A 121,896-nucleotide genomic window follows, 5' to 3' on the forward strand; every position below is an offset into this window, starting at 1 on the left:
ATAACAATGACATTTATTTTGAGCAGTTGTTGGCTAAATTAACTAAGTTGGCTACTTAGCACCTGTTCATTCCTTTTCAACTGAGAAATGTAGAGCACAAGCTGCTTTAGACAGGTGCCATCATTTACTATAATATAACATCATTTTATTTCAACCTTTATTTAATTTGACTAAGTCCATGAAGAAAACCAATTCAGTGGCAGTATGCACGCACATTCATTGTGGCTTATTTTTTATCAGAATGTTACAGTTCTTCAATTATGTTGAGTACTGAAAGAAAGATTTTAAACAATGTTTGCAGTGAACTGAAGATAGGAACATAGGAAGATAGGAACAGGAGTAGGCCATTCAGCCCCTCGAGCCTGTCGCGCCATTCAATGAGATCATGGCTGATTCATGGCCGAACTCCATATACCTGCCTTTGGCCCATATCCCTCAATAGCTTTGCTTAACAAAAATAGATATTACCAATTTATGAAGGAGAATTTTTCTTCAAAGAGTTAGCATTCATTTCATGGATCAAGGTTATGATTTAGGGCTCTCTGACACTGCCACCAACTCAGCTGTGAAAACTGGCATAAGGTTGGTTAGAAATTTGGCCAATTTGATGCCATCAACTGGCAGGGACACTAAGCAACAGAAGTGCAAATCCACACACCTTCTATCTTTGCAAGTCAAGAAGTGGCATTAAAAGAGCAGGAAAAGACAGCCAAAGAAATGTAGTTGCCTGCAGTCTAATTGAATGAAGCTTTCCCCAGCTGCCCTCTACAGCAACCTTCAATACTGTTCACACATGTAAAATTTCCCCAGCAATCAAGCCAATTGTTAAAGCAAAAGAAAGACACATTTTAAATTGTATTTTTTGACCAATTACATGTGTTCAAGCTTCTGCTGCTTGCCTGTGTGGAGTTATTTTAAAACTTGTTTCAAACTATATATACATTGTCTTTGCTCCAGATCTCCAGCTACTTCCCCAGTTTTTGGGGAAGCTCTTGCACAGCTGAGTGATGCTGAAACCACTTTGCTAGATGTATAGCGGAAGTGGGAGGGCTAGAAGTGCCATGCAGAAACAAGACATCCCAGAACTTGTATTCCATTCTGTGCATGTGTAATGCACAAGTGGGTGCCGGGAGATTGGGTGGTGATCAGTTTCACCGGATCTTAACTCATTGTGCATCGCAAGTCATTTTCTAGCTGGGCCTTCAGAAAGGTCAATATGTTCTTGGCAAAAATAGGCGAGGGCCTCACCTTAATATTACAAGCAATGTGGAGTACAATGGAATCAATGTAGTTCCAATGCATGGAACTATGAAGGGTTCCGATGAAGGGTCACTGACCCGAAACGTTAACTCTGCTTCTCTTTCCACAGATGCTGCCAGACCTGCTGAGTGGTTCCAGCATTTCTTGTTTTTATTTATATATTATATGAGAATTCTCTTTTTGTGTTATTTAGAGGAGGATGAGAGGAGGCATGTGCAGCAGATTTAATTGCATTATAGTAAACAGTCTACACCCATCATTACCCACCCACCCATATCTACAGGCCTAGCACACGGAGAATCCAGCTGGTGATCAGCTGGAAGCTTTCCTTAGTAAAACATCATTGCAGACAACAAGAGTCAAACAGTGAACTCTTATAGAGAAGGCCTTCAGCTTAATATCACGTTCAGCCAATGTCTTCTTCACACGTGCAGTGGCCTAACACATCGTCAGTCACATTGGCCTCTGGGATAACTTAATTGTCATGGATGCCAATCACTCATCTACTAAAACTTTATTCTACACCCTCAGAAGAAAATTCTTAATACAGTTGAAATGAAGTAACCCAATTTGAATTCCCTACAAATGCTGACCAGTACTTTTTGCCCTTTGATGATAGTATGTGCTTTGTATGTTCTGCATACAAATCTTCTCAGTACTTCACCAGTGACAGGAGTAAGTGAGGTGGCCAGTTTCAGGATGTCAGTGACAGGCTCTTGGAATTGTATTTCCTTGTGCTGGGTCATGAGATGACCCTGACACTGGTGCTAATGAGATGTCTGTCCAATGCTGGCTGGAACATCTGTCATTTGGCAGGGAACTGGATGAGCCAATTGTGAGGTCACTCTGAGAAACAGCAATTATCTGTGACTACTCCAATCATTCTCCATGTTGCTGAGCATTCCCTCATTATGTCCATAGATCTATGTAGGAGTGCGAGGACAGTGAAGTCCTGCAGAATGACTTTATCCATCAAATCACCAAACCTGTTGAAGCTCAACATAAGAGTGTGTTGCAGGCTGGAGCCCAAGGCCTCTATAGCAGCAGTCTCAGAATTCACAATAGGTACCCTTGACTGGGATTAGGACTCTACTACAGGGCTCCAATTCAGATATCCTTGTGGTTGCAACATGTCCATATTGGATTGCAATTCTATAAATAGTCACATATGACTACACAATAGTTGGTAATGGGCTGTTCCACATATGGAACCAGACTATCTAGAGTGCTTGGCATGGTAATGCAAGCAGGAAATATTGACTTTCAGGCAGCATCCTTCTCTTAAATAGAGGTCCCATGAGGTCCAAGTCCCAGTGCTATGCAGCTAAGGAAAGATACAAACTGAGTCTTCAACTGTCAGACTCCTTATTATCCTCCATTACTACCTGTGTCTGCTGACTCATTCTCTGTGTCTCACCATTGTCACTCCTCAAATTGACTAATTAAATCCCCTAGTGTGGATAAAGCTTGTGCTTGCTGCAGAAGGAGTGAGTGTGATACAGTGCTGTGAAATGCCAGCTTCTTGGGCACCACTAGCACCTATGGTTGGTTCTTTCAGTTCACCTACAGAAAAAGAATATATATGAGAATGTTGCCTGCAAGGCAATCCTTCAAACAAAGCTTACATAGCTAATTATGTGTGTTACAGTGGTGTGCTCAAACTACGCAATTGAGAGAGAAGAACTAGAAGCAGGGCCTTGTACTCATCCTAGCTTCTGGGAGATTTCCAGCTTCATTCTTCACTCCTTCTATGTTCTCAGGCACCACTGTGTCAAACATGGCCTGTTTAAGCTGACTCAAAGATGTAAAATTACAGTGCCCTCCACCAGTTCGGTTTTGCTCCCTTCTGATAGGTGCTGCCTTGTTTTGCAAGAAGAAAAGTGGGGTTAGGATGTTGAAAGTTTGAGGAGCACATGAAGAGTGAGTCCCAAGAGTTTACCTGCTTCCCAGCTTGTATATGTGTGAGTGAACATGCATTAGACAGGAAGGTTGTTCTGTAGCATTGGTTTGTGAGCTCACCTATCTGAATGTTAATGTAACAACAGTTGTCATTTGAAGTGTACCCTGCTGCGGTATGGCCATGAATATGATGCCTGGAAACAGCTGTTTTGTAATGCTTTAGCATGCAGCCTCAGTTATGGTTTAATAGAGAGAGAGGAAGCTTTATGAGTCATGTATAATTAGCCTATTGAATTGGGTTAGCGCAATATTTGCTAGCCTTTTGCAGATTTCCTGTTGCTGTTAAACTTTTTTTTTCATCTGTTTCCATGTCCCATAGCAATTAGATATGTATTTGAACCCTTGTCCATCACTGCATGCCAATTAGGCTGGGCGGGAGCTCCTGTGGGAAGGATACTCTGAGGTCCCAAACACTGCAGCCTTCCTTTTCTTCCACAGGCATCTCTGAAGCAACATCACAAAATAGAGGTGTTTTGTTTCCTGACCAGTCACTTGCAGATTTGCACCCAGCAAGAATTAAGCAGCTCTCTTTTAATAGCAACTGCATCCTTAAAGAGCTGTAGCTGCACATTACCTTCCATTCCCCACTGCCAGTGAGCTCCCACTGACTGTCCAAATGTAGTCCATGTGCTCCAAAAGACACAACTAGTCAGGGCAACCTCATGAAATCTGGTGACACTTGATATAACTCACTCTCCATGAGACATTTGTATGTGTCTTGCTGGTGATCATGGAGCAGACTTGATGATGCATGTGGAATACCCTATGGCCCAATCCACTCTGTGCTCGGACTAAGGAGCATAAATAGCAAAGAGTTATCTTTAAAATGGATTGAAGAACTGTATCCATCGAAATTACTATGTAATCCCAAACATTCTAAGTGGGATACCTATACATTTACTGGAACCTCTCTGTCTATCTTTGTTCCAACGTTGCATACTTAATAGTAGGTGAAAAGCAGCTTATGACACAGAAGAAGCCCATTCGGCCCATCAAGTCCATTCCAGCTCTTCATGGAGCTATGTGGTCAGTCCCACTCCCCAGTTCAATCATTGTAGCCCTGCAAGTCTATTTCTCTCCGGTGGCCAGACAACTTCCTCTTGAAGTCATTGATTGTCTCCGCTTCCACCACCTTTGTGAGCAGCGAGTTCCAGGTCATTACCACCCACTGCGTAAAAAATTGCTTCTTCATATTATCCCTACATCTTTTGTTCAAAACTTTTAATCTGTGTCCCCTAGTCTTTGTACCATTTGTTAATGGGAACAGTTTTCCCTTGTCTAATTTATCTAAGCCTGTTATAATCTTGTACACTTCTATTAAGTCTCCCCTCAATCTCCTTTGTTCTAAGGAGAACAAACCCAGCTTTTCCAACCTAACCTTGTAACTAAAATCCCCCTGGAACCATTCTGGTAAATCTCCTCTGCACCCTTTCAAGGACCCTCACATCCTTCCTAAAGTGTGGTGACCAGAACTGGATGCAATACTGCTGTTGGGGTCTAACCAGGGCTTTTTAAAGGCTCAGCATAACTTCCCTGCTTTTGTACTCAATGCCTCTATTTATAAGGTCCAAGATCTCATATGCTTTACTAACCACTCTCTCAAGTACATCTATCGTGTGTAGAATTTCTTCTGCAGTGATGCTCTGATCTAATACTCCTTTGACGGGAGTTGAATTCACTTTGACCTTTGAACAGCACTTTCTATTCATAATGTTACTGCAGGTAGGATCCTTCAGAGAATGACCAATCTCAGGTTGCTTGATCAGTTTTTAAGGAAGTGCTGAGAAGTGTACTTGAATATGTCCAATTACATTTAGCTGGAAATTATACTATGGGGTATTATGTTATGAAAATTTGTAGAAATTGTATCAAGTCTCTTTGTGCAATACTTTGATAGTGGTTTCTCATTTATTATTTACAGTCTGCTAAATTTGCACACGGGACTTTGATTTTACATTATGTGTTCTTGTAATAATGTTGCAAACTGCAATTTTTCGGCTTTAGAGTTATGCAGCAATTCAGATAAAGATGCATTCTTTTTAAGACAGAACATGATCGATTATTTCTGCACCTGATTTGTTTTGAATCATTCTGGGAGCTCCATTTAAAGATAACTTATTTTAATAAATAAAGGTTAGTTCATACAAAATGCCAGTCATATGATTTAAAAATTGAATCATCCAACTCCAACTCAGAAAATGGCCTGATTATCAAAGGTCACGAACCGAATGACTCAAAATTGTGGTACATAAAATAAATGGATTACTCACACACACTCGAACTGGATTCAGTGTAGGTCATCCAATCATTAACATTCTGCTTACCAAAAAGCTCTTCTCTGTTTACCTTTCTGCTAAATGATAACCTTTTTCAAGTCAAATTTCTGATAAAAGAGTCAAAGACAAGAGCAAAGTTGTGTTGTAAAGGTCATATAGATGCTGATTCAACAGTAAATAGCCAACAAGCAAACAAAGGAAAAAAACTGGTTTACAGAGAAATTTTTAAGTGTTTCACTTGAAGTCCCAATACAAACTCACTTGTTCTACCAATCCTTGCACAAACAAAACAAAAAGTTCCAGGAAGAGGAAATGAGCAATTATTATTTCTAAAATCTAACATTTTTGGAATCATTCTTTGTTTCCTAATTCATCAAATAAATGTACTATTCAAATGAGCATTATACTATGGATGTTGCAATAATATACTATGGTCTAGAACAATTGACTGCGCAGTGACGGTGTTTTGGAGCTAAGTGGCCTCCTAAGCCTTCAATATAGCAGGCAGGAAGTTTGCACATATTTCCAATTGGATATGCTCTGCCCATTCAATAAAATAGATGTGCTTTTGGCAGGACTGCACAACGGGAACATTTTAACTACAGAACAGTTAATTTATATTCAGGTCCTGCATGTCTTTCAGGACCTATTTCTGATTTCTGAATGTCTTGGCACTTCCCTCATCACATGCTGAACTCGCACAGCACAACATGCCACTAACCGGCAGGAAAGCCCCAGCACTTACCTGAATGTGGAGGCAAGAGGAGCAGGAGCTCCTCCCAACCACACATTTTAAAATACACGGGCCACTGCTAGCTGCTGACAGCTACCTTTTTTTTTGCTGATTGATGCATTTACCCTCCTGCTGATCTAACTAAACCCTAATCTCTCCCTCCAAAGGTTCCATCTCCCCCCTCCCTGATGCCCTATCTCTCTCCTCTGGACACAGATTCTCCATGGCTTCTGTTTCTTCACCCACCTCTGGCCTTCACCTACCTGATGGCCACTGCAGCAATAGCAATGGCTCAATCTTGCTTCACTCTTCACTCTCCTGACAATGGCAATATTGGTGACTTCTTGGACCTCTCTATTCTGGCACAGGGATCATACCCTGTTCTCCACATTTACCTAAAATTGGCATTCCCAAATATCTAAGCCATCGGCTTTAAGCTATTCCAGATCTTGCTGGAGCAGGGCATCTTGCATGTGCTATTTGTTAGACTTTTTCTGCACTTTCCAACTCAGTGGTTTTTTGCCCTGCAAATTGCTAGATGTGCGAGTTGGTAACAGCATGGTGAGGGCAATGGGGCAATTGGGGCCTTAGTAAATGGTGGAACCAAAAGTCTATCTCCTGAACCAATGAGATTTAAGGATTGAGAAGCAAACAGAGGAATGGCAGAGAAGGAAATAGTCAAATCAGGTACAGAAAGAGAAATAAAAAATGAGGGAAAGAAAGATTGAATTAAGGGAGGGAAATGAGACAGGAAGGAAAGTAAGAAAAAAATAAAAATTTATAATTTTACATCCTAAAAATCTCTGAGAAGAGTTTTGATTGACTTTGTATTAACAATGATCATGTCACTAATAGGTACTTACACTGGTAATTACCAGACCTAACTATCTGTGGCAATTTTAATAGAAAATTATTGTGCAAGTCCAGCAAGTTGTTTAAAAATTAAGGGGCGGTTGAGGGCAAGATGGTGTTTATGTGAAGCAAACGGCAGAGTGGTGTAAATCAAGATCACGTTCTGGAGGTTCTTAACTCGTGGCATGTCGCTAAATCCCCTGAATGTGCTGGCTGATTTGCACATTAATAATAGCTTGTATTGTTAACATGCCACTATTTCTCCAGCAAGGTCGGGTCAATATATTCCCATGTTAAGCCATGATCTCAGATTATGATCAATAAAGTAAATCTGTTTTTCACTATATGAAAACTTTCATTTCTACATTCCCATGTTTACGTTAGGGAGTGGGTACTTCAGGTTGTAGGTTCTCTTATCACTAATATTGATATGTGGAACTCTCATCCAGGAAGTAGCTGGACACCTTCATGAGAAATGAAAGAACACAAGCTGATATACTGCAGGTAGATGGTCTTGGACTTAACTGCATCACATTAGACTGTTTATGAATAATTTGAGATATGACATATGGTAAGTGTAGCATGTTTGGTGGGAACAGGTGACTTTGGACCTATGGTTCCTAAAGTTTTCCATTACAGGGGTTTTCCTCGCATCATATCTGAGTCCATTGCAGCCTAATTGATAGAGATTGATTGCCAAGATTAGTCAACAATTCCATTATCATTGTATCATGCAACTACAGGGGTAGTAGAAGTGAACTAGAGGGACCTTGGTCTTTTTGTATCTAGCAACTCCTGTGATCCTATGTCTTTTCTGTTAGTTTATCAAAAAAAAACAATTTCTGGTGTTGAATATTTTGTGGTGACAGATTTTGAAGTACTGTATGTAAAAACAGTAAATGCTGGAATTTCACAATAATTTGTTCCCATTTCCCCCCCCCCACCCCCCAACCCCATACAAGCGGCGAGCATGGGTTGGAAGAGATTCAGGATTACATTACACCAAATCGCCACCTACACAGTTGTCCCCAGATGTTCCACGACATCACCCATCACATCACCATCCCACCACACTTCCCCCCCCCCCCACCCATCAAATTACACGTAGTGGTGACAAGGTCCACCAGAAAGAAAGTGGTGACTAATGAAAGCAGACCGATGGCATGACATGACCTGCGAGGTTTCCCAACATCTCGCCTTTTCTTTGGTTAAGTGCAAGGCCCAACAGTACAGAACAGACAGGCCCAGCTGTCAGGATGTAAGACTGCAGAGCAGGTTTCTGTAGGTTAATTAGTATTACATAGGATTTCCAAAGATAGGTGGGAAAGTAAGCTATGAGGAGGATGCAATGAGGCTGCCATGGAAAATAGACCGGTTAAGTGATAGATGCTGAGAGAATCTAGAACAAGGAATCATAGTCTCAGGATATGGGGTCAGCCATTTAGGACTGAGGTGAGGAGAAATGTTTTCAGTCAGTGGGTTGTGAGAGTGGTGAGAATATGGAACTCAATGGCACTTGGAGTGGTTGAAGCAGATAGAACTGATGTATTTAATTCGGGGGGGCGGGCGGGGAATGCTTGATGCATACATGAGGGAAATGAGGACCGTGGGATACAAGGGCATGATGTGAGGAGGTAATTAGTGTCTGAGGAGGCTCACGTGGAGCAAAAACAGCAGTATGGGCCAGTTGAGAGTGGCCAGAAACAGCAGTTGTTAATCATACATGGATGGCTGGCAATTATGCTAAATATTGTGAACAACAAAGTCCCAGAATTGAACATTGGTGTATGGGCAATTGGAACTACCACCACTGACCACTGGTGTCATATCCAATTAGAACTACTACCACTGATAAGTCATATTCTGATCCATAAGGAAGACAAGACTCAGTACCCTGCTCTGGGTAATCAATATAAGTGAGAAACAAAGCTGCAAAAAATAAATTGGGAAGAAGTAGGGGTAGGGGCGAAAGGTTGGACACTGCGAGAGTGAGCATAGATTCACACTCATTGGGCTGCGTTTTACATGTCCTCCGCTGAAATCGGCAGCAGACGTAAACTATGGAGGCCCGCCCACACACACCGCACGTTGTGGAGCTGCCGCGATATTAAACGTGGCGGCTCATTTAAATGGCCAGGGTGGACTGCCCCCTCATGACAAAGAGGGACGGGCTGTCCACCCCGGCAATGGCATCAGGCGCCATTGACAGGTGCCAACACCATCTTTAAAGAGCTTGGAGCCCTACATTTCAATTATAATATTTAAAGAAATAGTGATTTGAACTAGATCTGAAAAAATTAAATAAATATTTATAGCCCCTCTCCCACCGCCCCCCAATAACCATATAATTCATTCTTTGCCCTCTGCTCCCCCTCCAAAATACTTACCTCGTCTACCTGACCTTCCCCACCCCCCCACAAAGTTCATGCACTATGCACTTTACCCCTTCCCACCACCCCCTACACCAATCGGATGAATTTGAACCCGCATCCCCGCGCCCGCACACCCCCACACCACTGCACTGAAAAACTTACCTACTCCCCCCCTCCCCACCAATGTTCTGTCACGGATCCCCGTCCAGGCGCAGGAGTGCCGGCAACCGGCAGCAATATTGCACCGGAGCAGACGGCGGGAGCAGGTAAGTCATTTATTCTTTAATTTTAATAATTAACATATTCAGATGTGGCTCCCGTCGCCAAGTGCCACCACGAGGTCTCGCCACTGCCAGCAATATGGGACCGGGCCTTCCCGGCATCGAGACCTGTGGCAGGCCTCTCCTGGAGGCATTTCCTGCCCCCACCCCCACCCCATGACCCCCAATGTTGGGGGTTCTGTAAAATTCAGCTCATTGTTACAGCCAGTCAACATTTAGACTTTGAAATTTGTCTTTGTTTTTTGCATTTATTTGTGGAGACTGAAATTGGCCTCAGCACGCCTGAGCTAAGGGGACTAAAAAGTTGCCCAAAGCTGCTAGTCTTCCAAGACAACAACAGGAGAAAGTGTATGACAGCCATACACAGAGCGAGAAAAAACAAGAGAAAGGAAACAGAAAATGTGAAAGGCAGAGAAAAATAAAGATGAACAGAGAAAGAATTAGAAAGTGTGACAAAAAGAGAATTACAGTGAAAGACATTTGTCACTGAATAATACCAGTGTGATTCTTAAAAATCTTCACTATTCAATAAAGGGGATGTTATTTACCAATTAATTGTCAGTAGACATATACTCACATCAATTTCAGTATTTTATGTTCCATTTACAAATGTATTTGCTCCCGCAGACGATGCACAATTCCCTGGTTAAGAGCACAAACAGTGACCTCACCCAGACATCGGTCTACACCACCTTTGCATTGTGTTGAGAAGCTTCAGAGAGAAGATCTTCCCATTCCTGGCTTACCTTCCATTATGGGCACTTTGCACTGTGACCTCCCACTCTATGGTCTCAATGCGAGGTGCTAGCAAACAACATCACTTTGCGACGTTTTGCACACAAGACCTGTATGTTTCCAATTATAAAGATCCTGAGTTAAAATCATTGCAAAAATTTTTTTAAATATCAAATGTGAACTACCTCTATCAAGAACCAGCAGTTAATAGGTTAAACATTTTGTATTGTAAAATACATAATAAAGCCTGTAACAAGTAGTTAATGCTATTATGTTGTTACCATGTATTTAAAATACTGTTTATTTTTCATATGTGTTAAATAACTGGTAAACATCAACATATGGCTTAAAATTTAAAACCTATGACCTGCTAATCACACTGATGCATTGGTAATTACTGTTTTGGAAGTAAGCCAATTTCCTGTAGTGAAGTATACGATAAGGTTAATGCTATAGTTCCAAACCTGCATCAGCATCATCTCTTAATATTACTGTACCCACTGAATGTTTTATTCTAAATTCTTACCATATCTGATGAATGTTACCTGATAACAATATCACATTACATTACGGAGGTAGCTTACTTAATCCTTCATCCAGCCAAGAAATCTTCCTGTTCATTTCTACTTGAAACAAAAAAACAGGCTAGTTTAACCGGGAAATCAAAAATGAATTTCTGCTTGGATTTAAAACTTTATTTTTTGTTTGGATTTGTGGTTGCATTTATAGCTGAGCCCGAGAAAGGTAATCCGAGCTCAGTTTTGAGGTTAGTGTCTCCTGCTTAAGGGAGTTGTCCTGTTTTTCCGAGGAAAGGCTCGCTAAAGCAGGAAAACACTTAAACTATTAGTGAGTGTGCTTGGGCCCTCATCCTCCTACTTTCCTTGTTTACTTCACCTATTGCTAAAGTGCCTTCTTTTACCACATATTAAAATTAAAATAAACACAGCATTTATATAGATTTTAAATAACTGTCACCTGCTAACCCTCCAACATTGTCCTGGAGTCTCCAGGAATTGAAAATTAATCTCCAGGACACTGCTCCAGGAGAAAAATCATAGGAGCGTTATAAAAAATGTAATTTTGTTTTTATTTTCTTTGACTGCTGACATTTATTAGTTATAAAAATATTGGAGTTGGAAAAAAGGCTGTTGGACTAACAGTCAAGAATCATCCAATCACTTTCCAATTGGTCTGGAAAGGCAGCAGGTCATGTGATGAAACCTCCATGAATATGTCGAAGCAGAGTTGGTGACCATAGTCACCTGGGTAAACATCCCACCATCCCTCCATCCAGAATGAGACAATCTTAGGTATTGACATTCAACCTTGTGTGAATTTTAATTCCAGGGCAGGAACATGAAGCTGACATCCACAGAAACACCCAGGTTCTACATCAAGTTTTTAAAAAGTAATTGCAAGAGTTTTGACAATGTGCTCCATATAGGAGCAAAAGAGATGAACGTTAAACCATTTTTTCAAGTATTGTCAATCGAATTGACTGAACATTTATGTGAGCATCAGTTAGTTCTTCCAGATAAGTCTGAGCCCCTTTTACTATATGTGTGCTCAACATGAACTAGTTAAGTAGTTTTAATGGAAATCTCTGCCTTATTATTATGCCTTATTCAGGGGGATATGAGATGAAGAGGAAAAACTGCAGGAGCTTCTGCCAAACAGCAGAGAAAAGATACAGTAAAAGTTTCTGTTCCATTTAAGAATCAAACAAGTGCAAAAAATCAGATAATGTTGTAACAGAAATCATTTGGCTAATCTGTTAATAAAGCCCTGGCAAAAAATGAAGCATAAATGGAAAGAAGTTATATTTATAGAGTGCTTTTAACTTTTACTTTCAAACTAAGTCAACTTAAATCATAGTGGTTTTGGTTGACCAGTTGGGTACCCAGGACAAAATGACTTCCAAGTCAACGTGCTGTAATAGTAAATTTTATCATTTGGTGTTCCCAGTACAGACCTGCACACAACAGGAGTGTATGCAAAGAATTCAGCTGTGGTGATTGGCATTCCCCACACAATTTTGTTCATTAAAATAAATGATCAGTAAATCATTTCGGGAGTTCTGACCTCCCTGGTCAAATTCCTGTTATGTCCAGCCATCGTGTGAACCACTGAGTAGGGGTGATAATTCATAAAATCTATCTGCCCCTATAGGGTATAGAAACTTCAAAATCATAGAAATCATAGAAAATTTAAGGCACAGAAAGAGGCCACTTGGTCCATCTTGTCTGTGCCGGCTAAAAAATAATTTACCTATTCTAATCCCACTTTCCAGCATTTGGTCCGTAGCCCTGCAAATTACGGCACTTGAGGTGCATATCCAGACTCCTTTTGAATGAGTTGAGGATCTCTGCCTCAACTACCCTTTCAGGCAGTGAGTTCCAGACCCCCACCACCCTCTGGGTGAAAATGTTTTTCCTCATCTCCCCTCTAATTTTTCTACCAATCACTTTAAATCTATGCCCCCTAGTCACTGACCTCTCTGCTAAGGCGAATAGACCCTTCACCTCCACTCAATCCAGGCCCCTCAAAATTTTGTACATTTCAATCAAATCTCCCCTCAGCCTTCTCTGTTCCAAGGAGAACAACCCCAGCCTATCCAATCTTTCCTCATAGCTGCATTCTTCTAGTCCTGGCAACATCCTCGTAAATCTCCTCTGTACCCTCTCTGGTACATCCTTTCTGTAATGAGGTGACCAGAACTGCACACAGTACTCAAATTGTGACCTAACCAATGAGTTATACAGTTCCAGCAGAACCTCCCTGTTCTTATATTCTATACTTCGGTTAATGAAGGAAAGGATTTCATATGCCTTCTTAATCACCTTATCGACCTGTCCTGCTACCTTCGGGGATCTGTGGACATTCACTCCAAGGTCTCTCACTTCCTCTACACTTCTCAGTATTTTCCCATTTATTGTGCATTCCTTTGCCTTGTTTGACCTCCCCAAATACATCACCTCACACTTCTCCAGGTGGAATTCCATTTGCCACTTTTCTGCCCATCTGACCAGATCATCAATATCTTCCTGCAGCCTACAGCTATCCTCCTCACTATCTACCACACGGCCAATCTTTGTGTCGTGTGCAAACTTCTTGATCATGCCCCCTACATTTACATCCAAATTGTTAATATATATCACAAAAAGCAGGGAACCCAGTACTGAGCCCTACGGAATGCCACTGGAAACAGCCCTCCAGTCACGAAAACACCCAGCAACAAATTACCCTTTGTTTCCTGCCACTGAGCCAATTTTGTATCCACCTTGCTGCATTTCCCTGGATCCCATGAGATTTTATTTTTTTTAACCAGTCTGCAATGTGGGACCTTGTCAAAAGCCTTGCTAAAATCCATGTGGACCACATCAACTGCACTACCCTCATTTATCTTCCCTGTTACTTCTTCAAAAAATTCGATCAAATTGGTCAAACAAGATCTTCCCTTAACAAATCCATGTTAACTATCCTTAATTAACCTGTGCCTTTCTAAGTGACAGTTTATCCTGTTTCTCAGAATAGATTCCAATAATTTTCCCACTACTGAGGTTAGACTGACTGGCCTGTAATTATTTGGTCTATCCTTGGCTCCCTTTTTAAACAGAGGACAATGTTAGTGGTCTCTAATCATGTGGCACCACTCTTGTATCCAGTGAGGACTGGAAAATGATGGTCAGACCTTCTGCTATTTCCTCTCTCACTTCTTTTAACAGTTTAGGGTACATTTCATCTGGCCCTGGTGATTTATCAACTTTCAAGGATGCCAGTCCCATTAATACTTCCTCTCTCCTATGTTTATCACATCCAAAACTTCACACTCATCCTCCTTAACTACAATATCTGCATCGTCCCCCTCTTTGTGAAGACAGATGCAAAGTATTCATTAAGGACCATACCAACATCTTCCGCCTCGACACATAAGTTATCTTTTTGGCCTTTTATGGGCCCTACTCTCTCACTCTTAATGTATTGATAAAACATCTTTGGGTTCACCTTGATTTTGCTTGCCAATATTCTTTCATGCCCTCTCTTTGCTTTCCTAATTTCCTTTTTGATTTCACCCCTCCACTTTCTATACTCCTCCCGGCTTTCTGTAGTATTGAGTTCTCGGTGTCGGACATAAGCTTTGCCTTGTAGGCTCCTTGACATCTATGGAGCTCTGGATTTGGCCATCACCTTTTTCTTTGTGGGAACATGTTTACTCTGAACTCCTTGAATCTCCTCTTTGAATGCCTTCCACTATTCTGACACTGATTTACCTTCAATTAGCTGTTTCCAGTCCACTTTTGCTAAATCACTCCTCAATTTATTAAAATTGGCTTTTCCCCAATTGAGAACTCCAACTCCTGTTGTATCTCTGTCCTTTTCCATAATTATGGTTAAACTGACTGAATTATGATCCACAGAAACACCTGTCTGCTCCCCTGACTATTGAATCACCTATCACTATGGCTCTTCCAGTCGTCCCTGTACCTCCCACCCCATGCAGCTGAGCCACCAATGGTGCCATGGACTTGGCTCTGACTGCACTCCCCAGATGAAGCATCACTTTCCTCAGTATTCAGAACTGAATACCTGTTGGAGAGTGAGATGCCACTCAGGGGTTTCCTGCACTACCTGCCTGATTCTTTTGAAAATCACGGACAACTGAAATTTTAGTCACTATGTCAAGTCATTTTATTTTATTTCTTTTTTATTCCATTTTCTCTCCTTTAGTTCCATACATTTGACATGCAAAAATATATTAGTCTTTGTTTTTTTAAAATAATAATCCAATTTGAGGGGCTTAAAAGTGTAAGATGCTGCCACAGTTGAAAAGAGCAAAAGGGATAAGGCAAATACTGAAAAAAAGATTTCATGAAGCCAAAGTTTGGTTTTAGAGTCTGAAGATTGCTGGAGAAAGGAAAGACTGAAGGGGGTAAAAAGTTCCACAATTTTAAGAGAAAGAATATGTTAGAGTGACACTTTTTAATGTATTTGATTACAGCATAATGACAATGTAGAAAAGAGGAAGAGCTTGTCGGAAGTTGCATTTTAGTTTAAAAGCACATGAAAATTTAGAGGAGCACTGACCATATTAATATTTATAAATTAAAGAAGGTCAAGAAAGGTTACAACAGAGAGAAAGGTAAAACGGACTTGGCTAGTTAAGTGACAGACTTAAAGAGAGATGTTCAATGTGACTCCCCAGATATATTTTTTATATTTATTCATGAGATGTGGGTGTCACTGGCAACTGCCAGGATTTGTTGCACATCCCTAATTGCCCTTGAGAAGGTAGTGGTGAGCTGCCTTCTTGAACCGCTACAGTCTGCGTGAGGTAGGTACACCCACTGTGCTGTTAGGAAGGGAATTCTAGGATTTTGACCCAGTGACAGTGAAGGAACGGTGATATAGTTCCAAATCAGGATGGTGTGTGACTTGGAGGGGAGCTTGCAGATGTTGGTGTTCCCATGCATCTCCTGCACTTGTCCTTCTAGGTGGTAGATGTCACAGGTTTGGAAGATAATGTCGAAGGAGGCTAGGTGCGTTGTTGCAGTGCATCCTGCAGATGGTACACACTGCTGCCACAGTGCAGCCGTGGTGGAGGGAGTGAATGTTTAAAGTGGTGGATGGGGTACCGATCAAGTGGACTGCTTTGTCCTGGAGAGCATCGAGCTTCTTGAGTGTTGCTGGAGCTGCATTCATCCAGGCTAGTGGAGAATATTCCATCAAATTCCTGACTTGTCCATTGTAGATAGTGGACAGGATTTGGATTCAGGAGGTGAGTTACTCGCTGCAGAATTCCCAGCCTCTGACCTGTTCTCGTAGCTACAGTATTATTTGGCTGGTCCAGTTAAGTTTCTTGTCACTGGTAACTCCCAGGATGTTGATGGTGGGGCCTTCAGCAATGGTAATGCCATTGAATGTCAAGGGGAGATGGTTAGATTCTCTCTTGTTGGAGAAGGTCATTGCTTGGCTCTTGATTGGCAAGTAACATTTGTGCACTTATCAGCCCCAGCTTGAATGTTGTCCAGGTCTTGCTGCATGCGGGCATGGACTGCTTCAGTATCTGAGGAGTTGAAAATGGTACTGAACACTGTGCAATCATCAGTGAACATCCCCATTTCTGACCTTATCTTGGAAGGAAGGTCATTAATGAAGCAGCTGAAGATGGTTGGGCCTAGGACACTATCCTGAGGAACTCCTGCAGTGATGTCCTGGGGCTGAGATGATTGGCCTCCAACAACTACAGCCATCTTCCTTTGTTCCATGTATGACTCCAACCAGTGGAGATATCCCCCCACCCCCCAATCCCCACTGACTACAATTTTACGATGGCTTCTTGATCCCACATTTGGTCAAATGCTGCCTTGATAAGGGCAACACAGTGGCGCAGTGGTTAGCACCGCAGCCTCACAGCTCCAGCGACCCAGGTTTGGTTCTGGGTACTGCCTGTGCAGAGTTTGCAAGTTCTCCCTGTGACTGCGTGGGTTTCCGCCAGGTGCTCTGGTTTCCTCCCACAGCCAAAGACTTGCAGGTTGATCGGTAAATTGGCCATTGTAAATTGCCCCTAGTGTAGGTAGGTGGTAAGAGAGTTGAGGGAAGGTGGGGATGTGGTAGGGAATATGGGATTAATGTAGGATTAGTATAAATGGGTGGTTGATGGTCAGCACAGACTCGGTGGGCCAAAGGGCCTGTTTCAGTGCTGTATCTCTCTATGCTATCATTCTCACCTCACTTCATGGGAGTTGTATTCAAGTCTTAGACAAACTTCAGTTTTATAGCGAGTCAAGAGTTTCTACGGAGAAAATAAATGTTTGGTACAAAAGAGGAAACTAAGCTTGTTGGAGGCAGCTTTAACAATTGGGTATGTATGAGAGTTCCATTTGAGGTCAGAGGCGATAATGGCCACAAAATTCAGTCACATAGTGCCCATTTTTCTGCACCACAGGTGCTATTTTAATTTTAAGAAGGCATCTGTAGTGTATATGCACACTTCTGGTGTCAGCCACATGGGACGACATCTTGAGCTTGACGTTAGCGTGAGCACAGGGACCATGCGCTGGATGTGTGCAGACTTGACAGATCATAATGTCAATCAGCATGTAACATTAATATGATGCCATTTTGGAGCTCAATGCTCCAACTAACATTCTCTCTTATCCTCTTACAGCTGAACATACATTCAGCAGCAGGAAGGATCCCGCCCCATCACCAGCGCTATATAAAGGGATCACCAATTACTTTCAGGTTAGTTGCTGATTGAATTCTATTGGCTGTTTCTGAGTTTTTAGAAGTGTTCGGTGATTTGTATTGTTATTTAAAGTTGCTAAAGGACTTAGTCCTGACTTCAAGGATTCTGTTCATACCACTTGCTCCCATGTGTGCAGTAATTTGCATCCTCCTTGGTATATAACATGACAGGGAGAATGAGCAGAGGTAACAGAGAACGAGACAGGTTGCTGGAAGAGAGAGGAGGAGAAGGGGAGAAGGGCTCACAGCAAGAGGTCATATTGCCCGGGGGCTTCAGGAAGCAATTCTCCTACCTCAACCTCAGCAAGAAACGGTGCGTCAGATGTCTCCACTTCACTAAGAAGGTGCTCATTGAAATCTGCCACCTGTTGTCGCTACAGCTGCAATCTCAGTGCTGGGTGAAGACGGCATTGACAGTGGCTGTGAAGGTGGCCATGGCAATGAAGGTGTATGCATCTGACTCTTTCCAGGCTGGAGCAGGTGGTATTTGCAATATCTCTCAGGTTGCTGTCCACTGTTGCATAAGAGAGGTCGCTGAGGTTTGGTAAGCAAAGACAATGGAATACGTTCATTCTCTCTTGCCAGAAAGAAGCAGGCAGAGCAAGTACTTGGCTTCACGAGGATTGCAGGCTTCTCCATGGAGCAGGGTGGTACTGACGGCACACACATTGCTTTGTGGGCAACAAATGTTAACTCTGAGAAGTACCAGAACCGGAAGAGATTTTTTTTTATATTCATTCATGGAACGTGGGCGTCGCTGGATATACCTGCACTTATTGCCCATCCCTAATTGCCCTTGGGAAGGCGGTGGTGAGCTGCCTTCTTGAACCACTACAGTCCAGGTGAGGTAGGTACACCCCACAGTGCTGTTAGGAAGGGAGTTCCAGGATTTTGACCCAGCGACAGTGAAGGAATGGCAATATAGTTCCAAGTTAGGATGGTGTGTGACTTGGAGGGGAACTTGCAGGTGGTGCTGTTCCCATGAATCTGCTCCTCTTGTCCTTCGAGGTGGTAGAGGTCGTGGGTTTAGAAGGTGCTGTCGAAGGAGCCTTGGTGCATTGCTGCAGTGCATCTTGTAGATGGTACACACTGCTGCCACTGTGCGTCGGTGGTGGAGGGATGAATGTTTGTAGATGGGGTGCCAATCAAGCGGGCTGCTTTGTCCTGGATGGTGTCAAGCTTCTTGAGTGTTCTTGGAGCTGCACCCATCCAGGCAAGTGGAGAGTATTCCATCACACTCCTGACTTGTGCCTTGTAGATGGTGGACAGGCTTTGGGGAGTCAGGAGGTGAGTTACTCGCTGCAGGATTCCTATCCTCTGACCTGCTCTTGTAGCCACGGTATTTATATGGCTACTCCAGTTCAGTTTCTTGTCAATGGTAGCCTCTAGAATGTTGATAGTGGAGATTCAGCGATGGTAATGTCATTGAATGTCATGGGGAGATGGTTAGATTCTCTTCTGTTGGTGAAGGTCAATGCCTGGCACTTGTGTGGCGCAAATGTTACTTGCCACTTATCAGCCCAAGCCTGGATATTGTCCAGGTCTTGCTGCCTTTCTACACAGACTTCTTCGGTATTTGAGGAGTCGCGAATGGTTCTGAACATTGTGTAATCATCAGCGAACATCCCCACTTCTGACCTTATGATTGCAGGAAGATCATTGATGAAGCAGCTGAAGATGGTTGGGCCTAGGACACTACCCTGAGGAACTCCTGCAGTGATGTCCTGGGGCTCATATGACTGACCTCCAACAACCACAACCATCTTCCTTTGCACTAGGTCAAATGCTGCCTTGATGTCAAGGGCAGTCACTCTCACCTCACCTCTTGAATTCAACTCTTTTGTCCATGTTTGAACCAAGGCTGTAATGAGGTCAGGTGCTGAGTGGCTCTGGTGGAACCCAAACTGGGTATCACTGAGCAGGTTATTGCTAAGCAAGCGCTGCTTGATGGAACTGTTGATGACACCTTCCATCACTTTACTGATGATTGAGAGTAGACTGATGGAGCGGTAATTGGTCAGACTTGGTTGGACTTGTCCTGCTTTTTGTGTACAGGACAAACCTGGGCAATTTTACACATTGCCGGGTAGATGCCAGTGTTGTAGCTATACTGGAACAGCTTGGCTAGGGGTACGGCAATTTCTGGAGCACAGGTCCTCAGTGCTATTGCCAGAATATTGTCAGGATCCATAGCCTTTGCAGTATCCAGTGCCTTCAGTCATTTCTTGATATCACAGAGTGAATCGAATTGGCTGATGTCTGGCATCTGTAATGCTGGGACTTTAGGAGGAGTCCGAGATGGATCATCAACTCGGCACTTCTAGCTGAAGATTGTTGCAAATGCTTCAGCCTTATCTTTAGCACTGATGTGCTGTGCTCCCCCATCATTGAGGATGGGGATATTTGTGGAGCCACCTCCTCCAGTTAGTTATTTAATTGTCCACCACCATTCCCGGCTCGATGTGGCAGGACTGCAGAGCTTAGATCTGATCTGTTGGTTATGGGATCGCTCAGCTCTGTCTATTGCATGTTGCTTATGCAGTTTGGCACACAAGTAGTCCTGCGTTGTAGCTTCACCAGGTTGACCCCTCATTTTGAGATATGCCTGGTGCTGCTCCTGGCATGCCCTCCTGCACCCTTCATTGAACCAGGGTTGGTCTCCTGGCTTGATGGTAATGGTAGAGTGGAGAATATGCCAGGACAAAAGGTTACAGATTGTGTTTGAGTACAGCTCTGCTGCTGCTGATGGCCCACAGCACCTCATGGATGCCTAGTTTGCATTGCTAGATCTGTTCGAAATCTATCCCATTTAGTACAGTGTTAGTGCCTCGCAACACGATGGACGGTATCCTCAATGTGAAGACGGGACTTCATCTTCATGAAGACTGTACAGTGGTCACTCCTACCAATACAGTCATGGACAGAAGCATCTGCGGCAGGCAGATTGGTGAGGATAAGATCAAGTATGTTTTTCCCTCGTGTTGGTACCCCCACCACCTGCCGTAGACCCAGTCTAGTAGCTATGTCCTTTAGTACTCGTCCAGCTCGGTCAGTAGTGGTGCTACCGAGCCACTCTTGGTGATGGACATTGAAGTCCCCCACCCAGAGTACATTTTGTGCCCTTGCCACCCTCAGTGCTTCCTCCAAGTGGTGTTCAACATGGAGGAGTACTGACTCATCAGCTGAGGGAGGGCGATAGGTGGTAATCAGTAGGAGGTTACCTTGCCCATGTTTGACCTGATGCCATGAGACTTCATGGGGTCCGGAGTCAATCTTGAGGACTTCCAGGACAACTCCCTCCCCACTATATACCACTGTCCCGCCACCCCTGCTGGGCCTGTCCTGCCGGTGGGACAGGACATACCCAGGGATAGTGATTGCAGTATCTGGGACATTGTCTGTAAGGTATGATTCCGTGAGTATGACTATGTCAGGCTGTTGCTTGACTAGTCTGTGGGACAGCTCTCCCAACTTTGGCACAAGCCCCCAGATGTTACTAAGGAGGACTTTGCAGGGTCGACAGGACTGGGTTTGCCGTTGTCATTTCCTGTGCCTAGGTCGATGCCGGGTGGTCCGTCCGGTTTCATTCCTTTTTATTGACTTCGTAGCGGTTAGATGCAACTGAGTGGCTTGCTAGGCCATTTCAGAGGGCATATAAGAGTCGACCACATTGCTGTGGGTCTGGAGTCACATGTAGGCCAGACCAGGTAAGGACAGCAGATTTCCTTCCCTAAAGGACATAAGTGAACCTGATGGGTTTTTACAACAATTGACAATGGTTTCATGGCCATCATTAGACTAGCTTTTAATTCCAGATTTATTAATTAAAGAGATTCCATTCTCTTAACGTCCAGATGGGGTAGGACCATACTCAGCATATCATGCAGATTAATACCTGTTATCCTGAGAGCACTCACGAGGCTTTCATTCTGCAGCAGTCTCTTGCATTTATACCTTCTGCACTTGAGCCACCATGACAAATCAGAGGATGACGAAGGCTATCTGCTGACCACATCGCTCGTGACACCCACACAAACATGGGCAGTATGCATACAATGAAAGCCATGCTGCCTCACGAAGTGATCAAGCAGACTATTGGGGTGCTTAAACAACACTTTAGCTTCCTGGATGACTATAGAGGAGCCCTGCAGTGCTCAGCAGAATGCAAGTCAAGATATATTGTGATCTGCTGCGTGCTACAGAACCTCGCCATCATGAGGGCACAGCCCCTGCCACCAGATATATAGCGACCAGCTGTCTCTTGCATAGGTTAAGGACATACAACAATGCCTGTCCCCCACCAGTTAGGTGTTGCTGCCTCTGATTATGTGTCACTTTGTCCTGAAAGAGAGAGGGAAGTTTTGCAGTGAACGTGTTGCAATATGTTTAAGTGAAGTGGCTGTCTTGGTTGAAAGCTGGCAGTTTGTGCAAACTGCGAGATGTAGATGTGAGGCTTGCAGCAGTTCTAAGTGTCTGAGGGTGATGTGAAGCTATGAATATTAGATTCATGTCCTGATTGATAGAGTTTGTTGGTATGTGAGATGTCGAGGTGTCTTGACTTGAGCAGTCTCTGAGGCTGGATTTTTCGTTGGTAGGATATAGCATTTGTAGATGCATTCACTGGCCTTGACCACTCATGTGAACTCCTTGTGGCATTGTATCCAGGAGCTCAGGGCTAGACTGCCTGCATTCACTGTGACGGCTATCTGATTCCACTGCTTGTGACTTTCAATATCTGTATGGAGTGTGTTATGGCCTGCTGTAGATAGAGAATATAGGAACATAGACATCACTTCTCCTCTCCATCTCCTGCACTAAGGCTTCCAGTGCAGCAACTGAGTACCTTGGAGCGCGCTCTCTCCCCTGTTACATGATTCATCCTGTTCTGACATGTCAGACTCACTACTCTAGCCACCTCCAGCACATGCTCCAGCTAAAAGGCATCTCCCCTTTAAGTGTTGCTAACTGGCTTTAAGTAGTACTGGCTAGCTGTAAGTGCATGGTGCTTGAAAGAACTTGGGCCCCCTGCTGAGGCATGCAGCCACTCAACAAATTGTTTAGCACTGGGTTGCATGCTACAAATCATTTAAATCAGCAGACAGCTGTAGTTTGTGTGCTGCCTGCATTGGAGGCAATGGCCATGGGTTAATCATGCATCACAATTCCTGGGCCTGTTTTCTGGGACTTTCCAGTTTTGCCCCCTATGAGTTCAAGAATACCAATAGATGATAACAGATCAAGAGTGAGCTATCAAAAATAAGAGATGAATGCACAGGTCTGATGTAAAAGAGACATCTAGAAACTGTCATTGAACAACTGAAAGAAGCAAGATTAGTATTCCATCATTGAAGGGTGTGGAGCATATAGTGATTGAGCAACTGTACATAAGAGGTTGTGAGCTGAGGGTATTTGATCTGAAGGCAGTTGATGAATATTGACTGGAATCCTCAGTAAAAAGGTAATACTTGGAGGAAATCGTTAATATAGAGAAGGAATAGAATGAGAGATCTCACAACTGCAGCTGAATTAAAATCAAAGGAGTCAGAGGATGAACTATAAAATGCAGCGCTGAGAGAGTAATTCAAAAAGAAGCAAGATAGTCATCAACATAACTTTGGTGGAAGGTCATATGAATGTAAATTGTTTAAAAGTCCACAGTGTCAGACCCTGTCAAATAAAATATCAGATACAATGACAGATAATTCACCAGAGTTCAACAGCAGAGTTCCAAAGGTGCATAATATAGGCAATGTAGGGGAACAGGAATGCTGGAAACCATGCTAGTAATCATGGATTAGGTCAAGCTGATGATATGCTGACAATTAATTTTAGAAAGTAATAACCTTAGGTCAATAGTTGGAAGGGCAAAATAAATCAGCGTTCTTAGAGATCAGATGAATATAAGTAAATCTCCAAGAAAGTAAGGTGGACTGGAAGTAACTGAGATGGAAGAGACAGCAGAGGGACATACATCGAGGAAGATGGAAGGAATATCATTGGAACCAAAGGTCTTAATGGAGTACAGGGAGCAGAAGATCTAACAGAGCTGGCAGATTTAACCCTTGATCTTGCTGTAAACAGTTAAACAGAATGGAATAATTGAGGGAGATGCTTTATCAGCGCCACGGAAATTTGTGGTGAAGAGTGGCCAAAAACAAATTTGCTTGCTTTTGGCAGAGTTAAATTAACAAATCATTGGGATGGCAGAGGAATGGAAAGGAAAATTGAGAGAAATTACAAAAGAACATTTTGAAAAGGGACTGGAGTCATCAGCTTATGGTTCTTTTTAATAAAGCTATGTTTAGCAACTCTAATAATGAATTTACCAAAGTTACCAGCAGAGGTAAAGGTGATAAGTATATCGCCCCCAGCGAGTTAACATTCATAGCACTTAAAGTAGCCAGAAGCGCTGCACAAAGAACAGCCAGGTGCTGTGCAAATGACTACTGGCAACACCTATGCAGTCGTATTCAGCAGGCCTCTGACACCGGAAACATCAGAGGCATGTATGATGACATTAAGAGAGCTTTTGGGCCAACAATCAAGAAGATCGCCCCCCTCAAGTCTAAGTCAGGGGACACGTTCACTTACCAATGCAAGCAAATGGACCGCTGGGTGGAGCACTACCTAGAACAGTACGCCGGGAAAATGTTGTAACTGATACCGCCCTCAATGCAGCCCAGTCTCTGCTAGTCATGGATGAGCTGGACGAACAGCCAACAAAATCGGAACTCAGTGATGCCATTGATTCTCTAGCCAGTGGAAAAGCCCTTGGAAAGGACGGCATTACCCCTGAAATAATCAAGACTGCCAAGCCTGCTATACTCTCAGCACTCCATGAACTTCTTTGCCTGTGCTGGGATGAGGGAGCAGTACCACACGACATGCGCGATGCCAATATCATCACCCTCTATAAGAACAAGGGTGACTGCGGTGACTGCAACAACTACCGTGGAAACTCCCTGCTCAGAATAGTGGGAAAAGTCTTCACTCAAGTCATTTTAAACAGACTCCAGAAGCTGGCTGAGCGTGTCTACCCTGAGGCACAGTGCGGCTTTCGAGCAGAGAGATCCATCATTGACATGCTGTTCTCCCTTCGCCAGCTACAGGAGAAGTGCCGCGAACAACAGATGCCCCTCTACGTTGCTTTCATAGGTCTCAGCAAAGCCTTTGACCTCGTCAGCAGACGTGGTCGCTTCAGACTACTGGAAAAGATTGGATGTCCACCAAAGCTACTAAGTATCATCATCTCATTCCATGACAACATGAAAGACACAATTCAGCATAACGGTGCCTCATCAGACCCCTTTCCAATCCTGAGTGGCGTGAAACAGGACTGTGTTCTCTCACCTACACTGTTTGGGATCTTCTTCTCCCTGCTACTCTCACATGTGTTCAAGTCTTCAGAAGAAGGAATTTTCCTCCATACAAGATCAGATGGCAGGTTGTTCAACCTTGCCCGCCTAAGAGCGAAGACCAAAGTACGGAAAGTCCTCATCAGGGAACTCCTCTTTGCTGACAATGCTGCATTAACATCCCACACAGAAGAGTGTCTGCTGAGACTCATCGACAGGATTGCGGCTGCCTGCAATGAATTTGGCCTAACCATCAGCCTCAAGAAAACGAAGACCATGGGACAGGACATCAGAAATGCTCCATCCATCAATATCGGTGGCCACGCTCTGGAAGTGGTTCAAGAGTTCACCTACCTAGGCTCAACTATCACCAGTAACTTGTCTCTTGATGCAGAAATCAACAAGCGCATGGGAAAGGCGTCCGCTGCTATGTCCAGACTGGCCAAGAGGGTGTGGGAAAATGGCGCACTGACACGGAACACAAAAGTGTTTCAAGCCTGTGTCCTCAGTACCTTGCTATACGGCAGTGAGGCCTGGGCGACGTATGTCAGCCAAGAGCGATGTCTCAACTCATTCCATCTTCACTGCCTCTGGAGAATCCTTGGCATCAGGTGGCAGGACCGTATCTCCAACGCAGAAGTCCTCGTGGCAGCCAACATCCCCAGCATATACACCCTACTGAGCCAGTGGCGCTTGAGATGGCTTGGCCATGTGAGCCACATGGAAGATGGCAGGATCCCCAAGGACACATTGTATGGCGAGTTTGTCACTGGTATCAGACCCACTGGCCGTCCATGTCTCTGCTTTAAAGACGACTGCAAATGTGACATGACGTCCTGTGACATTGACCACAAGTCGTGGGAGTCAGTTGCCAGTGATCGCCAGAGCTGGCGGACAGCCATAAAGGTGGGGCTAAAGAGTGGCGAGTCGAAGAGACTTAGCAGTTGGCAGGAAAAAAGACAGAAGTGCAAGGAGAGAGCCAACTGTGTAACAGCCCCAACAACCAATTTTATCTGCAGCACCTGTGGAAGAGTCTGTCACTCTAGAATTGGCCTTTATAGCCACTCCAGGCGCTGCTCCACAAACCACTGACCACTTCTAGGCGATTACCCATTGTCTCTCGAGACAAGGAGGCCAAAGAAGAAGAAGAAGGTGCAAATCTACTGTATCCTCTTAACACAGCAGCAATGCAATTAGCAATTGTATTTTCACCCCTTGCTAAAATCTTAAATCTAATGAAGCTGAAGCTGAAAATGGATAAACCTCAGTTTACAGAACATTCAGAAGTGTTGAAAAATGGCTGGATTAATGGGATGAGAGTTTAACAAGGAGACTTCCTTGTTGCTGTACGTGAACCAGATTGGGTTGTCAGACAGTCTCTTAGTTCCAAACAGAATTATCTACCGAAACAAAAGGTGCAACTGAATAACGGACTTCTCGAGGAAAATGTTAGCTGGTACTTTCCAGGCTGGAACAAAAAATCTTTGGTTCACTGCAAGTTAATTTTTGGATTTTGCTTCTTCATGTGGCGTAGTGGTAATGTTACTGGGCTAGTAATGCAGAGGCTCCAACTAATGCTCTGGGGACATGAGTTCAAATCCCACCACAGCAGCTGGTGGAATTTAATAATAAATCTGGAATTCAAAGCTAGTCTCAATAATGGTGACCCTGAAACTACTGGATTGTCATAAAAAACCATCTGGTTCACGAATGGAAATAAATCTGCCATCCTTACCCAGTCTGGTCTACATGTGACTCCAGACCCACAACAACATGGTCGACTCTTAACTGCCCTCTGGAATGACCCAAAAAGCCACTCAGTTATACGAAACTGCTACAGAAAATTTGAATAAAACCAGACGGATCACCTGACATCGACCTAGATATCAGAAATGACAATGGCACACCCTACCCTGTTGAGCCTGCAAAGTTCTCTACACCAATATCTGGGGACTGGCGCCAAAATTGGGAGAGCTGTCCCACAGACTAGTCAACCAACAGCCTGACATAGTCATACTCACCGAATAACACTTTACAATGTCGTGACACCTCCATCACCATCCCTGGGTCTGTCCTGTCCCACTAGCAGTACAGACCCACCAGAGGTGGCAGCAGAGTGGTGTACAGTCTGGAGGGATGTGACCTGGGAGTCCTCAACATTGATGCCTGACCCCATGAAGTCTCATGGCATCAGGTCAAACATACGCAAGGAAACCTCCTGTTGATTACTGCCTACCACCCTCCCTCTGCTGATGAATAAGTACTCCTCCATGTTATACACCACTTGGAAGATCCTGGGATCAAGGGCACAAAATATACTGGGTGGGGGACTTCAATGTCCATCACCAAGATTGGCTCGGTAGAACCACTATTGACTGAGCTGGCTGAGTCCTGAAGGACATAGCTGCCAGACTGGGTCTGTGGCAGGTGGTGAGGGAACCAACAAGAGGTAAAAACTTACTTGACCTCGCTCTCACCAATCTACCAGTCGCAGATGCATCTGTCCATGACAGTATTGGTAGGAGTGACCACCGCACAGTCTTTGTGAAAACGAAGAGCCGACTTGACACTGAGGATACTATCCATCATGATGTGTGGTACTACCACCATGCTAAATGGGATAGATTCAGATCAGATGTAGCAACTCAAAACTGGGCATCGATGAGGTGCTGTGGGCCATCAGCAGCAGCAGAATTATATTCAACCACAATCTGTAACCTCATGGCTCGGCATATCCCTCACTCTACCATTACCATCAAGCCAGGGGACCAACCTTAGTCCAATGAAGAGTGCAGGAGGGCATGCCAGGAACAGCACCAGGCATAGCTCAAACTGAGGTGTCAACCTGGTGAAGCTACAACACCTGCATCTAAACAGTGGAAGCAGCATGTGATACAGCTAAGCAATACCACAACCAATGGATCAGCTCAAAGCACTGCAGTCCTGCCACAACCAGTCGTGAATGTTGGCAGACAATTAAACAACTAACATTAGGAGGAGGCTCCACAAACATCCCTGCCCTCAGTGATGGAGGGGAGCCCAGCACATCAGTGCAAAAGATAAGGCTGAAGCATTTGCAACCATCTTCAGCCAGAAATGCCGAGTGGATGATCCATCTCGGCCTCCTGCTGAGGTCTCCAATATCACAGATGCCAGACTTCAGCCAATTCAATTCACTCCACATGGTATTAAGAAATGGCTGAAGGCACTGGATACTGCAAAGGCTACGGCAGTAGTACTGAAGACCTGTGCTCCAGAACTAGCCACATCCCTGGCCAAGCTCTTCCAGTACAGCTACAACACTGGCATCTACCCGACAATACGGAAAATTGCCCAGGTATGTCCTGTCCACAAAAAGCAGCACAAATCCAATCCGGCCAATTACCGCCCCATCAGTCTACTCTCAGTCATCAGCAAAGTGATGGAAGCTGCCGTCGATATGCCATCAAGTGGCACTTACACAGCAGTAACCTGCTCACTGATGCTTAGTTTGGGCTCTGCCAGGGCCACTCGGCTCCTGACCTCATTACAGCCTAGGTCCAAACATGGACAAAAGCTGAATTCTGGAGGTGCCTGCCCTTGACATCAAGGCAGCATTTGACCATGTGTGGCATCAAGGAGCCCTAGTAAAATCGAAGTCAATGGGAATCAGAGAAAAAACTCTCCAGTGGTTGGAGTCATACCTAGGAAGATGGTTGTGGTTGTGAAGGCCAAACATCTAAGACCCAGGACAACACTGCAGGAGTTCCTTAACGTAGTGTCCTAGACCCAACTATCTTCAGCTGCTTCACCAATGACCTTCCCTCCATCATAAGGTCAAAAGTGGGGCTGTTCACTGTTGATTGCATAGTGTCCAGCAGCATTTGTGACTCCTCAGATACTAAAGCAGTTCATGTCCATATGCAGCAAGACTTGGATAACATTCAGCCTTGATAAGTGGCAAGTAACATTTAGAGTCATAGAGAGATGCAGCACTGAAACAGGCCCTTCGGCCCACCGAGTTTGTGCTGACCAACAACCACCCATTTATACTAATCCTACATTAATCCCATATTCCCTACCACATCCCCACCATTCTCCTACCACCTACCTACACTAGGGGCAATTTACAATGGTCAATTTACCTATCAACCTACAAGTCTTTGGCTGTGGGAGGAAACTGGAGCACCCGATGGAAACCCACACCATCACAGCGAGAACTTGCAAACTCCGCACAGGCAGTACCCAGAACCGAACCTGGGTTGCTGGAGCTGTGAGGCTGCTGTGTTAACCACTGCGCCACTGTGCTGCCCCATTTGTGCCAGACTAGTGCCAGGCAATGACCATCTCCAACAAGAGAAAATCTAACCATCTCCCCTTGACATTCAATGGCATTACCATCGCTGAATCCCCCACCATCAACATCCTGGGAGTTACCATTGACCAGAAACTTAACTGGACCAGCCATATAAATACTGTGGCTACAAGAGAACGTCAGAGGCAGCGAATTCTGCAGCGAGTAACTCACCTCCTGACTCCCCAGATCCTGTCCACTATTTACAAGGCACAAGTTAGGAGTGTGATGGAATATTCTCCACTAGTCTGGATGAGTGCAGCTCCAACAACTCTCAAGAAGCTTGACACCATCCAGGACAAAGTAACCCGCTTGATTGGTAACCCATCCACCCACAGTCACTCCTTCAACCACCGGTGCACAGTGGCAGCAGTGTGCACCATCTACAAGATGCACTGCAGCAACATGCCAAGCCTCCTTCGATTGCACCTTCTAAACCCGCAACCTCTACCACCTGGAAGGACAAGTGCAGCAGGCACATGGGAGCCCCATCATCTGCAAGTTCCCCTCCAAGTCACACACTATCTTGCAACTCCCTTCCTAACAGCACTATTGGTGTATGTACACCAGATGGAATGCAGCGGTTCAAGAAGGCCGCTCACCACCACCTTATCAAGAGCTATTAGGGATGGGCAATAAATGTTGGCCTAGCCAGCGATGCTCACATACCATGAAAGAACAGGAAAAAAATGAATTGCAAGTTAACGTACGTAAAATGTGGTTATCTCTAATACTTTCCTAAAATTTTAATACCCCAAAATGACATGGCTGAAGTAGCAATTTCACTTCACGCTGGATCTCTGAATTGCTCCCACCCTAAGTAAGTTAGTGGACAAGGAGCGAATCTGGAATATGTGAAGCTGTGATTGGATCGAGGTTTATTTGGTTAAGTAGTCAAACTCGGAGCACATGGCGCGATTATCGCCCTGCTAAGTGAATTTTAAAAATGTTATCGGGTATCCAGTTAGTCACAGACAACAAGACATGCTACAACAGTATTTTGCCAACAAGAAGTGCAAATGCTGGAAATCTGAAATACAGACAGAAATGCACTGCAGCATCTATAAATAGAAAAGACTTTTGTACAGAGTGTATCTTCATCGGAGAGGAAGTGCTTCTCCCCACCAGTGTTTTCAGTCCATGTTTTAAAACTTATTTCCTGGGCACAGTCACTCTGCCCAAATTCGTGCATTAAGAAATGTGCCTATATCCCGACCAAATGATAAATTAGTGGAACTGTGACGAATAGTTTTTTTTTAGATAATTCTAATATTTGGTTGTCGCTTCTATTGAGCACGGGGCTTTTTACAGCAGCATGTTTTAAGCAGCATTTAAACAAACAATGCATTTCCAGTTTCTGTACACATTACTGTCAGGCGCAACATTAGTAATGGGCATTATGAAGTCCAACAACTCACTACTAATCAGTAATCTAGCATTTTGTATTAGATAACATTTGTAATTCTATTAATTTTTAACCGACAGCAGTGTACTTGCTCGTATTTATTCTAATCTTCTCCAAACACCACAGTTCAACAGTAATCAAAAACCTTAATACATGGAACGATCTGTTTTTGAACTAACACATCCCTCCAGTTAGATCATTCTTTTATTCTCGGAATGCAATCAGACTGACCGAATAGTTAATAGAACTGCAATTGTTCAAGGTCGATGACAGTGAGGGGAATGACAGAGGTCGATAACAGTACTCTCAGCCACTTCAACATATCTTTTGTACAGAGTGTATGCTTGTTGTAGTAAACAATACAACCAGCTATCAACTCATTTACTTTCAGAAATTGCAGGACAAAATCGGCACCAATATTGACATTTTTTTTCATATCGCTGTATCTCCCCTTTCTGTAGTTCTGTGTGAATGAGATCTGGATTTTACATGCATCTTTTACAAGTGATATTCGTCCACCTTGAAAGGTAGACTCTTTCCATTTTTAAAATCTAAGTCAGCCAAAGAAAGACATCGCCGAATTTCTGTTGAAATGGAAATGACAATCACAGATTCTACATATTTGGCAAGTCTGCTTAAATAGATACCATAACAAGACACATTCGTCAAATGTGCTGTTTTCTGACATGAAGGCTGACATATCTGAAACGTTAACTTTGTTCTTGCTTTCCACAGAAGCCGTCTGACCTCCTGAGTATTTCCAGCGTTTTCTTTTGTTTTTGTTTCACATTTCCAGCATCAATTGCTTTTGTCACATTTGTCAGGTGTTACACATCACACAGAAACTAAACACCAATTGTCACTAACACTGGAATTAAATTATTCAATTCCAGGATTACTGCCTAGAGTATCATGGAGAGATACAGACTACATCCTTAGAATCATTTAATTAAATTGCATTTCGAAAAACAAGCTAAGATACAGAGGCAGTGGTTTGGCTGCTGTACAGGAAAACAGAATTAAATACCGAACTAATAGCAGACGCTGCTAGAACATATAAACCTATTTACATTTCATTGCGCAAGAGTAGCAGGCTAATAGCACGGATTTATCGTGTATCGAATCATCTTTTTCTTCAAATAATCCTACTTAATAATGGTAGGTATTGGTAAAGGAAGCAAAATATTCTAAAGGTTGACATCATCCAAATGCTAACATGGTCCAAGTATTTTTAATTCAAACTGTGTAACTCATCTTTTAAATATGTAGATGTGTTCCTTTCAAGATACTAAAATGGCATCTAGCTTCGGATTATGTTACACCGCAAACAAATACACCAAACTAGCTGTGAAAGTAACATGCTTAATCAAGTACAATGTTTGCAGAGTTTTATACTCCTAGTTTATTTTGATTTTGTTGCGTTCCGTTACCAATTTGCTCTACAAATTTTGGAAACGTACTTCGCACGACACAAGATATCCATTAGTATCTGTAACTCGTAATGTATAACATACCAATTAATATTTGTAACTCGCATTGCAGAGAATATCCATTAGTGTCTGTAACTTGTACTGTATAGAATGTCCTTCAGCATATCCATTAGTATCTGTAGCTTGTATCTACTGCTATACTGTATGCCCATTTATACTGGCTGAAAGCTCGTGGAAACACTGTGGAACTTTGTTCTTCTTCAAGTTCAGATATGTGCAGGTCAAAGTTTCAACACATTTCTGCACTAATTCTTAAAGATGATTTATATAAACCATCTGCTTCTAGTTTTTATATGTTATATATGTTAAAGTTACGATAAACACACTGCCATTTTAGTTATTTTGGTAAGGAGTCAAGTGTCACCCAGGCAGTAGCTCACTCAGTTACTTTTCTTGACAATATTTGATATATAACCTGGTGAAGTTGGAGGTAGCTTTACTATCCAATCTAGGCATCTGTGAATCATTTAACCCGTTATTAACGCATTCCGTTTGCAGTGACAATAAAAGGCACTTCAAATTTCAAGCTAAACTAATTCTTACAAGTTAGCAGCATTATTGATAGTTTTCTTACATGCACGATGCCAAAGACAACACACACGCAGGACTTTTTTTCTTAAAAACTAAGAAACGAAATAACTTAGCTTTGAATTATCTTTAACGAATATTTAACAAATTTGCACTTTACTATATTTAAATGCATTGATCGAGCCTGGTTGTTACGAATTGGTAACGAAGTAAGGGGTAACTCAAAATAAATGTTGATATTGACAGTCATAACAACCTGTGCACTGTGCTGTGTTTCTGTTTTGTTTCAAACTCCACTGTAACTTGTTCTGTTTGCATTTATATATTAAGAAACATCAAGATTTGCCGATGTCACAGGCAGTGCCAATACGAGAGGAGCAAAACTGAATTCTTCACAAATATCACCGCTGATTTGATGTATATGTATCATATTTATAAGTATATATAAAATCAAACCAAGCTTTTACCAAAATGCTTCTGCATCCAGTAACCAGTTACAATTCCAATCTATAAATCAGAATTACATTCAAACGGTAAATCTCGCCATCTGCACTGATCTTTCAAAGACAATTTTATCAGAAAGAAGACAGATTAATTTTAACGTGCATTTTCCTATTAATTTGAAGATCTGTGTTGAAAGAAGGGAATGCTGATATCAATGCTATAACGAGTAGCAGGGAAGTATTTACAGGAACGGAATGAACATTAATCGCTATTCGTTAATCTGATTTATTCAGTCATTTTAATTCTGTACAGACATATCTGAAATCTGATATGTTAAAGGATATTGATTTTGAGACTCGTTTTTAAAGAAGTTAAAAGTTGTTTAGTTTGCCTAAGAGTAATTATAACAGAACCAAAGGCCTCTCTGAGAGATTGGCCGACTTGGTGAGTTAGCCTTTTAGTTTGTTTCTTTGTGCAGTGACTCCATTGTCCTCTAGAACGGACTACCAAAACATAAAGTAGATATGCGTTCTGACTGTAGTCCTTTAAAAAGGTGAGGTGAGAAGGACATGTCCGGTTAAAGAAGAGCGTTGTCAGTCAGCTGGGATGTTGGTGAATAATGGTTACTGTGGTCTAAGTGAGCTTGGCCTTAGGGAGTTACAGAAGAATTTTCATGCTCTGTTCCTTCATTCACTGCCCCATTTGATGCTGATACATCAAATCAAAGCTTTATCTGGCATTGCACGGAAAATGACTTAACATGTGAAGCAGTATGTGGATGGCCCTACTAGAGAAGGGGCTACACTTGACCTCCTCTTAGGAAATGAGGCTGGGCAGGTGGTTGCTGTGTCAGTGGCGGAGCACTTTGGGACCAGTGACCATAACTCTATTAGCTTCAAGATAGTTATGGAAAAGGATAGCACTGGTCCTCAGGTTGAAGTCCTAAATTGGGGGAAGGCTAATTTCGATAGCATCAGACAGGAACTTTCAAAAGTTGAATGGGAGAGGCTGTTTACAGGTAAAGGGACGTCTGGAAAGTGGGAGGCTTTTAAAAGTGAGATAGGAAGAGTTCTGGGCTGGCATGTTCCTGTTATATGAAAGGGCAAGGCTGGCAAGTTTAGGGAACCTTGGTTGACAAGGGATATTGCGGATCTGGTCAGGACAAAGAAGGAGGCATATGTCAGGTATAGGCAGCTGGGATCAAGCGAGTCCCTCGAGGAGCATAGGGGATGTAAGAGTACACTTAGGAAGGAAATTAGGAGGGCGAAAAGGGGCCATGAGATTTCCCTGGCAGATGAGATAAAGGAGAATCCTAAAAGATTCTATAAGTATATTAAGAGTAAAAAGGTAGCTAGGGAGAGAGTAGGTCCCCTTAAGGATCAGTGTGGTAATCTATGTGTGGAGCCATGGGAAATGGGCAAGGTCTTAAATGAATACTTCTTGTCAGCATTTACCGTGGAGAAGGTCATGGAAGCAAGTGAGTTCAAGGGAGGGAACAGCGATATCCTGGAGCATATCAACATTACAAAGGAGGAGGTGTTGGAGGTTTTGAAGCGCATTAAGGTGGATAAATCCCCAGGGCCTGACCAGGTGTATCCTAGGATGCTATGGGAAGCAAGGGAGGAGATTGCTGGGGCCCTGGCAGAGATTTTTGTATCAAAGTTAGCCACGGGTGAGGTACCGGAAGACTGGAGGATAGCTAATATTGTGCCTTTATTTAAGAAGGGCAGCAGGGATAAGCCAGGGAACTACAGGCCAGTGAGCCTTACATCAGTGGTGGGAAAGTTATTGGAAGGGATTCTGAGAGACAGGATTTATATACATTTGGAAAGGCAAGGTCTGATTAGGGATAGTCAGCATGGCTTTGTGCGTGAGAAATCATGCCTCACAAATTTGATTGAGTTTGATTGACACAGGGGATAACTCCACTGCTGTTCTTTAAAATAGTGCCATGGGATCTTTTACATCCAGCTGAGAGGACAGAAAGGGCCTTGGTTTAACATCTCATCTGAAAGAAGGGTGAAAGAAAGCTGAACGGTGACCTAAAATTATGAAAGATTTTGTTACAGTAGACACAGAGAGAGTGTTTTCACTTGTGGGGAAGAGCAAAACAAGAAGCCATCAATATAAGGTAGTCACTAAGAAGTCAAATAGGGAATTACCTAGAGAGTGGTGAGAATGTGGAATTCGCTACCACAGGGAGTGGTTGAGGCAAATAGTGTAGATGCATTTAAGGAGAGACTAGATAAGCACATGAAGGAGAAAGAAAGAGAGTGTGGTGCTGATAGCGTTAGTTGGGGAAGAATAGGAGGAGGCTTGAGTGGACTACATACGTTGGCATGGACAGGTTGGGCCGAATGGTCTATTTCTGTGCTGAATATTCTATGCAATTCTATGTAAACCAGATATTTGTCCAACCCATTTTCAAAGGTGTTAATTTCCCCTGTAAAAATATTTTTGTTAGTCGGTTGGTTGTAAGTGTTTTACATGAAATAAATCTGGACAGTCGTAACCCAGGCAGACATGGGCCCAGAGCACAACATTGACCCTAACACAGTACTAATGAACAATCTTACTCAAGGAAGCATCATGGTGGTCGATATGGGAAATGCAAAATGTCGCACTGGTGCAGCATAGGGTGCTCCTTGAGGTTGAATAAGACATTTTTACTGAGGGGGCTTTACTTTGCATCTATGTGTAATATGTGGCAGTCCTTGATACCGATATTGTATACTTTTTTTAGTCATTCATGGGAAATAGTCATTGCTGGCAAGGCCATCATTTGTTGCCCATCCCTAATTGCCCTTGAGAAGGTGAATCACTGCAGTCTGTGTGGTGATTTACTCCACAGTGCTGTGAGGTGGGGAGTTCTAGGAATTTGAGCTAGCAACAATGAAAGAATGGCAATATATTTCTACATCAGGATGGTATGTGACTTGGAGGAAAATTTATAGGTGGCGGTGTTCCCATGTGTCTGCTACCCTTGTGCTTCTAGGTGGTAGAAGTTGCAGTTTAGGAGGTGCTGTTGAAGGAACCTTGGAGCACTGCTGCAGTGCATCTTGTAGATGGTACACATTGCAAAGACAGTGCTCCAGTGGTGGAGGGAGTGAATCTTTAAAGTGGTGGATGGGGTGCCAATCAAGTGGGCTGCTTTGTTCTGGATGGCGTCAAGCTTCTTGAGTGTTTTTGGAGCTGCACTCATCCAGGCAAATAGAGAGCATTCCATCACACTCCTGACTTGCACCTTATAGATGGTGGACAGGCTTTAGGGAGTCAGGAGGTGAGTCACTCGTTGCAGAATACCCAACCTCTGACCTGCTCTTGTAGCCACAATATTAAAGTGGTTGGTCCAGTTAAGTTTCTGGTCAATGATGACCCCAAAGTTGTTGATCATGGGGGATTTGGCAATGGTAATGCCATTGAATGTCATGGGGAGCTGGTTAGGCTCCATCTCATTGGAGATAGTCATTGTCTGAGAGTTGTGTGGCATGCATGTTACTTGCCATTTATCAGTCCTATTCTGAATATTGTCCAGGTCTCGCTGCATACATGCATATAGGTGTTGCAAATGCAACTGAATGCTGTGCAATCATCAGCAAACTTCTCCACTTCTGAATTTATGATGGAGGGAAGGTGAATGATGAAGTAATTGAAAATGGTTAGGCCTCAGATACTGCCCTGAGGAGCTCCCACAGTGATGTCCCGGGGCTGAGATGATTGGATCTGGAATTGTAAAGTGCTCATTCACCTGCACTGGCATTCCTCCTTCAATATAAATAAAAGTACAGCAAAAAGTTACAGTTTCATTTTAAAAAATATGATGCCCAGAATAAGTATTAGACGAGATTTGAATCGATACTGCATTAGAATGGAGCAAACCTTTCAGATTTAAATAAGTTAAATAAATTCAGATCATTATCTAAGAAATAATTCCTTGATTTCAGTGGCTAATACAATGCTATTAACTGCTGCTCTGTTCTGAGCAGTATTATTTCTAATTTTATTTTATTCCCTTGCAGTCCGGGAGCTTGTACTGTATCTGCTGACGGAAAATTGAAAACGCTGAAAAAGGATGATTTTGTCTGAATAGAATGAGATTTTTTAGCACGATTCGTTCTTATACTATAAAAAAGGTTGCTTGAGGGGTAAGAGCAGACAGAAATTACAGCTGACATTTTTAAAATAGTCTCTGATCTTCATAGCGGACAAACCTACAAAATACACATCCTCCAGCTTTTCGAAGTACCCTTTATAAAAACATTCGGACTGCACTAAAAACAAAAATGAATGATTCAAAACTGCAATGTATACAATGTCATACGATTTAACATCATAACGGAAAAAACTCAATTAATTTACACTACAGCAAATAAAGTTTAAAAAAATACATTCGCCTGGCATTTTAATCCTTCACTAAATACATGTGCTGCAGATATAGTTTATGTATAAATCTGATACACCTTCTTGTCAATATTTTATGCATATCTGCTAAGTACTGTTAAACTGAAACAATATTAGAGGCCCTTATTAAAAATAGGAGTGTGTTTTGATCCGTTAGATTGCCATTCAGATCCACCTTTTCCCTTCATTCTTCTACAAAATAATTTACTGTTGGATCTGTATACATGTTTATGTGTGTAAACTAATGCAAAGGCTGTATAATATTCCATTGTCATGTTTTATTGCAAGGTGTAAGATAAGAAACAATAAGACCAAACGCTGTATCTGTTTGGTGATTGGCATCCGCAATAAATGGGTATAGTTGCGATAATAAAGTACACATTTGAACAGGTAACTTATTTTATACTTTTTCTGCGTTTATTAACCACGTGAGCGTTTCAACAAACCATGTATTTACACAATATACACAATACTTTTGGAATATGAGGTATATAACCACTGACGAACTTTTACTGAAAGCTACCAATCAAATACATCGATGCCATAGCTTTGTGTGGTTGTATAAATTACTCGACTCTTTTTCTCCAGTCTAACAATTTTCTTACAAAATTGAATATTACAACAAAAACACGTTATGTACACAAGTATTAAAATATCCGAATTACAAAAATTATGTACTGTACATAAATATAACACAGTGTGCTAATTTGAGTTATACACAACCCTTCATTCAATCGCATTTAGCGACCGATCGTATGGGTCTGTTTATTAAGTTTTAACCCATGCAAAAAGGTTTTCAACCTCACACCTTATACATTCTTCCCATTATTGGGGTTTTAGGAAATACATCCAACCTACCAGTCCGGTTCCCAGTAAAGTGCAATGATAAAGCACTATCCTTCCATTCTCCAACCGACTTGAGTCCCAATGTGTTTCATTATGCATCTGCAGGATAAGTACTCCTGTCATCATCGATGTCCACCTCTTCGTCACTGTCTTCTGACACTTCCGATTCATTTTGCTGAGATGCAGGGGAGGTCGAGCAATGCGACCCATTCAATAACACTGCTTTATTCTGATCGGGATTCAGGCAGCTTTCTCGGCCCTTCTCGCACTGACTTTCGATGGATTGGTCCGAATTGTCCGATTCTTCTCTTTTGGTTCCTTGAGGATTTTCCTGTTTTTAAAAGAAAGCATTTTCTATTATCTTAAGCGTAGCAGGTGTAAGATATGCAAGGTAACTACTGACTGAAAGCCCGTGGTTTATCGTATTTCATAGTCTTGCCGATTCATCATTGTTCTACAAATAAATGCATTATGATACAGCACATTGTTCGAGAATAAAGACCAGGTTAAGAATTCACTGGACCTCCATTCAGGTTTAAACTTGAGCGAGAAGCCACAACATCACTGCAGAGGAGTGCAGCTGAAGACAACGCTTCCGCTTTATAACTGTGGGCTGAACATCCAGGTGAGACTGCTTTTGTTATTCCATTCACACAGAGATACGTTAGGATGTACATTTTGATTGCAAGGTGCTTGAAAAATGCTCCAATAAAGGTTATCTTTAAGTCACTCTCATGAAGGTGTTATTTTTAATGGCCACGTTGCATTGCCAGTTTGCGGCTCGTGCTACTGCAGGAATTGACAGAAAACTCTCAACAGTTCTGATGAAAGGTCATCGACCTGAAACGTTAACTCGGTTTCTCTCTCCACAGATGTTGCCAGTCCGGCTGACTATTTTCAGCATTTTCTGTTTTATCTGAATAGAAAATCTTTGGTGCACTGAAACCCAGGCGCGGGCAGTACCATTCAAGCCAATCCCTTTCAGGCGTGCGCGACAGCCTGCAAAATCAACACAAACACTCCTGCCAGTTGAACCAAGGCGGCGAACACGATGTGTGCCCAGAATGAGTAACTGAAAGGCTTCCTCTCCCTAGGACATGAACTTTCGACTGTGTAATACTTCTGTAGCCTTTGGTGAAATGACAGGAATCACAGAAGTTAAAAGAGAATAATTGGTCTGGAACTGTTTAAAAAGCTATCCCTGCACAAGTAACTGCTGCTTCTATAGTTGCAAGATACAGTAAAGATGCCATAGCAAAGCGATGGAGCGATTTCAGGCCTGTTTGCTTTGCTTCCACATTCCCACAACTAAGATTAATGCAATATTTTATTGGGTAGTCTGTACTGTGGATTTTATTGGGGGTGGGGGTGGGGTGGTTTAAGTTCCTCTTTGGCTTAGAGGGAATGCCATAGAAAGCCGAAAGATTAATGGTGGTGACGTTATCGTTGTCTGCTTATCTACAGTTGATCATTGAGAAATCATACAGTCCGTTATAATTGAAACATTGAAAACAATTTCGGAGCGTTAATATTTACCACAGAATATTACAGTTAAAGTGTCTGGACTTCAAAACAATGCTTACAACTGACTCTTACAGAACAGGAACTGCTATACGGCACTAATGCTAATTAAATTTAAAAAACTGGAAAAAACGTGTTTGCACTATACCAGGATTGTCATTGTCCAATACATTTTTCCTGTTGTGGGCTATTGCTGTGCTGTAAGCAGTGTGAGGCCCCTTTAAGAACATGCCTCTTTGGTTTTGATCTTTAAATGAACTTCCACCAACTTGAGACTCCACTAAGAATTAAGAGTGAACCGGCCAGCCAATGGGATTGTTCCATTTTAATTTATTGGCTATTAAAATTTTGGCTTCGCCATTTTGATTCTTCTGAATTGAAAAAAATAACTTATTTTAAAAATATTACAAGTCTAGTTGTTTAAAACGTAGTTTCGACTAGAATAAGGTTGTACGTGGCAAATTGTCAGATAAGACTGTGAAGTTTCCATTTGATTTTCTTTTCAAGACAAAGAGCCACATTGCCTTGAATTTCCTTCTAAACGGGACAAAACAAAACTATCTAAAACTTTCTGGTGAACAATGATAGTGAATAGATTTGTTACGAACGTATTACATTTTTCTAAACGATACATGTTTGCAGTTCGTATACAAGTTACAAGCTGCTGTGTACTTTTATAGCCTGCTGCTAACAGGCTATATTGCTAGGTGCAGCATTATGTTTGAAGCTGAAAATATAACGAGCCAGGTGTATTACGTAATGCATGTCAATAATTTAATAAATGCGTTTACTCATATGCTTGTTCAACGATGGAACAATAAATATTCTATGAATTGCATGGCTACCTTGCCGACATTTACGTTGGTCCGCAAGAATTAATTGGACAAACAACATATGGGATTGCTGAAGAATTAATAGATTCCTAATGCGGAGGACATGAAACGGCCAAAATAATTGATATAGGAACCACATTAGAAGCTTTTAACATTTGTGCAGCTCCAGTGGTTCATCCTGAATTCCAGCATGACTATTTGTTTTTTCAATCAAGGTAAAGGGGTTAAATAACCTTTCAAATTACTTTAGCACACAAAATATAATAGGCTCTGACATTAATGATAAGTTCATTTGAACATTCATTTCTATGACAACGGAAACCACAATCTCCACAGAGTAGACGCGAGCAGAATCTCCGTACCTGTTTCAGCCGCCGCCATTTAGCTCTGCGATTCTGAAACCAAGTCTTCACCTGCAGAAAATAAAACACCCGGAGCTTTAGTGAAGTGACTATTTTTCCACGGATTTCTGCGGGAAATCTGTACATAAAATCTGCGTAACGGCTGTATTGAGGATTATAGCATGGAAAGCATTTTTTTTTTTAAAAAAAAAGCTTAAAAACCTTGTTACGAGAATTACCAAAACCTCAAGAATGAGGAAGACAAAGTACTCATCAAATATGAAGAATTGGATACAAAACAAGCATCGAAAGAAATATTGATAAAATGCAGCGGGAACACACAAGCAGTTACAGGCAGTCAATTAGCAGAAAGATCAGAAGAAATCATATCCGTGGAAAACACCAGTTGTTAATTTTGGCTTTGTGTATGAAATTAGCGTTTCTAAAAGCATTGAACATTTTCATTATCAAAACATTGCTATTAGGTACAATTAACCAGTATGTACCAGCGCTCCATGTGTAAATATCTACAATCAGAAATATTTTGGCAAGGAGGCGCTTTAAACACCTTACTTTCAGTTGTTCATCATACTTTTCATGTACCTGTCTCTCGCTTAGCTGCAACATCTTGGCGAGTCTTTTTCGTTCAGGGGGTGAGAGATATTTCTGGGTCTCAAATTTCTTTTCTAGTTCAATGGTCTGATCGTTTGAGAACCGAACTTGTCCTCCTTTTCTTTTATGCGGCGGCCTTTGAATAAAATGGCTCCATATCAACGGTTTTCCTGCAGGGAAATCAAGCAAAACAATAGGATTGATTATGTTTGATCATATCATAAAGTGTGAATTGTATTAAGGGATTAAAATTACATTTAAATGTTATTTCAGGAGCTCACTTTTGTAAAACCCGATTGTTGTATATATTTGTATTCATATATTAAATGAAAGATCTACATAATAAATAGAAAATGGGAATCCAGAATTATTTAACCTCATTATTATTGTAGAATTATATATTCACAGGAGGCTAAATCTGACTACAACCCGATTATTTATTTGTCGTGCATGACATGTTAAACTGGTTCTGATTTGTTTGCAGCCCTTGATAGATGATGAATTAAAAAAGCAAATTAGGATAAGGACCCGGAAAAAGGCCCGGGGTCTCTTTCTTTCTCACAATGCAACATTGATTTCATACAAGCCTTGAAGGTTTGTGTGAAACCTACCAATTCAGGACTATGGCAACATTTCCGTCAATGTGTTTCCTGTTGGTCTATCTTGCAAAAGGGCTGTTATTTCCTTCTGCTCGTTGACAAAAATGAGTCAAGGAAGCCGAGATAGGCTGTTTTATGGTTTCTATATAACCGTACATTACAGTACAAGTATTCTTTAAATTGCGTTAAAGATTTTTTTAAATTCTGCGTAAAGACGAGCTAGGCTATTTACTATACGCTTCTAGGGCCATGTTTGGTGGAATACAAACTAGAAAGTCGTGTAATCTTAGCTACATTCCAGTTAATTCGGAATATATCATGTGATGTGTTATGCTCATCAAATTACTTTGCATTGATTCTCCTTCTTACTGATTTCTTCCCTAAAAGTGCCCATTTGTTTGCGATACAACGAAATATTCGCCCATTTTACGGAGAAAATTCCGCCAACTAGAATGTTAAATTAATACATTCAAAATTGACTTTGGCGAGAATCAAAAGGCAATTCAATCTTTCTAAATTCCGCGTAGCTGTTATTTTCCGAGAGTTTCGCTTGCGTCAGTCCCCACTTCAAATGCTGCAAAACAGCCACAAAAAATAGGAAGCAACTGGTTATTTTAGCTGCCATAAAGTCACATCCCACATAGAGGAAATGAACAATATCAGAAAAACGTATCCCGGCTATCAGAACTCGAGTGTTTCCTGTATATGTCTGTATTGAGGATGTCGATAAAATAATCAGCAGTGTGCACGACTCCCGGGGAAGAGTCCGCTTCTGACTGAGAGGAAAACATTTAACAGCTCTGTAACCAGATTTACTCCTATCGAGAGCTCAAGATTTCCTGTATGAACGAAAAAAGGTCAGCCCCTGAGAGCACAAGCTGGTGAATTAGCCCAAGGTGCAATTTCTGCAGAATGTGACTTATCAATGAATGGATTTATAAAAGCAAAACTTGCTTATATTTATGGGCTAATGAACTTTATATTTTAATGGCTATTTCAAAATATGACTTGGTAACAATTTTAAAAAATAAGTATAACATACGGCCGATGTCGGATTTGGTAAAGATTTCTGACAATCTCCTTGTCCCAAGGGAGTATGTCGTGCAGAAGTAATGTGTAAAACAAACTGCGAATAGAGTCCTTTCATTTTCGTTTTCAGCTCCTTAAAGCAATATTCAGATATTCATGCAGTTTATTATTTAAAGAAAAGGGGAAACATAATACATTTAATTCCAATGGAAAAGATTTAGCCACGTAATCTCATTGCGGGATGTTCTGTGTCAAAGGCTACCAGTTAGTTTCGAAATCTGAACAGGCTCAGGAAAAATTGAAATTGTCCCTGTGATTAAATCGCCAACGGGTATCAATCACGTAAACGGCTTTTAAATTTTATATTTAATTCGCCGAATGAAAACAGGCGCTCGAATCGTCCGCCACTGTCCTCTATTTTATACCCGTCAGCGTAGCTAAAAGAATAAAACACATTCTTATTTAGTCGGGATGATTATTATCTCGACTACCCGCTGCAGAATTCCCCTACTTTCTGGAGCAAAACAAAAACAGAACTGGCTTTAAGAGAACTTAAAATTGCAGCATATTCTTGGCAATGAGAAGAAATCCGAAACTAAACTGGTTCTTACCCAGCGTGTCCTGTCTGAGGAATGCGTGTGTATAGTCGTTAACAGTCCTGGCAAAGGGGTACAGGGGTCCGGTGAAGGCGCTGCTGCCATACGGTGTCAGGGCTGGGTGATGGAAGGCGGGGTGGATTGGAGTTGGTTCGTAGATTGGAGTCCGGTACGGGGAAGCTATGCTGGTGAAGGACGAGTTTGGGGACGGCAGAGCCGGGCCGGGGGCCACTGTGGTCGGGTGAGGAGCCCCATTGCGGCCCAGGATGTCATCGATGTAGAATGGGGTTGGGTGCACCGCTTGCATCGGGGTTGGAGCGTACAGCGGCAGATTCACACTCATGGCCGAGGAGCTGGGGTGCTGCTGGTATTGCATGACGGCCGGTGTCCAGGGCTCTGTGGGAGGACTCCTTCAGCACCGCTCGGCTTGTCTTAGCGGGGATCGAAGAGCGGATGGAGCCCTGTGCAGGTCAGGGCTGGAGGAGCGGGCGAGATATTCCTGCTGTGAACTTTCAGACCTACCTTAAACTTCTCAAAACTCCAGCGAGCGACAGATTTCTATGGGCGTGGGCGGGACCACGGGCTCTGTGTCAATTTCCCTTCCTTAGCCGCTCGCTGATTGGCTGCAGAGCCGGAGCTCGTGCTCCAGCTTGTTGCCCTGCCCCTTTGTCCCGCTGCGCAGCCGCACTGAGGGACCCACCTTCAGGTGACAGCGAAGGGAGATGAAAATGCATTGCCCCAGGTAAACTCAGGAAAAGCAAGCCGGGCAGACAAGCAGCACTTACAAAGGCTGCAGTAAAGTCTTGTGCCTAAAAGAGACAGCATAGCACAGATACTGCGGCCGTTTATTTACTAACACTGTTGTCTATTATCAAATATGAACTACTTAGAACATTCAGTATTTCCCCAGCCAGCTGTTTCATCTTGGAAAAGGTCACATTTAGAGAAAACAAAAGAGGCCATCCAGTTCACAGTCGCTCGGCAGAATCCTGGCATTTGTTGCCCCTCTAGATGGCGGCAGCTGTTATGTTCAGCCAGCGGTTGAAGAAAAAGTCCTCGTGTGCCTCCATCAAACATCAGCACTACTATTGGTGTCGCTACTGGGAATTCGGCGCAATACCCCTTTCCATTCTGAATATTTGAGCAGAGCTGGCCAAGAAATTCTTAAAACTATAGACTGGAAAATAAACAGATAGCAAACTTGACCAAAAGAAAAGATTCTGAAACTTTTTAGTTTCTTTCCTTTGTGATTTTTAAGTGTCTAATTCCCAAACAGATTTTTTTTAATAACATACATGGTATTTTGTATTCTTTATTAACAGTGACCATCTCTTTGACTGGGAAAAGAACATAAATTGTATCAGAACGCAAGCAGTGCGTGTTGCTCACTGAAGACTAAACAACGATTGTCAGATTCACGTTTAGCTCCTGGATGATGGACGGCCTGCAGTTCACGGTGACCAATTATTTTAGGGACTGAGACATCCACAAACCAATCAACATTTCAAATCAGTGTTCTCACTTCTCCATTAAGGGGTTAGCAATACTTCAAGGGGAATGCGTATTACAAGGAATGGTTGTGAAATAGTGGTGCAGTTGTTAAACGTATAACAAGTAGCTCCTAACACTTCGGTGTTCCAATACACATTTGTTTGTTAGTTTTAGTAAACACGTTTGCACAAGGCGAACTAACATTTTGCACATTTCGGCAATATGCTAAATTATTGATCTGGAAATACGTTCAAAATTTGCAAGTCGAGGTTTAGCGTTTTAACAATTTTACCTTTAAAAGTCATAGAAATTGTGCAACTTCAGATGTCAAGCGAAAAATGCAGAATTATCACCCGTGGATTCTTTTCCTTTTCTTACTTGCTTATTTCACACGAGGAACCCGAAAACGCAAGAGATACTTTTAATGTCGTAAAGAAAGCGAATTGTATTGCATGGGATAAGAACAGGCAGCGATTCATACGTTAAAAGATCGCACATATTAATCTATCCTCAGATAAAATCACAACTGGTTAGTTAGTTCGTTATTTATTGTAAAATGTTTCGACCAAATTACGACAATAAATAAGTTAAGAGCCACATAGATCGGGCTCTATTTCAAACATTACCACCACTTTGCCTTAATGGGACCCGATTCTTCATCATCCCGCCACATTTTCCAATGGGAATCTTTCTGAGCAACTTCGTGTGGAAATATTTCCATCTACGCGGCATGTGGGCTTTATTCAACCTGAGAACGCAATATGTAATACGCTTCAATGCACATTCTATGGGGGCACTTATTTAATTGAAACGACTCAATCTTGCTTTTCCAAGACCACGCTGACTGATTTTACAGCGTTTGCGGACAAAAACAGAATGGAAGCAAATGCCACCAAAAAATGATGCAGCACTTTTTGGTGGATGACACTGGCTATGCTTTTTTTTTAAAAAAAAATGTTTACTAACACAATCTTGAAAAGCAATTTAATTGCTAAAATAAACTGCATGATATTGTAAACTTTTGTATTGTTCAAAACTCATGGATCCACTTGTAAATTGGAGTGTAGATTATAAAAGTATAAAACTAGTTTAACATTGGACCGTCAAATCTGACCCACTTTAAATCGATGAAAATAAAGCGTTGAAACTCTTAACTCGGCCATTGTCTTTTGGTTTGATGTAGTTAATATTAATTGCCTAATCTGGTGATTATCACCGATGGCTGTTGGACTCGGTAAGTGCTTTCTATAGTGATTATATTATATCAGACAATACATTGATAAATGCAATCAAATCACTTAATTCGTCAAATGACCCAACTAATACATCAGACTCTATTTGCCTTTTCGCTCATTGTTCATCTTCTGATGACAGAGTTGTTTTTGTGAAGGTGAATAATAATGATTGCACATTTCAGTTGATTAAAAATAGAGCCGAATTACCAGTGGTCAGTGCTCAGTGGTCACATATGCTACTTCAGTGAAAAGCAGCAAGGGATATTCAAACGTGACACAATTGGCGCACTTTCTGACCGATCAGATTTATTTGAATTACGTATTAGAACAGTTAGTTTTCTTCTAAGAGAAATCATAAATGGAGGTACTAGCACTAAGTTATTGCTTGCTGTTTTGATATTAAGATTAATTTTTTCATTGATATTTCAGTGATTGAGACTTGCAACTAAACAAATTGCGTGTTTAATCGATTTCAGCTCAGTAACTCGAGAAGCAGAAAACAATCAGAAGGAATTAATTATGAAAAGTTGAATACATTAAAAAGTTAACTTCAGAGCAAATGGGCTATTCTGACAGCTTGGAAGTGAGTGATCCTTGTTAATATTTTCAATGAATACTTTTTACCCTCAAATAATCTCTGCATTAAAATATATTATACACTTTTCAATCAGTGAAACTATAAATTTGGGAAAATTGTAAACAGCCTTGGAAAAATCTTCCCTGGACCGAGTCATATAGACCCTGGAAGGATTCAGGATCCATCTGCACGGATTTAACTATTCTTTAGTTGGGGAGTTTGCAAGTTTGCAGGTTCTCCCTGTGTCTGCGTGGGTTTCCTCCGGGTGCTCCGGTTTCCTCCCACATACCAAAGACTTGCCGGTTGATAGGTAAATTGGCCATTAGCAATTGCCCCGAGGAGAGGTAGGTGGTAGGGAAATATCAGGACAAATGGGGATGTGGTAGGAATATGGAATTAGTGTAGGATTAGTATAAATGGGTGGTTGATGGTCGGCACAGATCGGTGGGCCGAAGGGCCTGTTTCAGTGCTGTATCTCTAAACTAAACTAAACGAAATGGTGGCATACTGTAATTGGCCTCAGTGCCCCAGGACTAATAGCCAGATTTCTGTATTAGTGACCCCGAATGAATCAGGAGCCTCGACAGAGCAGGGACTATTGTTTAGTGATATTAATCTTAAATTGATGAATAATTGTTTGAAAGCGGATACCGAATTCTGCCGGTACAGGGAATAAGTGATGGTCGGATGAGATTGGCAACGATTTATTAATATTGTACTGGGGCGTTTCACCTTAACCATGCACTTTAAGTTTATACACTGCTGGACTGTGTAATCATCCGGCCTTTTACAAATCTTTTCAACACTGGCCATTTTGCGACATTTGATGCTAATAAAACACAGGCCAATTTATGTTGCTTCGAATGACAAATCTGGATATGACGAATTACTTTGAAGAGGAGCTCTTTAAAACCCTACAAGACACTTACTGTTCAATGATTCCGCCTGTTGGCGCCGTAATGGGCACCTGCCGCTAGAACGACTCTTGACAGATAAAATAAATTATGTTGAAGTCTTTCCAAATCAAAGAGCTGAGAATATTCGTGCTGAAGATTCCAAGTGCGCCAAAGGATGGATTGGTCAGGACGGCGCCACTGGTAAAACATGCCGGTGTTTAAACGAGGTTGCATCAGCCTCTTAAAGATAACTGTAATCTATTCTGAATGGGAAGAGTGCTGGGGGCCATATAACATGTGAAGCGTTGTAAAATGCAGAGAGGCCACTGTTATACATTGTCAACACTTAATCAGGTTTCAGTACCCGACAAAAAAAAACTTGGAGCAGTAACTTCATGAAGTGTTTTTAATAAAATAGGCATCTGCCTATAAGTATATATGTGTATGAAAATCTATAATTATTGTTGTTTGAAATGTAAGAGTTCCCAAGCAGCTGTTATGGAGGCCCCCATAGGTGTATAACGTGGGAAGGAGAGATATAAGGTTATTGAATTTGCATATGTCCCAAGTTGCTGATAAATAAACACATCTAGGTGTTCCGATTGAGGGTTGTCCCCGAATGAAGCACAACGCTTGAAAGAGCTCTTTCCAAATCTTAGGCCAGGAAAATTACAACAAAACAAATCAGCAAACAAGAAATATGAGCATAATTGGGATCTGCCTGGGTTTGCAGGGCTGGGTTTCCGGGGTTTGGGCTCATGTAGCGCCCACAGGCATAAACACAACAAATTCAATGGGAAGTCAGAGGCAGGCACATCGCTCCATTCATCAAAAGCACACATATAAAAATCAGCAGCTCTCTGTCAAAACACCAATATATATGCAGATTAATCGTTTAAATTGGACTTGCTACTGTCGATAGGAACCTGACGTGCATACATAGTTTTAACAGTGTGTCCTGATTAACACCTCTTTTGAGGTCTAATTACAATTTAATGGGCCATAGCAAAGAAGAACAATAAATTAGGAGCTTGTCAGAAATGTTTTTTAAAAGCTCTTTTTTTGTTGTTGTTTTCCATGAGGTAAGTAAGAAAATGTTGTAAAATATTCCTTGGTAAATGCGTTTATGAACAACATACCTTACTAACTTAAATTATTTAGATCGGAATCGAAAATAAAGATTCATTTACATTCATTCCCGGGACGGAATAATAATTTTAACATACTAAAATCTCAAGAAGTGACACTTTGCTGGATTAATTCCATAAAATATTACAGCATAATATGTTTAATTGTTAGTAATTTAGTAATTATTCAATCACCCCATGTACTATATTGCATCCATAAAAAATTCCACTTGCTATTTAAATATTCTGGGTATGAATTTGCATTTGACAAGATATACTTGTTAAGTGAGATCAATTGTTCATCAGCTTCAATGGTTTCGGATTGTACTGAACAGTAAAACGCACACATTTTAACCACGGATTTAACTATGTATTATATAAACTCAACCAAATACACTTATGATTGCACACACAAGATTTGTTGTGCTCATTTTATCAACAAAGACCTTGCTGATTAATTAAAGTGACATAAAAAGATCTACCCAGAATAATTGTCCTCGTTTTAAGCCTGTCGTGAGCCTTAAGAATTTTATTCAAAACAAGCAATTAAAATAAAATTCAAATTAGTTGAATTCTTCGCAAAGATTTATAGTTTTAAATCTACCTTTGAAATTGTTTTACCTCTATAATTGTACTTACCATATAACAAAATTAAATATAAAATGGCACATAATTTATGAAATCTTCAGTCAATATTTTTCTTCTGGGTATTTTAAGAAATCGGATACGAATCCAATGATATACCTATCATCAAACCTTTAAGTCGGCTAACAGAAACCCGTATTCCTTTGCACCTGGTACTTCCTCTCGCACCAGTACCTCTGCAGCAGTGTTATTATTAGACTATAGATTGATAATCGTTGTATTTGAGGAAACGAAGTCTTGGCCATTTGACGGGTAGCACAAGGCTGTCAAGTGGCGTAGAGAGCAGGCACACTCTTAGTTTGGAAAGACAATAGTGAAATAATCAATATTTACATTTAATCAGGGATCCGAGGAGGGAAGGTGGCGTATGTTTCACTGGCCGGCAAATTTCAAGCAAATATATGAATATTCTAGCACCGTGTTACTTATTTATCAGCTACTCCTATCCGATCATACTGGGACAGGATAATACAGGCATGAAAGGCATTTTGTTTAAGAGCCAAGTTAACTAAGGTTAACTTTTTTCTGACAGAGTTTTTAAGACCAAAAGCAAAATACTGCGGATGCTGGAAATCTGAAACAAAAATAGAAAATGCTGGAAATACTCAGCAAGTCAGGCAGCATCGGTGGAGAGAGAAACCAAGTTAACGTTTCACGTGGGTGATGTTTTATCAGACCAGGGAACAGTTAAAGATGTAACAGGTTTTAAGCAAGTACAGAGGTAGGGAAGGCGGGCGGGGGGCAAATAACAAAGTCTCTTCCCTAATCTCTCCTGCTTTCCACCCTATCACCATGTTCCCTCTAATTTCTCTTTGCTGTGCATGGCCTGTTTGTTGCACTGTGAGGAGCCTTTAAACTTGCTGCGTGACAGTGCAAGTGCTCATTTTTTTCAATCCCAACCTTGGCTGTGCGCTCCCTGCTGGGTACGTTCCAGATTGCTGTGTGACTGCGCACCCACGCAGCTAAGAAGTAACATTGATCCACAGACCTGCCATTTTGCTTCCCAACCTCTTTTTCTGTACTTGCTTAAAACTTGCTACATTTCTCACTTTTCCAGTTCTGATGGAAGGTCATCAACTTGAATGGTCACATCAGATTGGAAGTTGGCAAATGTTACATCACTTTTCAATAAAGGAGGGAGAGAAAACCGTGATCGACAGGTGAGTTAACCTAATATCAGTAGTTGGGAAAATGCTGGAATCTATTTAGAGATACAGCACTGAAACAGGCCCTTTGGCCCACTGAGTCTGTGCCAACTATCAACCATCCATTTATACTAATCCTACATTAATCCCATTACCCTCTCACATCCCCAGCTTCTCTTAATTCTCCTACCACCTACCTATACTAGGGGCAATTTATAATGGCCAATTTACCTATCAACCTGCAAGTCTTTGGCTGTGGGAGGAAACCGGAGCACCCGGTGAAAACCCACACAGTCACAGGGAGCACCTGCAAACACCACACAGCAGTACCCGGAATTGCGCCACTGTGCCGCCCCATTATTCAGGAAGACTTAACAATGCACTTAGTAAAGCACAGTATAATTAGAACAAGTCAACATGGTTTTACTAAAGGGAAATCCTGTTTAACAAATTTATTTGCAATTTTTGAGGATGAAGGGTAGATAAAGGGGAACCAGTAGATGTAGTATATCTGGATTTCCAAAAGGCATTCGATAAGGTGCCACACAAAAGGGCTAGATAAGGGCTCATGGAGTTGGGGGGGGGGGGTAATATATTAGCATGGATAGAAGATTGGTTAACAGGAAGCAAAGAATGGGCATAAATGGGGCATTTTCAAGTTGGCAAGCAGTGAACAGAGGAGTGCCTCAAGGATCAGTGCTGGGGCCTCAGCTATTCACTATATTAATGACTTAGATGAAGAGACAGGGAATAATAAGTTTGCTGATTATACAAAGGTAGTTGGAAAGGTAAGCTTTGGGGAGGACACAGAGAGGATGGAAAGATACATAGACAGGTTAAGTGAGTAGGTAACAGGATAGCAAATGGAGTATAATATAAAGGAAGTGCGAAGTTGTTCACTTTGGTCATAAGAATAAAAAAGCAGAATATTTTTTTTAAAAGGTTGGCATTCAAAGAGACTTTGGGTGTGCTTGTACAAGGAATGCACAAAATTAGCAAGCAGTTACAGCAAGCAATCAGAAAGGCAAATGGCATGTTAGCCTTTATTGCAAGGAGATTGGAATACAGGATTAAAGAAGTCTTGCTACAATTTTAGAGTTTAGGTAATACCACATCTGGAGTACGGTGGGTTTTGGTCTCCACATTTAAGAAAGGATATACTTGTATTGGAGCCAGTACAGCAAAGGTTCATTAAATTTGTCCCTGGGTTGAGTGTGTTGGCTGGAAGAGGCCGAGTACATTGGGCCTATATTCTCTGGAGTTTAGGAGAATGAGGCGATCTCATTGAAACATACCAGATTCTGAAGGGGCTGGATAGGGTAAACATTAAAAGATTGTTTCTGTTCATCAAGGAATCTAAAACACAGAGGCAGACCATTCAGGACTGAGACGAGGAGAAATTACTTCACGCAAAGGGTTGTGAAGCTTTGGAATTCTCTAGCCTAAAGGGTTGTGGATGTTCCATCATTGAATACATTTAAGGCTGGGATAGAGATATTTTTGGTCTCTCAGGGAATCAAGGGATATGAGGAGCAGGCTCGATGGGCGATATTATCCACTCCTGCTCTTATTTCGTGTGTTAACTCTTTCTCTCTCCATAGATACTGCCGGACCTGATGAGTATTTCCAACACTTTTCTTTAACACCAGGCTTAAGAATGTTTTTTCATTCATCACTTTAAAAAAAAAATGACTTGTATCTATTTCATTTTTTTGTCCCTTGAATATTTTTTTACATCACACTCAACGTGACAGCAACCTTGAGGAGGGCTTAATTTACCATTCTTTTGGGTGTGGAATTGGTCTAAAACATTTAACTATAGGTCTGATCTTTTTCCTGTTGCTACGCACCACCCCCCCCACGCACTTTCCCCTTTTTCACATTATGTGCACATGACAAAATAAATGCAGATGAAGTCCAGTGGAAGATTGATATGAACATACCCGCCAACAGGGTGCACTGGACAGATCACTAGCAAGAACACGGAGGCAGCAATACAACAGTAGAGCATGCATTGCCCCAAACAACTCTTCCAATGCAGTCTAGGCCAGAGAACAAACCTAGAACCTCCAGTCTCAATGAATTACACTGAGTTATCAAGGATAAGGATATCAGAGCATTGGAAGTGTGGGCCATAAGTTCTTTGGAAATGCACAGAATTCTAGGAACACAAACTACAGTGATTATTTCAGCAAACAGCAAGTCATCAGGAGCTTTCTGCTTGTGATTGGAGATAGATTGCATTAATGGGAAAGGACACTTTGCCAAGCATCTGAACAGAAAATCAATGTCAGGACAAAACAGCAGTCCCATCTCATGTAAATGTCCCTCCCCATAGAAAACAAGGTCAAGGTCACCCGAGTTCTCTTTGCATTATGAGGCTTGACCATCACGACCTATGAACTCTTTGCAATTGTCCCAATACTTGATCACTCTGTAACCACTTGTTCCTGCTTTAAAGCAGTACAAGTATCATCTGTGGCTCAGATGATAGCAATCCCACCTCTGGGGTTAGAAGATTGTGGGTTCAAATCCCACACCAGATACTCGAGCACAAAAAAAAGCAAATCCAGTACTTAGGCAGTGCTGCACTGCCAGCGGATATGTTAAACTGAGGCCCTGACTACTCACTCAGCTGGACATAAAAGATCCAATGATGAAGAGCAGGAAGTTATCCCCAATGTCCTGACTATCCAGCAATCAAAAAATGTCTTATTACCATATTGCTATTTATGGGAGCCTGCTATATGCTGCCATATTTCCTACAACAGTGATCATGCTTCATTTGCACATACATATGCACAAGTCTCTCCATTAGTACTAGAGACTTCAAGCAATCCCACCTGCGATCACTATCTTGCTTTCTCCTTCATTTTAGATGTTTCTTTGGTGTATACATTTTATGATTTTTATGATCAGCACAGCCACTCATCCCAAAGAGCCATAGCTCATTGAAAGAAGATTCAATTAGTCCTACAGCCCTGTTGTTTCCCCATAGCCCTGAAAAATTTTCCCCTTCAGTTAATTTATCCAATTGCCTTTTGAAAGTTACTATTGAATCAGTTTCCACCACCCTTTCAGGCAGTATATTCCACATCATAATTGACTTAAGTAAAATTTATTTCTCCACATCGACCCCTCTGTCTGGTTCTTTTGCCAATTACCTTAAATCTATGTCCACTGGTTACAGACCCTTCCACCACTGGAAACAGCTTCTCCTTCCTTACTCCATCAAAACCCCTCATTATTTTGAACACCTCCATCAGATCTCCCCCTAACCTTCTCTGCTCTAAAAAAAATAGAACAACCTCAGCTTCTTTGGTCTCCCCACACAAGTGAAGTTCCACATCCCTTGAACCCTGCTGGTAAATTTCTTCTGCACCCTCTCCTTGACATCCTTCCTAAACTGTGGAATCATTGCCCAGAATGAGTCATCATCTTCTGGAGATGAGAAAGTTGGGCAAGACTGCCATGCTCCAATGGGCTGCCTTTTTGCCGCTCTCCTCCTGTGGAAGGTGGGGTGGGAAAAAGAGAGAAAAATGCAGTGATAATGAAGCTGTGGTCCTCTAACTTTATTTGTTATATGTTTAACAAAAACAAATTGCACTTCCAAAAGAATGGGATTCTACTGTATGTAATTTACACCTTTACATAAAATAGTTTTTGAATCCGTATTGGAGATTTTATTTTAGAAATAAGTATATACAACCAAATACATTGGGATTAAGTATATAAAAAGTTTTAGATCATCCGGCATTAGATGTACATATTGTGTCAGTACAGGGCATAGAAAAAGTCTTTAAACAAGTTAAAAAAAAAGTGGGAAATAGTATGGAACATTATTTGAAAGAAACCATTCGAAAATGATTCATTGTTCAAGAAAAAGACAATGATCGAGTAACAAGACTTAGAGCATTGGAATTTTGAGGCAGTGAAACACAAAAATATAGACAGCGATATACATAAAAATCAGAATAAACCCTTAGGTAGATGTAATTAAAATTACAAATCACATAGCAATATTAATTCTGTATTCGGAGTGGCAACTTAGATTTCGATACCGACAGGACTGGATTGTCCTCTACAGACTTCAATTTGTCAATAGCAGTTTTGTTTTCTTTGTCCTTTTTGTGTCTTTTCTTGTGCTAAAAAAGGTGAAATAAATCAATGATTATGAACAGATTGGATACCAACACCTTGAGTACATTAAAATGAACAGGTCAATACATTTAATTCTTGGAACTTAAAAACACTAGCCTTTGAGATTTTTTGCAGCAAAAATATTGAATATTGTCTGTTTATATATAAATTCATGCAAAGTAAACCTTTCAGTTTGCTTTTAACTTGCTTATAAAGTACAGTATGTTTAATTTACAGCACTGAAATTAATGAACACATTATGAAGTGATATTTGAATTAGGCAGTAAATGATATATTGGGGTACAAATGGCTATTTCACTGCTGAGAATCAAAACTAATTTAAACATACATGAATGAGATGTAAACCACCAGGATCAGAGACTCCATATTCATTTGAGATTCTGCAGGAGTTTCCCATACAACGTCTCTCCTATAACTTGGTTTCCTCAATATTTGAACCTCTCCAAATTCATTTACAAAATAATTAAATTATACTCTTGAAAAATTAAGTATACTGTAGCCTTCATTTCCAACTCTGGTCAAGGTGTCATAGGTGAATATTTTTCAATTGACTCATTAAACCTCTAGATACTATATCTTGTTATGTAATGTGCCAATTTTAAAAACTTAGACAAATACATATGAACATACGAATTAGGAGCAGTAAGCCACTCAGCCCCTCGAGCCTGCTCTGCCATTCAACAAGATCATGGCTGATCTGATTGTATCCTTGGCTCTGCATTCCTTCTACTCATAACCTTTCACCCCCTTGCTCTTCAAGGATCTATCTACCTCTGCTTTAAAAATATTCAAAGACTCTGCTTCCACCACCTTTTGAAGAGCTTCAAAGACTCACGACCCTCAGAAAAAGTTTCTCCCCATTTAAATCTTGTGTAGATAGATTTGTGATGAGCAAGGGGTGAAAGATTATCGGGGTAGGCAGGAATGTGGAGTTAAGTTTACAATCAGATCAGCCATGATCTTGTTGAATGGCTGAGCAAGCTCGAGGGGTCAAGTAGCCTTCTCCTGCTCCTTACTCTTATGTTACGACATACATACGTACTATGTATTTATAATTGGCATATTCCGTATCAAGATATAGCATCTAGAGGTTTCATGAGTCAATTAAAAAATATTCACCTATGACCCCTTGACCAGAGTGTTTCAAATGCTGGCTACAATATACTTAATTTTTCAAGAGTATAACATAACTTCCTCAGAATATATTTTCAGTCTACAGTGCTGATATTTTAGAAAAAAATTGCATGGAGTAAAGTTTCTACTAGGTTACAATTTTGCAAAGAAAAAAAAACCCAGCCAAACCAGCACAAAATATTGAAGAATTTCAAGCACAAATTACATCCAGTGCAAGCAAAGGCTCCATGATCTGTCACACCGGTTAAAAAAACATTTTGCGGAAGCCGGCCCCGCCCAGAAAACTGACCATGTTCCCAGATCGGATTATTTGCCATGACAAGTTTGTTTATTGCTCCTATTTGTGGGCCTTCGAAGAGGCTCTTAGAATTAAGTTGGTTTTTCTAGGTGCTAGGACACTAAAAGGCACCTTTCAAAAGCCTTTTACTGAGAAACTGACTACTGTACAATGTAACCAGTAAATGGCTCTGCATAGTTTTTGTGGTCATTTTCAGTGATTAAAAATTGGGTTTACTCACAGGTGGTGGACTAGACACCGATTAAAATGCTTTTTTCAGTGAAAACCCATTTTCAGCTGTATTAATAAAACTGCACCAGGTTACGACGCAAATATGATCAAGGTATACATTTTAACGCAAATATTTGCAAAAAATTCTAAAAGGCTGTCCAATTGCACTGGATCATGCAAGATTACATGCTCAGCAACATACAAATATGTTTGAGTAGAAACTTGAGCAAAAAAAAAAACACTTGAAAACAATTTGTACTCAGGTCACTGATTGCTGTAAACACATGCTTTGGGTGCAAAGATTTTATGAAGTTTGTGATAAAATAGTTGTTCATAACTATGCTATTTTCACTTACTATCTCACCATTCACCTATTTTACACTAATGAAAATGAACCCAGCAATGCAAATTTAATGACAGCTTTGATTTACCTGGAAGAATGGGGCACCACCACTATTAAGGCAGAAATCTTCTTCAGTACTAAACTTCTCACTGGCAACACTGTCGTTATTGACGCTTGCTTGATCATCTTCCGCAGACTCCTGAAATCAACCACAACTTGGTTTCATAAATTTTAAAGAATGAATGAATTTGCATTTGTATAGTGCTTTTCACATTCTCAACTTGTCCCAAAGCATTTCAGAACTAATGAGGTACTTTTGAAGGTAATCACCCGTTTGGCAGGCAAACACAGCAAAGTCCCACATAGAGCAGGGAGATGAATGACCAGTTAATTTGTTTTGATGGCGTTGGCCAAGGGATGAACATGACTTAGGTCACAAGAAATCATTGCTCTTCTTCACAGTGCAGTGAGGTTTTTTTTAAAAAAAAACCATCCACCTGAACAAACAGACAGGGCCCAGAGTTTAAAATCCCAAAATTTTTTTAAGAACCGTATCAAAATTTTATGAAACACTGGTTTTCAACTGCACAGTTCCCTCCCACACATATGAAAGCATACTTGTATATTAATTTACGAAATCCAAGAGGTAAGATACACCTGCTTAGGAGAGAAAAGGCAATTTTCATTAATTCAGTTTCTCATTATGTATCAAGAGCTTGTGAAGGAACTGACTCTGCCAAACAGGATGGTCATATGCTTGAGGTACAGAATTTTGGCAAACAAATTCAACTCTTAGGAATGTGGCAGTAATACTGACCCAACATTGCTCCACTTTGTGTGTGGGCCTGAAGAAAGGTTTTCACACCACAATGATTTTCAGTGTAAGGAATGGGCCAATATTGAAAATATCTGCCCAGTTCCAAATGGACCAGAAAGCTTAATTCTGCAGGTTTAGCATAGCCAAGAGAGAGAGAGAAAAAAAAAGAGGCCTTTAGGATAGAAATTGACACAGCTATCACCATTCCCATTTCCCTACCTCAATATCACATTATCTACCTTTGACTATCTAGACAGAAATATATGTTTCCTTCTTTCTCTCTCCTGCCCCTCATTCTCTTGAAAGTGATGACAGGCTGGGGTACAGTTCCCTAGATGTTGGTAGCAGGTACTTCACACCCTCATTCGTCAAGTGAAAAGCTGGACAATGGGTACTGTTGTGTTGCCTGACCACTGGGGCATCACTAAGAGCTCAATCTCACCCCCACTAAACATTCACACATGTGCACCCAGCCATGGCGAGAGGGTAGCCATCAGGAGTAGAAAGCTTGGTTGCTTCCTCTTGTTCTATGCTTGTACAAAGCCTGGTGCCAACTGTTGAATCCAACTACTTCCCCAGTTAATATCAGCTAGCACAGTACAGATCAGGGACTGAACGTGGGGCCTTCATGGTCTGAATGGCTCAGCATCACATCATGTGGTATCACATGAATTTATTTATTGAGGGATTACAGAAGATGTGATATTTACTACAGCCATGATCACTGGGGCAAAAGGTAAAGCCTGCCTGCAATGTTCAGAGGTGGAAATTCATAAAGTTTGAATCTTTCTAGAAACTGTCAGATGTACGAAAAGACTTTGGATTTTATGCCCTTGACCTTAAATGTACAATATACAGCATGGACAGGTGAAATTGAAGACATTAGAATGAACTAGAGCTCATGAGATGATTATAGAATAGATGGAGGTCACAAGTATTTTCTTTCGGGGACAAGCACCCAAAAACCTCCACAGACTACACTGGTGCTTGACCATCCATAGTCTGATCAGAATAAAGTAATAACCTAGTAGTTTCCATTCACAGATCAGCATGAACTTTTTTGTTTTATTTGGCTAAAGTAATGAACACTTCAGCAAAACTACTTATGCTTATAAAAAGTGCCTGGTTCCCATGACCAAGAATGGCTCCCCCTTTAAAAAAAAAAGTGTTTATTCTTAGAAATATAGTTCATAAGTAAATAGATCTGAGCCATGTACATCAGGGTAGGCTATTGAAGCAATGTGGCTTCAGAGTTCTTGGTTTATGGGAGTAAATTCAGTCAATGCTCCCAGCCCCAATTTCTATTCTATGTGGTTGGGCTAGGGGGCCGGGGGTGGAATGTGGACAGGAAACCTAGAATAGTAATAATGAATGGAAACCCCTGCTCGATGATGACCAGTTTCCAAGCCTTGATTTCCCTTCCTACACTAGATAGAAAAATCAGGCATGTGCTTCAAGTGCACACCAGGTCAAAGAACCGGCCAACACTCAGTTAGAGCCAGCATTTATTGCCCATCCCTAAATGACACTTGAAGGTGGTCGTGAGCTGCCTCCTTGAACCACTGCAGCCCATGTGGTGTGATACAACAGAGTGTGCTTGCTAGGTCATTTCAGAGGGCAGTTAAGAATCAACCACATTGCTGTGGATCTGGAGTCACATGTAGGCCAGGTTTCTAGATTTACTCCTCCAAAAGGAGATTACTGAACCAGCTGGGTTATTGGAGGACAATTTGGTAGTTTCATGATTATTAATGAGACTAGTATGTTATTCCAGATTTTATTAATAGAATTTAAACTCCTCTTGCTGCTATGGTGGAATTTGAACTCACGTCTCCAGAGCATTTGTCCAGGCCTCTAGATTACTCGTCCAGTAACATAACCACTATACCACCATACCCCAGTTCTGCAAGACATTCAGTACCCAAAGAATTAACACCTTCAGCAAAAATAAAAGGACGAAAGACAAGATTGGTGAAAAAAATTTTTTTTTTTTTTAAAAAACAAAAAGAGAAAAAGGGACAAGAGGAAAGTTAGTCATTAGTTTACCATTGCCTGAACTGACAATCAATACCGTAAAGAAATCCAGTCAGATTCCCTTCTCCGCAAACAGGAAGATAATAGAAAATTTGTTACATGCAGAAAAGACAGCTGTAGCTCCAATTCAACTGGATAAAATTCAGAGGTATAAAGACGAAGAGACTCGCATTTCCCATTAGACACCTGCAGTACCACACGATAGACATGTGTAAAAGTATTTTACTCTAAAATCTAATGCATCACTGACATGCAACTTGTGGGAAGTGTAATGAAGAGAGATGTTCTTAGCATAGTCCCTTGAACCCAAGATATAGGAACAGGAAGAGTCCAATCGGCCCCTCAAGCATGCTCTGCCAATCATTATGATCCTGGATGACCTGACTGTGGCCTTAACTACACTTCCCCAACTGCATTAGCATTTTCCACAATATATACCTGCTCAGCAACTGGTTCCTCTTGGATGGTCATGGCAGATTCCAGAGAACTCTGGAGTTCCTGCTGCTGTGCTTTGAACTGAACAACCAAGACATCACGTGGCTCTGTTTTCAAGAGGGCCCGTGGATACGAATATTCTCTACGCTGTGGCGTAGTACCTGAAAATCAAAGTGCAATTATCTTCAACAAAGAACAATTCCAGCTCCGCCCGAATAAAATGCTTTCCTTCCCTTTATTGGGGTACGAGACCAAAACCAGCAGATAATCTCTAGTACTTTTCCCCAGTGACCATTATTCATACACAGGCATGGACTTTCAGTAGTAATTGCTGTATGGCCAGCAGGATTGGGAGAACAGCCAATCAATCCTTCTCTAAACTTAGGGACACTTGCCAATATTAACATAGCTACATTCTCAGTACAGCAATATCTAAGTCACAGATTGGCACCTTCTTCGTCTGTACTGCTGAGTTATTGAGCACAAACTTTTGAAACCCATGTGCAGTTAATAAAGAAAAAAAGGAAGTCATGTCATTGGGAGATAACAACTGAAGAACAATTTTTTTTTAATGCAATGTCAGTGTGGTTCATTCGCAAACACACTTACTGCCAAGTCAGGTGGTGTGGGTTCATGGCTGGAGTACATAATCTAGGTAGATATTCCAGTGCAGTACTGCATTGCCAGTCGTGCAGTCTTTTGAATGAAAAATTAAACCATCTACATTCACCCAGACCATTAAAATAAAAGATACCAAAGTAATATTGCAGAACAGGGAGTTCTCCTGGCCTCAGCCAAAGTCAAGAACAGGGTAACTGGTCATTCATTTCCAATATTTGAGAGATTTTGCAGTGCCTGAAATAAGTTGCTGTATTTATAGAAATTCACATATTTTTTGTGGTAAGTCACTATACAAGTGCCAGTCTTTAATGTTTATAAACATCTGCATGTCCATGGCTTCTCAGTTACTTGCTAACATACACAATAATCAATTGAGAAAAGTTGCTCCAATTAGTTACTACTCCATACTAACTTCAGTCCTGCAAGTGGAAACTCATCCCCCTATTGATAGCTATTTAGTTACAACTTATTTCAACACCAAAATGCAAGTTTCATTGAGATAGGGCCGTTAGTAAGCTAGTGAGCAGTTAGTCCATTCATTAGTTAACTTGTATATTTCCTATTTACACTTTTTTTTTTAAACCAGCCTCCAAATAATTAACCTATTTACCAAAGGAGTGGATTATACCTGTGGGGATGTCCTGTCGGAGTTCTTCATTTAAGAAGTTCAAGACATTGTTCAGTCCTGCTTGGGCTTGTTCAGTTAGCTCTTTTATGTGCTGTACCATTTCCCCTTTATCATCAGTAACCTGATCAAGTAAGGTACAGAGTGCAGATTTCTCTGCATCACACTGTTCTTTCAGCTGTTCCGTGATCTTGCTAACTAGAGAGTCACAGCTCTCATTGGCAGCCTACACAAAAAGGAAACAAAAAGACAATGTAATGTACTTACACTGCAAACATTCAAGAGCAATTCAATGTATACACGGATTTAGGAAAATGTCAACTTTCTTTATAAGTTTAAAAAAAATGATCAATATCCATTGGAGATGCGCAGAATTTGAAGATTTTTTTGAGATTAAACTTGCAGGTTTTTATAGATTCTATTCTGATTTCTCAGCACTGTTTACAGTCAAATTGAAAAGCACCTTCCAATCTATCCGAAAAGTTCTGAATGGTCTTACTACTCTTTTTGCTTGTACAAATATGGAATTTCTCAGCAACTCTATTTGAGAATGATACTGGAGTGGAGTTAGTTGGTTTAATTTTGAAAGGGCTGCAGTCTTCTAATTTCCTTCTTGTTCTTTGCCCATCAGCTCCACTGACAAGAATTTTCACAATAATTGTGAGATTAGAATTTCTGATCTCACAAAACTATTAGAATTTCCATTGCAACAACCTTTTATACCTCAGAAGGTAGGAGAAGGGAAAGAGAAAGGTAACCAAAGAGAAAACGTTGGTACAAAAGAGAAGTGGGAGAAGAATGTCAGAGCTGAAGGAGAAGGGAGGAATCATGAACAAAGGAGCAAAGGCAGCTGCCATATAGAATGGGATGGGAAAATAAAGGAGGGAAAGAAAAAAAAAAAAGGTGCAGATCGGAAAGAATGTATCAAAGACAAGGGTCAAAACATTTAAATCAATTAAATATGTAACTGAGAATAGTAATCCATATTCACAATTCTCTAAAAAGCGGAGGGGAAATGACCATAAAATTCCACTATTACAAGAGAAGGAATGTTGAATCAATCAATAAGTAATGACTCACTTGTGTCCACTAAAGGTTAGATGTTAACATTCAGAGCTATTCAAATAGCCAGGTTTTTTGAGAGGTAATACTAGCTTTTTTTGAAGTGCTTTGCTTTAGTTTTCTAGATTGTTACTAAGCTGCTGCATCTTTCCAGCACCTACTCTGTATTACAAGTGGGAATTCCTAGTCTCATGAAAAAGCAGCAATTCCTGCTCACTGCACAGCATCATTCCATATTGGGACAGGACCACCAGCGTATATAGTTAGGGCCAGCAAGAAAAGGAACATACAAGAGAGACTAAGGGCAGAATTTCAGCCCACACAAGGTGAGAACAGAACAAAAGTGGCAGGTAACTGATTAAGCAAAGTTTATGGCCAGTTAGAATTTTCCAGTTGGCATTCAGGTCCCCCACAGCAGCATCGGGGACCAGGCCAGCAGCCCGGAGGCAACCTACTGGTGGCAGGGCTCCTGAAAGGCTTTGAGGCCCTGCTGGAATACCTGGCCACAATGGTGGCCGGCAGCTGTGGCCGTTTGTTAATTCACAAGTTTTAAAAGCTGCCGAAAGGCTACCTCAATATGAAGGCCACCACCCCACCCCCCATCATCTCTCTGACCTATAATGCAGGCTGCAGCTCCTTCAATGCTGGAGGATCTCCCCGCTGGCTGCTAATTAGCCAGTTCAGGGAAATTCACTGCCAGGTGACAGTTCCCGACAGCGTGGGGTCAGGATCCCCATTTGACTCAGCCATCGGGGTCTGGACCCAAAACCCTGCTCCAAGTGAATCTTGGAATGGGAGAAGGGGGAGGGCATTTTGGAACCAGAAGATTCGGAGAGTATGCCTCTGAAGAGGGTGCGAGTTGTTTTTGAACAAGGGATGGCCACAAATATTTCCTCAAGATTAAAAATCTATTAAAATAAGGGTGTCAACACTTTTTACACAAATCAACCAAATACACTCTTTTAAATGTCAAAGTTCAAAATCTCACTTCCTATGCCCTGGTGTAAATAACTACTCATCTGCAATTACTAGTCTCATCTCACAGAAGAATTAAACTGGCTTTTGCACCTACATTTCCTGAAAAATACCATTTCCCCATCGCTTTCCGTGATCTTCTGTGACTCTGGGTTAAGCAACACCTCAAATTTAAAATTCTGATCCCAGCTTTCAAATCCCTCCATGGTCTCGTCCCTAGCATGGTCATCACGTCAAGCCTGACAAACCCCCCCCCCCACCTCAAGATATCAATGCTCCTACAGTTCTGACCTCTTGAGCATCCCCGATTGTCATTGCTCCAACATTGGCCACTGTGCCTTCAGCTGCCAAGGCCCGAAGCTCTGGAATTCCCTCTCTGCTTCTCTACTTTAAGACATTCCTTAAAATGCATCTCCTTGACCAAATGTTTGGTCATTTGCCCTAATATCTTTGGGTGGCTAGGTGTCCAATTTTGTTCGATAACACTCCTGTGAAACACCTTGGAATATTTTACTACATTAAAAGGAGCTAAAGAAATACAAGTTGCTGGTATCTTGGAAGTATAGCTTTTTCAAATAAACAATTCCATTCCACCATTAAACAAACAAACTTTTAGTTAAGATTAATTAGAACACTTGCCTCTTGTGGCAAGTTGCAGGGACAAAGTCCAGGAAGAACTATGAAAACAGTCACAAACACCTACCTGCTCATGGTTCTCTAACCTCCTCTTGTTATCATTCAGGAAAGACAGTTGATCCTGACTGAACAAGTTGACAGTGCCCGCTGTCGATTCACACCATTGGCTGCTTTCCTGGCAAAGTGCCAGCATACCAGAACTGAGCTGATGACACTCAATGTTTGACTGATCTGTAGTCTTTATCCCTTTACTGGATGTTTTTCGGATTTCACTTGCAAAAGTACCTAAAGCAGTGGTGAGTTTCTCTTGGTGAAAAGCAGCATTCTCCATGGTCTTTGCAGATTGTCTGGAAGGGGAAAAAAAATGGCCTTATGAAATACGACTTAAAAAAAAAATGAAGAAAGCCCATAATAGTGATTCTTACGTAAAGGCAAAAAGCAAGGCCAAAGAAATTTTTCAGTTCTCCAATGGCGTGCAATTTGAAGTTGCAAAGCATCAAAACCAAAGTGTCAGAATCTAAACAATGGGACAACTTTTCATACTTCAGCAAATTTTAAATTAACGGAATACAGAACAGCAAGTTCAGTTACTTACAGCTGCACATTATCCTGAAGCATGGTCAACGAGTGATGCACACTTTCATTTTGCGTTAGAGTACTATCGAAGCTCTGCTGAGTTTTCTGAACTAACAGACCAAGCTGACTTTGTAGATTTGAGATGACTTTTGAAATACCCTATTAAAAAAGGCCAGAGTTGAATCGCCAATCAATAAAAAAAAAACACACAAAAACAAAGCAAAATGTTTTGAGTTAAATTAATTTTCACAGAACCTCCATCTGTTCTTGCTGCGATTTCTGTAGTTCTTGCTTGAGTTTTTCATTCTCATTTTGAATGATGCCCAGAGCATTGCAAGTGGTTTCTTGTATTTTACCAAGCATCTCGCTGTGTTGCCCAAAGAAGGTGTTACTATCAGTTTTCAAAACTTCCATCTGAAACAATTTAAAACACATGGAATAAGGCCAATATGTAGAAAGTTAAAATCATCAGCACTGCAAAAGACTTAATCAGTTGCATGACTTGCCTCCAGTATTGTAGTTTGCATCCATTGGCAACTCTGGTAAATTAAGGTGTAAACCAAGATGTTTTGCTATCTTTCTTTAAATAAAGTTGCTTTCAATCTTATTCTACCCCCAAAATGGAGGGTGTTTTGTCTACACAATTAGTCACAGCTCACTAACATCTGCAGGAGTGAGTTAGCAGCCAGAATAATTCTAAAATGATAAAAATTAAACAGTAGCCACAAAATATTGAGAAGTGGATACGATGGCAGTGTAGTGGGTGGGTGTAGAAAGCTCATACAACTAGACAGATAAAGAAAAAGGTTAGTAACCTTCTCTGCTATGCCAGAATAGGTCCGAAGGTTCAGCGTGAGACAATTGTTCAGTTCCACTATGGAAACAACAATGGGCTGCAAATTCTTCTTGAGCATTTTTTCCACTTCCACTTTGTGTTCCTCCTGAAAATAAAAACAGACTTGAAAAATTTCAACATTGAATCCCTCCCTGATCTAGAAAACCAACCCTCAACTCCTTTAGCTGTCTGCCCCACATACAATAGCAATGGGCTCTGTATTGATAATTAACTGGTTGACAAAGAATCTAGAGTTTGCCTACTTAGACTGCATGGTCGAGTCTACTAAAAAAAAAGTGTTCAGACAAACCTGCAAAACAACAAAGTTACAATCAAAACACGACACTCCACTGGTCTCCTTCGGCAGTGGATTTACTATTCAATAACACAAACATCCGGAAGCAGAAAAATTACGCACAGAAGGATGCATTTCAGCCCATCTTGTCTGTCCTGGCCGAAAAAGAGACACCCAGCCTAATCTTGCTTTCCAGCTCTTGATCCAAGGCTCTGTAGGTTACAGCACAAGTGCCTATTCATGTATTTTACAAATGTGATGGGGAGTTCTGCTGCAGCAAAAAAAAAAAAAGGGTTGCCTTCTCCCAACTCTGACGCAACCTCACAAAGTTTAAAAAAAAAAAGTGCAGTGTTCCTGAGCAGAGCAACCACGTCCCAAAAAGTAAACTTCCAGTCTGTAGAAGAAAACTGGTTAATAGGACACCTACATTTACAATATTGCTTGGATGACAATGATTTGGGACTCAAGGGAAAAGTAGAGAACTCAGAGGGGTGTCCAATCTTTGGCCCTAGTGCCATATGGCCCAAGCCTGGTAAATGTGGCCCTCAAACCCCGAACAAATTTTCTTATTTGACTGGTTTGCCATGGCTGAACTTTGAAGGTCTGGTGGTTCAGGAAGGGCTGTTTTAGCAGCATCGTTGCACTGGTGAACAAATTAAGAAGCTAGATATGTGCTCCATGGTGTGCACTCATGCAGTACATAAAGACATTGCTTGGATAGCCCTGATTTAGTTTGTCTAAATAGGACACAACCACATTAAGGGCTGAATTTTACCGGCCCCTCAACGCTGCAGGTTGCGGCATGGGGGCCGGTAAAATTCTGCAGGGAGAGGCCCATCTTGACCTGCGACATCGAGAAGGTCCCACCGCATATTACCAGTGGTTTTGGGGGGGGAAAAAAAAAAAAGAGAACCTCTATGTGGCCCCCCCCAACTGCCTGGCGACGGGCCCTTCATCTCCATATATAAAATAATAAGACATAAATGTACTTACCTGCAGGTAGCGGCCGTCCCACGCCAATTTTACGGCCTCAGTGCGCCTTTGGTGGGGAAGGGGGTGTGGAGGAGCAGGGAAAACAATTTTGATTGGATGTGGGGATAGTGGGAGGAGGTTGAAGGACAAAGGGTTGAAGGTTGGGGGGAAATTTCAGGTATTTGAAAAGCCAATTGTTGGTCATTTAGGGCGATGAAATGACCATTGGGGCTTTGGGGAAGGGCTTCCATCACAGAAGGTTTTAAATGAAATTTAACCAATGATACACCATTAAAAACCTAAAATTAACTTTAAGAGCTTAAAGCCCTTTAAAAATGGCGCAGCGTCTGACGCCGTGTTGGAAGGCCGCCAAGTTGAAAGAGTGATTAAAATTCAGCCCCAAGAGTCAGGCATTTTAGGCAAATTGCATGTAAGTGGGAGGAACATCTGGCTTTATCGTGTTGAATAATGCAATAGAGAGCTGCAGAAAGCAAGCGGACAATATTGTCACTCTCCACTTTTATACAAAAAAACGAATGCCGATTGTCTTGGACTTATTTAGCCTCAGTCCCTTTAGACTAGGAGGGGGAAACTGGCCACGGTGCTGACTCCTAATAGCTAACTAATAACCACTACTAAAACCACACATGGGTGACAGGTACGGCCAGGACTGCACTCAGATATGATACTGTGTCCCAATGGCTTGCCAGCATTTTCTGTCAGAGCTCAGGTGCAAATAGCCACCTGAGTGAGGCATTAGAAAAGGGCCCAGCACCTGTAGTACTATACTTCCACAAGAAATGTCTTCAGGAGAAATGAAGCAGAGAAAAAGTGGCGAGAAATAAAAATACAGAAGGTGTTGTGGAACATACAAAATTGATGGGTCACAAAAGACCACCTGTTACATCAAGCATATCCACACTCACAATGGCCCGAGCATCATGACTAGACATATCCTCCCGCCACTCCTCTCCATGCGCATTTATGAACTTACCAGGACCTTCTGCACATGGTTTACTGACTGCTGAGTTCGACTCTGCTGTTTAAGCAGTTCCTGAAGACTTTGCGATACCTCAGAAGAAACCATTTCCTTAACTGATGCAAAAGAAGTGGCCATTGCAGATATGGTAGAACTAAATGCAGAGGTATTTGCACTCAGGAGGTCACCTGGAAAAAAAAATTGGTCAAGAAGCTGCAACAGGCCGGTGGGGGGGGTGGGGGGGGGGGTGTGGGGGAAAGCTTGGTTGGCAACCTACCTTGGAAGAATTAACTTTCAAGTCTTTAAGCACTCACATGGATGACTGCCTCAGTATAATGAAACAGTTGCAAAATTTCCCACTAGAGGGCATCAGTGATCTACAGAGGAGCTCACTTCCCTCCCCCTGAAAGCTATCTGCAGCCTTTGGGAATATTGGTAATCTAAATCCAACCACAGCCACACAGCTAACTTCGCTGACTTCATACCTGGCCCAATACAAAAAGGTAGTCTCAGAACAGACTTGTCCAGATACTAGGTGGATTATAGACTTGATTCAGCTTATTTTTATTTGGCTCATGGAAGAAGGTTAGCAATGGCCTTCAATGGATCACATATAATATTGCAGCATCCAACATGAACATAAAAATGGGAACAATTTGCATTGGATTCACATCTTCAAATCAAACCTGGAATTTCCTAAAGTAATGGAATCATTTATCTGGAAGTCCATTCCATGCACAACACTTGCTAATAGTCCTAAATTTGCCTTTTACTAGTTTAAAATGTGTGTTCTTTTATCCTACTCTCAAAGTAATTAGCCAAATTTACCTAATCCAATTCACTTATAATCTTGCGTACGCCTGTAAGATCCCCTCTCAGATGGCTCCAATCAAGGCCGAGATGTCCAAGATGTTTTCTCATTACTAATAATTCAGACCTCCGACACTGGGGGTCAAATCTCAAGAACCTTCTCTGCACTGTCTCCAATGTAGAAGATATCCATTGTGTCTGGTGACCGGAATGGAACACAGTACTCTAGGTGGGGATCTTGCAGAACACTGTGCAGTTTGTTCAGGATTTCCTCTAAATTGTATTCTACTCTATAACTGACCAAGAAACCACAACAATTGCATCATACAGCCTTACTACAAAGTTGCAGCTGCATAATATATTGCACTCATGGCGTAGCTCGCCTGTTCATGTATGATTGTGTATCCTGGAAATGACTGAGCAGCGGGTGGGAAATCCACTGGTATAAAGCACACACTACAGAGATGAACTATGTTTCCCTACATCCAAAAAGGTCCAGCCTGCAATAATACACTTCCAGATTAAAAGTTACATATAGACTGCCTTAAATGATAGCAATGCAAACTGCAGCAGTTCTGTTTAGTCTTCCCACCACTGTGTTGAAGTGCTTGAGGAAGGCGCAGGGGGAGGAAGGGAGACAGAGACAAACAAACAAACCACTGCGGTTTAATACTTCATTTGTAGATCAATCGTTTTTAAATTGAAATTATTAGGACACAATGCAGGATCAGTTCCAACCTTTATTTTTAAGGAACTAAAATAATGGTTTAAATTCCGTCACAGCACAAAAACAAACATATTGACTTGAAATATTTGCAAACAGAACTTGTAATTTCAGTGCCAAAACAAATTAAAAGAGAATAGAATTTAAAAAAAAAAAACTTACCAACTGATGTTGCATAGAAATCAAGCATTCCCTGCTGCTTTAGACGGGTTTCATCGGTTTTCCTCTGCATTTCCGTGAACAGCTCATTCATCTGCTTTACGAAGCCATCCTGTGCTTTGCAGTTATGGAATTCAACCATCTTTTTGCGGTCAAGTTTAGCATGGAGCCCAGACACATCTGTTGTACTGTCTTCAACTGTTTGCAACAACTGAAACAAATGAAGATATTTTTCACACAAGGACACAGTAGTAAAACATCTGACTGAAATGAACAGCAGAAAGAGAACAAAAAGCCTTGCGGTGCACCAGTGAATTGGGCGATAACAGTTTGCATTTATGCAGCACTTTGAACATTAATACGTTCCATGGCACTTGATTGGAGCACAAATCAGGCGAATAATTTGATAGAGTTAAAGAAGCAGACAGACATTAGGACAGGTGACCAAAAGCTTGGTGTCTCAAAAGGAGCGAGAGGTGGATAGATTTAGAGGGTGAATTCCAGAGCTTAGGGTTGAGGTGGCTCAGTCAACACACTCAAAAGGGTTTTAATATTAATCCACAAGTCTCTCAATAAGGCAAACGGCATCCATATGTATTTCAGGCCAGTCAGACAACACTGCCCATGTATTTTAAAATGGTAATCAAAAAAAGATACTAACTTCAACTCAGTTTTCAGACTATATTTATAAACCTAATCAAGGTGTCGCTCAGTTTAGTATGAAGGTGTCAATTTCTCAGGCTCATCTTCACTGGATACTCTTGACCTCTATGATCTAAAAGTGTATTTTATTCTGGCCAATATATAGATAAATAATATCTGTACACCAGCTACTGGAATGTATTACACACTGCAACCCTATCTTTGAAATGCAGACTGAATATACATTGACAGATCAAAGCTCAGACATTAAAATCAGTAATGTTTATTTCAATAGAACACTATATAGTATTATACAGTGAGTCATGTACTGCACGATTCACTCTGATACATAAAATAAAGGCCCTCACTTTGTCTCTATAGGCTTTAAAACAGAAGTTCACTGATGCCATGGGACATACTGGCCGAGCTTCTCTGCCAGTTTGGCACAAGTATAAAGGCAGCACTTTTTCGCTGGATGAGGGGTTGAAAATTGGTATTTAAATGGCAGAAGGTTAGAACAGACATAACATCCTGTGAAGATCTACTGAAACAAAGGCTACCTTACCCTCATCAATATTAAACATATTGTTGACAACAACAGCAGGAGATGCTCACCGTGCAATGTGAAATTAGGGGCCATGTAACAAAATGGTAAACAGGAATCTGATGAAAGGTCATCAACCTGAAACGCCAACTGTTTCTCTCGCCATAAAAGCTGCCTGACCTGCAGTGTTTCTAGCTTTTTGTTTTCACAATAAAATTAGTAACCTGATCTTGCTACTATGCTTTCCTCTTTAATTTGCATCTTGGTGAAGCCTACTGCAGCCAGTCTGCCTGGTCTCTGAGTTCATGGTACTTAACCCTTAACATAATGCTTCCAGACTAAATAAAAAGGTAAAAATTCAATTTTTAAAAATATAAAGTTTTATGATTTAAATAAAATTAAAGCTCCTGCTATCCAAATGGACACGAAGACATGAAAGTTAATCAAAATGTAACAAGTTAACAAATTCTAAACTAAAAGGCTTTTGTTGGCAGTCAGAAAAAAATAAGGTGCAATGGATGCAGTTGAAATAGAGACAGATACAAGCACCAATGGAGGAAGTCAGCCCAAGAAGCTTACTCTAGGAAACAAAACAATTCAAAAAAAAAAAACTGAGGCACATCTACCTCAACACAAGATTATCCCAAGCAAGTTGTGCGTTGTTAAACGAGACGAAACTTCTGAGCAGAAACAGTTGTTCGCAAAAAGCACAACTACTACGAGAAACAAGAGACCCCACAGTCACCCATCATGGAGCCTTGAAGAGTTCTGCTGGGAGGTGAGCTCAGTGATAACGGAACTTTCTACTGAGAGGTGGCAGGAGGCATCTGTAGCTGTCAGTTGGCTTGGTCATAATGTTATGCAAGGGAATCAAACAGCCTCCTACCTCACTGGCTGTATTATAGAGCTTTTCTTCAGTGCAAGCATGGGCATCGCAAACAAATTCTTCTTCAGACAGCTTTCCTTTGGTCTGCTCCAAATCTTGCACAGTCTCCTGAAGCACTTGTTCTTGCTGCTGCAGTTCAGACGCACAATGCTCAAGCTCCTTCTTGCTTTCTATAAATAGCTCATTGACCTGTTTTTTTTTTAAAAAAGGAAAAAATACGACATTTACATTCCTTTAGAAATTCTACAGCAGGATCAGATAAATGGTCAAATATACAGAAATAATTAAAATATCATAGCCAGCCTTTTTATATGCTGCAACATGATAAAGCAGAATCAAAAACTCAAGTGATTAATGTTACATTGTATTTCTTTTAAACAACTAAAGGCACAAAGTGTATTCCTCTCAAACATTACACAATCCTACATATTAAAAGGAAGGGTATCAATCCTGACCAGGATTCTCACTAACATTTACCAGGCAACTATTATGGCCATCTTTTCCAAAGCGATTTGAGAATGTTTTCAGTTACTTTTTACAACCACTGTGGGTCCCAGTAGCCCCTTGAAAATATATCTTGTTCCTTCCCCATCATCCTCCACTCAGCTCTTCTAGAAACCCCTACAGGATAGGTTTCCGAGCGTGAGCAAGGATGATCATGATTTTTTTTGTACTGTGAACTTATGGGCAGGAGTAACAGGGCTGATTGTCAAAACACAATTCAGAGAATCCATCCAACAACTTGCTTGTAGATTGTGGGCTGGATTTTATTAGCACACTGCGCTTTGAACTTGGTGGCCTTCCGAATGGAAGTGCCTCCGCACAGCCCCTGCAATATTACGCGCAGGGGCTGATTTAAATAGAGGGGGTGGAGCGGCCGTTCCAATGACATGGGGATGGCCACTGTGACCCCGGCAACAGCATCCAGTGCCATTGCGTTACCATTTTTAAAGGGCTTTCAGCCCTTAGCAAGGATTTAAATTTTTACAGGCGTAATTTTTATTAAACCAATACCGGTGATGGAGGCCCTTCCCCAAACCCCCCCCCCAATGGTCTTTGCATTGCCCCATATTAACAGAACTTGGTTTGTGCCCGACCCGAACTTCCCCCCCCCCCCCCCCCCCCACCAACCTTCTCACATTTTCCCTTCAACCCCTTCCCATCATCCCCACAGCCAATACAAATTGTTTAACCTGCGCTCCCGCCTTGAAAATTTTACTCCTCCCCACCAGGTTCTTGCCTCGGAACTCCTTATGGCACACGAGGTGCAATCAGCGGCTGTAAAATCGGCATGAGTCAGGTAAGTTGATGTACATCTATTTGAAAGGTTAATTAAAAATTTTTAGATGAAGGCTCCGCCACCAAGCAGCCTGGGGGGGTGGGGGTGGGGGGTAAGGCCGCACTGAGGTTGCCCCTGCCACCGCTAATATGCGCAGGCCCTTCTCAATGTCTTTGTTTTCACCATGGCCTTGTCCCCATCTCTAATCTTCTCCAGTCTTACAAGGCTTCAAGACTTCTGTGCTCCTCCAACTCTGGCACTTTGCGTATCCCCGATTTTAATTGCTCCACCATTTCAAGAAACAAGTTCTGGAATTCACTCCCTAAACACCTCTGCCTCTCCTTTAAGATGCTGAAAACTTACCTTTTTATCCAAGCTTTTGGTCATGTCCTTGTGTGACTTGGTGTCCAATTTTGATTAATAATGCCCTTGTGAAGTGCCTTGGAATGTTTTGCTACATTTAAAAAGTTCTACATTAATGAAAGTTCTTTTTATGATGGAGTATTCAATTATGTCTCCTTACCAGTTTCAGTTCCTCTTCCATTACAGCAATCTTTTCTATATAGTCATTAATCAGCTCTTCCTGAACCGCCACCTTACTTTGTATAAATCTAAAGAGGAAAAAAATATGTCGTTAGATTGTTTAACTCCAGAATAGGGAGCAGCTGTTCCATATTAAATATTTAAAGTGAACATCAATGTAGCAATTTCTCTGTAGGATACACATTATTTTCCATATATTGAAGATAAGCAGCGTGGCAGCTCAGTTTGAGCAACTCAATCCCATCCATGAGAGAAAAAGAGATCAAGCTCAACATTTTAATTCTTGTACAAGACTGAGGAACCAATGGCTACACCATCCTACTTGAAATGCAATTTGCACTGACCAGTTACAGTACAGCAGTCAATGACTGTACACAATGCCCCCTGTCGGCATGATGAGGTTATGCTATTAAAAATTCATCTGTATATACACACACACACAGACTGAAGATAGAGAGTGGTATTCTCAGATCAGCTATAACGTATTATTAGATACGACTACATACAGACTGCTCGAGAAAAAAAAACACTGCACGAGGCACTGGATAAAAGGGGATGAAATCACTGTAAATTGGAGTGCCATACCAAATTTGCCAATCCACATATGTACCAAGCAAAGCTCTGCATTGGGAGCCTCACCATGCAAAAATTAGAGTATTTAAATGTAAAATTAAAAATGACAATTCTGAAAGTTAAAAGCTCATTTCCATGACAACACCCATTCTCACAAATGATACTCACTCATAGTTTTCTGCAGACATGTACACTCCATTTTTCTCACGTGCTGCAGCAAGATCCCGCTTCAATCTTTCAATCTCTTCAGTGTACTCCTGAAATCAATGCAGAGTTACCCAACTACACCAGATATGCAGTAATATAGGAGTCAAAAAGAACCGAGAACAGTTGAAAGTACAACAAACGATTGTGGCCATACTTGTACATTTCATTTTAAACACAGGATCACAAGAGAAAGGTCAATGAATGCCTTAATTCGGTGCTCTGTAAAAACTTTATCATTTGAGACACAGCGTGAATTGCATAAAGCCAAATATGAAGTTTTAAAAGTGAAGTGAACTTATAATCAGACTGACATTTATACTCATCACAATTTCTTTAGATGTGTTTTTGGTTCTGTTACGTATCCACACAGCTTCTGGTAGAGAATCAGCAAGAGTCACTCTAATTTCGCTGAGATAGTAGAGAGAGGTCAGCAGTTGTACCACAGCAAAACAAGCTGATATAACTCAGCTGGAATGGTTTAAGAGTCTTACTCATTTTTTTTTTAATATTGGAACTGGCAAGTTGACAGTTTGCTCCAAATTGGAATTTTCAGTATCAAGGAAGAGAGATTGTGGGGGAGGTAGCAGCGTAGTGGCAGTGTCACAGGACTAGTAATCTGGAGACATGGGTTCGAATCCCACCAGAGCAGATGGTGAAATTTGAATTCAATTAATAAATTCTGGAATTTAAAAATCTAGTCTAATGGTTGCCGTGAAACCAGGGTCAATTGTTGTAAAAACCCAGCTGGTTCACTAATGCCCTTTAGGGAAGAAAATCTGCAACCCTTACCTGGTCTGGACTACATGTGACTCCAGACCCACAGCAATGACTCTTAACTGCCCTCTGAAATGGCCTAGCAAGCTACTGAGTTCAAAGGTAATTAGGGATGGGCAATAAATGTTTGCCTAGCCAGTGACGCCCACATACCACAAATAAAATAAAAATTCATCCTTCTACCAGAATTAAAAATCACTTCAGAAAGATGGCTCTAGAGAAATGCTATGTACCTTCAGGAATGAATAAATCAAGACTGCACATAACTCTACTTTGATTGAAGCATCATGTTGAATACCTTAATCAAGGCCCTCTTGGTGAGCTTCTGGTTGACTTCAGGTTTATTCATAATGTTCTTTGCTCGGTAGGCATAATCCAGAGTGCTGATGGTTTCCTATCATTTAGGAACATTGGACTGGATTACTGAACCATAAGTAAACTTGCCAGTTATAATTCAGCATGCATTATGAACAAGCAGATATTCAAAATTTCTGAAAACTACTTTAAGAAGCAAATGGTACACAAGAACAGGACTTAAAACTTGCCCTTTCTGGGATAATTGTCATACTGTTACTTCAACGAAGTAGGTTGTACTAACTTCAAAATTCACAGACGCAGGGGAAATGGTGGCGATGATGGACGTTTTAGTCCGCCCTCCCAGAGAGTCCTGGAGGATCCGAGTTAGCTTTGATTCTCTGAAAATGTAGGAGGGAAGGAAAAAGCAAGTCAATGATTTGAGAAAGCTCGAATTGCTCATGCATTCTGTGCCCAATATCACATGATAAACACTGCAAATGGCCAAACTTAAACCTATACCAAGTATTTTTTTAAAAAAGGCCTGTATTTCCAACAAGCAGTGACCTGCTGGAATCTACACAGTTTCTGTATAGATCAAATACTTAAGTAACATCCATTCTAAAATTTGAGAGGTTTGTGAAGTTAGTGACCTCTCTCAAAATTCAGTCATAAAACAGTGGAACACTTGGATTAGAGGTGGGCATCAGTCACAAGAATAGAAGTTAGATCCCATTATAGAAAGTCATTATTTCCAAGTGTCGGGAGCACACACACATTATTTCAGTATCCTAGATTCAGGTTATTTTAGTCATATCCATTAGAACCAAAGGGCAATCACCAATAGTTTACTTCAAAAATATCCCTGCCATCAGTTTTTAATGCACACCATAGGATAAAATTTGATGGAGCAGGCTGCTAGACATTAATTTCTAATGAGCATTTAGTAGACAGAGAAAGGTCATTGAATGATTAGGTTTTTAACCTGTATGGCACATGAGGGGTTCTCTCCACCAGCGCTGTGATTACTCTGCCCAGAGTAAGCAGTGACTGATTGATGTTGCCAGCTTCACGAGCTCTTTTATCAACAGCTCCGGATCTGCCAATGTTCTCACTTCCAGCAAGATCGACCTTTGCAGAAGAAACAATTGGATCTAGTTATGGATTTGCAAATTCTCACTGACTGCAGACGAACAGCAGTTTGGGACACTAGTTTCTACTTTAATACTGAGTTGGCACAATTTGCGATATTACAGCATAATGTTTTCAACCAAGATGGAACTTCTCCAAACATATGGTTTGTTTACATTATAGAATTAAACTGCATACACAACATTGCCCTATACTTTAAGATTTTGCCAGAGAGTTGCATTGTGAAATGTAAGAAAGGACGTTTGATGGCTTTAAAAAAGTTAATTGGTCAAGAGTATCAAAAAGGTATTTTTAAATAAAATTACATTTGAAATGCAACTTCAAAAGCAGACAAATGCTGTATTAACATGGTTTCCAAAGTTTGTCACCAATTTTATCCTGTTTCCTTGCTTCTATAGGTAGCCTACAGCATCCCACATAAGCACCAGTTTTTCATGCAAGCTTCAACATGGAGCATCGCAAGTTATTTGATCCAAGAAGCCATTGCAACAACTTCTGACACAGTCCTGAAGGGATGTTGCTAACTAACACACCATTGCAGCAGAGGCCACCAGATGGTCTATCAAGAACAGGGATTCTGCCTATTATGCACTTCCTGGCTGAGTGCTTGGAACTGAACTGTGGCATCCCACTGAACACCAGAGAGAGATCAATGGACTTGGCCAAAGACAAACAATAGTATTCGAGTGTACAGGTTCTCGCTCAATAGACCTGGTGAACCATCAAGGAAGCCAGGTTTAAAAAGTTAAATGTGGTACGGTTGTCATTCTAGTAGCATTAAGTAAACTTGTAATCCAAATCCAATTTGGAAAAAAGAGCAGAGATTAATGGAATAATTGGTAAAAAAAACAATTAAATGTAGAATCTAAGATGAAGTCAAATATAAGCTGAAACTCAAAAAATGTATGTGGTAGATTAACTTGTCTATATTCTCTCTGCAGTACTTTCTGACGTGATGCTGTCTAATTTCACCTGATGGAATGTTTCCATGTGATTACATGGGTCATGGCCAGCACAAAGCAGGAAATGAAGCATACTGAAAAAGGTAGCCTGTGTAAAAAGGAAAAGATTTAAGCATTCTCTGAAAGTTTAAAAATGACAAAAATCCCCAACATTATAGCCTATAATTCTACAAAAAAAAAGCCACCGTCTGACAGGTCTGTTGATAGGACTAAGGTTCCATTAAGGCCTTGCTCAGAGTATAGTTCTTCCAAATCAATTTAATATATTAGGTAAGCCAACGTTTAAACAAAGCCAGCATATACAGGTTAGGGTTTGCAAATCCAACGCAAGAGAGACACACAAATCTTTATTTAAGGCAAGTTTGCATAAAATGATATTCACCAAATTCAGTTTGCCAATCTTTACGAGCTCCTCCCCATCAAGTGTAGTCTCCTTCATATGGATTGTAATGGAAAAGACTGAATGGGAACGACTGAAAAAAAATTGTAAATTATAAAAGCCTTGAGATAATGCTGTTCACTTCAGTTTTGAACAAGTTTGCAATTCCAGAATTTTTGTTGCCTTTGCAGTACTCTCTGGAGTAGGTGACCTTTGCTCAATGTGGCTATTGCATTAATATGAAACCAGCTTGTTGTGAAAGACAACATTAATAGGTTTTAGTAGTACAGAAGATCCAACTTGCAGGGTTGGCACTGAAAAGTCTTTCCAAGTGTCCTAACCTCAAGATTCAGCAACACTAATTGTCAAGCCAATTAAATATGAAGCTAAGTAATATTGCTAAAATGTCAGGTCATATTGTTAAAGAACCTGCAAAGACATGTCATTTGCAAGGCCTCACCCGAAGTAATTTATCCTCTTGTGTACATAATTTATTTCACAACCAGTTTTATGAACTTCAGACAAGACTCAACCAGCTGTACCTTGAATATGCATTCATCAGAGTCGCAGCAGTCGTCCTCCTTGCTGCGCCCCTCTCCAGAATTTGATAAACTTCATCTTTGTTATGGACAGAAATTTCTTCAAGTCCTTTAATTATAACTCCCCTCTACCATGCCACAAGGAAAGGAAAAACAAAACAGTATTTCAGAACCAACATTCCAGAAAGAAAAGCAGCCTGCTTAAAGATTATAATTTTGGCAACGATTGCACAGTCCAATTACTAAAATCAAATGGCTGTTACCTTATTGCGGGGATCATCAAACATCTGCAACCTCTCACTAACATCAGAAGACGGGCTCAAAAGATCAAAGAGTTCCTCGTTATAGATTTCCAACAAAGAGACTTTCACTGAGAACTCAGCACCTTGTGATGCTAGCCTCTCAAAAATTTGATGCAGTGTACGTGGAATAACTCCAGCCAAAGGATCCTACACAGCAGAAACATTGGAGAAACCCATTAATGGCAAAGGGATTTTTTAAAAAAACACTGAAAAAAACCTCCTAATTATATGGCACCTTTCACAACCTCAGACCATCCAGTGCTTTACAGCCAATGAAGTACTTTTGAAGTTCAGTCACTGTTGTAACGTAGGAACCATGATACCAAAATAACCCCATTAAAACTTAAACAAATCAAGGATTGGTTGCCCTAAAAGAAAAGAGCTCTCTTAAGAAATGAGGAGGTAGCGGTCTGTGACCCACAAGGTGAACAGTGCCCTTCTCATTCATCAGTAGCTGTTGAATTTAACAGCTTGACCTCATTTTTCACAAGGCCTCAAGACAAAATATTTTATCTGTGGATCAACAATTTTCTGGTATGGTGGGCGGCACAGTGGTTAGCACTGCAGCCTCACAGCTCCAGCGACCCATGTTCGATTCTGGGTACTGCCTGCATGGAGTTTGCAATTCTCCCTGTGACCGCGTGCTTCGGTTTCCTCCCACAAGCCGAAGACTTGCAGGTTGATAGGTAAATTGGCCACTGTAAATTGTCCCTAGTGTAGGTAGGTGGTAGGAGAATTAAAGGAAAGGTGGGGATGTGCGAGGGAAAAATGGGATTAATGTCGGATTAGTAGAAATGGGTGGTCATTGGTCGGCACAGACTCGGTGGGCCAAAGGGTCTGTTTCAGTGCTATATCTCTCGATGACTAATACAGAATCACTGGATTATTCAGTCTGACCGAGTGAACTGTGCCTACAGGTGTGTGAAGAAAGGTCACAGTTTTTAAGTTTAAAATTCCTTTTACTGTTTGTGACAAACCTCCAGCAACATGAATTTGTAAAATAGATAGAAACCTTACCCTTAAATAAATTAGTACCTCTTCTCTGCCTTGAAAATCAATCAAAATATGCCAAAAATAACTCTTAGCACTGTACTAGTGAAGCCTTTGTATAAAAAAAAAGCTAGTCAGTGATCATATACCCAGACACTATCCTAGTTATGCTCCCTCATGAGATTAGGAGTTAAGTGCACAAACTCAATTCATCTCATGGCACAGGACATTGTACAATCAAACTACTGAGAAACACCACAGGAGGTCCTCCTGTCCCATGACTAGACTTATTTTTAGAAGTCCAAAATTTTACAAATTCTTTGCCCTACAAAAAGGCAGCTTACACGTTTTAAAACTTCAGTTCTGCTCTATTCTTCACTGTACATGAATTGCTTCCATCTTTCACGACTGCTTGATAATTGACCTTCCATCTCTTGAAATTGGCTGCCACATTTCCTACGATTGTGTAGTCACTAAGTTCATCATTAGCTGTTAAAGCACTTCGAGATATCCTGAGGTTGTGAAAGGAGCTATATAAAATGCAAGGTTTTTTTTTTAAATTGTACTAATTTATACAAAATACCTTCCAGCAACTACATAGAGTTTGTGATGTTTAAGTCGATCAGTTCACTAATGAATAGATGTACTCTCTGTTCTAAGAGCAGATAATGAAGCCAAAATAGCTCAGTTGGGAGAGCGTTAGACCGAAGATCTAAAAGGTCCCTGGTTCAATCCCGGGTTTTGGCAAAGCATTTTATCTGTACTAAGACAGGTCTCAGTTTAAAAAGGTACCTGTATAGGGCTCCAACATTTTCCCTTTCCTCCTCCTATGCTGTAAATAGCTCTATAGAAATAGACTTGCAGGGCTATAGGGATCAAGCGGGAGAGTGGGACTGACTGGATAGTTCCGTGCAGAGCTCGCATGGGCTCAGTGGGCCAAATGGCCTCCTTCTGTGCCGTAAATGACTGACTGTATAGAAATATTTTCAGGCTGCTACAGACTGTAAGAAACAAATTTCCACTAACTGTTATTCAAAGTTAGAACTGGCTTCATTTGAATATGTCAGCAGCATAATTACCTCATTCACATCATTACTATTTCAAGAAGACATCAGAAAAGTCAGCTGCATGGACATTAATTTACAAAAAAGTACTTAAAGTTCTCTTCGTGAAACTGTTATTCAGTGGCTTGACGAAATTTCAAATACGTAGTTTTTCACAACTGAAAAAGGAACAGGGCAATAAACTATAAAAAAGAAATCTAAAACCAAATCATTCTGTCACTTACTTCTTCCCAGGTGTATTGCTCCTTTTGCGATCTTTCACCTTCCATAGTAAAGGTCTTTCCAGTACCCGTTTGTCCATATCTGAGCCAAATTTAAAAAAGGAAAAATTAAGTTAGGATGTTTCTAAACACCTGTCATGAAACAAACATTCACAGCCCTTGCAGTGATCGATCTCCAGATCACATAGTCTGGAAGTCACAGGTTTGAGCCAAGCTAGCTGACCTCAGTTGAATGCCCAGCCCATGAGGTCAGGGTGGGAAAAGCTGGCAAGGGTTCAAGTTCCTGAACAAGCCGTACCTGAAAAAGGTGTACATGCTAACTCCTAATGAAGACAGGATTAAGATTGGCTATTACACAAGTGTTGTTTCCAACTGTGTGCTCTCAACTGAGCAATGAAGAAAATGGCAGATGAAAACTGAAGCATTTGAACAATTCAGTTTTCTGGTGCTTAAGTAGCTTTTGAAAGGGAGAAAAAGCTTTAGTTGTTCAGTTTTCTGGTGCTCGCTCATTGGTGGATATCACCTGAATGAAACTACTTCTGATACACTGATGTTTAGTCAGTCAGCGCTGTAACAGATAAGTCCTCATTTCTACTCATCATCGTCCTACAGACTGGTGAATTCTTGAGGTGCAATACCTTAAAAAGGTGCAAGAAGGCAGAGGTATGCTAGATTCAAAACCTTGAATATGAATCTGTAGCACAGATAATTGAACAGCGGAATAACAAAGTACAATATTAAGAAAACATTATGTCTGTGATTACAGGAGATCAACTGAAAGATACAAATTATTGGGGAAGTTAAAAATAGCCAGTGGTAACATCTGAAGCAGAGAAACTTTATTTCACAATTCCCACTTGGATGTTGGATATTTACTCAACTTACGCAAAAATGGTACAGTTATATCCCAGGATTACTTCATCCAGGATGGGGTACACCACACTTTTGTACACATCAATTTGCTTTGCAGAGGGTCCAAACACCTGAAATTAAAAATATATTGTTATGTATTCACTTCTGGACATTTTCTTGATTATTTCTGGATGACAGGCAAACGCCAAGGTTCTTACCATATCAAACGTATACTTTTTGGCTCCTTTTTCACTTCCTGGCCCAGAAGCACGTATAGCGACTTCTTTTTTAACAGGGTCACAGTCAACCACACTGGAGGAGTTTGACTTGCGTTCTGCTAAACTCAAAGGCCTGTGGAAAACAATATGTTGTGAGACATTTCAATATTTACACTGGCTAAGTTACTGAGGAAAGAAAAAGATGCATCTTAAAAATTAGTCCTGTTCATAGCCAATGCAGTTTGGAACCAGATGACAGGATGCTTTCCACGTCTACAAGACAGCACCGTAAAACAGCAAGTAAACAGAAAGGACACTGATCATGACGGAACACCTGCTATCCCTTCTCCAGTTATCCACAGTGATAAATCTACTGATTTCAGCTACTGAGAACTAACAGCAAGACATATGACAATTTTAAACTTATGAGCATTAGATTTATAAACTTAAAACAAAAAAGTGGTTTCCTGGGACAGACAATAATTTTCATTCCTTTTTTTTTTTCTCCTTTTAATTACATTTTAAATTTCATTTTTCTGTAGCTGCTTTGCCAACTGAGTTTAACATGAAAGTTTGCAAAGAGGCAGCCAGATTAGGACAGGTAGAAATCGCCAGCAAGAGGCATCAGAACACAAGAAATAGCAGTAGAAGCAGACCATGTGGCCCATCAAGACTGCTCCACCACTCAATACAATCATGACTGATCTCGGGCTTCAATTCCACTTTCTTGCCCGCTCCCCATATCCCTCGATTCCCTTTGAGACCAAAAATCTATCTATCCCAGCCTTAAATGTATTCAGTGATGGAGCATCCACAACCCCCTGGGGTAGAGAATTCCAAAGATTTACAACCCTTTGAGTGTAGTAATTTCTCCTCATCTCAGTCCTGAATGATTGGCCCCTTATCCTGAGACCATGTCCCCATGTTCTAGATTCCCTGACCAGCAGTAACAATCTCTCAACTTCTACCCTATCAAGCCCCTTCAGAATCTTGTATGTCTCAATTAGATCACCTTATTCTTCTAAACTCCAGAGAATATGGGCCCAATTTACTCAACCTATCACAGGACAACCCCCTCACCCCAGGGATCAATTTAGTAAATATGCGCTGCACTGCCTCCAGTGCAAGTATTACATTTCTTAAATGTGGAGACCAAAAGTGCACAAAGTATTCCAGGTTCGGTGTCACCAAAGCCCTGTACAATTTTAGTTAGACTTCTTTATTCCTGTACTCCAATTCCCTGCAATAAAAGCCAATATGCCATTTGCCTTCCTAATAGCTTACTACACCTGCATGTTAATTGTGTTTTCCTTGTACAAGTACCCCCAAGTCTCTCTGAACAACACTTACCAGTTTCACACCTTTTAAAAAATATTCTGCTTTTGTATTTTTACGACCAGTGAACAACTTCACACTTCGCTACATTATATTCCATTTGCCATCTTGTTGCCCATTCATTTAATCTATCTAAAGTTCTTTGCAGCCTCTCTACACCCTCTCCGCAGCTTACTTTTCCACCGAGCATTGTATCAGCAAACTTAGATACATTACTCTCTGTCTCTTCATGCAAGTCATTAATAGGAGCGTAAATAGCTGAGGCCCCAGCACTGATCTTTGCGGCACCCCACTATTCACTACCTGCCAACTTGAAAATGCCCCATTTATGCCCACTCTCTGCTCCCTGTCTGTTAATCAATCCTTTATCCAACACCATTACCCCCAACACCATGAGCCCTTACCTTGCCTATTAATCTTTTATGCGTCACCTTACCAAATGCCTTTTGAAAACCCAGGTATACTACATCTACTGGTTCTAATAAAGAAAGCTTCACGGGATCACACCACGAGATGGTGATGTAGGAGAGAATTCAATGAAGAAAGAAAAAATAAGTCAGAATTAAATAGAAAACTCAAGTCCCCTGTGTGTGTAGGTCACATTATATACAATATTAAATGGTAACCAGATTTTCAGTCAGGTGAAATTAAGAATTTTACATAGTTCATCCTAGAACTAGTGCAAAAAAAAAAATATACAAATTGTCTGACAAAATTAAAAAGGTGGGTTACAAACCAGGTACATTTAAGCAATTGTCCAAACTGTGCCCCATGAGCTCTGAAAACCCGACTCTGACTGCAGGCGACTTTGTCCTACTTGAGTTTATTACATTTCTTTACTGTTTGTTTGAATTTTGAGGGCCGAGAAGTTTGTAAAGGACCTGGTTTTAACATTTGTTTTACTTGTGGAAAAGTCTCACAATCCCAAGTTCCCAACATCAGCAACTAGAGATTTATACAAGTGAATAGAAATGTGGATTTAAACTTTATATGCGGTTCTGTAGCAATATTCACTGTACAACTCAAACAAAAATTTCCCACGATAGGGGCTGAATTTTAAAAATCGCACACCACCCTCCACGTTGGCGCGCTTTCAATTCCGCAGCCTTGACACGGAAGGGCCGCCGAGGAGCCAGTGATATTATGCGCGGGGGCTCATTTAAATAGATGGGGCAGAGCAGCCACCCCCGATGACGTAGTGGGAGTGGCCTATGCGTCCCTAGGTGAGGGCATCCAGTGCCACTGTGCAGGTGCCATTTTTAAAGGGCTTTAAGACTGTAGAATTAATTTTTTTAAAAAAGTGTCTAGGGGTCCCTTTTAGCCTTCACCTGGTCTTATTGTAACAGGATTTATGTTTTTAAACATATTGTTTTGAGCTCCTCCTTTGGTGAATCCTTGTTCACCACTTTCCAATTATAAGGCAAAGAAATGAGCATAAACAGGCTTGGTTTAAAGAAGAAAAATGAAATTTTATTAAATTTAAACTCTAATGCGGTTAACACCTACACACCGCGCCCCACGCTAGCAGAAGAAAAAAATAAAAGGCTTGAGGCAATATCAGAAGAGTTTCCTATCATTGTGCTTCAAGTTCACTGTAGTCATTTTGTAAGTAGTCTTGCTTTTCATTGGGGCCCAGTATTCTTCTTAAACCTTGTTTACTGTAGCAGACTTTTCCCTCTTGGGGTTCATGTGCGTCTTCAATGGTTTCCGAAGCTGGTGAGAGCGAGATGAGAGCAGATAGGAGAGATGTCTTTTCAGTCCAGGAGCAAACAGCTTTGAGTTTTTTTTCAAACTCTGTGGCAAGTTCAAATTCAAGAAACTCCAACTGTCAGTTAGTCACGTGACTAAACTTGTCTGACCAGGTCTTGTGTATTGGGGAAGCAGGGACTGGGTCCTTTGTTCCAACACTGTCTGCTTGTATGCAAAAAAGGTCTTGCCGGCAAAGGGTCTGGCAGTTCCCTGTGACAGGCCCTCTTTTCTTCCCAGCAGCAATTTTAAGTTTTATTGTTAACATGGCGAAATAATGTGCGCCTCATTCTTGGCAGGTGGGGGCTGGCATGACAGTGGATCACGGGAACATTTTATTAAATAAAAGCTAGTGATGGAGGCCCTTTCTCTCCCCCCACCCCGCCACGGTCATTTCATTGCCCAAAATGAACAATTGGCTTTTTCAAACACCTGAACCTTCCCACCCCCACCACCAACCTTCAACCTTTTGCCTTTCAACCCCTCCCTACCATCCCCACATCCAATCAAAATTATTTGCCCCACTCCTCCACCCCTAAAAATTTTATTCCTCTCCCCTCCCCACGGAGTTCCAAAGACGCACGAAGGCTGAACAGAGGCCGTAAAATTGATGTGGGACAGCCGTCGCTTGCAGGTAAATATATTTACATGAGATGAGAGACCCACGCCAGGCAGCAGAGGGCCTCGCCAAGGTCCCCCCGCCATCGGCAATATGTGGCCAGCCCTTCTCGACGTCACTGGTTGAGGCAGGACTCTCCCTACAGATTTTTTAAATCGGCCCCTGCACTGTCGAGGGGCTGGTAAAATTCAGCCCTACATATGAACTGCAAACCACATGACACCACAAGCAAAAAGAAATTCAGTCTTGGATGCTAACAGGTGGGAAGTAGGGAACAGTTCAAGTACTCAAATGAGGTTTACCGTCTCCGTTCCGCCAGAAATTTTTCTTCCCTCTCCCAGAGGGACATTGGCCTAGATTTTCATTCATTTTAACATGTGTTACCATCAGCATTCCAACAAAAAGATGTCTATCACTGACTCACGCTGCAGTATGGTTCCAGAGACTCTGGCCACTCTTGGTGCCTGAAACAAGTGCCCATTCTTCATAGTTGAGCCCAGATAGAAAGTATTGTCGACTATTCACAATGGGGGCATCACAGCTGAGCATGTTCAAGTTCTCATCCAATATGGACATACATATACTCTGCAAGGCTCACTGGATCGCAGTCCAGAGCAGAAATCCTGGTGAAGTCCATAGTCCAGGAGTGCGGAGCCCAATTGTAGCCTCTACTGTTGTCCGACCCGAATTAAGGCCAATTCAGTATAGATCGGAGTCAAATCTGAGACTTTCTGGTTTATATGGCTGTGCCAAAATTTTGCTTTACCAGCAGCAAAACCTATAAAACATCTTTCTTGGGACTTTCCAATATGATTTTTTTCTACTTGAAGCCATTTAAAAAAATAGTTACATAAACTTATGGCTGGCAAAAATCAACGCCACCATTGTTCTACTTCCACCCCACTGCCCCCCCAAATTACTTAAGGCTATTAACAGCAATAGGGGAAAAATACACATTTCACAATGTGTTTGCTTTACAAACTGGAGTCAAACAAAAAGTTAGTAACAAAAGAGGATTGTTTCCTTACCTGCATCGTATAACCACTTGAATATTCTTGCCCTTTTCTTCTTTTTTATTGAAAGAGCTTTGGAATGACATTTTTAGTTTTGGTTTACAAGAGGACCTGCATGAGAGAAATTCATATTAGCAAATTCTCAAGTTTCACATGGCTTGTCTATGGTACAAATCTGGGCTATTCCCAACTACAGGCGAGTTTTCCACATGCAAAGATTGCTACTGCAAATTACTCAGTATTTTTCCGATCTGTAGATGGCAGAGCACTTCCTGTACAATTCTCTTATTCTCTCTTCTCCCACCCCCCCCCCACCTTACCTCACAAAAGGTGTTTAAAATGTTAAAAAGGATTCAATAGGGTAGATAAACTATTTCATCTGGTGGAGGAAAAAAAAATCAAGAATGAATGGACATATCCTTAAAATTAAAGCTAGGCTATTTAGGAAGGAAATTAGGAAGCATTTTCACCACACAAATGGCTGTAGATATCTGAAATTTCCTCTCAAAGACTATAAATTCTGGGACAATTGGAGCTTTCAGGGCAGTGATCGATTATTTTGTTAGATAAGAGCATCAAGGGGTATGGATCAAAGGTGGGGTGATCAGTCATAATCTAACTGAATGTTTCAGTAGGCTCCAGGGGCTGAATGGCCTCCTGCTGTTCCTACAAACATAGGGGTAAGTAGCAACAAAACAGAGGGACATTTAGAAATCTGGCATTATTGTGTTGAGAGAGGGCTGTCATTAATGGCGAAAGATCTGCACTAGTGGAACCCCACAGGCATCCATATTAGAACTGTTGCTCATTACCTTGTTCATTGATTTGAACAAAGGCTTTGGAAATACTGAAGTTCACTGATCACAGTTTGCAGTAATTAGGATTATCGGCGAAATAAATAGACTGAAAGGCTGACTGAGACATTCAGGGAATGTGTCCATGTGTAGCAGGTGTCTCACTGTAGAAAGACTAGTGATGCCCTTCAGCTGGTCTAACAGCAGGCACATATGCTCTCCGAGCTTTCATGATACACAAGACATCAAGAACAAGATCCAGGATTTGGCCTCAACTTGCCATCTGCATCGTCATTACAGACTTATGCACACATCAGACTTCCAAGATCCTGCAGAGAGTCAAGACCAACTGTTGTCTCTCCAACAAAAAAGGGAATAATTGCACTGGGGCATGCAGATTAAATTTAGTCCCCATTATAAAAGTACACATTCTGACCTTAGTTATATACTGTGATTTTGTTTTCATAGAATTAACAGGGCAGGAACAGGTCAGAGTCTACAGCACAGAAATAGGCCATTCAGCCCAACTGGTGTATGCTGTTATTTATGCTTCATATGAACCACCTCCTACCCTATCAGCATACCCGTCTATTTAATGTGAATGGCAAAAGACGAACAGGATTGAAAAAAAAAAAATGCAGCAAGTGTTAGAATCTGGATGCACTGCCTGAAAGTATGGTGGGGACAGGTGCAATTGAGGCTTTCAAAGGGTACTCGATAATTATCTGAAGGAAAAAAAAAATTGTCGGGCTATGAGGAAAAGGCAGGAAAGTGGGATGAGTTGAGTTGCTCTCGCAGAGAGCTGGCATCGACACGATGGGCTGAATGGCCTCCTTCTGTGCTGTAACCATTCTAACTACAGACTCAATATCCAAAATCCAGCATCCTTGGGATAGAGATCGTGCCAGATTCTGGACCCAAAAAAAAGCCAGTAGCCTATTCTACACCAAAATCAGAGATACATGTACATGAAAAAGTATGAAAAGTATGAATTGATGCAAAGGTATCCTGACAAAGAATTTCAATGGTTCATGATTTTTATTCAGTAACTTAAACTGAATCAAAAAACTCCACATCTTGCTGCAACTGTATAGAAAACCACCACCTGAAGGTGGTTTAAATATTTACTGCTCCAAGGGGAAGTTCAGTGAGCACAGAAGTGACCACAGGTTCATTGATGAACTGAGTTGACCAGCTTAGTTGTTCTTTAGTCTCGCCTCTAGAGGGCCCTGTTCTACAAAATGGGTTGACAGCAGAGTCATGTCCCTTTAGGAACTCAGTATGCTAATGTGTTAAGTACCAGAATGTAGTCATGAGACTTGAAGCCATAGTTACTCTGCACAGCCACACCCTAGACAAAGATTCTGTTTATAGTTTGCTCTGTACCTTATGTACTAGTTTAGCGGTTAATAAACCTTCCAGAGATCTTCAAGAAACTGGAATCCACGTACCTCACTGTTACTTAAGATAAGACTCACGACATGGTGGCAGTGATAGTGAAAAGACAAGATACAAGCTTGAAGACCACAGATAAAACAGCAAAGAAACTTGAAAACTAGCACCTGAAAAGAGCGATAGAAAGCTACTTATCTTAGAAGACGGAGAAAAGCTCCATAGGAGCATCTATTAGACGGTCAAAAGCAGCTAGCCTGAAGAAAAGAATTTCTTAAAGGGGGAAACAGTGCAGAGTTAATAGAACAAGTTTTAAGCCACGAATAGAAAAGTAATAAGTACAGTGCTGAACAAAGTTAAATAGAGCAGAAAGCAAAAGAACAGAAAAATCGATATCAAATTTCCCAGCATGAACCGGAAGACTATTGATATTCTATCCAAGTTCAGACTTTTTAAACAAAGAATGCAGTTATGCTTCATAGACCAAGTGGTTGCAGAACTAGAGAAGCAGGCTGTAAAAATACTGGTAGTAGTTGGAAATGAGGGGTTATACAGAATCAATACCTCTGGCTGAGCTGAAGAAGACCAGAAAGATCCCACAAAAGATATGGAAGTGCCAGAAAATCAGCTTCAGGCAAGCGTGAATTTTAGAATTAATCACCTGGAATTGATGTCCTACAGGCAACAGCCACAGGAAATCAATAGATCAATTCGTCAGTTGATGCCGTAGCAAGGGCACTGAATGCAATTTTTCAGAAACTGATCTGTTGGAGCTAATAATGGAGCTGGCAACTGTCTCAACGTCTATTGAAGCATTTCAATAAGACCTCTTCAGGAAAAAGGTCAGAGCACTGATGCACTGCTAGATGGCAGAAAATACGAAGCCATTGTAGCTGGACAACAGCATCTGCAAGCAATAGGTGTAGTCCACAGTATTGGCATGGTAACCAGGTCACAAAAAGCAAGTGAGCTGAATGGTAAGTGTGGTTTGTCCTGCATTTCAAGACCTGTGCAAGGTGGGCGGTACAGAAGTACCTGGGCCTGCCTATGCAAGAAATCTGGCTCCGAAGGCACAGCCAGAAGTCACAATAGGACACTAACAGACGACAAGTGCAGCAGCACGGCAACAGCAGCAAGGAGAGCGCCAGAGACCTGCATAAATGCAAGCCTATACACAAAGTCCACAGCGAGATAGACCGGAGTCAAGACTCAGAATGGAGCGATTCTCAGCCAGAAGGCGAACAGGCGTTTAACATTGACCAACGCATTGTCAGATTCACAAACAACTGGAAGCTTTTGCTACTATTATCATGCGCCCAAAAAAAGTTGGTAAATACACACTCAGGACTAAGATTGACACAGACACTAGTGCAAATATCCTAGCAAACCGAAGCTTGAAGGATATGTACCGGAGTTGTTGGAAATCAATGATACAACTGACAAATGCAAAGTTATCTACATACAATGGGTCACCCATCCCTTGCAGCAACATACTAACAATGCAATGCAACTATGGCAAGTCAGCATGGAAACCACAAATATCCTCCCTGGTAGACACAAGCAGACCAGCAGTGGCAGGACTACCAGCATGCAAGGACCTCAACATTGTAACTATCCACAAGATCACCAAGATACCCATTGCAGAAGAGACCAAGGGTACCTGCATTGACTCAGTCCAGGACTTAGAACAAATGTACCCAGACAGGTTTGATGCCATGGGAGATTTCAAAGGCAATGCCATACTGCACAGAGAGGATGCACTCCACGTGTCCAGCCCCCTGATGTCAGATTGAGTCACAGTTCTTCCAGGATCTCAGTGGCTCTGGTTTGGAGAGTATCAGCTCCTACTCAGAGACACCACACCAAGAGAATGAAGATCCAAATGCAGATTGTGAAAGTGCTTTATCAACAGGTAGTGTTTCTTCACGCTGCAGTAACTCAGAAGAGTAACCATTGAGAAGCAAAGGCAGGCAGTGGGGAACATTGCCAAGGGACAAATCTCCAAAAAGGACCGGAACCAGCTTGCAGACTCTCGCCAGCATCAAATAGTGCAGTCTGGAAATCCAACAACAGCACAACTATGCTGCGCCCTCACATCTGCTCTCTAGAGAACCGCCAGAACCAAAACAAGCCAGACAGACAAGTAGCTCCAGGAGGCCAAGTACTCCTCCCCCAACAAGTCCTCGAGCTTAAGCCCTAGGCCTTCAGATGTAGAGGATTAGAAGAAGCAGAGGAGGAATGAGTTGAAACATTGTCTGTTGGCTTTGAGAGGAGGTGCCGGAACTTTCCAAGAGCGATAAGGCCTCAAAAGTAGTCCTCCTGAGAAAAGCGACAGAGTATGTTCGCAAGCTGAAGGTAGAGCAACAGAAACTGAATGCAGAGAGGGAGAAACTTCAGAAAAAACAGCTGAGACACAAATTCTCCAAGATGCAGGAGACACTGCTTGAAAAACAAGGGAGAATGAAAATGGTGCATGACTGACAGTGACAGAACATCACCTTGACAACATGTCTGCAAACCAAAAACAGCCAAGTGATATCCATATTCCCACAAGGTTATACCGTAACAAGATCTGGAAGAGTTGTCAAAGCACCAAAACGATATATGGATTCTAAGCTTCTCCACTTGTACATTTCACAATCCCTATCCTCATACTTGTAAATTTTACAATCTCTTTCCCTGTATAACTAATTTAGATATTATCTAATGTTATGCATTTTTACATATCTTGGGAAAGAAAGGGGATATTGTATGATCACCAAGAATGATGTCCCTTTAAGAACTCAGTATGTTAATGAACTAAGTACCCGGATGTAGTCGTGTGACAAAGCCATCGTCACTCTGCACAGCAACACCCTAGACAAAGGTTCTGTATATAGTTGGTTCTGTATTGTATGTACTAGTTTACTTATTAATAAACCTTCTAGAGATCTTCAAGGAACTGGAATCCACGTACCTCATTGTTTTGCTTAAGATAACACAAAAACTCATGACAGTACAGAGTAAAGAAATTTGTCCTGAATTCCCTACTGGATAGATTACTAACTATCTTGCATTTGTATCCTCTAATTTTGGACTCCCCCACAAATGGAAACATCTTCTCTATGTCTAACCCTATCAATCTTAAAAAATACACAATCAGGTCACCCTTCAGTCTTCTCTTTTCTATGGAAAACAGCCCCAGTCTGTTGTAACCTCTTGGTTCTGGTATCATCCTTGTAAATCCTTTTTGCACATTCTCCAGTGCCTCTATACCCTATAAAATAGAACAATTGCAATTTGCAAAGCGGACTTTGAAGGCCCTTTGATGTAAATGCTCAAGAGCTTGGAGACGTTAAACCTAGGTGCTAAAATATCACCGAAGGCTCTAATTACAATGAGACAAGTTAATATAGTGAGTGAGCATTGGAATTTGGAAATGGAAACTTGATGACCAAACAAGATTGTAGATGGGAAGTGCAAATGTATGCAAGATAACAGTTGTTTAAAACATTAAAAAGATACATCTAGCATGTGTAGACATCATATTTTGAATGCCATACTTTTGTTATAAGAGTGTTAAGATGCTGGGTTTTTCTGAGCTGCAACCTGATCCAAATGAGCACATAACAGTCTCAAGCTCCCTGACCAAACAATTAACCTCTGATTAACTGGATCCTAGGTTTCCTTACTTAGACCTGGTTTTCAGAAATAACTACTGCTGAAACTTTTATTCATTCGCCCCCAAAGGCATTGATTCACATGGTACCTTCTGGTACTTCAGCTGAGGGATCACTCTTCATATGTGAGCTTAAAGAGTCCATAAGTTTTTTTTTCTCTTCATAACTTAGCAGAGACAGAGGGAATGTTGATGTACAAAATGAGTACTTTGCATTGGTCTTCACTAAAGAGGATGCTGCCTATAATCACAGTAAAGGAGGACATAGTAGAGAAATTGGACAGGATAAAAATAGCTGGAGGTGGTACTAAAAACATTGGCACTCAAAAGTAGAAAAATCACCCAGTCTGCATGGGATGCATCCAAGACTGCTGAGGGAATTAAGGGTGGAGATAGCAAAGATCTGGCTACCACAATCTTTTAACCCTCCTTAGATATATGTGAGTGGTTCCAGAAAACACTGGTAGTGTTTGACTCATCAGCTTTGATTGCTTAAACATCCGGGTGGAGCTAGAGAGCAGAAGTGGAATTGAGAGATTTTTGGAAGCTTCTGGGAGACATTTTGCATCAGTCTCTCAGAACAGAGGCTGCTGCGAAGACATGTGCCACAATCTGCAAGACCGTTCATTGTTAATATTAATATGCTTTAAATAAACCAGTTGGTTATTTAGTTAGATATCTGCATTGCTGAGAGTTAAATCGGATATCGAATGTAAACCCAGCGTAAAGACAACTACTTCTCGCTCTCTGCAAACAAGGGTGTGAGTGACAGATAAACCCAGCAGCCAGTCAGCTCAACGTCAGTCGTACAGAATAATCGGAGCTTGAAGGAAAGGTACCACAATAATCGCGGGTGATTTGAGTCTTCATATAGATTGGACAAATCATATTATGAAAGGTAGCCTGAAGGATGAGTTCATAAAAAGTGTCTTATGGACAGTATTATAGAACGTGTTCTGGAACCAACCCGGGAGCAGGATATTTTAGACCTGGTAATGTGTATTGAGACAGGATTAATAATTGACCCAATAGTAAAAGATCCTCTAGGAATGAGTGATCACAATATGGAAGTTTGGGATGAAACTAGTGTCTTAAACTTAACTAAACCAATTACAAGGGTATGAAGACAGAGTTGGCTAAAGTGGACTGGGAAAATAAGTTAAAAGGCAAGATGGTGGATAAGCAGTGGCAGACATTTAACGAGACATTTCATAACTCTCAATAAAAGGTATATGGTATTCTATGAGAAGGATGAACCATCCGTGGCTAACTAAGGAAGTTAAGGATGATATCAAATTGAACAAAAAGGCGTACAATGCTACAAAGATTCGTGGTAGGCTAGAAGATTGGGAAAATCAGAGGATGACTAAAAAAGGGAGAAATTAGAGTATGAGAGTAAACTACTGTCACAGAACCAATTTTGTTCTCCTGTTTAAAAAGTGTACCTTTAAGAGACCGAGAGAGAAGTTTCAGATTTCTGAACAGTGTGCCACAGCTGCACCTGCTACCTCAGCAACAGCAGGAGAGTGAGGTGGTCACATGGTGTAATGTTTCAATCTCTTGGCATTTCTTCGCAGAACAAGATTTTGGGAAGGTTGTAGTCATTGGTTGCAGGCCTGCTGGTGGCTAGTCAGGCCTATCCGTGACTGGCAGATTCTCCCACGGTGGGTACAAATGAAGGTGTAGTTGCTGCTGGGGGAAACTGGATTTATGCTTCTCCTCCTTTTCTCTTTCATGCTGGTTCTTCGCTCAGTCTCAAAGGCGTCTGTAGCCCTCCTGATGTAGCATCTCCAGGCATCACGATCTATGGCCTGTGCTTCCCACTGGTGATGGTTGATGTGGCACATAGAGAGGCACTTCTTCAGGGAGTCCTTGAACAGTTTGCATGGGGCCCCTCTGTTCCTTTTACCCGTGGTCAGCTCTCCATACAACACAAACTTGGGCAGGTGACTGTTGTCCATCCGGGCAACGTGACCCGCACAACGCAGTTGTTTCAATCTAATGGTGTAAAAAAAAAAAAACCTCAGCTAAAACCAGTTTTGAGAGACACCAGCAAAGCGTGTGTGCCTTGAAAGAAGAGAATTCTCTCAGCAGAAATTCTACCATGAGCCACAGGCTGTGTTAGTTGCTTGAGAAAAAACTGCCTTTTGAAGAGTATTGCTGGAAGTAGCAAAATTCCTTTTTTACTTCCAATCCAAGGAGTCTTTGCTTCAAGATTGACTCTCTCTTGACCGGTCGTATTTTCTGGAATTCACAGTTAAGCTTCAACTGAAATCTACCAATTTTAAAATCCAAACATAGACTATGTTGAAAGAACTGTTTGGACACCTGCTGCAGCCGAAGTGCTTTGAATGCCTATCAAGAAAAGACTCATCAAATCTCACCCATCAGGAACGTAATCCACAAAGACATATAACCCAGTTACTTATCTATTCTTAAGAAACAGCTAATTTAAAAAAAAACATTTTTTAAAAAGTTAATCATTGATCTTTGAATGAGAGAAAGAATTAGTTATAAGGTCTTTAAACATTCTGAAGATAAACCTATGCTTAAGATTTAGTTTTAATAAATAGTTAATTTGTTGTCTAAAGATACCTGGCTTGGTCAGTTTTATTCTTGGGGTGGAGGTGGGGTGGTTTACTGGAGTGTTTAATTTGGCTGTTTTCCGGTTGGGTGGGAAAACTAATATGCTGCAAAGTGATGGGACTGAATTGACAGTGCATTGCTGCTGCCTCAATCGTAACAACTAATATAAATACAAACCATAAAAGCTTCTACAAATATATAAAAAAAAAGGAAGAGTGTAACTAAAACAAGTATTGGTCCCTTAGGTGGTGAGACTGGGGAATTAATAATGGGAAAACAAGGAAATTACAGACTTTGACCAAGTATTTTGTATCCGTCTTAACAGTAGACGACTCAAAAAGTATTCCAAGGATAGTAGAGAATCAAGTGTCAAAAGGGAGAGAGCAATCACTATCACTAGAGAAAAAGTACTAAGCAAACTAATGGGACTAAAGCGGACGTCCCCTGGACCTGATGGCCTGCATCCTAGGGTCTTAAAAGAAGTGGCTGCAGAGATAGTGGATGCGTTGGTTGCAATCTTGCAAAATTCCCTAGATTCTGGAAAGGTCCCAGCAGATTTGAAAACTGCAAATGTAGCACCTCTGTTCAAGAGAAGGGGGAAGCAACAAAAAGGAGGAAACTATAGGCCAGTTAGCCCAATATCTGTCATTGGGAAAATGCTAGAATCCATTATTAAAGGAAGTAGTAGCAGGACATTTAGAAAATCATAAAACCATCTTGACTCGACCTGATTGCATTATGAAAGGGAAATGGTGGTTCACAAATTTATTAGAATTTTTGAGGATTTAACAAGCAGGGTAGATAAAGGGGAATGAGTAGATGTAATGTATTTGGATTTCCAAAAGGCATTCGATAAGATGCCACATAAAAAGGTTACTGCACAAGTTAAGAGCTCATGGCGTTGGGGAAATATATTAGCATGGGTTGAGGATTAGCTAACTAACAGGAAACAGAAAGTCGGGATAAATGGGGCATTTTCAGGTTGGCAAACTGTAACTAGTGGTGTGCTACACTGATCAGTGCTGGGGCCTCAACTGTTTGCAATCTCTGTTAATGACTTAGATGAAGGGACAGTGTATGCTGTAGCCAAATTTGTAGATGATACAAAGAAAGGTAGAAAAACAAGTTGTGAGGAGGACAAAGTGTCTGCAAAAGAGAGATATAAATAGGTTCAGTGAGCAGGCAAAAATTTGGCAGATGGAGTAATAAAATGGGAAAATGTGAGGTTGTCCACTTTGGCAGGAGGAATAGAAAAGTAGATTATTTAAAACGGAGAGAGACTGCAGAATGCTGTGGTACAGAGGGATTTTGGTGTCCTTGCACACGAGTCACGAAAAGTTAGCATGCAGGTACAGCAAGTAACTAGGAAGGCAATGGAATGTTGACATTTATTACAAGGGGAATGGAGTATAAAAGTAAGGAATTCTTGCTACAACTCATTTAAAGAGAGATGTACTTGCATTGGAAGCAGATCAGAGAAGGTTCACTAGGCTGATTCCTGAGATGAAGGGATTGTCTTAACAGGAAAGGTTGAACAGGTTGGGCCTATACTCAACCGAGTTTAGAAGAATGAGAAGTGATCTTATTGAAAAGTATAAAATTCTGAGCGGGTTTGACAGGGTAGATGTTGCAGAATGTTGCCCCTCGTGGGGGAAATCTAGAACTAGGACACAGTTTCAAAATAAGGGGTCTCGGTTTTAGGCTAGGAGGAATTTCTTCTCTGAGGGTCGTTAATCATTGGAATTCTGTTCCCCAGACAGCAGTGGAAGCTGGGTCTTGGAATATATTCAAGGCTGAGTTAGACAGATTTTTGATTTACAAGGGAGTCAAGAGTTATGGGGGACAGGCAGGAAAGTGGAGTTAAGGCCACAATCAGATCAGCCATGATCATATTGAATGGCAGAGGAGGCTCAATGGGCTGAATTGTCTACTCCTGCTCCTATTTCTTATATTCTTATGTGCCACGTAAAATGCTGGAAATAGTCAGCAGGTCTGACAGCATCTGTGGAAAGAAAAACAAACAGTTAACATTTCAGGTCTGTGACCTTTCATCAGAACTGGTGAAGACTTGAAACGTTAACTGTTTTCTTTACTACAGATTCTACCAGACCTGCAGAATATTTCTGGCATTTTGTTTTATTTCAGATTTCCAGCACCAGCAATATTTTCTCTTGTAAATGCCATGTAATCGTGGTCTCTTTCACCATTTTGAGGCTCAAGCTCTGAATCAACAAATGATTTAAATAAAACAGGTAAACAGTGAATCATACACTTCACTCCCGTCCCCTCTCCAGTACATAAAACAGCAAAGAGCTATTTGTTTTCTCTCGAAACAGATATCAGACATTAATTTGCTGTAGCTTCAAATCTGACCCAACTTTTATCAAAAAAAAACAATTCTTCAGCTGCTGAATACAAGGCAGACATTGAATGTTGACTACCCTTTGACATCATGCTGAAAGTAAAGGACAACTGCACCTCCCAGATCAACTCTCTGCGACAGAAGGCTCATTTCTGTCATCAATACTAAATGGATAGCTAATCTGACAGTGGTGAGAATCTCGATGATTGAATGTGATGGCTCCAGCAATTCACACTTCAGAATTCCCATTGTGCTTTCCTAAACAACTCACATTCTGACCAATTCTCATGAAAGATAATCAACCCGAATATTAACTGTTCCTCTCTCAACATATATTGCTTGACCTACTGAGTATTTTCCAACATGTTCTGTCTTTATTACAAAGAACCTGTCTGGTCTGAGCTAGTCTCTTAACTTCCTAAAAAGTTGTTTCTAGCAATACAAAATGCAAGTTAAAAGATCATACAAAAAACAATTGCCACCTGTGTGTTTTCAAGCTCACATGTTCGGAGCATATCAAGCCCCACTGGACTTCTGTATAACTACAATAACTCCACAACATGCAACATCAATTATCAAAGAAAGCTTTTTTTCCCTACACATCCTGGAACAATTCATCAATAATTTACCAAGTAGGTTCAAGAACCACTTCAGGACTTAAAACTCCAGTGCAGTACAGAGAGAATGCTGCACTGTTGGAGGTGTTGTCTTGCAGATGAGATGCTAAATTGAGGCTCTGTCTGCCCTCTTAGGTAGATGAAAAAGATCCCATGGCACTGCCAGGCCAATATTTATCCCTCAAGCAACACTGCAAAAGATTAGCTGGGTATCATCACATTGCTGTTTGTGGGAGCTTGCTGTGTACAAATTGCTGCGTTTCCTACACCGACCAACAGTAGCTACACTTCAAAAGTACTTCATTGGTAGTCGTGAAAGGCATTATATAAATTCACATGATTTTTTCAAAAGCCTTTCAGCCTCTTGGCATTTAGTTGTTACTTCTATATATGCTTCCTTTGTGAGGTGAATTAATTGCACATTAATGCAGACAATTATTTTTATCTATTGAAAAACCTCAGCAATATAATTCAAAGGCACCTATCTGCTATTAATGGATATAAAATACCATAATCTTGACCGCAGAATGGAGAACAGTCGCTTACCCAAGGACCTTCTGTATGGGCAGGTAGCTGTGGACAGACAACTAGTAGGGCACTCAAAGCTCTGCTTCAAGGATGCTTATAAGGGTGACATGAAGGCCCCAAATGTTGACTGACTATTGCATTTGGGAGTCACTAGCATGCAAAAGAGGGAAATGGCGACGACACATCCTGTGGATTGGCATGCACTACCATGACGACCAGTTGCTACAGCAGCTTGACAACAGGCGCCAATATCAAAAACAACTCTCAGCATCATGTGGCAATTTCATGTGCAGCACTCATCTCCTAACTCTCCAAGGCCTGCCCACCATCTCCAAGGCACAAGTCAGGAGTGTGATGGAATACTCTCCACTCGCCTGGATGGGTGCATCTCCAACAACAGAAGAAGCTCAACACCATCCAAGCCAAAGCTGCCCACTTGATTGGCACCCCATCCAACATTCACTCCCTCCACCACCAATGCACAGTGGCAGCAGCGTGTACCATCTACAAGATGCACTGCAGCAACTCACCAAGGCTCCTTCGACAGCACCTTACAAACCCGCAACCTCTGTCACCTAGAAGGACAAGGGCAACAGATGCATGGGAACACCACCTGCAAGTTCCCCTCCAAGCCACACAAGATCCTGTCTTGGAACTATAGACATTCCTTCACTGTCACAGTCAAAAACCTGGAATTCCCTTCTTGACAGAACTGTGGGTATACCTGCACCACATGGACTGCAGCAGTTCAAGGTGACAGCTCACCATCTTGACAAGGGCAATTATGGACGGAAAATAAATTCTGGCTCTGCTTCTCTCCACAGATGCTGCCTGACCGGTTGAATATTTCCAGCACTTGGTTTTTATTTTTGCTTTATTCCTAGTTGACTCCACAACGTATTGCTCCAAAAAACTGTCCCGAAAACAAGTATCTACTCTCTGGGTTTCTTATGCAAATATTTAGGTAGCAAACGGCACAACGTAAAAAATTCGTTTCTCCGGAAGTTATCAAAACATGGCATTAAGCATTTCGCAATAAAAGGAGCTTCAAACTTTTTAAAATGGACGCACATCGCCATGGGAAAAGAAAAACGTTACTGGCAAATTTAAAATCCCTCTAGGATTCCAGTTACAGAAAATTTGCCAATGTTGCTGATCTGTTTATACAGCCACAAACTGATGTTTATGAACAAACTATAGACCACTAATAAATCATATTTGGAGCCAAGGTTATGGCCAAGAAAGGGGGGGGGGGGGGGGGGGGGAGGGTGGAAGAAAGGAGACAAAATTGAACATGCGCCCCAGAATGAGACTTCAGCCTTTTAAAAATACAAACTTCAATAAGAGACCTGGCTACAATTGTCAATTTATTAAAAATGATAGTGGTGAAAGGTATGGGGAAACATTCACCTTTTAACTTATGAAACAAGCACTACCCTTACTTCAGACTTTGAACAAGCTCAATAACAAGTACTCGAAAACACCACCAAAGACAGTCGTGGACATGGAACCTCAATTAATCATTTCAGACCAGGAGGCGCTGTATCAAATGTTTTTAGACACGAGCCACAATTAATCTTACCAAAACGGAAAGAAAGTTAACAGATCTTTTGCTGAAAGTCTCCAAAAATGATTTCCCAGCCGCCCAAATTGCCACAGACCATCAGCGACAGCCAACTCCACCGACCGACCGTCCCGAGCCTGCCAGCAGCCGCATATTCAAAAATTGCGCTTCCGTAAGCTTTATCCAATCAGACCACGCCAGTGCCTTGCTCTCGTTTCCGATTGGTCTGTCCTGAATTAAGGATCACTGACCCAAAACGTGACCTCAGCTTTACTCGCCACTGATGCTACTAGACCTGCTGAATATTTCCAGAACGTCTTTAGATTTCCACCATCTGCAGCTTTTTGCTTTTACTTTAGCCGGTTGGTCGGTATCGGGTTCAGCCGCGGGGCATGTCGGGCGGGTTGGTACTGCGGCGGCGCAGAGACGAAGGGCTGGGCTCGCCAGCAGCCATGTTGATGAGGGAATATTTACCCGGATGTGGCATGGACGACATTGGTTTAGCAGCCTCTTTCCCGACCCCCGCCACCATTAAACTGTTTTCGAAAGCAAAACGGACAGCTTTAAATATTATCTCGAAGGCGGCTAGTCGCTGAGATGTAGGGTTCTATTTAATTGTTAATATACTTTAGTTTTTATATAATCCCCCTCTCCCTGTTGGAATATAAGCAGCATTTGTGTTCTCTTTCTTACTCGGAGGAGAATTGTTTCTGTGTCTGCATTAAGTTGAGGGGTTGAAAACTTCCCCACTTGTTATTGAAGGGGAATCAAACAAGAATCATAGAATGGTTCTAGCACAGAAGGAGGCCATTTGGCCTGTCTTGTTTGGGTCAGCTCTCTGCAAGAGCAGCTCACCCAGTCCCATTCCCCTGCCTTTCCCTGTTGCCCTGCAATTTTTTTCTCAAGATAATTATCCAATTCTCTTTTGAAAGGCTGGATTAAATCTGCCTCCACCACGCTCTCAGGTAGGGCATTCCAGAACCTAAACACTCCCTGCATAAAAAGTTTTTTCTCATGTCACCATTGCTTCTTTTGCCAATCACCTTAAATTGGTGTCCTCTGGTTCTTGACCTTCTGCCAATGGGAACAGTTTTTCCCTATCTACTCTGTCTAGACACCTCATGATTTTGAACAACTCCATCAAATCCCCTCTCAATCTTCTCCAAGGAGAACAGCCACAGTTTCTCCAATCTATCTATTTCACTGAAGTCTCTCATCCCTGGAACCATTCTCCTAAATCTTTTCTGCACCCTCTCTAATGTCTTCACATCCTTCCTCAAGTGTGGTGCCAGAATTGGACACAATACACCAGTTGAAGCCAAAGCAGTGTTTTATAAAGGTTCACCATAACCTCCTTTCTTTTATACACTTTGTGACTATAAAGGCCAGGATCCCATATGCTTTATTGACCACTTTCTCAACTGCCCTGCCACCTTAAATGGTTTGTGCACATATACCCCCAGCTCCATCTAATCCTGCACCCCTTTAGAATTGTATCCTTTATTTTATATTGCCTCTCCTCGTTCTTCCTACCAAAATGAATCACTTCACACTTCTCTGCATTAAATTTTATTTGCCACGTGTCTGCCCATTCCACCAGCCTGTCTATGTCCTCTTGAAGTTTATCACGATCCTCCTCACAGTTCACAATAATTCCAAGTTTTGAAATTGTGCCCTGCAAACCCAACTCTAGGTCATTAATACATATCAAGCAAAGCAGTGGTCCTTGTTACATGTTTTAGTAACAGTAGCGTAGCTAGGGTGTTGTAGATAAAAGTCTAGGAGTCTAGATTAGGTCAACGAATAACTATTATATTACTACATTACCATTTACACTCTCAGTCCTCCTTAGCAAACATCCTTCGTGCTGCTAATCTCTTCTCTCCCAAAGCCCACTACCATATGACTATTTTATCATCATCTCTACAATGGGAGGGGTTGCTCTCACTGTCTCTAACATTAACCCTTACATGTCCTTATACTACAGTCCTAGTACTGACTCTTGGGGAACCCTGATATATACCTTCCTCCAGTCTGAAAAACAACTGTTCACCACCACTCTCTGTTTCCTGTCACTCAGCCAACTTCGTATCCATGCTGCTACTGTCCCCATTATTCCATGGGCTTTAATTTTGCTGACAAGCCTGTTATGTGGTACTTTATCAAATACCTTTTAGAAGTCCACGTACACCACATCAACCCTCTCTGTTACCTCATCAAAAAACTCAAATCAATTTAGTTAAACACAATTTGCCCTGAAAATTTCTGTGCTGGATTTCCTTAATTAATCCACATTTGTCCAAGTAATTGTTAATTTTGTCCCGAATTATCGTTTCTAAAAGCTTTCCCACCACCGAGGTTAAACTGACTGGCCTGTAGTTGTTGGGCTTATCCTTACACCTTTATTTGAACAAGGGTGTAATATTTGCATTTCTCCAGTCCTCTGGCACTACCCCTGTATCAAAGGAGGATTGGAAGATAATGGCCAGTGTCTCCATAATTTCCACCCTTCTCTCAATATTCTCTGATGCATTCATCTGGTCCTGGTGACTTACCAACTTTAAGTGCAGCCAGCCTTTCTAATACCTCCTCTGTATCCATTTTAGCCCATCAAGTGTCTCAACTACCTCCTCTTTTACTATGACTTGGACAGCATATCCTCCCCGGTAGAGACATTCATTAGTACCTCAGCCATGCCCTCTGCCTGCATGCATAAATCCCCTTTTTGGTCCCTAATCGGCTCCACTCCTTTCACAACCCTTTTATTATTTTTGTACCTACAGAAGACTTTAGGATTCCCTTTTATGTTACAGCCAGTCTCTTCTCATACTATAGGCTGAATTTTAGGGGCCCCCTTGGGATGGGAACGGAGGGCGGGGTGCCATAAAACTGCGTCGGAAGGCATGAGGTGGAGTGCTCGTCGTCTTTCCGGTGCCTTCCAATTTAGTCTGGGGCAGGAAAGGCCGAGGACGGCCTTCCCGCCCAGGCCAATTGAGGACCTTAAGTGGCCAATTAATGGCCACTTAAGGGCCTCTTCCTGCCTCTTCCTCAATTTAATGGAAGGTGGAGGGGCCCGCTGCCACAGGTCAACACAGCCAGGTCAAACCTGGCTGCCTCCTAGTGGGGCTGGGGTATCCATCCTTTGGGGGCAATCGCTATCCCTCTGGGAAGAACCACCTCCGGCCCCCTCACTATCCCCATCCCCACCCGGTCACCAGGGCCTGCCTGAATGGCCCTGGTCACCCTGATCCCACTCACCTGTCCCAGGGTCTCCTTGATGCTGCAGGGCCTCCTGCAGTACCAGCAGTGTCCACTGCTCCCATTGCTACTGCCAGTAATGCAGAGCTGCCGTCCTTCTGAACAGCCAGCAGCTCTTGGAGGCAGGAGCTTATCCCTTAAAGGGATTGAGTCCCCTTCTACAGGCAGTTAATTGCCTGCCTGCCATAGAATTGCAATGGGACCCGACAGCGAGCCGAGGCTGGCTATCCCCCCACCTTCCAGGCTCCCACCAGGACCTCCATCTTCAGATCAAAATCCAACCCTCTCTCTTTGCTTCTCATTTCTTTTTCACTTCCCCTCTGAACCCTCTATATTCAGCCTGGTTCTCAATTGTATTATCCACCTGACATCTGTGATATGTATCCTTTTTCTGCTTCATCTTAATCTCTACCTCTTTCGTCATCTAGGGAGCTCTGGCTTTGTTTGTCTTACCTTTCTTCCTTTTGGGAATGACCTTCTACTGTACCCAAACTATCTCCTCTTTAAAGGCTGCCCATTGTTCCATTATCGTTTTGCCTGCCAATCTTTGATTCCAACTTACCTGGGCCAAATCTGTTCTCACCCTATTGAAGTTGGCCCTCCCCCAATTAATTATTTGTGTTTTGGTTTGCTCCTTGTCTTTTCCATAGCCAACCTAAACCTTATGATACAATGATCACTGTCCCCTAATGTTCCCCTACTGACCCTTGATCCACATCATTCCCCAGAACCAGATTCAGCAATGCCTCCTTCCTCATTGGGCCAGAAACATACTGATCTAGAAAATTCTCCTGAACTTCATGAACTCTTCCCCCCTCTGCCTTTTACACTACTACTATCCCAGTCGATAATTAGGGTAATTAAAGTCCCCCATTATAACTACTGTATAGTTCTTGCACCTCTCTGGACGTCAAGTGAAAGAAGGATATATTATTAATGGGTGGCCAAAAACTTCATCAAAGGTGAGTTTTGGGGAAGATGAGGTGAAGGTTTTGTGAGATAATTCCAGAGCGTAAGGCCTCGATAGCTGAAGGTATGGCCAGCAGTAGTGGAGCAATGGTAGTGTGGGAGGCTCAAGAGAGCAGAGTTGGAGGAATGTGGAGTTCTTAGGGGGTTGTAGAACTAAAGGAGGTAACCGAGTAAGGGAGGGTCAAGGCCAAGAAGGGAATGGAACATGAGGATGAGAATTTTAAACTGGAGACATTGGATAAACTGGAGACAATGTAGGTCAATGAGCCCAGAGGTAATGGATAAACAGGGCATAGCAGAGTTGAATTTTAGATAAGGTGGGAGGCCAGCCAGGAGATCATTGGAACAGTTGAGTCTGGAAGTTACATTAGAATGGCTGAAAGTTTGCACAGCAGGTGGGGTTCTTCTGATTGTGATCCAGTGATAATTGCTGTAAAGGTATATATGTGGCTATCAGGTGAGATGAGCAGGTTGAATTCTGACGCCTCCCATAGTTGAACTGCCCTTCAAAAATTTGGTTCAGGTATGAATTATGATCACTTGGATGAGCTACTGGTAAATGCTTGATGCCAATGGAATTGTATACCCGCAGAAGTCAACATTTTCAGAAGAGGAGGAGGAAGAAAATTGGCAAAAAAAATACAAAATTATCGGCAAAATCAACTTAACCAGGTGCACAAACAGGAACAGAAAAATACTCATGAAATTGACTAATTTATTTTACAAAACCACAAGAAATAATTACCAAACTGTTGTCAATTTCAATAAGGTGAAGTAGCATCCAGACTCACAACATTACATGAATGGAGACTCTTACCTGATTGAAGGTGCTCACTGATTCTGGGAAATGGTCACCAGCCCTGGCAGTGAGGTACCCACAGAAGTTGCATCCACATTTGTGGAAATAAAGAGCAGACCAAACTGGGTATTTCATACTGGTTGATGGTGGATTTATGGTATATTCCTCATCATTCAAAGTTGCTCTTGGGTGAAAATTAGTTACATTATCCAGCAATTCAAAGTAACCAATTTCAAATTAAGGGAAATAGATTGTGTCAAGAAGGAACTGATGATGAAGTGTGGAAAGTTTGATCAACAGTTATAGTGAGTACCCAAAGGATTCCTTTCTAAATTAAAAAGATAATAGCAGTGGAGGTAGGTGTGTTTTATGGTGGGCAGCTTGTATTCAATATCTTGATTTTGTAAGACTTGCTTGATTATGTCAAATCATCTTAGCAGGTGAAGTGTGAGGGAATGATCAATGTAGTAGGAGATCCGTCTCTCCTGTCCTGAGTTGAGTATTCTCAAGCCTGTTAAAAGTGTGTTCCTTTGTTTGAAAGAAACTGAAAAAACAGCAACGAACATGCTGAGGGTTTGTAAGCTTGAACATCAATGAAGCTTGATCTTGTGCTTTTCAGGTTCCCACAGTTCTGGGAGCTGAGAGAGGAATTTAGAGAAGAATTTTTAAGTTGGTTCCCTCCTTTGGTGGCGTTAGCACAATAATGATCATGTCTTTCGGCCTCCTGGATTCAGTTGGTCAGGTCATCAACTTCAGCAAAGAAAATCTTCCTCTGTCTAGAAAATACTGCAGGTTAGTACTTGCTTTGTTCAGTCAGTTAACACCATACATTCAAATCTCTATAGAATCTAACTGGTTTTCCATTTTGAGAACAGAGGCTGGAAACACTACTAAACTTGCTTAAAAACCCATCACACTAAGCCTGCAGGTCAGATTTTACAAATGTATCCATGATGGGCATGTGCACAGAAACCAGAAGCTGGAGAAATAGTATTTCTCATGAAAGAAAAATGTTCCATGTATTACTCAAATCTTGTGATGAAATGATAAAGGAATAAAGCAGTTTAGATGGTAGAGAGGCACAGCAATTAACATGGCAAACCTCAAATTAATGGCTTCCCCTGACTGATGCTATGTGTTGGTGTTCAATAAATATCATTTTTGTATTCACTGAAGTTCTATTTGTGATTTTGCATTTGTTGAATCTATTTGCTCCAACTTTGTTCAGTATGTTGAATTCTTTCACTTAGAGTGTAAATTGGTGGTTATTACATATTAATGTTTTACACTAGGTATTTGACTGGGATTCAGCATCACCAACCATTCCTCTAAACAAATCTTGCATCCTTTATCATCCAGAGTGTATTTCCTAATACCTTGTTAATTGATAGCAAGACCCAAGGATCGAATAAAAACTCCCTGCCACTGTACACTGGCTTAAAGATCTGTACCATGTGGCATCATACAGTTTTTCTTGTCTTTGGTGGGTAGATTAAGTGTGCATGAGAGCAAAACTCAGTTTATAAACCAACAAAAAATTACAGTATTCACAGCATTCAGCATAAAACAATATATTTATAAACTTTGTTATCCTTCACAATACAAGTATTGAAATCAATTGTAACTCTTTCAACAAAACTTGATCCCTGAAAACAGTTGCTTCATGCTTTTGTGTCACCCACAGTGTCAATCAGATCCTCTGCTGGCTGAAGACCGCAGACTTGACTTCTGATGTTAACTCACCCACAGATGTATCATTTCAAATCCTTTGAAGATATGCAAAATTAAAAAACCCCAGTATCAAAAAACTGTATTTCCTATAGTTAAATTAGATGGTTAGCCATTCATTCAGTTCATCTGCTGCTGAAACCCTTGTCCATGCCTTTATCACCTCCAGGCCTGAGTATTCCAGTACTCTCCTAGCTGGCCTCCCTCTGTAAACTTGAGTTCATCCAAAACACTGCTACCCATGTTATAACTCACACTCAGTCCTGTTCACCCATCACCCCTGAGCTCACTGACCTACATTGACTCCAGGTTAAGCAATGTCTTAATTTTAAAATTCTCATCCTTATTTTCAAATGGCCTTGCCTCTCCCTATCTCTGTGATCTCCCCGAAACCATTTAAGGTAGCTGCACTTCTCTTATTCCAGTCTCTTGAGCATCCTTGATTTTAATTGCTTGACCGCTTGATTGCCAAGGCCCTAAACTCTGGAATTCCCTCCCTAAACCTCTCTGCTTCTCTACCTCTCTTTTAAGGCGCTCCTTAAAACATACCTCTTTGAACAAGCTTTTGGTATGTGGCTGGGTGTCAAATTTTGCTTTATAGCACTCCTGTGAAGCACTTTGGGATGATGTTCTATTGCATTAAAGGTGCTGTATAAATACATGTTGTTGTTAATAATGGCAAATGTTTGTGTCCATTTGAATATCTGTGATTGTTGAAACTTTACACTTTGCCTTTTCAGCCATTAAAGGTGCTATAAAACTGGTACAATCCAAAGCCTGTGCACTCATTAACATATTAAAACCATCTTTTTGTTCCAACAGAAAGCATGGAGGGCAATTTTAACCTAACTCGCTGGATGGGAAACACACAGGATCAAGTGCAACACTGGTTTTCCCCCCCTACCGCCCCCCTGCACGTTGTCCACATGACTACAATGGTGAGTAAAATCTGGTGTGGTGTAAGACTAGCATTGCAGTCAATCCCTTTGATTTCCTGACAGGCATGTTAGTTTAAAATTGACCCCCAAGACCTGGACACGTTAATCAATCTTCATCTGTTAAAATAAAAATGTGTATTTCTGTACCTTGCAGACAGCTCAAAGTAACTTTAATTAACCCTGTGTGTACTGTTTTGAGTAGTAAGGAGATTCTTTGGCCTCCTTATCTCGAGAGACAATGGGTAAGCGCCTGGAGGTGGTCAGTGGTGTGTGGAGCAGCGCCTGGAATGGCTATAAAGGCCAATTCTAGAGTGACAGGCTCTTCCACAGGTGCTGCAGAAAAATTTGTTTGTTGGGGCTGTTACACAGTTGGCTCTCCCCTTGCGCTTCTGTCTTTTTACCTGCCAACTGCTAAGTCTCTTCGACTCGCCACACTTTAGCCCCGCCTTTATGGCTGCCCGCCAGCTCTGGCGAACGCTGGCAACTGACTCCCACGACTTGTGATCAATGTCACAGGACTTCATGTCGCGTTTGCAGACATCTTTAAAGCGGAGACATGGACGGCCGGTGGGTCTGATACCAGTGGCGAGCTCGCTGTACAATGTGTCTCTGGGGATCCTGCCATCTTCCATGCGGCTCACATGGCCAAGCCATCTCAAGCGCCGCTGACTCAGTAGTGTGTATAAGCTGGGGATGTTGGCCGCCTCGAGGACTTCTGTGTTGGAGATACGGTCCTGCCACCTGATGCCAAGTATTCTCCGGAAGCAGCGAAGATGGAGTGAATTGAGACGTCGCTCTTGGCTGACATATGTTGTCCAGGCCTCGCTGCCATTAGAGCAAGGTACTGAGGACACAGGCTTGATACACTCGGACTTTTGTGTTCCGTGTCAGTGCGCCATTTTCCCACACTCTCTTGGCCAGTCTGAACAATTAATACCTAATGCAGATAAAAGCGCATTTTTCTTGCAGTGGTTTTTCCAGGTCAATCCTTATGTTGTGAAATTTTAACCTGTGTCCTGCTAAATCCAAAATAGCAGGAAAATACATCTCCTGATTAATAGTAAAAGAAGAGAATTGTTTCCGCTTGGATTTCCGCTTGGATTTCCTCTTTCTCCCCTACCCCAGTGTAGAATCTATCAAGAGAAAATTGCCATTTGGTAACATTATGAATTTTCCAGTACTGAGCCGTGATTACTACATTAGCTGCTCTGAAAATGACAAGCAAGAGATAGCAGGGAAAAAGTCATAAGGCTGTAATCTAATGGAAAGCTTTCAATGACATCATAAACAGCACTTAAATATTATTTGAATGTTAAGATTTAACTGCAACCTTGGACTCATTTTCTATTATCTGTTTTCTTAAAAAAAATGTGTTTCTAAATATGCTTTTAATACAATAGGTACTATTTCTATGTTTCATTTTTAGTTGCTCTTTGTCCTGGCATTGACGAGGTGCTCCATGTTCTCGATACAGAACGATGTTCACTGAGGGTCCAAATGTCTTGTGACATTCTTATTACGGGTTTGGTGAGCAATAATCCAAGGCTGATTACATAATAATTCTATGACATCACATATTGTGCAGAGGATACTCTATAGTTTGAAATATTATGAGCATTATGGCAGGTCTGCATTTTGTGGTATGTGATGCAAGAGCAAATGTTAATTGACTGACAGGAAACAAAGTTTTAGGGGTTAATGGGTATTGTTTGGATTGGAGGTGGTCAGTCCTGGGCCCACTTTTGCTCTTAGTTTGGACTTGGGAAAAGGAAGCACAATCTCAAAATTTGACAATTTCCTCTGTTTGGGCAGTAAATGATAAGGAGTTATGAATTTAGGATTATCAGCAAGAGAGTGAGGAAAGACGATAGAAGAAATTTCTTTACTCAAAGGTTTTCTTAAGCATGAAATGCTTTGACACAGGGAGCAGTGAATGCAGAGTGGTTTAAACATAAACTGGACAAATAATTGAAATAGGGAAAGGTACAGCACTATGATGAGACAGCAGGGCAGTGGGATTTATTTTAGATTGCTCTAGCAAAGAACTGACACAGATAAAAAAGGCCAAGTGACCTCATTCTGTGGTTAATGTAAGAAATGGGAACAGGAGTATGCCCTACAGTCCCTTGAGCTTGCTTAGTCATTCAATAAGGTCATGGCTGAACTACATCAACTTAACTTTCCTGGCCTATCCCCAAATCCATTGATTCTCTTACTGCCCCAAAACTCTATCGATCTCAGTCTTAACTGACCATCCACAGCCTTTTGGGGTATAGAATTCCAAAGATTCACAACTCTGTGAATGAAAATGTATTTCTTCATCTTAGTCCTAAATGACTGACCCCTTATCGCAAGACCATGACCCCCTAGTTCTAGGCTCTCCACCAGGAAAAACAGCCTCTCAGCATCTACCCTGTCAAGCCCTCTAAGAATTCTATATGTTTCAATGTGATCACCTCTCATTCTTCTAAACTCTGAAGAATTTAATCCAATCTACTCAATCTGTCCTCATAGGACAGCCCTGTCATCTCAGGAATCAATCTAATTCTATGACAAGTTGCTCAGTTGCATACCCGATTAATCCAAGGGCATGAAGGCCAGTTGTTGTGCATTTACCATTTGGCCAAGTTGAATTTGGGGATTAAATCCAAGATGTTCCTAGCTCAGTATCACACTTTCTTTTAGTACAGGTACTTACCCAGCCATCAAGATTAGTTTGGAGCTTGTTTGTTCATCTTGTGGGATTAGCTGGACACTGAGATAAGGAAAGTGAATTTGTGCAATGAATTAGCACTGTTGTTAGTTTTTGCTTATTTTTGTACCCATTGAGGGAAAAATATTGTTTCAAATGTAACTTTGTTATACTACACGTCATTTTGCTTATGCCACTGCAGTGTGATTAACAACATCGCTGCCAGCCATTGTGCATTAATTATCTCCATAGATGAACAGATAATTCACAAATACCATTCATGGCTGAAAATAATGTTGCAGCAATAACATATTCTTTACATTACACTAATAGCTTTTTTTAAAATGAGAAAAATGTGAATATCTTTGTTACCCAAGAAAGTCAGCGAAACCTGGTTAATGACACCGTTGTCATTGTGATGGCACATGAAAATAATATAGGTGGGGGTGGGGGGGGTTTGCGGTCAGCAGTGAACTAACAGCGCACTCCGTTCATTAAACTTAAACTTGCCTACAGACTTAAAATGGGCTTTTGCAATGGGACTTGCAGAGATTGGAAATTTAAAACAGCATGGTGCCCTCTATAGGGGAAATCTGGGACTTCCATGAGCAGGACAAGCAACTCTGTATCTCCTAACCAATCACATTGAAGAATCCTTACTGAGCCAGGCAGAGCCTAAGCCAGGAAGTGTAATTGAGGCCATTTAATTTAATGCCAAATCATGTAGAGAAAGCAAAATAAACAGATGGAAAGAAAGATGGGAATAAGAGAAAAAAATAAGAGACAGGAAGGAAAACTAGGGGCGGCACAGTGGCGCAGTGGTTAGCACCACAGCCTCACAGCTCCAGGGACCCGGGTTCGATTCTGGGTACTGTCTGTGCGGAGGTTGCAAGTTCTCCCTGTGACCGCGTGGGTTTTCACCGGGTGCTCCGGTTTCCTCCCACAGCCAAAGACTTGCAGATGATAGGTAAATTGGCCATTGTAAATTGCCCCTGGTGTAGGTAGGTGGCAGGGAATATGGGATGACTGTAGGGTTAGTATAAATGGGTGGTTGTTGGTCGGCACAGACTTGGTGGGCCGAAGGGCCTGTTTCAGTGCTGTATCTCTAAATAAATAAAATTTTTAAAAAACGTTTTTTTGTATCTAGTGGGTAGGTACAGCAACTTCACACCCTTTCTAGCATTTAAAGAGCACATGGATGAATTACAACAATTGTTCATTCCTGTCTGGCGCAAAAATAAAACAGGAAGGGTGGCTCAACCGTGGCTTACAAAAGAAATTAGGGATAATATTAGATCCAAGGAGGAGAAATATAAAATGGCCAGAACAAGCAGCAAACCTGAGGATTGGGAGCAGTTTAGAATTCAGCAAAGGAGGACAAAGGGATTGATTAAGAAGGGGAAAATAGAGTATGAGATTAAGCTTGCAGAGAACATAAAAACTGACTGTAAAAGCTTCTATAGATTTGTGAAGAGAAAAAGATTAGTGAAGACTGTCAGAAAGGGGGGAATTTATAATGGGGTCAAAGAAATGGCTGATCAATTAAATACTTACTTTGGTTCTGTCTTCGCAAAGTAGGACACAAATTTCCTCCCAGAAATGTTGGGAAACATGCGGTCTAATGAGAAGGAGGAACTGTATGAAATCAGTATTAGTACGGAAATGGTGTTAGGGAAATTGATGGGATTGAAGGCCAATAAATCCCCAGGGCCGGATAATCTACATTCCAGAGTACTTAAGGAAGTGGCCCTTGAAATAGTAGATGCATTGCTGGTCATTTTTCAAAATTCTATAGACTCTGGAACAGTTCCAACGGATTGGAGGGTAGCTAATGTAACCCCACTATTTAAAAAAGGAGGCAGAGAGAAAACAGGGAATTATAGACCGGTTAGCCTGACATCAGTAGTGTGGAAAATGCTAGAGTCCATTATAAAAGATGCAATAGCAGAGCACTTGGAAAACAATGACATGATTGGACAAAGTCCACATGGATTTATGAAAGGGAAATCATGCTTGACAAATCTACTGGAATTTTTTGAGGATGTCACTAGTATAATAGGCCCACTAAAAGCTGAAAATAGAGATATTGTCATTGATAATGGGGAAGTGGCAGACATGTTGAACAATTACTTTGCCTCAGTATTTACAGTTGAAAAGGAGGATAACTTGCCGGAAGTCCTGAAAAAATTAATAGCCGATAGGGGACATGGACTTAATAAAATTAACGTAAGTAAAACATCAGTAACAAGGAAATTAATGGAACTAAAGAGTGAGAAATCCCCAGGACCTGACAGTTTCCATCCGAGGGTGTTAAAGGAAGTAGGGGAGCACATTGTAGATGCCCTAACTATAGTCTTTCAGAGTTCCCTAGATTCAGGAGTAGTCACTCTGGATTGGAAAGTTGCACATGTCACTCCACTTTTTAAGAAGGGTGAAAGGGGGAACCAAGGAAATTACAGACCTGTTAGCCTGACATCTGTGGTGGGCAAGTTGCTGGAGTCTATAATCAAGGATAGGGTACTAAACACCTAGAAAAATCTCAGTTAATCAGGGACAGCCAGCATAGATTCACGATGGGAAGGTCATGCCTGACAAATCTTATTGAATTCTTTGAAGAGGTGAATAAGGTAGCAGACAGGGGAATGTCTATGGATGTTATTTGTGTAGACTTCCAAAAGGCATTTGATAAAGTCCCACATAAGAGACTGTTAACTAAGGTAGAAGCCCATGGAGTTGAGGGCAAATTATTGACATGGTTAGGAAGTTGGTTGAGTGGTAGGCAACAGAGAGTGGGGATAATGGGTAAGTACTCTGATTGGCCGGATGTAACTAGTGGTGTCCTGCAGGGATCTGTGTTGGGGCCTCAATTATTCACATTATTCATTAACGACTTGGATGATGGCATAGTAAGTCATATATCCAAATTTGCTGATGATACAAAGTTAGGTGGCAGTGTAGACAGTCTAGATTATAACATAAAATTGCAAGGAGATATTGACAGACTAGGTGAATGGGCAAAACTGTGGCAGATGGATTTCAATGCGGGCAAGTGTGGGGTTATCCATTTTAGATCAAAAAAGGTTAGAGCAGTGTACTTTCTAAATGGGAAGAGGTTAAGTACAGTGGATGTCCAAAGAGACTTGGGGGTTCAGGTGCATAGATCTTTAAAATGCCACGAGCAAGTGCAGAAAATAATCAAAAAGGCTAATGGAATGCTAGCCTTTATATCTAGAGGATTGGAGTATAAAGACACAGAGGTTATGCTGCAGCTGTACAAAACCCTGGTTAGACCCCACTTGGAGTACTGTGAGCAGTTCTGGGCACCACACCTTAGGAAGTATATATTGGCCTTGGAGGGAGTGCAACGTAGGTTTACAAGAATGATACCTGGACTACAGGGGTTAAGTTACAAGGAGAGATTACACAAATTAGGCCTGTATTCGCTAGAATTTAGAAGGTTAGGGGTGATCTGATCGAAGTCTTCAAGATATTAACAAGAAAAGACAGGCTAGATAAAGATAAACTATTTCCACTGGTTGGAGATTCTAAAACTAGGGGGCATAGTCTAAAAATTAGGGCTGGACCGTTCAGGACAGATGTTAGGAAGCACTTCTTCATGCAAAGGATGGTAGAGGTTTGGAACTCTCTCCCACAAACAGCAATTGAAGCTAGAACAGTTGTTAATTTTAAATCTGAGATAGATAGATTTTTGTTAAGCAAAGATATTAAGGGATATGGGCCAAAGGCAGGTATATGGAGTTAGGCCGCGGATCAGCCATGATCTCATTGAATGGCAGGACAGGCTCGAGGGGCTGAATGGCCTACTCCTGTTCCTATCTTCCTATGTTCCTATAAGGGAGAACCAGTGGATGTGGTGTATTTGGACGTTCAGAAGGCTTTCGATAAGGTCCCACATAAGAGATTAGCGTGCAAAATTAAAGCACATGGGATTGGGGGTAAGATACTGACATGGATAGAGAACTGGTTGGCAGACAGGAAACAAAGAGTAAGAATAAACGAATCTTTTTACAAGTGGCAGGCAGTGACTAGTGGGGTACCACAGGGATCAGTGCTAGGACCCCAGCTATTCACAATAGATATTAATGATATAGATGAAAGAATTAAATGTAATATATCCAAGTTTGTAGATGACACAAAGCCGGGTGGGCGTGTGAGCTGTGAGGAGGATGCAGAGAAGCTCCAGTGTGATTTGGACAAGTTGAGTGAGTGGGCAAATACATGGCAGATGCAGTATAATGTGGATAAATGTGAGGTTATCCACTTCGGTGGCAAAAACAGAAAGGCAGATTATTATCTGAATGGTGCTAGATTGGGAAAGGGAGAGGTGCAGCGAGACCTGGGTGTCCTTGTGCACCAGTCGCTGAAAGTAAGCATGCAGGTGCAGCAGGCAGTTAAGAAGGCAAATGGTATGTTGGCCTTCATAGCGAGAGGATTCGAGTACAGGAGCAAGGATTTCTTGTTGCAATTATACAAGACCTTGGTGAGACCACATCTGGAGTATTGTGTGCAGTTTTGGTCTTCTTATCTGAGGAAGGATATTCTTGCTATGGAGGGAGTGCAGCGAAGGTTCACCAGACTGATTCCTGGGATGGCAGGACTGACGTATGAAGAGAGATTGGGTCAATTAGGCTTGTTTTCGCTAGAGTTTAGAAGAATGAGAGGGGATCTCATAGAAACCTACAAAATTCTAACAGGACTGGACAGACTAGATGCAGGAACGATGTTCCCGATGGCGGGGCAGTCCAGGACTAGGGGTCACAGTCTAAGGATCAGGGTAAGCCATTTAGGACTGAGATGAAGAGGGATTTCTTCACCCAGACAGTGGTGAACCTGTGGAATTCTCTACCACAGAAAGCAGTTGAGGCCAAATCATTAAATATATTCAAGAAAGATTTAGGTATAGTTCTTAGGGGTAAAGGAATCAAGGGATATGGGAGAAAGCGGGAACAGTGTACTGAATTTAGATGATCAGCCATGATCATATTGAATGGCGGTGCAGGCTCGAAGGGCAGAATAGCCTACTCCTGCTCCTATTTTCTATGTTTCTATGTTTCATGTATTTGAATGCCAAATCTCTTAGCAAAATACTGTTGGAACAAATCTTCTCAAGGAGCAGGGCAGCTCAGACAACAACTTCCTGATTTCTGCAATTAACTGCACATGTGTGAACACTGAAAGTTGCTGGCTGATTTACTCCTTGATAATGGTGACCGCTGATAGCCTCACCATTATTCTCACTGCAAAATGCAGGCCAATATGATTACTTCCATTGCTTTTGCTGCACAAGTGCCCTAAGTTCAGAATATGTCATAGCCTCCAGAGTGATATTATAAATAATAAACTTGGAGAATGGGCATGCAATCGACAATAAACTTCAATATGGATAAGTGTGAGCTAGTCCATTTTGGTAGGAACAATAAGGCGACCACATACTTCTTGGAAAATAAGTGTCTAAATGAGGTAGAGGAACAGTGGGATCTGGGGGTATAGATACACCAATCACTAAAGATAAAAAAACAAAGCACTAGAATTCATTTCTAGAGGGATGGAATTGAAAAGCAGAGAAGTTAGTTAAACTTGAAAAAAACCTTGGTTACACCACACTTGGAGTACTGTGAACAGTTCTGGTCTCCATATTATTAAAAGGATACAGAGGCACTGGGGAAGATGCAAAAAAGATTTACTAGAATGATACTGGAACTGAGAGGTTATATCTTTCAGGAAAGTTTGAACAGGCATAGGCTGTTTTCGCTGGAAAACTATAGACTGAGGGGTGACCTGATAGAGATCTTCAGGATTACTTAAGGATTTCATATGGTAGACATAGAGAAGATGTTTCCATTTGTGGGTGAGTCCTGAACTAGGGTTCATAAAAATATGAAAGTCACTAATAAACTCAATAGGGAATTCAGGAGAAACTTTTTTACCCAGAGAGTGGCTTAGAATGTGTAACACCTACCACAGGGAGTTGTTGAGTTGAATAGCTTAGATGCATTCAAGAGGAAGCTGGATAAGCACATGAGGGAGAAAGAAATAGAAGGATATGTTGATGGGGTTAGATAAAGAGGGGTGGGAGGAGGCTTCTGTGGAGCACAAACACCAGCATGGGCTTGTTGGACCGAATGACCTGTTTCTGTGCTGTAAATACTTTGTAATACTTTGTAAATAAGTGAAGCTGGTCAAAAAAACTCACAAATGATAGTCAAGATGGGAATGGATTTAGGTGAATCTTATAAGTGAGATCTTTATCATGTTAAGGCTTTGGCTCAATGGTAGCATTCTGGCCTTTAAGTCAGATTGATATGTGTTCAAGCCCCACTCTGGGGCTTGTATGCACAATCCAGGTAAGGAAGTGCTGCAATGCGGTGTCTTTTGGATGAGACAATAAAGCAAGGTCCTCTCAGGTGGATGCAAAAGGTCCCATGGCACTATTTGGAGACTAACAGGGGCAATTTACTGGCATCCTGGCCAATATTTATTTTCCTACCAACATCCCGAAAACAAATTATCTGGGCATTTATTTCATTGCTGTTTCTGGGATATTGCTGTGTGCAAATTGGCTGCTGTGTTCTCTACATTACAACAGTGATTGGAGTTTAAAAAATACTTTGTCTGTGAAGTGCATTAGGATGCTCTGGGGGTGTGAAAGGTGTTATAGAAGCAAGTTCTGTTTTTCTAAATACTGAGGATTAGATGTCTATATCTAACACTTCTGGCAGGCTTTGATGAGGGGAAAAAACCTGTAGGACAGTAACTCATTTCTCCAACTGTCTTTCTCATCCACAGCACTTTTCCTCCATCTATCCATTTGTCAGTATTGTCCTCTCCCAATAGCTGACTGTCCCATGCCTTAATCCTCCTACTCCACTGTTCTGGATTCCTCTTTCTCTGCACCACTCCACCACAACACCCCCCAGCCCCTGCCAACCCCACTGGCTGAATTTTCTGGTCCTGGGAATACCCCCGTCTCCACATTGAGAGAATTTCCCAGGCAGAGAACAAATCCACTGAACAGCATTCCCTTCTTTGCATTTCTTTCCCCTTCCATGTTTTCCTTATCCTCCCTTCCCTTCAAACCTTGTTCCCTCCCCTCCTCCCTTTCCTTCCTCTGCCCCTTCTTTTCTATCTCAATCTTCCTTCTCCCATTCCCCCTCCCTGCTCCCTTTCCTTTCCCTCATCCACCTCATCAAATATCTCTGTCCTCCATCCTTCATTCACTGTAGCTCTTTCATTCCCTTTCTCCTGAAGACTCCTCATTACTTCATCCCCTCTTCTTCCCACTTGCCTTTCACACCCTCCCTCATCCTCCTATTTGCTTTCTCTGCCTTGCCTTCCCCTCCTTCACACTGGTTCCTTGTACTTCAAATGTGGTGTGACTAACCTTACCTCCTTGCTTTTGTATTCTATGCCTCTGGATACAACAATAAAGGGAGTAATTTTAATTTAACATATTCAGCAGTTCTGGTCAGATCTTCTTTTCACAGCCCACCCAATTGCAAAATAGGAATCTGACCCAAACCTGCTCCGCTTCTGTTCGGTAGGTTAGATTAAAAATGTATACTGTCTACTTTTTAATGACCCTGTCTATTTATGCTGCCACTTTTAATAATCTGTGTATTTGAATAGCAAAATCCCTTTGTTTCTCTGAAGATATTTCCACTTAAGATGTAGTTTCTTTCCCTCTAGTTTAGTCCAATATATATTACTTCACATTTCTCTACTGTGAACTGTATCTATCATCTATCTGTCCATTCTGCTAGCAAGTATCATGAGCAATATGTTCTTCTCCCAGCCAACAGCACCAAAACAGATGATCTGCTCATCCCCACCTAACGCACTCTACAAGTACCTTCAGCACATGGACTGCAGTGGTTCAAGAAGGCAGCTCACCACCACCTTCTCAACAGCAATTAGGAATGGGCAATGCGTGTGATGTTCGTATCCTCTCAATATATAATTTTTAAAAATCACTTAAATGCTATTTGTGGAATCTTGCTGTGTACAAAATGGCTGCTGTATATGCCGACATAATAAAAGCGATCACACCTCAACAGTAAGACGTTGGCTGTAAAGTGCATTGGGAAGTCCTGAGGATATGATCGGGTGCTACAAAAATGTAAGATTTTTTCTTTCTTTCCAACCATCTCTTCATCTATATGGCTCCATTTCCTGCGGGAGGAACACGGAGCGGCGAGCAGTTAAATAAAGCAGTTAAATAATACCTTCCGGAACAGCAGTGGACAGGAGTCCAGGTGTGCCTGAGTTTGAAAAAAAGTGAACAGTAACATTGCAGGAAAGCTATCAGGTGATTGGTTGGTGAGTAACTGCTGTTAGGGAGTATCTGTAAATAGCTGGGTGAGTACACGACTGTTACGGTGCGTGTGTAAATAGCTACAAATTAGAAAAAAACTTAAAATTAAAATGTATGTAACTACCTTATAATTAAGGCACACAAGCAGAAGGGAAAAGCTGGTGAGTCTACTGTTCTGTTTTATTTTAAAGCAATAAGGTTTATTACTTTTTTTATACATTCATGGGATGTGGGTGTCACTGGCTAGGCCAGCATTTATTGCCCATCCCTAATTGCCCTTGAGAAGTTGGTAATGAGCTGCCTTCTTGAACAGCTGCAGTCCATGTGAGGTAGGTACACCGACAGTGCGGTTCGGAAGGGAGTTCCAGGATTTTGACCCAGCAACAGTGAAGGAACGACAATATAGTTCCAAGTCAGGATGGTGTGTGACTTGGAGGGGAACTTGCAGGTTGTGTTGTTCCCATGCATTTGCTGCCCTTGTCCTTCTATTTGGTAGAGGTTGTGGGTTTACTGAGGTTATTACTACTATTGGTAACATTTTAGTATTGGTAGGGTATTTTAATAGTGGTAAAGTAGTTTAGTTTTGGTAAGTGGACATCATAGGGAAACAAATAGGAGATTGGTGGGGTGACACTTCAGGGCTACAAACAGTGCAAGAGGGGAGAGAGAGCGGTGAGGCACAGGGAGCTAGTCAGTGAGTATCTGGTGGGTATTTTCTTACTTTCTTATTTTATTTTTTCTGCTGGTTTTTATTGTGTCGCTAACATTTAAGTCTATCTAATAAGTAGAAGCTGAAATATCAGTAGTCAGTAGGTGGTTACCCGTTTGTTCATTTTATTTATAACCATTTTATTGTGATTATTTAACTTGCAATTTTAGTGCAGTAAATAAATAATTCGAGGCATGGTAGGGCTGCTCATGCCCGTCGAATGCACATCCTGTGCCATGTGTGGACTCCAAGACCCTGCCCATGTCCTGGACAACGACATGTGCAGAAAGTGCCACCAAATGCAGAAACTTGAGCGCCCTATCTTGGAACTTGAGGAGCAGCTGAAGTCACTGAGGTGCATTCGCCAGGATGAGAGCTACGTGGATAACACGTTTCAGGAGGTGGTCACCCCACAGCTTAAGAGAGCACAGGCAGAGAGGGACTGGGTGGCTGCCAGACAGACAAGAAGGACAAGGTGCAGGAGACCTCGGAGGGCATCCCACTTTCTAACCTGTATTCAGTTCTGAGTACCAATGGGAGAGAGGGTTCCTCTGGAGAGTGCAATGACAATCGTGACCAGAGTACTAGTTCAGCTGTGCAGGGAGGGAGGAGAAAAGACAGGAGAGCAATAGTGGTAGGGGATTCTATAGTTAGGGGAACAGACAGGCATTTCTGTGGTTGCAGACGTGATTCCAGGATGGTATGTTGCCTCCCTGGTGCAAGGGTCATGGATATTGCCGAGCAGCTACAGAGCATTCTGGAGGACGAGGGTGCACAGCCAGAGGTCATGGTCCACATTGGTACCAATGATATAGGTAGAAAAAGGGATGAAGTCCTGAAGGCTATTTAGGGAATTAGGAAAGAGATTAGCAAGCAAGATCTCAAAGGTAGTAATCTCCGGATTACTCCCAAGGTCACCTGCTAGTGAGTATAGAAGTAGGAGAATACACAAAACGAATGTGTGGCTGAAGATGTGGTGTAGGAGGGAGAGCTTCAGATTTCTGGGGCATTGGGTCCGGTTCTGCGGAAGGTGGGACCTGTACAAGCCGGAAGGTTTGCTAGTGCTGTTGGAGATGGTTTAAACTAGATTGGCAGGGGGATGGGAACCTGAGGGAAGTTTCAAATAGGACAAATTCAGGGCAGGGAACAGGAGGCAGAAAATTAGCGAGTGGCTCTGAAAGACAGAAGAAGCAAAGGTTAAAAAGTGTGCAGCACAGGAATTTGGCAGTGTTGAAAGGTATTTATTTAAATGCATGAAGTATAGTAAATAAAGCTGATGAGGTAAGGGCACAGATAGACACATGACAGCATGATATCATTGCGATAATGGAAACTGGGCTTAAAGAGGGGCAAAATTGGTAGCTCAACATCCCTGGACATATAGTTTTCAGGCAGGATAGAGAGGGGGATAAGAAAGGAGAGGGTGTAGCATTATTGGTTAAAGAACCAATTACAGGTGTGAGGAGGGATGATATGTCAAATGAATCATCAAATGAGGTCATATAGGTTGATCTCAGAAATAAAAAAGTGGCAGCCACACTACTAGGAGTGTACTGAAGACCCTCAAATAGTGAGAGGGAGATAGAAGAACAAATATGTAGGGAAATTTCTGTGTGCAAAAACAATAGGGCAATAATAGTTGGGGATTTCAACTACCCTAATATCAACTGGGATACAACAGTGTAGTCTTGCTTTCTTAGAGATCCGCTCGCAGGGCGGCATGTCTCCTGAAGTGCTGCAATGTCCACATTGAGTCTACTGAGCTCGTTGTAAATGATGGCGGTCTTCTGAGAATCGTTGATTTGTGTAAGGTCATCCGACAGGCCAGGACACATAGTTCTGACGTTCCAATTTGCAAAACAAAGGGCTGGTACCTTCTTTCCTTTTTTTGTCATGCTGTTTGGTGCGGTGTTGCAGTCCACTTGTCGGGCAATGACCCTGAGCTCCAAGCTCCCATTGAAGCAGGTGGA

At 41.5% G+C, this 121,896-nt stretch overlaps 2 protein-coding genes, 1 long non-coding RNA gene and 1 other non-coding gene across 4 annotated transcripts; 2 read left to right on the forward strand and 2 right to left on the reverse strand.

Annotated features, from left to right (window-relative positions):
* Positions 1 to 38,067: 38,067 nt before the first annotated feature.
* hhex (hematopoietically expressed homeobox) lies at positions 38,068 to 44,565 on the reverse strand. The gene is made up of 4 exons (XM_068052627.1): positions 44,065 to 44,565; positions 41,817 to 41,995; positions 41,235 to 41,285; positions 38,068 to 38,849 (listed from the first exon to the last, which is right to left on the reverse strand). Exons 1-4 carry the CDS (start codon positions 44,423 to 44,425, stop codon positions 38,610 to 38,612), a joined length of 831 nt encoding a protein of 276 aa, XP_067908728.1. The 5' UTR covers positions 44,426 to 44,565; the 3' UTR covers positions 38,068 to 38,609.
* Positions 44,566 to 54,713: 10,148 nt separating this feature from the next.
* On the reverse strand, positions 54,714 to 100,848 carry kif11 (kinesin family member 11). The gene is made up of 24 exons (XM_068052628.1): positions 100,520 to 100,848; positions 87,016 to 87,111; positions 82,288 to 82,420; positions 82,103 to 82,200; positions 81,221 to 81,299; positions 78,904 to 79,089; positions 78,644 to 78,768; positions 78,105 to 78,195; positions 76,594 to 76,739; positions 75,913 to 76,009; positions 75,613 to 75,708; positions 74,502 to 74,590; positions 73,741 to 73,828; positions 71,939 to 72,127; positions 69,870 to 70,077; positions 68,189 to 68,361; positions 65,908 to 66,033; positions 65,348 to 65,506; positions 65,112 to 65,251; positions 64,584 to 64,863; positions 61,847 to 62,069; positions 60,601 to 60,758; positions 57,400 to 57,510; positions 54,714 to 55,310 (listed from the first exon to the last, which is right to left on the reverse strand). Exons 2-24 carry the CDS (start codon positions 87,084 to 87,086, stop codon positions 55,188 to 55,190), a joined length of 3,189 nt encoding a protein of 1,062 aa, XP_067908729.1. The 5' UTR covers positions 87,087 to 87,111; positions 100,520 to 100,848; the 3' UTR covers positions 54,714 to 55,187.
* trnaf-gaa (transfer RNA phenylalanine (anticodon GAA)) lies at positions 80,606 to 80,679 on the forward strand. Its single transcript has one exon. It is a non-coding gene; the product is annotated as a tRNA-Phe (tRNA).
* Positions 100,849 to 100,993: 145 nt separating the features above from the next.
* LOC137380922 (uncharacterized) lies at positions 100,994 to 118,877 on the forward strand. Its single transcript, XR_010977092.1, has 5 exons — positions 100,994 to 101,100; positions 106,147 to 106,319; positions 108,078 to 108,193; positions 109,620 to 109,720; positions 118,699 to 118,877. It is a non-coding gene; the product is annotated as an uncharacterized lncRNA (long non-coding RNA).
* The last annotated feature ends 3,019 nt before the right edge of the window (positions 118,878 to 121,896 follow it).

Source organism: Heterodontus francisci, chromosome 20 (assembly GCF_036365525.1).
Source record: "Heterodontus francisci isolate sHetFra1 chromosome 20, sHetFra1.hap1, whole genome shotgun sequence".
NCBI classification, from domain to species: domain Eukaryota; kingdom Metazoa; phylum Chordata; class Chondrichthyes; order Heterodontiformes; family Heterodontidae; genus Heterodontus; species Heterodontus francisci.

Excerpts from the sequence above, each read along its gene's own strand:
- hhex (XM_068052627.1), bottom strand. The coding sequence starts at position 44,425 with ATGCAATACCAGCAGCACCCCAGCTCCTCGGCCATGAGTGTGAATCTG. Across the intron at positions 41,286-41,816 it reads TGCAGCTAAGCGAGAGACAG|GTGAAGACTTGGTTTCAGAA; the intron begins GTACATGAAAAG and ends TATTTTCTGCAG. Across the intron at positions 38,850-41,234 it reads AATGGCGGCGGCTGAAACAG|GAAAATCCTCAAGGAACCAA; the intron begins GTACGGAGATTC and ends TTTTAAAAACAG.
- kif11 (XM_068052628.1), bottom strand. The coding sequence starts at position 87,086 with ATGTCATTCCAAAGCTCTTTCAATAAAAAAGAAGAAAAGGGCAAGAAT. Across the intron at positions 76,740-78,104 it reads AGATTGGCAAACTGAATTTG|GTCGATCTTGCTGGAAGTGA; the intron begins GTGAATATCATT and ends TCTTCTGCAAAG. Across the intron at positions 65,252-65,347 it reads CGCAGCAAGAACAGATGGAG|GGTATTTCAAAAGTCATCTC; the intron begins GTTCTGTGAAAA and ends CTTTTTTAATAG.